Raw genomic sequence first — 144,179 nt, 5'->3', positions numbered from 1 at the left:
AGGGCGTGGATTAAAGCTTTAAAGTTTTAAAGGAACACCTCCATTCCCAAAATAATGTCCGTCCGTCCGTGCGAAGTTCTCTAAATTTAGCATAAAAAATTGACGTCACGTCACCTAAATACCAATGGTCCCAGGGGTTTCTTGGATGGAAGATGTGTTGACGTGGCACGGGAGCGCGTTAATGTTCCTTTGAATAAGTACTTTAGAACCTTTTAGGTCCGCTCAATGGTGACCTAGATTCAGCTGCGGAAAGATCCGTTCTTTGCCGATGGTGACTTATCTTTGACTCCAAAGCTACCACAAGTTACCTCCCGCTCCTGCCGTTCCTTTTTCATTCCACCCAAGATAATCCTCCGACACGGGACCCACCCCTGTGTCGGGTCCCGTGTCCTATTAGAATTCGTCTACGGAAAAAGGTGTCTTATTGACAATCCGTCTGTGGGGCCCACCACGATTTCTTAAATATTTTGACTTACCTCTTAAAAATGTTTGACGGGCTGGAGATGTTCCCCAATAATTTCTAAGGGGACCTGACGTACCCTTTAAGAATTCCACAAGCGTGTAAGAGACCAGTCATACCTTTTTGAGATGTCTGTGGGGTCCGCCCCAATCTCTTTCGTGAAACCACAGCACCCATCAAAGCCGGTTTAACCTGTCTGTGGGAGAGATCACGTGACCTTTAGAATATAGGCGTCGGGGAATCCGCTTGAACATTTGTATCGGGCGGTCGGAACGAGCGCTGGAATTTGAGGGGACGTTCCACGCTCCACCATTGCTGCCTCTGTGTTTTGCGCATGTGGTTAACGCCCTGGACTAAAAAAGAGAGAAAGAGAGAGAGAAAGAGAGATAGATGGCGACTTCCCGACGCCCAAGAGCACCCTGTCCTCGCTCTCTGGGGGAGACAGGGTGCGTGAGGCAAATGGGAGCGAGACTTTGAACTTTGAAAATATTTTGTTGTCAGTGAGTCGAAGTACAGCCTTCATAAAACGCTGGTCGCCCTGTTTTTTCCCCGTCAATGAGCGCAAACTAAATGCGCTACAACCAGCAGACGCTCAGTGTCGACTTCCCGTCCCATGCGGGAAACCTATCTTCTAGAGCAGCTGAACGTGCGGATCAAGAATGTCTGTAAGTGCCCTGCTTCTCGGGCCTTTTCGGCCGTCCGGCTTCAGAAGCGTCCAGCGATTGAAAAAGACGCCGGAGACGCACCCGCGACGAAACCATGCCAATGTTCAGGATTTTTTAATTGCGGCGGAGGTTGTTTGCGCGTCCGTGGTTTTCGCTAGGCGTGCTACTGACAGTGTGTATGTGTGCGCGCGGTGCACCTGCTCGATTTTTTTCGTTGAACTGCTCTATATCTCAGGAATTCACACAGCGGCATTGTGAGTTCCTCGCAAGATATTTTTTGCAAAAAACTCCATTTTCCCTGTTGGGTCTGATCGTTTTTGACTAGATCTGCTTGTTCCAAGGCTTGAGTAAACGTTAGTTCTTATCATCTTTTTGAGTTGCCACATACATCTCAAACTCAATGTGTGAAATTATTTTCCAATAGCGTTATAAACTGCATTTTCGGCCTAGGGTTCACAGTCATTTTGTCATGTAAAGGGTTGAAGGGTTGAGGGGGTCTGAAAGGCTGAGGGGCTGAAGGGCTGAAGTGGTTCGAAGGGCTGAACTGATTTGAAGGGCTGAAGTGCTTCGGAGGGGTTTGATGGGCTAAATGGATTTGAAGTGGTGAGAGCGTCCCAAAGCACACCAGGGTTGAAGCGTTATTCTAAATAAGATGGATTCAATTTTTCCGCTAAAGTTAGCCGGAACACTTATAAATCGTGGCCTTACTTGGCGAAACGTGCACACCAATTATTTCTTCACTAAATTTAGTGGGAAAGTTAACGGCACCTAAGTGATACACCCCTTCAGTTTTTCCGCTAAATTTAGCGAAGACATGGATGTCACGTGTCCTAGCGTCACGCGTCCTGCACACCAGTTCAGTGTTCCACTAAATTTGGCGGGGAAATTGATGTCATGTGAACTATACACCAATTCATTTCCACGATAAATTTAGAGGGCAAATTCACGTCACGTAACCCAAATTTAATTTTATCGCTAGATCTGGTAACAAAACTTATAACTGTGTAAGTTTTCACTTCCTTAAACAATAGACAAAACCCAATAAGCTGTTGGCGCATGTGTGACGCCGCCATAACGTTAGTTAATAGAAGGCCGACGGCCGTGCGTGGGAGGGCTTTTGCCATCTTGTGCTCCACATGCGCAGAGCTCCAGCGTGGTGGTCGCACGTGCATAACGACTAAAGTTCCCTCGATGCATTGCGGTAGTCAAACTGGCTGGTGACATCGGTCTATTAGTGTCTTTGAAAAAAATTATAGCAACCACTTCTTAAATAAGGAATTCCGTGCATTATAGAATTTTTGACATAAAGCCTGCTGCCAATTTGTTTTTCTCACCCCAAGCAAAGCGGGCTTCGCCAAAGCGAATCCCGCCGAACCGACTGAAGCGACCTCCTAGATATGGTTGTTTTTATTTTTGGAGTAAGAAATCGTCACCACGTAAGAAATCATCGGAAATATGTGATCATTAATTTTTAGTCGTCTGCATGGGAGTGATTGAGCGTAAACTTGTCATGATATTAATGCTCGACTGTGACGTGACTTGAGTGAGAGTGAGTGTGAAAACATAATTTTGAGTGGCGGTTATGTGAGTTGAGTTAGTGACTTCGTTGCATGTTTTTTTTTTTTTTACCAGTTGTATGGTCTACTAGTTTTAGGTGCAACTGGACATTGTATAGCACTTTGTGGTGTGAAAAGCGAATGCATTTAACTTGCTTCGGAGCTTATGATTCGATTGGGAAGGAGTGAGCGGGTCCCTAAACGCTGACTGACAAAGACTCATAATTAAAGCGCACTTGCCATTTCCAATTGTCACCTTACTCGAAGCAACTACTGAGTAGGTAGTGCAGAAGAAATAAGTAAAGATTTCAAAAATAGAATATGCACCGATCTATTGAACAAAATGTGGTAGGAAAACATAGATCTCCCAGTGACAAATCTGTTCCAAGTTGCATTTAATCAAGTTGTTATGTGACACCAGTTTATCTAAGTAGTGGGTTACGACTGAGCCGGTTGAGGGCCTTAATGTAAAAAGTCAAGGAAGTGGCTTACAGGGAAGGGAAATCTGAAATATGCGTTCGTTTGTGTGTATGGGGGGAGTAGGATTCTATACGAGGTCGGCTAGACCGGCTACTCTCACGCACGCCAGGAGCAAGTTGAAGTTAATAAATCAGCTGTACTCTTCCTCACAGCAATTTAGAAAACTGCCAAGGCTAAGGTCCCAGTGAGCCAATCAGCGCGTTGGAGGGAGATACGTGACTATGTTCTATATTGTCACGAATGACAATTGATGAGGCGACTAGAACCGAAGAAAACTAAACGTTTAATGGGGCGAACTTTTGCCCAAAACAAAATAAATAAAGGCTAGCGTCGCAGTCGTCGATGGCGGCGAAAGAGCAGGATCGAACTCTGGGGCGAGATTGACTGCGGCTTGCCACGCGGAGCCCCTTTTGAACACGCGAGGGCTTTTGGAACAGTCGGCGTAGAAGTTTCGGCGCGTAGAACAATGTAACCTCGAATCAGCAACACGATTCTCGAATTTAGCAGAACATCACATTAGAGTCAACAAAAGTGTACCCGCGGCCAGGCTCCGAACCTTGGCTTTCTGCATGGAAGGCAAGCACGATAACCGTTAGGCCACGAGCGCGCTGCCTATTTGGTCAGGTGCGCGCGCGGCAATATCACTAGATGCGCGCAGTTCTGTCAAAGCCACGGGCGGGATGGATCGGAAAGCCTATTGTGTACGAGTTTGGAGTGATGGGCTAATATTCTAAGGGGGGAAAAGGGACATCTGGGACACACAAAAGAGTGTTTGGGTAAAAAAACAAGTGCTTCCTTACCCTCTCCTCTGGCTGCTTGGGTTAAAGGTGTACTCCGGCGATTTCTTCATGGTCAACGATTTGCTTGAAATTTCGCTAAACTCGCCAAACAACGTCGCCAAAATAGTATACGAAATATTAGGTCAAAATAATTCTTATTCACGAATTTATTGAATTTACAATTTTGGTCCTCACCGTGTTTTTCAAACTGAAAGTCTCCACTGGCAACAACGAAAAAGTGATGTCAGCGGAAGTGTGGGGTTCTCTCTTTGTACTGTAGAATTTGCTCCCAACTGATTCGAAGCAGTTTCATGGTGTCAAATAAATGCTTTGGAAGCTCGCTCCAGTCCCCGCGCTCCAGCACGGAACGAATGACTGGCGTATTCTATTTTTTAGAGTGCTCACTCGACTGGCAAGCCTGCTCTCCACTGACGTCACGGCACTGAAAACTGCGGGTATATTTGAATGTTGGTTTTTGCATCATTTTCATTTGACGATTTCGCAATAACTATTATTAATTTCGCGAAACTAAATAGCATACCGGAAAGGGTAAAGGCCGGGGAGTCAGAAAATATAGTTAGTTGAGGTAGCTCAAAAATCGCCGGAGTACCCCTTTAAGGGGGTACAATTCAAAGCAAATTCCGGCGTATGGGCCAATCACGAATCAGGAACTTTTTTCATTTTTTTTTTGTAACTTTCGGGGCCTGTTGTGGCTCGAAAGTGTGCGGTCGTGTTTGGACGTCGTAGCTGGAGTACCGGCGACGGGCTGACGTGGGGAGGGTGGTTAAGGGTCGAGGTTGTTTTTGCTGGCCGCAGCGGGAAAGGGAAAAACGTGCAGTAGTGGACGTAATAGACTTCAATAATAAAGTCACAAAAAATTCCGCAAAATGGATGTTTCCATTGTGTGCGATGTTTTATTGACTTCGAAGGGGAGCATTCAACAAAAGCAACTGCTTCTCAAGCCTCACTCTGCCCTCTTGTATGGTTTCCAACGAGCGCTAAATGTTTAAAATCAGAGTCCTACTTGAATGAACGATGAATATTTGCCTAAGACCCAATGGTTATATATTCAAAAGCATTTAGAAACCTAATTGCATAAACGAGGATTATTGTTCGAAGAAGGCCCTTTGGCACAGACCAATATGACATGAACCTTGTATCTACGTGACGCATATACCTTTGGCAGAAGGTGTTAAGCCAGCGGTTCGTGAAACGCCCGGATAAGTTTTTTTATTTCTCCGAAGTTCCTTATTTTGCTTTCTTTTCATTAAATATTGTCGTTGGTAACCACCCTTTCGGAATTCCTCTTCCCTGTTCATTTTTACCATCACTTAAGGGCGGGATCAGTGGAAGTACAAAAAAAAAAGTTTATCGTACTTCGTTTTTAATATCATGTTTTATCTTTTCGCCTTTTTTTTTCTTTGGTCAAAGCAACGGTGTTTTTTAAGATCTGTTTACCTGCAAGGGTCTAATTTACAATAAGAAAGGCTCTTCAAAGCTCCCTGAACCACAGCGCGTGTTATTTGGAGTCGATGCGTGCATTATTTATTACTAATATTATTATTATTTATTCATTTGCTTACCATTTCTTTTAGATAGATCCGTAGCTTGTAATTACAGCATACACCTTCTCAGCCGTTCCGCATGAAGCGAAGTCGGACGGACGCAAAGCATGTATCATTTTTTTTTTCAATTTGTGTTTTATAACAATAATGACACGTTTTGGTGCATGGGGCAACAGACTGCTGGCAGACCGCATACCGGGGGTCGAGCATAATTATTTCGTCTATAATTGCAGTGTAGGCACGTCGTGTACGACGAAGAGAAGGCAACACCATGGCGTGATGTCAGCTCATGGATGGCAGAATCCAAGCAACATCGTGAAGATAGTCTTAACGATTTATTCGTTTCTGTTGCTGTTGTCTCTGTTCATTGCGCATTTCTACCTTTGTCACTCCTCTACTTATGTCGTGGGCTTCAAAAGAGTCTTAATGTTTTATCTTTATATGTTGCTGTCGCCTGTTTTCATTGAGCATTTCTACCTCTGTCAGTCCCCTTCTTTTGTAGTGTCCTTGAAAAGGCCCGTAGATAATTATTACTGGAATTACGTATGCTAAGGTGCACGAGATAAGCCAGTAAGTGCAAAATATAAGTGTGGGAAGAAATGGTGGAAAAATGCTGTAAACTCGTCGGTCCCCTGACAATGCGATTTGCGATAATAAAAGACGACAAAGAGCGAGTGAAAATTGAATGACCCACCCCAGTACGATATCCGCCGATATTATTAGGATTCTCACAAAAGGCACCGATAGCTTCAGAAAACCTGGGCGTGGCCAGCTGTGCGCATCTCATTGTGGCTCCACAGCCAATCAGATTGCAGTATTTGCCGATATGAAAGCCAAAGAACCAGTCACGAAGCAACAAGCCTGGACGTCACAAACCATGACCGAGCTGCGTACCTTAAAGTGGTTATGACACTAAAATTAAACGGATAGAGTATTTTTTAAATGGAATGCTGATAGGCTACTTAATATACACACCAAGTTACGCGAGTTTTAGAGCTGTGGTAATTGCAATATTCAATTTACGAATTTTTATCATTTTCATCTGGCGACCAGGCAACACTGCCCAAGTTAGTGACACCATGGTGTCCTTAAACCGCGTTACCATGAACACTCCCTCATTCTAGGCGCCCCCATGATCGCCCAAGCTATCCTCGTCGCGGTACGATCAAAACCGCTCACACAACTCGGTAACCCGAAAGCTAATCTCGCTCTCGCCCCAAACCCGTTGGCCTTCCACCCTGCATGCGCCTGCGAGATATTCCCGGGCGATGGTGGCCACAGCTAGTTCGTCCGTAACTCGTCGTCGCTGGTGCTGGTCGCCAGCGGGTCGCAGTCAAAATGAACAGCTTCCAACATCTCTTGATAGCAATCCCTCTCATCGCTGCTGCGATCAATGTCGAGCACTTCGACAAGGCGAGCGATGCCGTAGACGTAATCGTCACGGACCACATGCTTGAGACGTGGAAGTTAAACGAGAAAGCTGAGGCTCGATACGCCAAGAGAGCCAAGTCTGTGAGTGCGTGCAAGGAGATACCGCGCCGGAGGCTGACTCGTAGCAAGCCTCTAGCTCCGCCCGGATCTGCTCCTCTGAGGGGCCCGTATATAAATCGATTTATCCACGGAACTATCGCGCCATTTTCAATACAAATTTAAAAGGATTATAGGAACATACAACAGACCCTAGCAGTATCGTTATCTCATATTTTATTTTTGGCGTGCCATAACCCCCTTAAGCTCTGTGTGACTATAAATGTGGTCGGCTAATTTAATCATCTATGCGCAATAATGATAAAACTAGAACCGATCACAACTCATACACACTTTACCAAGCTCTCTTTTGGCCATCGTTGTTATATTCTAAGTATAGTAAAACTGCGATCTTTTGCTCATGGGTACGACGTCGTTCATCCTTACTTTCCATCAAGCGCTAGACACTGGGGCCAATGTCTCCTTCGCAACGGGCGTCGTAATACCAAAACAACAAATAGAACAAGAACGAAAACATGTCGGAGGCTACAATAGCGCTTTGGGCACCGAAATTGCACGCGATCCCAAGACATCCTCCAGAAGTTGCCACTGCTTTGTTTAATCGCTCACTATCTATTACGCAAGCTGCGACCAACTAAAAAACAACCACAATGAAAAAGAAAAAAAAAAGTGACTCCAAAGATCTTACAGACTGATATCTCAACTCTTTCGAAAGATATCAGACAAGACAGCCTGTTTTCTTTTTTTTTTTTTACTCTCCCCGAAAAGATTTTTTTTTTTGTTTGGCTTAAGCATTTTTAGTGTTTCGAAACAATGGCTCGTTCTGCCTGACGAAACAGACTTCCGTCCCAGACAACAACTTAGTGTGCCAGAAATCCGTCAAGTCCCAAGATAACTATTCCTTATCGGTAGCGTCTAACCATTAAGGCCTAAGCTAGACTTCTTCCTTTCTTCTGTGATCCCCAATTCAAAGACGGCCGGGCGGCGTCGGTCCTCGAAACCGATAGCCCATCTGCACAGCGGCTATGTACCGACGCATTTCGCCAAGTTGACCGTGGATTAATGAACTGAGTCCCCGCAACAGCGTTCCGGGACTCCGCTCCTCTTTAGCAGATTCCAGAATAAACAAGCGCTCCCTGATTTTGCTACTACTGGAACCCGGTTTTTTGCGGGAATGGCGAGGGTTGTGTTACAAGCTGGAGTTCGTCAGCGTGCGTGCAGCAGGAAGGAGGCACGAAAGGTCTTTGGAATCAGGCAGTGTGAGCATTCGTACATACGGGTGTGTGTCTGTGTGCATGCTTCCGTTTGTCTGCGTTCCGTAAATGCTGTAATTGAATCAAAGGGTGCCTCTCCGCAATTCCAATGACGAAGACGGTTCTCGCTAACACGGCCGCTGGTGCGTTCGTTCATTCGTGTTTCCGAAGAGGAGGGCGCCACAGTCGCCCGTCTTTGCGGAGCAGACGACAATGACGACGCCTTGTTTGCAGACAACAGTTTCTGACAGAGCAAATTGTCGCGACGCGCTCTGAAATTGGAAGTAAACAAACTTTTTGTCAGTCTGTACGAGTCAGTACAGTCACTCGAATAAAAAGAAAGTAAGCGAAGAACAATCAAAGAGGCGCAAAAAACTCTAGCCATGGATTTCAATTTTTTTTTTTTTTTCACCGACATCAGATGCAGGTATGAGTGCTTCGTAAAGAAAAGGGCCGACTTCAAAGTTGAAACAGCTCTGCAAGGAGAAACATGCTGAGACTTATGCCAACTGGACTTCTCGCAATCTGGCGGAAGGCTTTCGTGATAGCATGGTTCCTGTCTCGGGGAGCTTTTGCCTGCAAAGCTGAGCTGGCGAGGTCAACGGGGTTGTCTACGTGCTGCATGTGTTTCGCGCGTTCTTAAGGCACAATATTAAGGTTTAAAAAGATTGCAGTGTTTTTGGGAACCGTTTTTGCACGTCAGGTGCGGTACGATGAGCCCTCTGGTACAAACTGCGTATGCGCTACCCCAGACGACACCTACATGCGCATGCCCCCCCCCCCCCGATTTTGAAGAAAAATGATGCCCGAAAATACGGAACGCCACAGTTATAACCAGATCAAGCTTGACTACAAGATTACCATATTTTGATTACAAATATTGCTTTAGAGTCAATGTTTATGACAGCGGTGGGGTTTAGGAAGCGTGCTTTTTAGCACCGATTCCAAACACATCTTGGCCTGCGGGCCTCGGGGCTCAAGCTTTACGGTCGTTTTTTCATGATATCCACCGCCTTTCACAACAAGGTGTGCCCATTCGTGAAGGTATAGTATGTTGGCAACAATGTTCAGCTACATTAGGAAGTTCTACTCTGGATTTCATTAATTTTTTCCGTGCTTTAGGGATATTCCCAGGCAGGAATGTAATTAAGAGGGGAGGATAGAGTTTTTATATAAAAAAACGAACCTTACGATACAACTGAAACCAAATATTTAGGTCTTGATAAGTGAGTTAAGCTTGATTCCATTACCAGCGGATGTTGTGGCAAGCGTAAGGTAAACGCGTTAGTATTTAGTGGGTTGCAACTTGCAGACTTGTACACGTTACTGAAAAATAGTAAGGAATTACATTTACAATTACTCGAGGCTAAATTGTAATTTATTACAATTACAATTACCCTCCCATACAAGTAACTGACCGTTACCCCAAGAAGTAATCCGTTACTTTCGTGCTGTTACTTTCAACATTATGGTCCTCAAGTAAGAAACAAAGAGAAGGGGGTTATTCAAGTTCTTATTGTATCAAGCTGTTCCATTTAATGACCCTGAGTATTCTGAGCAACAGCTGGCTCTCGAAAGTCTCGCCAGACAGTTTGGGTTATTTCTTACTCAATATGCCGACTGCTACCCTGAGCACCCACTGAACTGAGCACTGGATGGGACTGCTATATTGTTCCTCACGAATGCTTCATGCTCTGCATTGAGCTTCTTCAGCGAAGCAATAGAAGTACTATTTACCTCGAAGATAGAAAAAGCTTTATTGTTGCAGCCGTGACTTGATATAAGAAAGTTTTAGTAGATCGCTCCGATACCTCCGATGCCCCCGATAACGATACGATTCATGCACAAAGGCGGCGGCGGGGTATGGGGTATCGTTATTTGAGTCATCGGACCCGATCTACTAAAATTCTCCATTATCTAAATCGCGAAGCTGTGGAAGTCACCACACATCTAGCCAAAACTTGAATAAGAACTGATTTATGTTCATCTTACTATACCTCCATATATTGCCAGACAATAACAAAACATAGTCGTAACAATAAGGTGATAATTAAATATTAAATAAGGTTTGGCTCGATATTCTTCTTCCTTTGGTTCTGAACAGGTCTAGCCTCGGTTGAGACTTTGGTGATTAAGATCAAAGTCTCCAGTAAATAAATATAAGTACTAAAAAAAGGACACTCATAAAAACAATTAATTAGAACGCCGGTTAAAACAAGGAAATTTAAACGCACGTTTGCCGTGTGTACTTTTCTTGGTGACGCTCAAACACTCAAGGAGCACGAACCAACCGCAGTTTACTCCGGTGTTCTCGAGATAGACGTCCGCTGATGCCACGGGCAGGCAAGGGCAGAGTACTAAGCAAGCCACTCTATGGCCCCACTCACGAGTTTCACTCACTCTTCAAGCACAGAATATCAAGTCTACGTCAGCCACCATTATGTTTTATTTGTAAAACATATCTGCTTAAGATGCAATGTGTCATCCCGGGGCAAAACAGGAAAAAGAAGAAAGGAAGACCATCACCATTTTCCAAGTGCCCACAAAAAGCTGACTCATAAAAAGGGTGACTGAGACGCAGATAACCTGGCTGGAATTGACAGATAAAGAGGGCAAGCCCTAGAAGTAGGACTACGAAATGTAAGTTGCTTTTAAAACAGGGTCAAATAATGTCAACCATTTCGTCGTTTACCCTGAGACTGTTTTTTTTTGTAGAGCAGAAGTAACAGAAAAAACTCAAATAATGTGAAAGATGCAAAAAAATACACCCTGTTCTCTAAGAGATGATGATAAGTCTGCAGCAACGAACGAGGATGCTTGTGGCAATAACACATTTACATATTATCACATTTTTTTAGTGGATTTCAGGGCAGACGGAGCGTTGTCTCGTGTTGTGACATAATGAAAATGGTCATAGTCACTACTACCGGGAAGTACAATGTTACTTATTTTCTGTGCACTAACCACCTCGAGCTTCTCGAAGAGGCACACAAAGACTTGGTGTCCTCTTCTCCCCGTCTTCGATTGCAAAGAAAAAAACAAGGGACTAAAAAAAAAAGCGGATATAACTTACCCCCCTCCCCCCGCCCTTTTTTTTTTTGTAGAAATGTTTATCTGGATTTTTTGACATTGTTGTTACGGTGTAAAAAGAATAGATTCAGGGGCTTCGTGCTGCAAAAAAAAAAAAAAAAAAGCCTTTGCAGAACTGAAGAGTGCCAAGCCTCCCTTTGCGATAGTCAATTCGCGTGACAGTGTCACTGCGCTCGACTTTACCAAAATAAAAACAACCCTTTCTCTAGAAAGGGAGGAGGGGGGGGGGGGTTGGTCCTGAACAGAAATGTAACGGATTACAAGGAACCCTTACGTAAAAAATGTAACGGAATTACTTTAAAATTACTCTAAAAATATGTAATTATTCGGTTACTAAATTACTCATAAATGTAAGGGATTACAAGTAATTTCGTTACTTGTAACGGATTACGTACAAGTCTGGTTGCAAGTAGAGAGTGAGGTATGATATAAGAGTAAACAGGTTTCCGAATGTTCATTTTAACTTTCCTCGGCAGCGCCGGTTTGCGATTATGCAATTTTGTTTTTACAATACTTATTTTGATTAACTCGCAGAAGGAACTACGTCTTGGATGTGCCCTGCAGTACTAGTAGGTATAGAGACTTGCGAAATATTGCGAATCCATGGTTCCCCAAACGCTAATTGCATCAAAGTAAAGCTGCGAGTAGGAAAGCGCAAAATCGCCGCGTCCAAAGGTATTATTAATTGCTCCCCCCTCCCCTACAACTACAAGTGGTTTGTCTATAAATACTAAGCTGTGATAAATGAAGCTCTCGTAATTACTTGCACGAGATTTAGCAAACAAATAACCTTGCTGTCGGCATTCTTCCCGCCAAGCGGTTGAAAGCAATCTCTTGGCAACAACAACCCAAACCAACGTTCATTCATACCATAGGCGGAAACGGTTTGGGCGTTGAACTAAGTGCATACCCCTCCGCGAGAACATAACACACCCTTGTTCGAAAACTTTTTGCCGTGAAATCGCACGTACGTGTATATATCGCGTACTCGTTTTCTTGGGAGTTTAACGACGCAACGTAATCCTCTGTCTTAAGAAGCATTGCGGTGAGAAACTGAAGGAGATCATGAAATGAAAGTGGGCGTGGATGTCAGAATGCAGAGGTCAGATTCGAATGAATAGGAGGTGGACTCAAACGCTGGCGGCCTTTTGCCTCTAGTCACTGTCCAAGGAGGGCTCGAACGCTGAACGCTGTCGTTCGAACGCGAGACGTTGCGGAAGCCAACAAAAGTGTCGTCTGCACCCGACGACACATTTGTTATGTTTTAATTGTAGGGAGACACCGGGTAGAGACAAAGACGACGAGCCTTCGCTTATTAATCATTTCAAATGAGAGTTCAACGCTCCGAGGTCCCCCAGCGCACTTTCCACCTCTTCCTGAATTTCTATCCGAATTGCTTCCAATTTCAACAAAGTGGCGGAATATTTCGGAACGTCGTGTACCGGGTAAGTCGTTTTAGCACGTGCAAATTTAAGCAATGGTTAACGCGCGGAAACCAAAAAGGTGGCAAAAGGCAAAAAAGATCTGCAGCCTCTGCACTGCTCCCGCTGCACCCTTATTCAAAATAAAGGTCTCGCGCACTCCCACATATACTATCGTAGACATTTACTAACAGCGGGTGTCCTCAATGGGTACCTCCCGAGCTAAGCAGTGTCGAAAGGTTTTGTTCTGAAATTTTGTTTTCTCGGCCGGGCTAAATTCCTAAACTGATCTGAATTGCGTAAGCGAGTCAACCCAACACCACCTAAACAGAAGGCCTCCGCACGCGTCATCACAGTCAGTTCGATCGAGGCGTGAGATTGGGCACGAGTGCTGTGTCAGTGTTCGGCTGGGGCTCGGGTCCAGTCAGCGCGTCGAAGGTCGGACTCGAGCCCAATAGCCAAATTAGCAAGATCCGACTCTGATGACGTTTCATAGAGGGAGAAGAGGTTATGAGGAGGCCTTCTGTCTAGGTGGTGTTGGTCAACCTCAACCCCGCGCAAAAGTGTGGTCTAATGGACCCCACCTTGGGTTTCTTAAGCTGCCAGTGACTTGTTTTACCGTACGCGACGATAAGTGTAAATGGGCTCAATGCCACTCGCCGGGACAGCTCTCAGAACTTTCGTTTCTATGGGAAAAAAGGGCCACTTGGCAGGTCGTTCCCGGAGGAGCGGGAGTTAGGATCGAGTGACCCTGGTAAGGCTACAAGTTGATGCACGTTGATTTACATTCTTACGGAAGCTAATTCATATATAACCTCGGAACAAAAAAGTGAGAAAAGATTTCGGCCGAAGATAGTTGACCGGCAGCCATACACCTACGCCACGAGATCAAGCGCTGCGGCACATGTAATGGTAAAAAGAAGAAAAAAAAAAAAAAAGACAGGAGACAGGAGTGAAAACTCGGAGACGCTTCGGGAAGATTTCTTCATGTGCAAAAACTTCAAAAACCACAAGTAAAAAAAATATAATAATTAGAGGCATGTCGCGATGCCGAGAAAACGTCATGTGTGTGTATTGCTGAAAAAAGATTTTGCACCCCCAGTGTGTTCCCAATAAAACAAAACTCTGCTTATGACGGTTTGATTAATACATTAATCGACATCTTGTAAACCCTGAGATGGGGAACGATAAAAAAACGGACGAACACAACAAAATCTCAAACGCAGCTGAAGTTTTATTGATAGGAGCATACCAATAAATAGACTTTTACACAAAAGGAAAAGAGAAAGGGCAACAAAAACTCAAAAGCAAAAACAAGACGGCCAACGCGTTCACCCCAGACGGCCTAAGCCACTCCCCGGCTCCAACAAACCCCGGAAAGGGCGCCGACCACTCGAACAACAACAACCCCACGGTCACCACACATGGTGACCTCCAAACCGCTAAAGCCTAATCCCGAAATTTCTTACTCGAAGCAAACGCTTCCCGGTCCCCCCCCCCCCCCCCCCCCCCCCCGCCCCGCCTTTTTCAAGGTTTACAAAGTTCCCCTCATACAAGCAAAAACTCTTTCATTCGATCAGTGATCACCAAGGACGGCTGGCTGACACAATTCCCCCGCTCGCGAATGCATAAAGTCTCCTTAATTAGCCTTCTAAACAATTCTTTTTCGTTACACAACACAGAAGTCTTTTCCCAAAGAGGGGAACAAAAATTACAAGAACTAACATGATTAACCAATTCAGAATTCTGCGCCAAATTCTTTACACACCTTTTATGCTCCACAAGTCGGTCATTCAAACAACGCCCCGTCTGACCAACATAACACAATCCACAGTCAAAGGGGATCTTGTAGACTACCTCTGTGACACAGGAGACTGAGGGATCTCTGTGTTTTTTCCCGCAACATCCCTCACGTCTGAAGGAAAACGGAGTAAGCCTGTCTAAACGGAAGTCCGTCCTAAAAACTACATTAACGTTAAACTTCGCACCCAAGGCCTTTAGGCTATGAGAAAAACCATGAAAATAAGGAATTACAGCAAGGGTTCTACCTTGAACCCTCTCAGCGGTCACCGACGCGCGTACAATCAGTCTGCGTGCACTAGAAACGATAAAATCCAAACTATAACCCGCTGACAGTAGACGTTTGGTTTGAACGTCGAAAGCGTTACCAACACAATGAGAACAAGATTTTTTCAGTGCACTGCCAATTAATGATCTCACCCCCCCCCCCCCCCTTTTACCAGTTTAGAATGAGCACTCCATCTAGAAAGAACCTTCTTTACGGTTTCCCTACCATAAGACCAACAAAGCCCCCCTTTATTCAATAGTTGCAAGTCCAAAAACTGTAACTTCCCATCTTTCGCTGATTCAGAGGTGAATTTTAATTCCGGTGCAGCGGTCAAAATAAAATCATGAATCTGAGTAGCACAAAGCTGATTCGGAGCACAAACCAAGATATCATCAACAAACCTCCGAACCAAAAACCTTTCTCCATCCAAACAGCCAACAAAATCTGTTATTTTCTTGTCAAGAGTGTTAAGATAAAACTCAGTCAATACGGGAGCCACCGCCGAACCGATGCATACACCTTTCCGCTGTATATAACTCTCACCATTAAAGTTAAGCACAGTTGCCCTCAGATAGCACGTCAGAAGCTCCAGTACCGCATCTACAGAAATACCCGCTTTGGCCTGAAAAGAGACCAAATTATTTTCTAAAAGCTCCCTAACCCTTTCCAGCAACAACACGCTATCTAAAGAATAATACAAATCTTTGATGTCCAGGGACATCAACGTGCACGAGCTGCGATGCAGGGTAGAAATGCCCTCGATTAATTCTTCCGAGTTCCTAAGGGCAATACTGCCCTCCAGAGTGACATGGCCCAAACATCCCTGAAGGAAAACCGCAAGCGACTTCTGCCAAGAACCATTTTCGTTAATTACCACACGGAAGGGGAAATCTACTTTATGATCGGGAAGCGTTTGCTTCGAGTAAGAAATTTCGGGATTAGGCTTTAGCGGTTTGGAGGTCACCATGTGTGGCGACCGTGGGGTTGTTGTAGTTCGAGTGGTCGGCGCCCTTTTCGGGGTTTGTTGGAGCCGGGGAGTGGCTTAGGCCGTCTGGGGTGAACGCGTTGGCCGTTTTGTTTTTGCTTTTGAGTTTTTGTTGCCCTTTCTCTTTTCCTTTGGTGTAAAAGTCTATTTATTGGTATGCTCCTATCAATAAAACTTCAGCTGCGTTTGAGATTTTGTTGTGTTCGTCCGTTTTTTTATCGTTCCCCATCTCAGGGTTTACAAGATGTCGATTGATTACCAGCTCGCCTGCACTCTCTCACTGCTTACAATACATTAAAATTGTTTTTTTGGTACCCTATTTTTCTTTGTGTCTGTGTGTGTGCATGTGTGTGTGTAGTCCAAAGCGCGTTGTAAATTGTCTTCGCCTAGGAGTTCTATGTTTCATCAGGTATCTGAGTGCCACATGACAAGTTCTAACAAATCATTGTGCGTCGACTTTCCCACTGAGTTCACTGAACTCCCGTCACTACAGACGCGAATAACGCGACATAAACACGCTTTCACCAAAAAACAAAAGCAAATGCTACGGATGGATCTGACTCGTTTATCACACAGTGAAACCTGGATCAAAACGCTTAATAAATATAGGGGTCGAATATTTTTCGTGACTTATATGGGCATTTTAACTTTATTTGTTCTACAGCTTGTTTACGAGCGCAAAAATACTTGTATATTAGAGATTTTTTTTTCTACAAAATTCACCTCATATACAAATTCTTGGGGTTGTGTTGACGATCACGATTCTGTGTGCCCTCGCAGAGCTCGTAGCCGGGTATTTTCAACCCCTAAATTCACAACGTAAATGTCGTTTTTTGTTTGTTTTTTGCGATTATTTTGTTATTGCGAAACACTTCACAAACAAGTTACAACCGCCGAATGCGCGGCAGGCCGTTTCACGTGCTTCTGGTATCTCACAATACATAGATATTAAAAAAAAAAGTTCAAAATTATCGTGTTTTTTTTTTTTTATGAACAGACAGACCGCCGTTTTTCGCTGCTTGTCAGCATGAGTGTATAGATATACCAATTTTTGAGGTTGCTAATAGTGAAATCGGAAGTTCTTCTCTTGAATACAACATATCCATGATTCACTCAGTGAGTCAGTATAGGAGGCATGCTTCGGAAAAGTTCGGAAAAGAGCGCAAAACACGTGCGCAGTTTCCCTCCTATTCATAATAAAGAGGCTGAATGTTGCGTTCACACTTGAACTTCGATAGCGATTCGCTAAGACACGATAGTATATTAGAAGTAGGCTACATTACTTTATGGAGTTACGTGCATGGTTAAAGAAAGCCGATGATATACCTTCCTCTGTTGAGTAGCAACAGATAGATTGCATAGTAAGAGGTGCGACGGGCTCCTTGCTTCATTCATTACGCTGTCCTGGCAGCAGAAGAGGTGGACGCGTTCTCGCCGTTCCGTTGCGTGACCTTTAGGTCGCGTTATTCCTAGGCTTTTTCCCGTGCTATGCAGGATTATGAGAAGCGAATGACTGGTTCTTCGAGAACACGGAGGAGCTGTAGACTACTGCTATTACGTCTAGAAAAAAAAAAAAAAAAAAGCTTTCCCAGTACAAAAGAAAAATAAACATTGCTGTGTAACGGACTTCTTTTTTGTTTGTTTTTTATGTGAAGTAAGTGTTTTTGAAAACAATGAAAATGCTATTTAAATAAGTTACCCGCGTCTGTCACTGTTACGATTCTGGCTAAGCTTGCATTTCTTGATTATGGTGGGCTGAAGTTTCAAGGAGTTGAAAAGTCGCCCATAAGAACAAATGAAAAAAAAAGAAAGAAACACGAAGTGGCTAGGAATCAGTCTCGGATGCGTTACCGAGAAAAAATACCGAAATAGTTACTCGTTAATCGCAAAATAAAGGAACGCGTTAGCGATCTGCTTTAGCTCAAAATAAAATAAACGCGTTACCGTTACCTGTAAAACGTAACTCACGTCCTTTTTCACTTTTGCGTCACTTTTTATTTATGAATTGACGTTGACTGTGTTTTGTTTTTACGACTGCGGTTTTCGACATTGTGGCAAAGGGCGTGGTGTTGGGATTTTTTTAAAAGTGGAACTTTTTTTGCGTGGGGAAAAGACAGGCAAACTTTGAATGTAGTATCTGGGATGAATGCCGTAATTAATTACTTGACGCCTGTACTTCATTTCAGCTTTACTCCAGACGACGTCGATGGAACAAACTAACGGAACCAGTCAAGCAGCGTAAAAAGTGCTAGTCATTGGGCTTTTTTATTGCATATGATTGATTCACATGCCGAACAATTCGTACCAGCGGCTCGTAGCGTGAGCTGCGTCTGAACTTAAAGGGGCCATGAAACGAATTTTTGGATGGGATAAATTATTTTAGTTTGTGACTTTACTAATCGCCTATCATTTAGTCGGCCAAAAAAAAGAGGGTAGAAAGACAAAAGCCAGCTTTTCGGTACGAGCATTTGAAAACATAGCGGACTATTTTGTACCTTCTTTCTTTCGAAAGCTCTCTGCCTTTTCACTATGATACATCCGCGGTTCCCAAAGCGCGTCAGCGGTGCCAACCTGACGTCAGCAGAGCCCAGCTCACGCATTGGACACGAGAACTGCGTCATTCGGACGTATGCGCTCGTCAACAATCAATCCGTCGACGAATATTTGGATTTGCGTTCGTGGCCAATGAGTGCCCTGACGGAACTTATCGTCACTGGGGAATGACAAGTTCAATGGTGTGCATAAAAAGCACGGTGGAAGCTAGGAGTCATCGCACTGGGTGCCGGAGAATGTCACGGCGACATGATTTCACAATTCGCATTTGAGTCGAGGATTAAAGCTAAGAAGGAAGAAGTAGTAAAATCGTTTTATGACCCCTTTAAAGAAAAGCTAAGTACAAAAACCGCAAAAACAATAAACGCACTTTTTTTCATGTTTTGGGAAGATTTGCAACGACTAACGTAACTACGTTACCCGTTACATGAAATAAGTATCGTAAGTACGTTACCCGTTACTGATAAAAAAGTAACGCGTTACCGGTAATGACGTTACTTGTAACGAATCACCACCAATACTGCTACGAATAAAAACTATGCGTTTCTGAGGTTCTGAAGTAATTTAGGGTCGTCAAATCCTGGGGATGATACTATTTAAGTTGATAAAAGACGGAAGGCCATAAAGTGATGACTCGAAAGGGTTAATAGCAGACGGGAGATGCGGAAGAGTAAGACGACATGTCAGAATGGCTGTTTGTTTGTTTGTTTGTTTGTTTATTGATACGGTTAGCCCAGAAGGGCCGATACAGGGTGTAGTTTTAGCTCTCAATTCGGTAGAAAACATGATATACATATTGGGCCAATGTTTTCGCCACATGCTCGAGAGTTGAAACAGAGCCCACGAGTATGTTAAAAAAAAAGTGTTTAGCACACGAATAAGTAAGCACGACCACACTGCTCACTATTTAAAATTGAATGAAAAAGCACTGCAACCTCAAACATGTAAAACAGCAAAAATTAAGTACACTATAAAGTCCACCCTGCAATATAGGACGCCATACGGGCGACCACATCATTTTAAAATTGGCCTAGAGGGTCCATTTTAAATATATCACAGAAAAGAGAGTTTAAGTCCTCCATGGTTCGCGAAAAGATTGAATATTAAAAAAGGGTCTGTTCGTCTCATTAAGGGTTTGGCTAGACCTGGATGGCCGCTTCTGACTGAACGAGATGTTCGTGTCTTTATACAACGTTGACCGTTAAAGTAGAAAATATTTCGATGCATTGAATAAAAAAATATTAACCTAGCTATTTTTCGTCTATCTTCAGATTGTAGCAACTTAAACAATTTTAGAATTTCACCGACAGAGTGTTTTGTTCCGTACTTTGACAATATAAACCTTGCTGCTCTTCTTTCAACCTGTTCAATCCTGTCAATTTGGTACCGTTTAAATGAGCCTCATACTACACTGGCGTACTTCAATATGGGACGTACTAGGGTTAAATAGACATAAATATAACTTCTGAGAGAGCAAGTTTTAGTTTCCGTCTAAGACAGCATAGTATTCTCTCAGCCAAATTGCAGAGATTATTTACATGCATTTTCCAGCTTAGAGCTTCAGTTGTAGTAAGTCCCAAATATATGAAGTGACTGACGTGCGTCAACAGTGCACCACCAAATGCTTAATAAAAATAGTAATACGTTTTTTATCCTAGATTTTTATCCTTCCGAACACGTTTTTTTTTTTTTTAAGTTGATTTTTATTTTAGATTGCATGGACCAGTTGCTAATAGCTTTTAATGCTCCTTCAATATGGCCTGGTCCCATGAATTGAGATTTTTATATAAATTAAGCAATTATCGGCAATCAGGCGAACTGTCAGTTAGTTCAGTGTTGAGCTTATCTGAAATATTATGTAGCTTAGAAATAAAAGAGGACCCAGCACTGATTCCTGAGGGATGTCCGATGTTACGTCCAATATTCCAGATTTCGCGCCGTGTTTTGTTGCTGAAGTAAGACTGGGTCAATTTTACAATATTCAGGTTCACGTTAAGCTAAGGTAGTTTCGTAAGACATTTTGCGAGCGAGACACGGTCGAACGCTTTCGATAAATTGAGGCATATTGCCTCTACCTGTTCTTCTTCATTTAGGTTTTTGGCAAAGCCATCGACGTGTTGAACAAGCTGAGTTAACTTCAATATCTGCCACCTGAAACCATGCTGATCAGAATTTAAATTATTTGAATTCTGAAAATAAATGCAAGTAATCAAAATCGGTCTCTGATATTCCGCAGTGTGCTTATTCCCGGCCTTGTGGAGAGGTAAGATTCTTGCCATGAGCCAATCGCAGGGCAAACTGAGTTGCTCCAGTGACGCTTTAAAATTATTAGCAAATATTTCGATATTCATTCAGCGTATCGCTTAATAAAGTCATTAGGAATACCGTCGTGGCCTGTTGACTTTTTTTCATCGATTTTAAGTAGGAGTGTTATATGCCAATCCCACAGTAATCCTGATCTGTCCACAGAATGGCTTCCTAGGGGGATGGTATCGCCGATGATGTGCCTCGCTTTGCCGTTGTAGGCGCTCAGCAAAAGCTTTTCTGCGACCCAAACTTGGTTCACATCCTGCCTGTCTAACACATGGACCGCACGGTGCGCGACTGCTTATATCGAATTACTATTTTTTTCGAGAACACCTGCCGTAGAGTGGCGCCAGCTGGCTGCAGTAGCACACTGCAGCCAAAGAGAGCGTTTGTGAGGCACGGAAGCGGAAGGGCGTTTTTAAGTGCCTACTGCCTTTGGGCCATCGTGGAAAGAATGCGCGTTCTCGGACCACTCATAAATATCCACTTTGCTGGCAACCGGCACCTCCATATTTGGTTTCGGCTGAAGTCGAGACACACTCGATGCTACAAGCGTGAGATCCAGGCTTTCAGCGTCCGTGCCAAGCAAGTGAGCTCGGGCAGTTCAAACACTGTTCAGGGCCACATGCTCGCGCTTACAGCATTGGCCGCATCTGGACACAAACTGAACCGAAGAATAGCGACGACTCCGTCACGCGGCCCACTGAGTGACGAGATCCCTCGATGCCCGTGAGAAGAGCAGGACCACGACCGGCTTAATTGGGGCGGCCAGGGGCCGTATGTGGCGCTTTTTGGACTCTCACGGCCACTAGGGAGAATGAAGTGACGTTAACAACGCAGCAAACGCAGATGGGACATTGATTGGTGAGAGTCGCTGATGGCGAATTTCCGCAGAAGAAAACAAAGCTCACTTTTTCTTTGTTCTCTTCTCCGGATATTCGTCATCAGTGACTCTCACTAATTAACATCCAACCTGGGTTTTCGGTGTTGTTGACGTCACTTCCTTCTTCCTAGTCCCCGCGGGGGTCCAAGAGGCGCAACATAGGGCCCCAGGTCACCCGAGGCAGCGCGAGCGCGCCGCATTTGCCTTTGCATATTTAGTGCTTCCTCTAGTTCGCTGAACCGCTACCGCGTTTTCTGGCGCTGTAGCCTAACACACTACCGCTCCACGACCGGCTATGTTTTGAGGATAATCGGCTCTATATTAAGGACTCTTCTCATCCTTATTGCGATTGTACGTTTGGTAAAGAGCTACAAGCTGAACTAGATCGCATTCTTCTTTGGTCAAAAGATAACAAAATTCCGCTAAACTTAAATCAAATGCGCTACCATGCGCATCACTGCCTCGCGCCAACCTTTGACGCCTCCAACACTTTTCCTGAACCAATTGAAGATCCCAAGAACAACCCATATCCACCTCCTAGGTGTCATCATCGGGCAGCATTTTGATTTACATCGTTATGTCCAAAACGTCATGTCCGGGGAAAGGTGACTCCTTGGGTTCGTCATTCGGTCCACAAGAAGAGCCAGTCCTGACGTGCCCAGATTGCTGTTCACGGCACTGGTGTTGGCAATCCTGGAGTTTTGCTGCTCGGTGTGGGATTTGGCAACCAGGCAACTTGTTGCTTTTCTCGAGTCAGTGCAACTTCGCGTTTCCTACCTTATTATGAGGAGAAAACTTGGACCCTGAAAACTATCCTATCGAGCACTGCACCTCCTCCGTTAAGTTGGCAGGGACCCGCTTCAACATCGACGTCAAGTAGCGACCACGCGGCTCCTAGCCTCTTTTCTGCTACCGCACTCCTCGCATCCTTTTGCCTCCTCCCTGAGGCGTACACGCACTGGTCGACTCCAGCCCCTTTTAACCCGTACTCTTCGTCACTAGAACTCCTTCCCACCCCGTGCAATGCAACTTTGAAAGTCCAAACCCCCCCACGCCAGTAACCAGTTCACTACCAATCGACAGTGCCTCATTTCGAACTTTCACCAAGAGCGTCACGGCCCACCAGCGGAGCATCTCGAATTGTGCTCTCTCCCCACCGCCGTGCTCCCAACTCAAGGACAGTCTTCCCTTATATACCACCTTTAGTTATTTATTATTTATTTCTTTTCTTTTTCCTACATAGAGGCACTGTGGATTCCTTGGGGAGAGCTAATGCCCGCTCACTGTTGCATGACCCTCCTGGGTTGAACCCAAAAACAAACAAACTGTGATGTAGATAATCACTTTGCCGGACCTTCGCTTCACGTTTGAAAGTGTACATTCATGCAGGTAATTAAATAACTCCACGCAAGTGGGTGTTTTTTTTTATTTCAGAGGAACGTTTGATTGGTGGCTAAGGTTCCAAGCTATACTGACGTCAGGACTCGTCCATCAAGCAGACAGGAGGGCGCCCATCAACGGAAAGAAACCGCCGCAATCTCATTTGTGTGTTTGCCACTGTGGTCTCATCGAAAGGAGAGAATTTTGAAAAATATTTAAGATCGGTGATAGCTCGTAATAGGGCGAAATGGCAGAAGCAAATACAAATACCTCAGCATTTTTTAATACAAAGCTTCGGTCTTTTTCTTGTGCTGCTATTGGTTTTGCCTTTCCTGGTCCGGCTTGCTCGAAACAGCGCCTCAGCTGAGACCGATTTCAGAAAGCACTGTCCAAATGGGAACGCGCGATTACGTGAGACGCCATTGAAGATTGAGCGCGTAATTAAGTGTGTGATTGAGCGCTACCTTTGGCAGCGCTTTCTTGAAAAAGTCTCAGTTGATACTACGACGCCGCTCCGAGTAAGCCGGCCCAGTTGTTCGCTACAAGGTCGCAGATAATAACGGCTGTTTGTTTGCTTTTACGGACTCTCCCCCACGTGCTATGTGCTAGCATTAGCGCCTGCCTATTAAATGCGACAGAAATCATCTGAAACCACCGTTAATTCCGCGCGCTCCCATTGCCTTCCATAGCGGCCGCCGCGTTTTTCGTGTTTTTTTTTATATTCAAATTGCTAACCTTTCTCAATGTCGTAGCACGAGTGGAAAAAATATACATACAAAAATTTCATGGTGCACTCATTTACACAAAACGTCGCAAAAGTCAGAATAGGTGGCTGCATTAACGACAGTGGGTAGCAGGTTGATCCAGTCAATTACTGTTCTAGGAAAGATGGCATATTTAAATAAATCATTTTTATAATTATATGGTTTAAGTGTGTTCTGATATTAATATCTGGATACTCTGGGGCAAAAAAAATGCAATGTATTGATTTTTTCCTATTCCGAGCTCATTGCTAACAATTAAATACAGCAATTGCAGAAGGTTTCGTTTCCTTTTTTTCCTGTAACGTTTGGAATCCTGCTCTAGAACACAAGTCTGGGGGGGGGGGGGGGGCACGTAAGAAAAATTTATATTAAAAACAAATCGCATTGCAAGTCTCTGAACCTTTTCTAAATCAGCTATGTTACAAGTCGTGTGCGGGTCCCAGACAATGCTAGCGTACCCTAGAGTGGGCCTAATAAACGTTTTATATAACAACAACTTAGTATCACTTGATCCATGCTTCAAATTCCTGCGGAAAAATTCAAGTTTACTTATCGCCCTTGCAATAATTTGGCTAGTATGCATATTCCAACTCAAGTCAGACGTTATGGTGGCACCGAGGTACTTATAAGAGGACACTCTAGGTAGATTATGACTGCCGACAGCAGAGTTACAGTAAATAGGATTTTTTTCGACTTACAGAAATGCTCACAGTTTTAGTAACATTAAGTGTCATTTTCCAATCTTTGCACCACGTGTGAATTGTTTCTAAAGAAGAACGCAGTATTTCATAGTCAGTGGAATTCTTAATTTCTTGAAAAAGAATACAATCGTCTGCAAACAGTCGCAACTCGGCAGAAACTCCGGTCTGAATATCATTAATGAATATTAAAATCAATAATGGCCCAAGCACTGATCCCTGTGCGACACCCGAAGAGACATGAACAGATGAAGAGCGTGCGGTGTTCAGCTGCACATATTGTCGCCGTTGAGGCAGACAATCTTGAATTCAGTTTAATATTTGTTCGTTGTTTAAAATTGTGCTCAGCTTGTTTAACAGCCTTACTTGGGATACGCGATCGCAAGCTCTCGAAAAGTCTAATTAGATTACGTCTATTTGTCCCCATCTGTTATTTACTGAGGCGGACTTGTGAACAACTTCAACTAGTTGCGTAATTGCGGACGCTTTCTCGCGAAATCCATGCTGAATGCTGGTAAAAGACGATTAGACTCGAGGTAGGACGATACGTGCTTGAACACCACGTGTTCTAGAATTTTACTAAATTGGAAATAATTTTACAGTGACCCAATGTAGGTACCGGTATTACTTTGGCAACATTCTATCCCGCAGGGACAGTGGCGGTACTTAATGAACATCGGAATATGACAACCGAGTATTTAGCACACCACTCTGCGTACCTTTTCAAAAATTCATTAGGAATACAGTCCGGGCCTAGTGCCTTTTTATCATTGATATTCAAGAGGATATGTAAGATGCCCTCCTCCGATATAACTATATCAGGTAAGGAATTTGTGTTTGGAGTGTAGTCGGCAGCCGGCTCGGAAGCATGACCTAGCCCGTCATCCACGGTAAAAACAGACTTGAAATAATCATTGAAGGTACTAGCCATTGAACAAGGGTCATTAACGCTCTGGCCGTTAACAGTAACATTAATTAACATTATGCCTCGTCGGCGACAAGAAGCGCCAAACTTCTCAGGGTGAAGCTTGGAGAAAATCAGTCAAAGTTACATTAAAATACCTATACTTCGCGTCTATGATTTCTTTTCTTTCAGTTCACTATTAATGTTGTGAATGAGGATCGCATCTCGCTTTAGTTTCCTTAGCCTAGAAAGCCTACGGCGCAACTGAATAATTTCTCTGGTTATCCATGGGTTCTGTTTATTCAAGACCTTCTCCCTTTTCGCCACGAATTTATTATTGCACTCAATAGCAAGCCTTTGAAAAACGTTCCACAGGAAATTGACATCTAGTTCTGGCATGAGAGATGCGCTTGATAACTCAGAAAATAAAAAAAGACAAGGAATCAATAATACCACGATCATCAGCCCTAGAAAAGTCATTGTATTTTTTTTGTCGTTCTTTTTTAATAATTTTTGTAGCTGATAAAGTAAGATATCTCATTTTATAGTCTGAAACGCCTCCTTAAACATCAAAAATCAAATCCTGAGAAAGAAAAACTAAGTCAAGAATTGAATCCCTTCTATCTGACACTCTCGTTGGTGCGTTTACTATCTGTACGAGATTATGGAATAATGTTAACTTAATCAACGCCTGTGAGGTACTGCAGGATGACTGCGTGTTCTCCCACTCGACATTAGGGAGATTAAAATCTCCAGCTAAAATAGGCTTTGAACTTGAGTGTACGCTTGTTAAGAGATATTGATTAACGTCCTCAAAGGAATTGCTGAGCTAGGGCGGTGCCTAGCGGAACACTCGGTCGCTCCAAGCCGTTCACGTGCTATTTCTCGGCCCGCGCGCTCCCATAGGGAAACGCGGAGTGATCTGGTCGCAGTCCTGGGCAGAGATACTCAGAAAAGTATTCCGGAATAGAATACTGAAATATATTAACAAAGTATTCTGGAATAGAAATACTGAGATACATTTCTTTTTGCAGTATTGGGATATTTTGGAGATACTCTGCAAAAAGGGAAAAATGTATCCGAGAATACAGATAATGAAATACATATACTGAAATACAGATACTGAAATACAGATACTGAAATACTTTTATTCCTCGAATGACGTAATGTTCCGTAAAAGTATTTAAGAATGCACCATAAGCTACGCAGTGACCCATAAAACGCGAGTCCGAAATGTGGCGCAAGAAACGAACAAACCTGAATTTTCAAGCGACTAAAACACATCTCTTTATTCATGAGAGGTTCTCGCAAACGGGGAAAACTGAAATTAATTGCACTTGAGTAGGAGAAGCGTTTCACACAGTTCATCGTCAAGACAGCGACGGTTGGTTTTAGTACAAGACTGGCAAACGAAAAAAAGTCTCTCCACCGCTGTCGGGGAGCATAAGTTCGTATGAAAACGAATAAATGCCGCCTTCATGACTGGGAATTCCTGGAGCACGGAGACATCTTTTCTCGGATCATTAAGACACCGGAAGACCTCGCCTGTCACGTGAGTCTGTTCAGACTGTGTTGAAACCGAAGAGTTGCCATCTTCAAAGTCCTAGAACCCGTGATTCATCCATGATGAAGACGCCTCGTCGCTTGGGTCCTTTGGGTCTGGTCCGTGAGTCTCGGCGGCGCGTACGAGCAAGTTCTCAAAGCCGAAAGTGTTTGCCACTTCGCTGGATGTCCATCGCAGTTTGAAGAAGGGGTGCGAACACGCGGCGAGTATCGCCTTATCATTTTCCATTTTGAAAATGATGAGGCAAAACTTTCTCTTTCTCTTCGTCTCGAACTCTCCTTCTTCCATAGTTGCTTTTCCTGATACGGATAAGAAACCATGATGTTCCCCAGTGAATCCCATGGAAGACAAAGATTAAGGACAATCGTTTTACAAAAGGAATGAACCCTAGACGTCTCACAGCATCCTCTCTATGAAGGAAACCGGACGATTGCATCGCTGCCCGCTGTAAAATAAAGCGGACAGCCAAGGCCTGAAAAAAAGTGTTTTTTGTATGGGCCCTTTTCATCTTATCGATCTTTTGGTGACGTTTCCAAAACGTTGCCTCCCCCCCCCCTACACTTCCTAACCCCCCCCCCCCCCCCCCCCCCCCCGCCCCCCGAATGCAGCGAGATACCTTTGCCTGGCCGAGTATCGCGTTACAACGGATACATAGCAAGTGTATTTCACTACTGAGATACACATACATTTTTGAAATGTATTTCGATACAGAGACACATATACTCAAAAGTATCTCGGAGATAGTATCGCAATACATTTGTATCGCCATACTACCTAGCCCTGTTTTGTCGCCCCTAATAAAGCCGGTCGTGAGCAGGACAGGACCAGTAGACGCCGCCGCGCCCTGCGCGCCTTCATTGATGTGCAGATACCCCCAGAAACAGAATGCCTTCGGAATGGGCCGCGAATTCATAGAGGGACGAAACGCTGTGGCCGCAGCCTGTACTAGAAGTTGCGGGCTGGCACACTCTTCTCTGGGCAGGTCAGGGTGGCAGTAGGCCGTGGTAATATGACGGGCGTACCGTCCTTTTGAACAAAAAAAAATGTATGTAATAATCAATTTAATATATGTGTGTGTGTGTGTGCGTGCGTGTGCTTGCGTGCGTGTGTGTGTGTTTGTGTGTGTGTGTGTGTGTACGCTGCGCTACGGTGCTATAAGTCATTTGGGCGCTTTGGTTTTTAAGATTGTATTAATACACTTTATCACTCTAAAAAAATCCCTTGCGTCTACGTTCCCCCACAACACTCGGAGAGCTAACCACCGCAACCTACAAAGGCAACTCAGCGAATGGCGATGCCAAAACATATGTTTAGACCAAAAAAATCAGACTGAGTTGTGACTTTAAGCAACGCAGAACGTCACGCTTGCATTGCTTAATGTCACAACTCAGACTGCGTTTTTTGGTCTAAACATATGTCTCTGAATCGCCATTGGCGGAGCTGCCTCCACAAGTTGCGGTGATTGGCTCTCCGAGTGTTGTGCGGGAAAGCAAACGCACGCGCTTTTTTTAGAGTGTAGCGTCCAGAGTCCAATTTAGCTGCCACTATTGGTGCTCCAGATCAATGTATTTTACAGTTTAAATTCGCCGTTGCTTGGACACGAAGCGCGTGATTGGATCCGAGTACTCTCCGAACGCTGACGTCACTCTCGTTCTTCGATACCAGCTGAGTCGAGCTCACGCCGACCACTGACGCAGGCCTCGTGTCCAGCGCATGCTCAGAGTATGTGAGCAAGCAACGGCGAACATGCGTTGCCGCGGACTTTCTAGAAAGGATCTAATGGAGAGTGAATTCCGATGCTCACGAAAGTGCTGCCTTGTACACCAACTCACCTCCGTCACGTCACGGCACTGCGGTGGCAATGCTGTTGGTACTGCGCATGCGCACCCGCTTCACGGTAGTCTGGTATCTGCGCACGCGCCGTGCCCACACCTGGATGCCGCCACCAGCCGGACACCATGACGTCACTTCCGTACCATTTTAAAACCTACGAGTTTAAAACCTACCTAGCCACCCTAATTTGGCGAAACGCTAACATTTTTTATTCTTTTTTTTTGTAAACATGGTTTTGTTTATTTGGGGTCAAATCGTTATCTTCTTGCGCAGGGGTTTCGCTGAAGTCAGAGCTACCACGAGTCCTGACTGGCTTTGTTTGAAAGAATACTGGGGTGACCTCAATGTTAGAATCTTGAGGTGTGCCCACTATTTTTGTCAATCGGCCAAAAGCAGCCCAGCGTTCTCACTTTATCACAATCCCTCTGGAAGACTCAGACGAACCTGCGCTCCGCATAAAAGCTGTAGGAAGAACCGTGGGGCGCGGGCTAATCGGCTCAGAGTATTAATGATATTTCGGCGATATTGACTGAAGGTTAATTTGTTGATGTTGCTGATTTTTACAATTCCAAGTCTGCCTCAGAAGTGAACTAATAGGGAGGCATATAAAACAAAACAAAAAAAAAAACCTTTTTTTCAAAGCCGCCGGGCGAAGATTTCGGATGAAGTTAACATTATAAATAGGCGGATGATGTTTAATCTCTACAGTAGACTTTATCCGCGTGAAATTCCTGAGAAGAAGCATATAACTTGAAAATGAAGACTATAAGAGCAAGGTCTAACCAATGCGCGTATACAACATTTTAAGCGGCAATTTCCCTGGCGCTTGTTCGATTAAACTTGCGCTAAGTGTTTGGAGTACTGTTCTTTCCATCTAAACTGCCGAAAAGATTTCTCTCGATGCTGCTCCTGTTATTGCTTCCTTCTATTTTTCTCGACTTCCTTTTAAGTAATCTAATTTTATAAGTGGGAAGAAGTGTTCGACATTCTCGGAAAAAGTTTGAATATGAGTTCCGTCTGCATCCTGCTGGCATTGCACTTAGCTCTCATGGTAATGGACACCAAGAGAAAGGAAAACAAAAAGACCTTAGACGCGGCGTCCTTTTTTTATTTGTGTGTTTTTGAAGTAATTCAGTGAGAGCTCTCAATAAATATCAGAAACGTAATGAAAAGTAAAAGTACTTAGATCACGTACTGATATAACCAAATCACTGGTACGCTTGTCCACTTTATTTTTTGTCTTAATTGTTAGGTCCAAAATTCGTGTATTTGTAACCTTTGACGAAGGTCTTGCAAATGTAACTGCACCTTAAAATAAAAACACTTAAGAACAAAAACTACAAACCTTCTTGTCTTCCGTACCTTCCTTATTACAAGCAGTATTACGGATATCAAAATGTTCACTACTCATCACGTGAAGTTTGTTTTTGTACTACTGTTAACATATCCGTAAAGCTCTAATGCCGTCTCTGTAGTTTCGTAAAGTTTCATAATTTGGTTTATAATTGTTTGAAAATTTGTTCATCGATTTCTTATTTTTACGCCGGAAATAAACCCCATAGAAAGCTTTCCTTGTGATGTACTGGCAAAAAAAAAAAAAGGAAACATAGTGGATGACAACACAGTTCAGAATACTTACACCTGTAATATTCTAAATATTTGAATGAGTCTTAAGAATGGGTTCAAATATCAATCGGTGTTATGAAGGAAGAGTACAAACATATTTAATTGTCACATGAATATTAGAGAGTTTTAGTAGACCGTTTTCGCTTTCCCGCTCCGCTCTATGGAAAGCGGAGTCGCCATCGCGCATGCGCGACCCGCTCTGAGATTTGAGCGTGAAGCGTCAGCTCCGCTTTCGTCGCCATTTTAAGAAGCACGTTTCACTCTCAATAAACGTTCACTAGATGGTGTTTTTCTGGAAAGGAATTCGAAATGGGTGCTCGCCATTTTAAATCATGCTTGGGAGCGCGCTTCACCGTTATGAACCTCCCTGCACTAAGATGGCTGCGCAGACTTTGTTTGAAACGGCGTCCTCCAGAAAACGTTTCACGGTGGTCAAGAACCTCTGGCTGCTTCGAGAAATCGCTTGCCGCAATTCTTTCATGGCCCCTGAACGATGGGTACAGGTGCTGCCTTGTCCAAACCAGCGGGCTCGAGTTTTCTATGCGAGATGACGACGACGACGTTGAGAGGATGACACACCGGGCGACGGCGGTGCCTCAATCTGAGCTGGGCCTCGGTTCCCCGGAGGCGGCAGCTTCTACTTTGGCTGGGCTACCTCCTTGGAGCATGATTCTTTCACCCCAGTGGACCCCAATGAGCAACAGCGCCATCATGTTCCTGGTGCTCCTTCGTGCACTGATCGAACGGCGTGCAAGATCCTCACGGCTTGCTTCTCACCCGCCCAACCCGCCTCCATGAAGTCTGGAATTGTGCGAATCGGACTGCCATCCCACCCAATACCAACGAGCCATGTTGTCGTCATCTTGCACGTATATACTCATCACATTACCATGTTCCCTAGACGCGGCACCGCGGGCCTCGGTGGTACGGGCTGCTGCCTTTCCGCGGGGCCGGGGCTCTCCAGAGACAAAAATAAAAGGTTAAAGACCAAAGACTAAAGCAGTCGGAAAACGGACAGATATTTTGTTTGGTTACTTTAGGCAGCAAGACAGTGAAAATTAGCGAAATTGAGTTCTCCGTTTGTATCTCTACTTTTTGTTTTCCCAATGAAATCAGTCCTGTCTTCTTCGTATGCTTCGTTTTTTGATAGGGTATCCTGGTGTTTTGTACACTGCGCGACACTGTTAGCGGAAACAATCAGTATCCTGTTTTTATTTTTCACCTTAAATTTGAGGGGCTGACATCAGCCTATTGGTGTCGAATAAAGCGCTCGTTTGGGGCATTAATCTGAGTGAAAAGGTTTCAGCTCTTTCAATAGCTGTCAAAGAAATAAACTGCAAATAAAAGTGATTTTTTCGTGTTCGTATTAACAGCGGAGCGCAGTGTATGTATCTGCCTTGGGGGGTGACATGAAACCATTTTGCTTGACTACACTTCTTTTTTCTTTTGTGTGTTTTTGAAAGTGCGTTTTTCAGCTTAAGCTCATGCATAGTTTCAAACTCACTTGTGCTACGGTCTTTTCTTGCAATTGAAGGCCACGCTACACAGGCTACTTTTACAATGCTGAATTCAACAGTAACACTGTAATTTGGTTGGATGCAACATTCACACGCACATCTGAGAAGTAAAATAGGAGTCGTCAGTAAATGTTTTTTTATTAAAATATTTCTAGAAGCCTTTCAGCGTAGTTGGACAGGTATTTCGCTCAGTACAAAAGCTTGAATATGATTTACTGTCATCATTTCATGCCTTTTAATATTAAAAAAAAAAAGAAAAAACATGTCCATGGTCTTTGTAGGGTTCGTCCAGCTGACAAATTATGCCGTCTGCGCACATCACTGCCTGGTGCTTCACGACGAGCACCCTCTTGTGGCCCTCTTCTGATTTTTGATGGACGCCATATGGGTATGCTGTGCTGTCAACAAAACCCCAACATGATTACACACACAACAGCGCACTATAGCAAACAACACTCACACCTTACACACGAAAAAAAAAAAAGCGAAATTCAAACAAACCGCAAACAAACAGCGCGGTTTGTTTGAATTTTGCTTTATTTTTCTTGTGTAAGGTGTGAGTGTTGTTTGCTATAGTGCGCTGTGGTGTGTGTAATCATGTGCAACCAACTCGCCCAACCTTCTACGTTAACAAAACCCCAACAGTTGCCCAGGGGTGCTCCCTTGTCCTTGACGGTCTAATAAACAAAACAAAAAGGCAGTCTTACAACACGGCAGTATTTAAACACTACCAAAACATGTGATATGGGACTTGTTACTCCTCTAAGATAAAGCGTATTTCAATTGTAGGGTTGTTAAAAACTGTGTATCGTAAATGAAAAAAAAAAATACATATACATATATCTATATATATATATATATATATATATATATATATATATATATATATATATATATATATATATATATATATATATATATATATATATATATAGTTGTTCCTTCATTTCGCTACGCTTTGAGGGCGTCAAACTGCGCATGCGAGGCCCGCTACGCCGGAATCCGAAGCGAAACTTCGGAAAAGCGCTCTAATCTACTACTATTGCTTAGAAGTCCAGGGTTGTGTTTGCTAAATTTTGCATTGTTTATGATTGTCTGGTTTTCACCAGACAGAACCTAGATGTGGAATATTCTTTCGACCGTTATTGGTAACTCTTTTCAAAACACCACCCGGTAACATATTCGGCCGCCATATTTTGGTCATCGCTTTTAATGCGAGACTTGGACTAGAACCGATTTCATATTCAGCATTGACGCAGCATTCGTGTCTAATACATTTAGACTCGCATCTGCGAAAAACAATGACGCAGCCTTCTTGCTCCTTAGGCACTTGGCCAAAATAAGGCGGTCTCGAAGAATAGCGGCACCATGGGTTGCACTTTTAAAAAGGCTGCATTCAAGTTTCTCTTATCTTCTAGATCTACCAAGGAAATCCAAGGCGAAAATTCCCCAAGGAAAGTTAAACAATTCAAAAGTTGCGAGCGAATGTGAATAAATAAAGTTGAGAGGAATGGTTTCTTTGGTGCAGCCTGCGAGCGCCATGCTCGTGTTACAGCTTTCAGTGGCATTTTCGACAGGAGGGCGCGTGCACAGGTATTGGCGACGTGCGCGACCGAAAGCGTCGCTGTGGTCGGCCTTCCACGATTGGCCCAAAAGCTGACTATGACGTCGGAAAGGGTATACCATCGGCGGAAATAAGAGGAACGAAAGAACTTTAATTTCGAGGGTGTTGGCAGTGTTGCTTTGAGAGCGCAATGATTTCAAGCTTCCACCATGCTATTTACAAACACCATCGAACTTGTTGTTTGCAAGGTAATGACGTCACAAAGGGGAACCTTAGGAGGGCGCCACCAAAACATCCGCATCCGATGGATGTTTTGGTGGTAATAATCCGCGTCCGAGCACACGCTCCCGTACATTTGACTGCATAGCCATACGACAAACGCGATGCCTTTACCGATGCCGTGCTGGTTGCAAAGTGATACTCGCCCTTCGTTTGATTAAGGTGTTTTGTGTTGTATAGAACTCAAACCGAATGACGAAAATAATCCCTGGAGAAGGGGAACAAGAGGGACAAAGGACAAACATAAATATCCAGACACAGCTAGTTTACTGGTGAGCGACCGAAAAAATCCGCCTGGTCCGGGTATCGAACCCGGGACCTCTCCATTACTGGTGGAGCGCTCTACCAACTGAGCTAACCAGGAGTTATACTTCGTTTCAGCTTCGGTCCGAGCGCGGCCGATGTTATGAGCCGAAGGGCGAATCAAACAGCGCAAAAAGCGCAGCGTCATGGTGTGCTCTCTGCACTTGATACGACTAGCCAGCGGAGGAGCGCGCACAGAGAGACGGCGAATACCGGCTGGTCCTATCAACTGCAGAGAGCACGCTATGACGTTGTGCCTCTTTCGCTTTTTGATTGGCCCTTCGGCTCATAACATAGGCCGCGCTCGGACCGAAGCTGAAATGAAGTATAGACGTCAGTAGAGCAAACGGGTTTTATCAGCTGCCACCAGTCTAACACCAACAAAGGTGAAGCTTGCAAATTTAAGGTTATAATTATAATGCAATTAAATGCAAAGGTGCAAGCGAGCTGGACAAGAATGACGAAAATAATCCTTGGAGAAGGGGAACAAGAGGGACAAAGGACAAACATAAATCTCCAAACACAGCTAGTTTACTGGTGAGCGTCCGAAAAAATCCGCCTGGTCCGGGTATCGAACCCGGGACCTCCCCATTACTGGTGGAGCGCTCTACCAACTGTGCTAACCGGGGGTTAGACGTCAGTAGAGCAAACGAGTTTTATCAGCTGCCACCAGTCTAACACCAACAAGGGTGAAGCTTGCAAATTTAAGGTTATAATTATAATGCAATTAAATGCAAAGGTGCGAGCGAGCTGGACAGGAATGATGAAAATAATACCTGGAGAAGGGGAACAAGAGGGACAAAGGACAAACACAAATCTCCAAACACAGCTAACCAGGGGTTAGACGTCTAACCGCGGGTTAGCTCAGTTGGTAGAGCGCTCCACCTGTAACGGAGAGGTCCCTGGTTCGATACCCGGACCAGGCGGATTTTTTCGGTCGCTCACCAGTCACCTAGCTGTGTTTGGAGATTTATGTCTTTCCTTTGACCCTCTTGTTCCCCTTCTCCAAGGATTATTTTCGTCATTCTTGTCCAGCTCGCTTGCACCTTTGCATTTAATTGCATTCTAATTCAAATCGAATGGTTTACTTTTCACGCGCGGGGCGTACTCTTTACTTCTTGATTCGGCCTCTTTCAAGCTGAGGTCACGGTGAAGAACATCGACGCGTATTGAGTAAGTGCAGCCATCTTGAGATCCAAGCGATCACGCTAAGGACGCTGAGGGCAGTCCGCTATACAACTTGTGAAGCGGAGTGCACGCTCACTCCGCTAACTATACGCTCTAACTAAGAGCGGGCCACGCATGCGCGGTGGGGACGATGCTTCTTGCAGATCGTAAAGTAGAGCATAGAGGGCTCATAAAAGTGGCCTACTAAAACTCACAGATTACAAACGCGCTCGTCGTGACTTGTCCTGACATTGCCCATGTACACCTTGTTGTTGTTGTTTTTGATTTTTTTTTGTGCCCAAACAAAACTAAAGACTCAAATTATTGATGTATAGAAAAACGTAACCTTTTACCAGACAGATCAGCTGTGCTAGAAACAAAGGAAACGCGAAATTTACACAAACCATGCAGGGTCTCACCTGTGAGCACAGCTCCAGTTTCGCCAGGGTCAACAACCTATGTTTGCTCATGTCAGCGAGCAGGAGGCTGAACCTCTCGTTGATGTGAGCCATCGATGAGGTTTACAAAACTGAAGAACACCGACAAGTCCCATCCAAACACTCATTCAAGTAAGAACAGACGGTTGAGATAGGCCAGTCGACAAAGAACAATGCAAAGCGTCTCGTCAGATTGGTAACACCCTGCGCCGATCTGTGGGGTGCTGGGATTTGAATGCCGGCTGGCAGAGCAGCCAGGTCCTTTAAGCGGGATAGCCTCCTAAAGGTTTTCTATTCTACATTGGAAATATCCAGCAAACCGCGTTCGGAAAGGAAGCTTCGGCGCTTGATGGCACGATGAATACAAATCGTAGATTCGATGTCTCGCCATCCGGATCTCGTTAGTAGAAGTCTCCTTCCATGAGAACATCGGGGATTCATCGTGCAGATGCCTTGCCAGCCTTGAGCAGCAGTGTACTCGTACTTCGCAAAAGAATGTACTCACAATGCGCAAACTTTGACTTTTTCTTTCATTTTTCTGCTTCGAACAAGTAAATCTGTTTCATTTTTAATTCGAGTGGAGCAGAAGCTACAAGAGCGAGTGCCGGCCCTTCAGCGTCCTTGACCAGCACGCGCGCTCGTGCAGTGGAAGTACCGTTTAGATCAACATGCTCATGCTTATCCCTTCGGCTTCACTTGCACGCAAAGGTGGGACGATTATATTTATATTTTGTAGCTTAATATTTTTTTCGGGTGTGTTCTTTTGTGTTTATTATTGTCGCCTTCGTTTTTACTGCCTCTACAAACACGCTCCCTTTCTCTTTCTTTGTGTTAACGTTAAGGTTTTTTTTGTCTTACTAGTACTATAAACGTCCACTTTTGGGGCTACGCAAGCAAATTTTTCGAACCCTCTCAAAACGCTTTTACGCTGAAGAAAAACGCTCTACTAAAACGCTTTTTTGGACCTCCGCTTTGAATGCTGGCGAAGCCGGCCGCGCATGCGCAGTTTGGCACCCTCAGAGCGGAGCGGAAAATGAAAACGTCTACTAAAACTCTCTATTATGTCTAATTTATTTACGAGGTAAAACACTATCCTCACGAAAATTATCATATTCCGTGAATATCTATTCTTGCTTTCGGCGGTTTAAAGGTTCAATTGAAATGCACTGAACAACAAGCACTGAACAATATCTTGTATACATTGTTAATTTGAAAACATTATTTAGATTATTCGCTTATCCTGCACTGACAATTCTGACGGTAGCTGCGGTGTTTTCCAATACATCATACGTTCTCACCATGCAGGCGTAACTCCTATCGTTGATTCGAAAACTCGAAAAACTTTGACTGGACCGGCGAGCCCTCGGCTGGCCTTTAGGTTTCATCTTAACGGTGTAATGAACAGCGCTGTTGTAACCTGCTATTTATTTATGTTCGATTAACTTTCTAGAACCTTGTAGAATCCATCTTCTTAAGCCGCCAACTGCGCAGTCAGTTTCCTCCCCGGTCAATTGAAGTGCGCCCCGATAGCAGCGGGCTGAATCGCGTTCCAGCACAATGATGTCACACCAGCCGCGCTACGTTGCCTCCGCGACGAAGCGCACACACACCCCTATCGGCTGGCATTACGAGCTATTTACGGTGGTGGTGGTACGAACTTTGTTGAGTTTTTTTAAGAAAGAGCAAAGGTCGAAGAGGAGCCCTCAGTTCTGGGTTCCAGTGCTTTCTGCTGCAGCTCTTGGCCGCCGGATCAGGGCGAGATGGTCGTTAGGGGATTAGCTGCATAGCGAAACCTCCCAAACCTCGCATTCGGAGGGAGGGGTGGAGGGGGAAAGGAAGGGGTTAAGGGGAGAAGACCCACGTAGCATGGTAGAGGGATGGGTGATCTCCACAACAAGGGAATTCGGCTGGGTATTGTTGAGGAAAGAGATTGTGCAATAAAGCTAAGTGTGTGTATGCGTTTGTCTGGAGCTGTCGCCAAGCTGTGGCCTCCCCTCGGGTGAGCGTCTTGTGCGGCGGTGGATACGTTTTTCTGAATTTCATGTAGAATGCTATAAGGTCAGTGGGGTGCACGGGAGTGGCAATGAGCTGTGCCTCCCCTACTTGTGGGTCGATGACTCGACTCGGCTGCCGCCGTGGAAGTTCAGAGTCAACAGACATCTGGGCTGAAACCTTGAAGCTTGTTTTTCCTCAATTCAACCTTGTTCGCAGTGAAGCCAGCTTCGGGGAGCTCTCAGTAAGACTCTTGTTGACCGTTGGCCTCTGCCATTGACACATTGGCATCTCGGTCGGCGAAGGGGAGTAGGTGTTCCAGTGTGTTAACCCACCCCTACTTGGAGCGTGTGGATCGAAAGCTCACACTGCAAAATCCCGTATCCTGGGTTCAATCCCTACCCCTGCCCGTTTTGATTTCAATGAGCATCGTACCGGCGCGCGGTCGTGTACCACTACTGTGTGGTGCAAGCTTAAGACCCAGGCTAGCGGTTGTACTGTACTGGCTAAATTTATCATCTACAGCTGAGATACGTGTTCTCCATTGAGGCTGACCAGCTTCCGGCGTTCTAAACACACATACAACGAAATTCGCGGTTTGCGGTTGACGGTCGGCGAATTCTGTCATCTTAAGCCCGACGTATTAAAAGGTTTCCCGCAAGGTAGAAAAATCCTCCTCTTCACCCTTTCCGGTTTTCTCTCTCCCACTGCTGTCTTACCGACGGGGAAACTCGTTTTGTTGCTGCATCTTGGGGCTGGATAAGCTGGGAGCTTATCCCAGCTCATCCAGGACTAAGATGCAGCAACAAATGCAGCAACAAACGCCGCAAAGATAGCAGTGGGAGAGAGGGAAATGGGAAGGGTGGCGAAGGGGTTTTCCTATCTTGCGGAAAATGATTTTGTAGGTCGGCCTTTAAGTAATTATCAAATGTGACTTTGCGCAACAGAGTTTACGGTCTATAAAATCCCCCTGTGTCTTCTTTGCTGCAGACCACTCGGAAAGCCAACCACCGTCATCCACAGAGGAGTATCGGCCAATAAGGATACAGTCCCCATGAAGCGCCCAGAATTAACTATGTAAATGCAAAAGTAAGCACAAAACCACTATTTTGGTCTAAAGTTCTGGGAGGTAATTTAACGTGAGGTGGTTTGAAGGGCCATAGAAGCATTTTAAACTGGATTGAGCGCGTTGGTAATAAATTCAAAAATATACAAAAGAGTCAAACAAAGAGGACAGACTTTGTCCTGTTCGTCAACTTCGTTGGACTCTTTCGTATATTTTGGAAGTATTTTGGATCTGAATTTTACGAACTCTACAAATCGCCCAGGCACTAGAGTGACACACGTTGGCTCACATGGAACGCTATTGGACCAAACTATTTTTGTAGACGTGCAATAAAAATAAAAGTAGGCTATTTCTTTTATTCTCGTTTTTCAAAGCTTCTTACGTAACCCGGCTGTTCACGAATGTGACACAATTGTAGGGATTAGCCAGGGAGTGTGTCAGCCGAATGTAGCTCTTAAAATGGACCCTAGCTCATTGTCAATGTTCGGCTTGAACTCGAGTAAAATTAATCCTACGATGGAGATTTGGTTCATTGTTCCCAATCCCTGCAATAACAAAAATGGCCGAGCTCTAGCAACTTTCGGGGAACCGCACTTGATCTCTGCCTAGACAGCCACAAAGAAAAGAAAAATGATGAACAGTAGTGGCATGAAACCTGCAAGAAGTGACATACCAGCTTGTTTTATGAATAGGTTAAAGAACTAAAGACGTCTCGTCTCTCTGATTTTTTTCGGAACTGCGAGATCATAACATAACGACATATTCAGCCATTTATAGGTGATGAACGCCAAAAATTTATTTTATAAGTATAAAGCAAAATTAAAAAAAAAATGTTTTAAAACCTTCGTAAGCTCTCGTGACTTAGTAACTGTTTGATCCTTTATGATCTATATTTCTTTTGGCGCAGATTTTTTTTCTCGTGCTGTCTTGGTCACCACGCATCCTATTTTATTTCCGCAGAATCTTCATCGGACACAATAGACGGTTTCAACTAAACTTTCTAACCCCATAAATGGTGTGGCGACTCAGAATGATTTCGGACATTTTCTCTTCCTCTTCCTCTTGCCCTATTGTTCTCTTTCAAGTCCAGTGTTGCAAACATAATGTCCGACGAGACCGTAACTCCAAAAAGTCATTGTTGTTTCCGACTAACGCTTCATTGTTCTAACATAGTTAAACCCTCTCATAAACTGCGTGTGTATGTAGACAATGACGTCACACGCATCTACTTCTGTATAACTCTAGTCTTTCGAGTACACCGTTTTCGGAAACTATAAATATAGTTGAGAGTTTGCAAGAAAGCGCCAGACAGAGCACAACCTCTTTCTCGGTGTTTTGGGCGGAGAAGTTCCGAACGCTTACCACGTCCTTCCCGGGTGAATGCAGACACTCGCAACATTGACAGCGCGGCATGGTCTCAGTACTCATCTTCTGTTGTGAGTTTGCCGATTTACTTTTGTTGCTGTTTATTCTTAGAATGATTCTTTAAGTAATAACAGTAAGACTTCCAAGAATATTAAAATACAAAAACTAAACCAAAGATAACCTCTTTCCAGTTCCCATTAGCGCCGAAATGTATCGGTGGCGCCGTCGCACAATTTCTATCGGTGACGTCAGATACAACGCTTGATTCGCCTTGGCGCCTCGGTTTGGGATCCAGGATACTTGTTATCAACTGTGAACGACAAGTTTCATGGTGTGTGCAAAAAACACAATGAAGGATTGGAGTGATGTCGTTCTTAAACTTACGCCACCAAAATTGGCAGTTCGCGTCACTCCTGTTTCGGTCAATGAAGTGTAATTAATTACACGAATGGCGTCCTAGTAAGCGCTTGATCAATTGTGGAAAGTTGATCACAGTGACAATGTTTGGACGCACACGAGGCGAATGGCACATCTACAAAATATAGAGCTTGTTGTATAAATGGTACTTTTAGTCCATACATCCGGCTAGCTTTAACTCTCTTTTCTGGTAGTTTAAAAGAGCAGTATCAGAACAGTTTTCTTTTTTGTTGTGTTTTGAATGCTGTTTTAATGACTGAAACCAAGCACAAGGAGTGGGTTTTTAAAAATACAAGACTAAAAAAAAGGTATAAGGACGCTTAGGGATGAGGACAGAGAGCACAGTTCTTTCATGAAGAACTGTGCCGCCTGTATTGGTACCTAAGTGTTTTTATTCTTTCTTTGACTCTTGTGTAAACAAGGGGACTGAAAAAATTACATGTATTTGTACTAATAGCAAACAAAATAAAAAAAAAAAAAACATTATATATTCGTAACATTAAGTTTGAGAAATTTGTAGGCGGTTTTCCTTAAGACAGCACGAAGACTGTAGTATTAGCTAAACTAACTGGATCCGGAGAAAGTAGTGCCAAGCTCCTTGTATGATCGACATCTCGGTTCATTGAATGAGAAGTTCCTCCTTGGGACCTCTCCATTATTGATGGACTGATCCAAAATTCCAGGTGAAAAGTCTTTCTATTAAAGTGTTTCTCGAATACCGAGATTTTGTTATTCACACACCGTCGAAACAAGCGCACATCTTCACACCACCACCACATGCGGCGTAAAATTTTCGAAGCATTAAAATTTTTTTTTGTATTGAAATACGCAAGATCAACAATGCCTTTGTTAGATATCTGTGGAAATAAGCATAATTAATAAGTTGATTGCATGCGCACGTCAAAGACGCGTATATTGACGAGGAACGCTTTAAGTGCGATGAGGCTCCGCGGTGGTCTTGGCGCTACTGGTCCAGAACGAACCTTTCGAAGCTTCCAAGACTGAAAATGATCAAAAGGGCGATTGACGTGGGGCAGCGTTACTAGAGCAGCGAAGTTAGGCAACTGCCATAGAGCCTCCCCTGAGGAAGTGGCGCCGATCCGTACTCGAATACCGAGCTAATGACGATATCGGCGCCGCCATTTATTTCGCAGCGACCACGTGGGGGAACCGCACGTATGATTCTATTGTTTCGAGACCTTCGCATTCAATAGCGTCTGCTGTGACTGTTCTCTCTTGGCTTTGATCGGCCATTTTGGTGCCGAAATATATACGGTGGAAGGGGTTTCAGGGATGCAACGCCCGTTTTCCAAGGGGACGCGCCGCAAATTACTGCCGAGGTTAGGACGCGCCCACTTCGGGACGCTCCACCTGCAATCACCGGTGGGACATGGTTGTATAACAACAATATTCATTGCGATTAATGCAAAGGTGCAAGCGAGCTGTGTTTGTCCTTTGTCCCCCTTGCTCTCAATCTCCACGGTATCTAATCATCAACTTTAATTGTGGCGGAAAACATTATAAGCTAACGATTTCAGAAAACATCACACTGCTGTTCGTTTTGACTAATCTCTAATAAACGTTGCCACAATAATATTTTTGTTTGTTTTTACGCAAAAATATACTTTCTTAAAGCACATGGTGACCACAGTAAAAAATAAAGATTACGCCGCACTCTCTGCAACTTGAGCCTGGGAGTTACTCGAGCAGTAGCCACATAAAGCAACTTTCATGCTTCAACTCGTCGCTAAAGCGTGGCGATGTTATCGTATTTAGCTCCGTTTCGGTGGACGCCAGCGGCCCAGGTTTCAAGGGTGAGTTTAACAACGGATCGCTTTAGTGACGTTGACGTGGCGGTTGAAGTGTTTCAGGACAATGGGGGGAAACATAACTTCAGTTTATCTGTGGACCGCATGCGGACGAGAAAGTTAGCCAATAATGTCCTTCTGTTTATGTTGCGTCATGTCCTGACCCCCTGTCATCGGGACATCCGGGCTTCGTAAGAAGCGTGGTACCCAATTCAAGGAGTAGCTTTGCACATGACAGAAGAAGGTGAATTAAGTTCGAATTATAAAGTAAAAAAAAGTCGAGCAAAAAAGTTCATGTGTGAGGCGGCCTTTCCAAACAGCCAAGCCAGCTGAAATCAATGAGTTTTAAAAGAAACTACGCAATATTGGTTTACTTTTAGTCGGGTGCGTAATTTAATTACTCTTCGGGAAACTAAATGTATAGCTAGCCACCACTTCCAAGGGAAATCTATTCTCGCTACTATAATGGTTAGAACAAATATGTCTGCTTTGCCAATTTTTTCCATTGATCATTATAAGAATTAAAAAAAAAAACAGAGAGAGGTTAGTCTCCCGTTAGCAACCAAATCTCACCAAATAAAACTCCCATCAAAGCGTCAAGCGCTTCATAAAATGTAAGCACAACCAAAAAAGTAGCAATGTCCGCGTGATATAGAAGAAAAATAAAAAAAAGCACCGATTACATTCCGAAATAAAGTTCAGCTACTTAAACGCACATTAGCGAAGTTGTTTAATCTGAAATTGCTTGCGACGGATTTGTGCTGCATCGACAGCAGTAATTTTTATTGTGATGCCCTAATTCTCTCTTAGTTGTGGGCTTTCCTCACTGACTATGACTCATCCAATTTTGTCAAGAACGATCTCTCGACCCATGCTCTAAAAACATTAGAACGTTTGCTGTCCTGCAAAACACTTGTATGAGCCAATTATTGCATATTGAGATTCGCTCTCCGCCCGGGGAGCGGGAAGTCGCCGCGCTAATCCCGTGCCACAGCGGCAACGGGATAGGCAAAAGGCACAGGACCCCGACGTTCACGTAAGGACGCAATGCGTAAGCGCCTTTCACAAGTCTTTCGAAGCACGTCTACTAAAACAATTCTGCTAAAAGCAAAGTTCGGAAAGTAATTATCCTAAAGCACGTCTACTTCGTACCACGGTGTAATATATATTGTCACGGGTGGTGAGTCGTGACCAATAAACAAGAAATAAACAGAAATAAATAAACGTTTAATGTGGCGAACTTGTGCCAAAAATAAAGAAGGAAACAGAAGAAAGCAGAGCGTCGCGGGCGTCGAAGTCGGCGTGTCAGCAGAATCGAGCGCTGGGGCGAGACTGACTCGACAAGGTCGCGGGCGGCCTCTTATCTAGAGTGCGTCGCTATCTCGAAGATTCGGCGAAAGCAGCTCGAGCGTCGCGTGATCGGGCGAGAATGAACACGCACTTTCTAGAAAACAAAAGCAGGAATAAATGATAGAAGTTACATGCGGTATATGAATAAACGAGAACTTTCTGGAGGTCCGTGACCGAGCGTTGCTTTCTCAGCCCTGGGAGCGGCAATATATATACTCTTTACTTGAGGACACTGTCGCGAAGAACAATGAGACGCGATCGACTAGTGAAAGACCTCTCACAAGCGCATGTGCACACCCAACAGACCTCGGTGAGCTAGCGTCGCTCGGTGGCGAAATGACGTTACTGTGAAAAACCATAAATAAAAAATTCGTCTCCATGGCATCAGACGAGCACGAGCTCCTTGCTCAAGGATGTGCGCGGTTGCACAAGAAATGCCATGGCAACCATATATTTTATATACGTTTTTTTTAATTTTTTATTCTTTCACAGTTGAGTCGTTTTGTTAGTAAACGACGCTAGTTGGCCGCGGGCTGCTGGGCGCGCGCATGCGCTTGTGAGAGGACTTTATCTGGTCGCTACCCGTCGGGCAGAGTATTCACCTAAACAATGTATCTTACACAGTGCTTAAAGGGGTGCGGAAACGAAATTCCAGCGCTCAATTTTTAGCTTTAATGCGTTGCATGCTGCAGCATAACCTCAAAAAATACTAGACTTTCATTGAAAGGCACAGGAAAAGTAATTTTAAAGCTAATTAACCGATTTTTCAATGTGCACCTGGTGGATACATGTGGAGCCTATTTGGGAGGTAATCTAGCAACGTTGGGGAATCTGCTACTTAGTCATGGCGTAGAAAGTTCCATCGGAGCAGCACCATTCTTTAAACTTCAACATTTTCCCCCTAAGCTAACACTCCTGTGGAAGCTACCTGCTCCTTGGGCCAGCCACACGTTCGTCCCCCCACGTGTACTTCGAACGGCTCGGTTGTAACGCGTTGACGCTTTTGACACCACCACAACGCCCTGACAGCGCCACCAACGGCAAAACTCATAACCACGCCAGCCTTGCTACGTCACGAATTAGGGGAATCTTTTTGTTTTCTGTTTTTGCTTGCGCCGGATATCCCATGACGCATCGCGCTCTTCGTTCGCTTCTCTTCGAGCGCTCGCTTGAGTGCACCGTTTGGAACAAAAGATATAGCCAGTCGTTCAAAATAAAAACATGCGATTATCATTTACGGTTATTATCCGTCATACTTGACTCATTTCCGAACGAAATCTGAATATTTCAATTTTCGTTTCCGTGCTCCTTTAATGCACATTTACTAAAGGTGTAACGATATTTAGTTCGAAAGGTTTTCGCTTCACACGAGCCTACTGGCACTAGTGGGACCCATATATACTCGCACAAAAATCCATTGACCAAGAAACCTCTATCTTACTGTTTAATATCAACAAAAAAAGCGAGAGTTAATTTTTTCGTTCTCTCCCACGCAAAAAAACTTGGCGTTGTTTGGAGGTAGCGGTGCTGGCATAGTCCTTCAGTGACGATGTTCGAATTCGACTCATAGATTGAACCCGAGAATTTGCGTGAGCACTCGAATTTGGGCTCGCGATAATCAATACGGCCCGCAAGTGCTCCCAAAATGCGTCTCCGGCGCATCGGAACCCAAGGAGGTGCACGCCAATCAAAGGACAACATAGATAACGCGTGGGGAACGAGCGATGACGAGACAACGACGTGCGCGCCGACATCGGTTGTGGTTGGGGGGAAACAAAAGCACGAGGTGCGCAAGGAGCATACGTACTAGCACGCCGTATAGACCTTCGCCAAAAAACCGCCTTCTGCGCGCTGCCATCTTCGTGTGCTGGGCCCTGGAACGCCGTCTGAGCGTGCTTTGTTGCTCTGCTGTGCGGTATACCAGACGCTGCGCGTGCGTCGACAGCTCAATGACACAGCATTTTTTGTCTGGGTATTAGGCGATGCAAAGGTCTATAGATGAACGAGCATCCGGGTAGTGGCTCGTGTCCAATAGGCCATTTGCTATATTACCTAAGCATCAAGGAGAATGCAGGGATTGGCGTTCCACGCGCCACACGCGCAGGCCTTCCCCGTATAAAAGATTCCAAGTAAATAAGCTAAATAAAGCGTTGACGAACGCGCGTGCAAGATACAATTTGTTTTACGTATTTGCTTTAGAAGATGTACTACTGCTGAGGCCAGCATGTGTGGGGCATCGAACACCAATCCCTGCATTCTCCTTGCTGCTTGAGTAATATAGGAAGCATTCACTGGACGCCATATTTGAGGGCGATGTTTAGGACGCAGGCTCAAAACGAGCTTACAATAATGGCCTGTTAATACCGGCATTCTTGATGGTGTAGAATGCACGTTGCAAAAGAACTGTGGAAGCTCGCCGTCAGCACGCGCTCAGCAACCACCCACACATATTTGGCCGCCAGTGAATACTCCCTATAGCATTAGGACTATTGCAGGAATGACGACGATAGCCGGACCCCAACAATGCATGTGTGGAACTCAACGCGTGCCCCGTGCTTTCCCAGCCCCAGCGCGTGGCTATTGGCGCCGGGCAGTGTTGCAGAACGCGCCATCGTCGGTCGATCGTCAGCGCCACCGTGGACAAATGGGGAAACACTAGGAGGGCAAAAATCGGCAGCGCCGCCGGCGTACCATCGTTTTGTTACGTAATTACCAACTCCAAACGCTTTGTTGTTGCGCACTAGACTACCAAGTGCTTTCGAAATGTGTCGAACGGTAAATATATTAATATGTATGCGTGGGCGGTTGATAGGTTCTAGCATCAGGTTGCTTTAGTAGGTGCCTTCGTCGATAAGTTTAGAAAAACCAAAATGGGACTTAGCAGAACAAATTTGAACGTCGTGATATTACGGCCTAATCTAAGTGAAAGCAAGTTGATCAAAGCAGTTTTTCTTTTCCTTTTTTACGTTGTTCGCGCGCCTCTAAATTAAAAAAGCGAAGACATCGCTTAGCTTCTCTTGTCCACAAAAGCGGAACAAAAAGCGCCCTCACCCTCACCTACCTTTTTTTTTTTTTTTCCAAGAGAACTCTTGCCCGCATAAATAGCTGACCTAATTCTAGGGATCAGCTTGTTTCCCGTCCCCTCGTCGTCACGTTGAAGGCAATCGCTAAGTCCGAGGATTCTGTTTTTCGTGCAAGACAGTTTGGACGGTGTCGTACGCCGTTACTTGTCGAAAGCTAATGCTCGTTCTCGTCAATTAAATAATCTGTTTTCGTTCACAAAAAAAAACACAAATAAACACCTTGCGGATTACCTTTCCTCGTGGGATACATAAATATTTTACTACGTTTTGAGTAGTGTTTACTCGCAGCAGGGATGAAGCTAGAACGGCAGAGACACGGGTCGAAATAGAGCAACCATTTTGGGCAGCTACGCGATCACGTTGAAGGCACAAAGGACAGTCCGCTCTGCAAACGGCGAAGCGGAAAAAACATTCACTCCGGTAACGCTCAAACGTTCACAAAACGTCGTTTGATCAAGATGTGCCTGCGGAGCAGAAAATAGTGAGAACGCCAAACGACTGATCTGAGTCATCGCATCGAATGCAAAGACGACGCCGGGCATCGAGCACATTAATTCCAAATATCGAGTTAAAAAGCCTATTTAGAAATCAATCTCAAGTCAGGCAATGTAAACAGATTGCTTAATTTACACGCTTTGCGGCATTTATTCATCTCCGACGACGTTGCATTTCCCGCTTCCTCGACGAAGACCTGCGGAGCTTCACGCCTGCTAAGCTTTCGGGATTGCGACAGTCAGGTACAAACAGTGCCTACAGCTTCGACGTCTGCTCTTCTGCGACATTCGATAGCACTGTTAAGAATAAAAGACTAAAATCGGCAAATCCACACCTTCAAAGTTGAGACGTGGAGAGCCCCACGAGCAAGCAAGCTGGCGAACGGGCCTTCCCAGTGTTGCAAATATCTTAAGTTAGATGGCGCGATGTGTCACAGCAAACTTGATGGCCCGGAGGCTATGATAAGCATTGGTGGCATATCATTAACTCCACATCACGTGGTCACTTGTTCTCTCTGCAAGCTAAAAGAAAACAAAAAAACGTCGCTCGTTTTTTTTTTTTTTTTTTAAATATTATTGAACGAGAAGACGACTAACGCTTGTCTCATTGGTTGTAAACGTCAGTGCTTCATTCGAAGTGGTTTTTACCCAAAGTGTACAAGATCGTTGCACCGTCCCTTCTAAACCACAATTTCTGAAGCACATTTTTGAAGAAAGCAGCTACTGCAACTGTCAATCGCAGAATACTTTGCACCCTGGTTTTTCTGCGCTAAGTTGTATTGCTTAATCGATTATAGCAGATTTTATGTATGACATTTGGAGCGTTGGCCGAAGTCGTTTGCGGCCGTTCATTACTATAGACTCATAATTCTCAATGCGTCGCGTGAGCAGTCGCCACTAGCTTCGTATAAGCCTCCGCTTGAAAATGCTCGATATAAATTATCAGTAATGCACGGAATGTTCGCCCCGGTGCTTCGAACCAAAATATTTCAATATTCTAAGCTAGTGCCTTGTTATATGAAACACCGGACATTTTTATAAGCATGGCAATTCAAACTGTACGCAATGGCCAAAATAAATCTGCACCTATTTCTCCCTCTTGTTGTTCCTTTTCTTTTTTAAACTCATAGTAGCCTCATAGAACTGTGTATTATAAATGCTTTTTATATTTATACTTTCGTTCACAGAAGAAAGAATGCAACTAGATTGTATGGGTGTGTTTTCTGATGACTACTATTTCAACCGTACACGTATGGGCTTGGGTTGGTTGGTGCTGCTTTCTGCACATTTGACTATAAGGTTTACAACATGCTCAACATTTGCACTTTTATAACCAAGGAAAGTACCGTATTGTGACCTAACATCTGCTTCTAATTTAGAGTTATTTTTTTGCATACCTCGGGCTAAATTCTTTTTATAGTTTACATCGCGTTTAGAATTTAACCTCTGCTCTTGATATAAATAAGACAAGTATAGTGTTATGATTTGCAATTTTCATATAATGGCCTCTCTGCATCATAATCCTGGCAGTTTCGCTGAACGCACTTATTTCATATTGGGAATAAAAACCAAATATTGACGAGAGGGCATTAAATGTTTTTGTATTCTTTTGTTTTGCTTTTTGTCCTCTTGTTTAAGTTTACTTGTGCTCTCGTGACCAAAATACATCCTTGTGGGCCTACGACGCAATTCTTGTATTATACGTGTACGTCTTTCAGCCTCGCCCTCGCCTTTTTTGCGCATTGTTTTTTTTTTTAATTAATTTATTTGTTTATGTATACTGCGAACTCAGTTGAGGTCATTGCAGGAGTGGATTACACAACTAAAAACATGAGTAGAGAGAACAATAAACGAGAACATATTCAACAACATAATGCATGATTCGCCAGAAACACCAAACATCAAAGCAAGTCAACTTTCGCGAGTTTTATAACAAAGTCGTCGTACTGAAGCATACGCGTAGAACCGTCAATACTATTCCACAGCTCGACAGTGCGCGGAAAAAAGGAATTTTTGAAACAGTTTACGTGAGAACGAAAGGGTACAATATTTAAGGGATGGTAACGCCTAGTGCGCGAAATATCTGAGAAGGAAATATACTTCATACATTCAATGCCACTTTCATTATTAACAATTCTATATAACAACCTAATCGCTCGATAGATAAAATATATATTTTATATATATTTTATCAGCCATAAACCAACTCGCGAACAATAACATTTTCTTATCTGCAGAAAAGTTTGATATACATATATAGATACATACACACACACATATATATAAATATATATAAATATATATATATATATATATATATATATATATATATATATATATATATATATATATATATATCGATCTAGCATACTCGAAGCATGTGGTTTTGCCTGACATTCAAAGAACGTTGTTTGTCTTACGGACACTGGTGTCCTCTTCCGTTGGAACTTTCAAAATGGCAATTTTATTTTGAAGGACGACCGTGTAACGGTATCAACAAAGAAACGCTGCCAACATAGGGGTATTTTGTCAATAAATAAAAGTAGTTCCTACCCGTAGATGCACTGAAAGTTCGAAGGGAACTCTTGCACCAAATATCTTTCAAATTTTTGATGAGTCGTAGGCTTATTGTTGCACTTTTTTCCATTCTTATTGTTCAACACCTTACTTTTGAATAAACAACATGAACAAGTACAATATTTAAGCTCGAAATATGTGTGAAAAGTGTATACACAATACATACACTAGATTGGTCAGTATCACGAGAGTTACGAGTGGAAACAAGCAACATTCTCTCTAACTGTCCTTATGCTCAAGTTAAATTTTTGCTGGTGCTTTTGTCACCAATAAAGTGCATTCCCGCTGGCCTACGCAGCAATTCTAGTAGTATACGTTTAAGTCTTTCCATCTTGTCCTCGACTTTATTGCGCACTGTTTTATATTTTATCAGCGATAAAGCAACTTGCCCACAGCGACACTTTCTTGCCATCTGCAGAAAAGTTTGATATATATTTTTCGACCCAGCAAAATCGAAACGTCTGTAGTTTCCATCACATCCGAAGAACATTGTTTGTCTTGTGACCACCCGTATCTACCGTTGGAAATTTCAAAATTACAATTTTATTTGAAGGACGACTGCGTAAAGGTATCAACAAAGAAGCGCTGCAAACATAAGGGTATTTTGTCAACAAACAGAAGTAATTCCTGTCCGTAGATGCAACAAATGTGCGAAGTCAACTGTGGTACCAAACATCTTCAAGATTTTCCATGATTCACAAAATTATAGTTGGATATTTGTTTTTTGTTAGGCTTATTTGTTATTATTGTTTAAAGGCCGACGACCACTTCGCGCTTTCCACTTTTCCCCTCGCTTCCTCCTTTCCCCCTTCCACCCTGTCCACCGTTGCTGTTTCCTCCACCTGCATGGTGAGGACGATCTTCTGCCTTGCAGAATCTCGAGTCTCGTCGTCGGCCTTTAACACTTCCATTTTTTACGTAAACAACACGAACAGCTATAATATTGAAGCTTGCAATATCTGAGGAAAAACCCCTATACAATGCAGACAGCAGAGTGGCGAGTATCACAATAGTTACGAGTGCAAACAACCATGAAGCTGTCTGCTTGCCTGTGTCCAATACCTCCGCTCGCCTTTCGCGTCACGTCACGGGGTAAGTTGACATGACGTTACGTGACATCGTGACATCAGGTTACACTGTGATGTGACATTCCGAAGTCACCTGACGCTGTGGTGTCACACCGCAGAGTGACATCCTAATGTCACGTGGTCACTTCATTCAATACGTTTACGTCAAGTATCGCGGCGTGGCGTTATACATCACGTCCCATGCCTTCATGTCGTCGCGTGAGACCATTAGTCATGTGCCACGGGTACGTCATAATCCTACGTGTCATTTGATGCAACATTCTGATATCGGGTGATACCATTACGAGGAAGATGACCTACAAATGCTATGCATTTAGAGCACCTTTGGGATGAATCGAAGCGGCGTGCTGTTGTCTTGTTCTTTACCGCGAGCATAGTCAATAGGCCTCCAGCATAATCAACAGTCATTTAATAACTAGGCTGCAAAAATCGCGTAGTGTTCTTCTCAAATCGTGTCTGTCTTAAAAAAAAAAAAAACATTTCAAGCGCGAAATGAAAAAAATAGATCACGGTTCTTGCGACATCGATATTTGGAAAGCTTTCCTAGGCGAGCCCGCACTACAAAGTCGAATAGGAAACATGACCAGAGACTTGTCTATTTAGCTATAATAACCGGGGACAACTTTTATCGGCAACGTACTTAAAGGTAGGGGCATCCGTGTCCTTTACCCCTTTGTGGGTTGATTAAAGCTGTGCACGCGCTCTCCTCTTCTCTTAACAAATGTGAAGAAAAGGTTTCTTAGAGTACAAAAATAAATGCAAATATTATCGGAGCCAAGGCGCAAGAAGAGAGCTGGGTCGAAATTTTACTCGGGCATCGCTCATTTCCCGGCAGGGGTACCGTCGGCTTAGGGGCCTTCATGCGCCAAGCGGCCTTGAAAGCGTGTGCGCCAATAAAGAAGACTCCACGAGCTCCTAGTCATGTTGCATATCTCAAAAGGCGCTTGCCAGACCTTCGTTTGCGAGACCCTATATACACGTGTTCCCTGTCAAGGCGGCGCCGTTTAGACCTCATTCTCTGGTCTTCCACTGTGGTAAGAGTTATCATTTTAGCGACTTCTTTATGTACAATGAAAGGTACAGAGACATGTCATGTCGTAGCTCAACAGCTGCAACACAAAGGCAGTGCGCGCTCTATTCATCAAAGTGCACATGTCAGGCCTTCCCGTGTATGGGAGTTATCGGCTTGATTTCACATGCAAGAACGTTCTCTGTCACATCGTAGAAGTGCTGGCGTTCGCCGAGAGACTGGTATACACTCTAAGAAAAGTCTGTGTGTCTACTTACACGCACAACACTGGGAGAACCAATCAGCGCAACTTACGGAGGCAGCTCAGCGAATGACGATGCCGAAACATCTGTTTAGAGCAAAAAACGCAGTCTGAGTTGTGACATTAAGCAATGCAAAACGTCACGCTTGCATTGTTTAATGTCACAGCTCAGTCTGCTTTTTTTTATCTAAACAGATGTTTCGGCATCGTCATTCGCTGCGCTCATTCCCTAAGTTACGGTGATTGGCTCTCCCAGTGTTGTGCGGGAAAGTAGACTTACAGACATTTTTTAGAGTGTACGTGGCGCTGGAGGTACGGTCTGAAACAAGAGTGCCTAGATTTAAGAGAGGTTTAACTCAAACCACGAAGAGCTCTCCCAATTAATTGGCGGACACCTCCTGCGCAGATTACGTTCATCTGGGCATGCGGGCGTGAAACGTTGTGAGGAGAATAAAGAATATTTTTCCAGTAAGAATCTACTTACACGTACACCCTACCGCCTTCACTGACCCCAATAGCCAACCGGCAACGGCCAGGCGGCGCCAACAGGGTGAGAACGCACGGTTATACTTTGTCTCGTTGTAACTTGGCAAAGGGTAAACGATAAGCCCCACATTGCGTGCCGGCGGCTTCGAAATGCGTGACGTATACGAGCGCAACGCACACATATTGGAGCATGACGCAGCGAAAAGCCTGATACTTCTCTGGAGTTGAGGCGCGCTCCGGTGATAGGCAGTCACGTTCCGATTGGCCCGCCTGGGCCGTAGCTTCCGCTCTACAGGCACGTTACGCGATCACGGCTTCCTGGGATACCCAGTATTTCTTGCTTCAGACACTAGGCTAAGCGGCGCCACCAGAGTAAAAGCTCACGTTTGAACAATGCAGCCGCCACTCCTTGGGTACCCAATATTTTTCGTCTCAGTCGCTAGATGGCGCTAAACCAACGAGCATTGCAGGTTGCCTATAGAACCCTTTCGAATGTCACGTGCCGAATATTAGAAGGTCAGAACCACTGCGCAATGGGCCAACAACTGCATCGAGAAATGTGCAAGTCATTCCATTAAATGGCGAACGTCGGAGTGCGGCCAACACTACCAGTTGACGAGCCGATTAAACAGTGTCGAAAGTGGAATGTCACTGCGCTCGTCACCTTTTTTTTTTGTGTGTGTGCATTTCTAGCGTGCCATGACGTTGAGGTTTTAGTCCGTCATTTTGCGGAGATTCCACAGCTTCCAAAAAAGGGCAGGATTCCGAATGGCGTCTATTTCTTCCCGCACGACCACATCAGTGAGCCCTTTGCTAGCATTCCGTATTTTTCGACTATTATTTTCAGAGCGTCCCTGGTACGGAGCATCAAAAGCCATGAAAACCGAAACAACGTCATGATGATCGTGTGTTCTGACTTTTGAACGGACGTTGGGCTGCCCTTCATCTGTAGTTTGCCGATCACATTCCAGGCGGCGCTCAATACTCGAAAATGGTTACGGCAGAAATCGACAGAAAAGGAAAACGAAACCGCTGCCTAGGTGGCGCAATTTGCCGCCCGATTCGAACGGTTCATTCGCATCTATTGGTCCGTGCGAACAGCCTTATAATTATCATCATCATCAGGTTCATTGTGGACCGAGAGGAGGGGTTAGGCGAACACGCTCGCAGATCTTTCGACGCTTTCGCCTCCTCGCACCTTGCGTTGCATAACGCGGCCCTCAAAACCACGTGACCCCCCATAGTGCCGTTGAAAACAAATTTTCGAGTCCGATCTCCCCAAAGGCCGGTTCACAGCTCCCCGTGAAGTGGCGCCCCCACCCGAATACTCCACACAACCGACAGTCTGCCCACACCGTCCGAGACGTGTTTATTCCTTGTATGAGTGCATTGGTCAGATTGTTGATAAAAGTTACTTTCTACAGAAACTTTTAAACCATGCGCATCGAGAAGAATGCTTCGAACATGTTTGACGCATGTCCGCAGATAATCATGTCATCATGTCTGCAGCGGACACGGCGTGACATTTGTACCATGTCTTTGAGCAGCGCGACTACGGCTTTATATTGTATGACAGCGTGCTGTGTGACCGCTTATGATCGCCTACAACTAGAGACCGCGCGGATAACGAAAAAAAATAAATAAAAAGAAAGATGCGAAGTCGGACGAAGAAGAAGAATTTCTCTAATATAGCGTTGTTTTTAAGCTTCTGAATGGGTGAGCAACTCAGCCGAATTTTAACATTGTCATTTATCGGATAGACCTGGGAAAACTTACGATCTGAGTATATTTTCCTAATTTTACCCATCCTTCCTTCAGTACAACGAAGTGAAAATATTTTTCAACATTTTGTAAGTCGCGATTCGTCATAGATAGCGCGGTAAATCAACCTCGCAAACGCGGCAAAAGAAATTAAAAAAAAAAAAACACGTTAACTTTAGTTATACGCAGATCGCAGGAGTTCCGGAGCTACTTGTTAGGTGTCGTCAGTGAGCTTTGTCGCCGTAGGCTGTTATATCACTCGCAGCGCACTCAGCCACGCCCGGCACAAGCTTCAGAAGATTACATGCAGTACGCTGCTGCAAGCATATGTGTAAAAACGTAAAATTCGTATACAAAAAAAAACAAAACAAAAAATAATCACGGCTTTTGAGTTGCGTAGTCAATTTTGATATTTGCATATCAATTTGTGCGGTTTAAAAATGCAAGGGAAAACGTTTCTTTGATACATCTTCTACCCTCCTGGACTTTGTTATTGCGAACGAGCCATCGTGGTTTTGCTTTGTTTTCCTCTCAGTATTGAATGACTGTCATCGAAATATACTATAATGGTAGGAAAGTCTCAGTTGAGGTGCTAAGCCAAGTGGTAAGTTATGATATCCGGCAGTATACCTTTCGAACTAAAATGTTAAAAACAGGTTTGAAGTAACAGTGGCGCGCCGTGCACGAAATTGAGCCTCTACCAGCTGCTTTAAGTATTTCTTATTATTTTTTTGCAGGTTACTTACGCAAAGTGTGTACTATAATTTTATGATACTGATTGCAACCTTATGCTCTCGCTTTCAAGTACGGGAGGCTAAGCACATCGTGAATAGTTTCGAGATATGGCCGCCTCCACACAGACACACAAGCATTCAACTAATTAAAAGATGTCGAACACCAAAAAAATCTTCCCGAATGCGTTTATGAACTACGGCCTCGACCGCAACCTTTCAGAACTTTAACGGGCCATTTTTATCTCAGTCCAATCTCCAGACTTATATGTTCATTCTTTTTTGTTTCATTGCTACGAATTAAAATGACTTCCTGTTTTTCTAGAAAGAATCGCATTTCAGCAGCCAAGCCGGACACGCACATTCGAGAACCCGCAATTTAAATATAGCGGCGAAAGTGCCGGTTCTCTACAAATACCAACGTCAAAAGCCAAGCTCTTCTCCAAATCAATGCTTTCAAAGGATACTTGGAATGAAGTTCAAAGAATATTTGCTCTTCTTGTTTTCAAGCCCCGGCGTTCACGATGTGTTCGTTTCACCCCTAAGCTGAGAGTGCGGTGGAAGTTATCATCTCAGTGAAGCAGTCACACGTTGCTCTTTCGGCAAGTGTTCACGCTCTAGCTCATACCCACGCGCGGAGAGTGGGGTCCCGTGATCAAAGGCAACCCATTGATTGGCCCGATTTGCGCGTCGCTCACACCGCAGTGTTAGCTTAGGGGTGAAAGGAGCACGAAGCTTCTGGTCGTATCAATGCATCTTCCGATAATCGAAGGAGCGTCCATTGGCGTTCCGCTAAAAGCATTTTCCAAACCACGCACCTACCCGGCGAGAAATTTAAGATAGGTGTTTACCCAGAGCCGTTCAATGCTTGCAAAAAAAAAAGAAATAACGCAAAGTTCCCCGCAAGAAAATTAAAAGGGGTTCCCAGAGTGCCACCGCGGAATCTAACACCGTACCCAGTCTTTAATTCGCGATCTCTTTTTTTTTTCTGTCTCTCCTTTTGGGTGAGAACCGTTTCGCAATAAGAAGCGGTCGACATGACCTCGGTGTCTTAATTACGTCTTGCCGTCCTCCTTTTGCCCTGTCCTATTGTGTGACCTGTTCATTGTCCGAGTTTTGTGTTTTTGCACGGTGCAACGCCTATGTCATGACGGGGCTTTATGTTATAGCGTGCATAAGCTGGTCGATTATAAACCCACGCGCCGTTCTGTCACTTCGCTCACGCGGCCCGGGGTAGATGCGCTCTTGTATAATGCGCGAATATCACTGTTCGGAGTATTCGCGCTCTTAAGAAAACCATTCAGATGTTCTCATATATGAAAGTTTTTTTTTATAGAAAATCGCATTAGTAAATGCGATAACTGTTCTGAGACCACTAAACCTATGAAATCATCTGCATCCGTCCGTCGCAAATCAACGGCTAAATTTACCGGGAATGTTTCCCCGCTAAATTCAAGGGAGGGCCTGCATCGGTGTATAATTAACGCGGTGTAGTGTGATGTGATAAGACATACGTCACGTCACAGCGTCATGTGAGGTGACATGAGTGACCCCATGGCGTCCAACTCTGACGCCATGCGACACAACCTCACATGACATGACGTCAGTGACTCCACTACGTGACTTCGTGACGTCACTGCGTCAGGTGACCAGCGTCCTTTCACAGTGTAACGTCACATAAGGGGTGCCGTGATTAGTTTGATTCAAGGTGCAAATGCATTACACCTCTGTTGGCAAAAGCCAAAAAGATCACCTAATCGTTTTTTTTCTTTTTTTTATGAATGCTGATGTTGTTGGCCTGCATTAGCATTTGCAAGCACGTTTGCAGCGGGTGCGGTGTCAAACTTGCCAAATAGATTTGCGAAACTTAATAAAAAGAAGGCTCAAAAAGAGAGGACAAAAGGCAGAAACACAGAACAAACACAAGCTAGTTTTCCTTTTTCTTTCCTTTTTTTTTTGACGTGTCTTTTTTTAGCGTGTTTTTTTTTTTTTTTTCATGATACTCGACGATCACCAACTAGCCCAACTTACCACCTTGCTGCGATTCGCTAGAATTGTATCTCGCTTAAATAACATTAGCCCTCCAACGTAGGTTGGGCTTCTCGTTTTCCAGTAAAAAACATTGTGCTAGCTCGCTTTAAGAAAAAAAAAAATTTGGTGATCATAAACTATTTGATTAATTTTGAAGTACCTCATATTCATTTGAAAGACCCAACATTTACGACAACCCCATTTGTATTAGCAGAATCTTGAGTGACTGTCCGAACTTACACTCACATTAAATTGTTTGGTTTTCTATTACCCACGAGTCTCAACGAAGTTGGAAGTCAGTTTCATTGAAATATCTGCCCCATAAAAATGGGCAAAGTGTGCGTCTTGGTTCATTAAAAAAAAGAAAAAGGAAGTGTGGGACACAGACAGCAAAACTTCAAAAACGAATCAGGAATAAACTATATTTTTCCCATCGTGTCAGAAGGAATTGGAGGAGACAGGAGCAGTGCAGAGAAGAGAGAGGAATTGCCGACCAAGTTCATCATATTGTGTGCGCGATCATTTGTTATGCGTGTGGCGAAAGGAATAACATGATAGGGAAGGATTTGTATACTTCGTGCTCTGGTTTCGTTGACTCTATACATCCCTCTTGTGGCGAGCTTGTGAAACAGGACGGGATGAAATTCGTGAATTGCAACAGACTCGCAGGTTTTTCACGTTAATTCTAAACTGATGGTTAAAAAATGTGTTGACCAGAAATAGCTAGTTTGACGGCACCCTATATAGAATTTATATATAGAATTGACCATTTTAGTGTTTTAGAAACCCTTAATGAGTGCAAACAGCAAACATGTCGAACATGTACAAAAAGATAAAAACTATACTGCTGTTTTTAACCAGCAAGCAAGAAAAGACAATCTCAGCAGAGTCCCTCTTGGCCGGCCAAAGCCTGAGGCATAAGAGCGGCAATTGAAAAGCGCGCTATGGAAACGGCTGCTCTCTGTCGACCTCCCCCGTGCTAGTGAGATGGCATGCGCCAGGCAATCTCGTTCCCGCTGTGCTTGCGTGACCGCAGCGCCACGTGTCTCGCTCTTTCGTCGGACCGGCAACCGCTCGCTCGTGCTAATATATATACATGTTTATATATATATATGGCTGTATAGGTGAACGTGGCACTTCTGATCCTTTCAAGAGCATGATTTTCAATCAAATTATAGCTTAGAACTCCCTAAATCGGTGGGGTTAAGGATACTGCTTCACATCGTGATAACTGGAGGTTAATTACAACTGTTAGAAAAATCACTCATGGTTTTTGCACGCTTTTGTAGTTTCGGTTCTATATTGGTTTGGACCAGTCTTGTACACGTTTCTAAAAAAAGTAATTGATTACAATTACTATTACTCTTGGCTAAAAAGTGTTTGATTAGATTACTTGATTACTCGACAGCAAAAGTAATTGGACATTGCTTTAAGGAGTAACCGTGACTTTTCCGATTACTTTATTGTGTGAAAACTTACATCTTTAGCGCTCATAACAATGAACTATTTCCAATCTATATTTCACATTTTAACAAGTATTGAAGAAGAAACGGTTCCCATTTCGTGGTCGTTGCACCTTGTTCGAATCTCTGGTTCCAAATAAATTGTATTTTGGTTTCTTGCTCTATATATTTTCTTGCACTGGCAACCAAGAGGCCCTTACTCTCTTTCGCACACACACGCGCTTCTCGAGATATTATTCACATATAGATGACCTCGCATGTTACACAAAAGAGCAGCAGCTCCAGGATCTGAAACGGATCACGTGTAGTATCCATTAGCGGAAGAGATCGCCCCGACCACTTCTCAACTCAAAACATTGCTTGTCACAAAGACCACGTAGGGGAAATACGGTATCCTGACGTGTATTTTAACTGGCTTTCTTATATTTTGCATCCACTTTAGATATTATTGGGTTCTGGTTCTCCTATGGGCTGCGAGTAGGTACCGTAACTAGGATTGTTTTATTTTTAAATTTTATTTCTTTGTGTGTGTGCGTGAGGGGTCTAGTTTGAACGAAGGGCTCACAAAGCTACATTCTGCTCTCTCAAACTTCGCCCTGAATGGCCTTTTTCACGCACCGGTGCTTTCCTGGTGCTTCCCACTCCCACTCCCAGCTCGAAAAGAACGAACATTCCAGAGAAACAGTACATACCAAGGGGTTGACCTTGTTTCCTACAGCTCCGCAAAAATCTTTCTTTTTTTCGTTCGAAAAAAGATACAAATATTATTTTTGTCATTTCAGAAAAAAAGTGTGTGTGTGTGTGTGGGGGGGGGGGGGGGGGGGGTCCGTGGAAAATTAGTAACGGTTACAATTAATTTTTATTACTTCAAAAGTAATCAGATTACTCTTGGGATTACTGCATAATAAAAGTAATCAACTGATTACAAATTTACCCCAAAAACTAATCGATTACAATTAGTGTGATTACTTGTAATGGGTAAGGTACAAGTCTGGCTTGGACGAATGACGTCATCAACAATAGAAAATGTGCTCAAAACTTTGAACTCTTTCTACTATTATGTTCAAAATGTATCAGACTCTTTCTTTGTTATCCTCTAGTGTATTGTCAGAGTCGCACACCCGAAGTCGAGCAAGAGCAATGCAAACTAAAAAAAAAAAAAAAAAGAAATGTTAGATACGTTTTGACAGTTAGACACACAGAAACCGCAAATATAAACCTTGCGGGTGCCATTCAGTTCACTCGAACATAATTTCATGCGCCATGCTGGTGGCGTCTCTTGCGTGAGCATTCCCTTCACCCTCCTGCTCTTACACCGAAGCAATGAGTACTTCCAGGTATGCACACTGTAAGAAATCTGGAGCGTACACCTTCCCGCAAGAGCGTTTGGGAAAACCAGTCTCTGCAAGCAATTGAGGCTGCAGCTCGGTGAATGACAAAGCTAATGATATGTCTACACCCTAAAAAGCAATCTGCGCTCTGGCACTCAGCCAGGTGAAACGTAATGCTGAATGCCACAGCGCTTTGTTTTTCGCGGAGCTTCCACTCTGGATTGCAGCGATGGGCACCCCCGAATGCTTAGCGGAAAAGTATACACGCCCCAGATTTTTTTTTTTAGAAAGTGCAGCACGGTAAAATTACCAAGAAACAGCCCGGAATGACTTCACGTACAATTTACGGATATGATTTTCACACTAGACCAGGCGGTCCTCACAGCGAAGATCTCGAGCAAATAGTCCGACTTTCTTTCATGCTACGATGTCTCTGTTGCTTTCTGGGCCCGTTTGCTCGAAGCGCTAACCGCTGCTAAAGTTAGCCGCAGTACCTAGGAGAAGGGTTTTGAAATCACGTGACTGGCTCGGTAAGGATGCGGGGAAACGTGGCGGTGCCGTGGTGAGTGAGCGCCGCTTGCTCTGGAACTAATATGTCGTTGCAGCTGCAACATCGGGCGCGTTAGTCAGCAACGAATGGTGCAGGAGGCTTTCGCTTTGCCTTACGCCACTTAAATCGCAAACATGAGTAATGACCTCGCCGCATTTTTTAAATAGTCTTTCGGTTCTGGTCATTCCTAAGCCTGAATGAACGCCATGATTGTCGGTATGGCAACGTCTTTGGAAAGCGGATTGCCTTGACTCAATCGGCCGGGTATTGATAGCACACAAAAGCAGACAGCGTCCGTATAGACATTTTTCTAACTTTCCACGCACCGAGGTGCATGCTACGAGCGTAGTTACACGGGTTGCACGTGCTGGCGTTTGTAGTAGTAATTGGTGTAAAGCAAAAAGTCTAAGACAAATTTTGCATTGCACGCGCGCTCGTCAAAGCCTTTTTATGGTTATTTACTTCGAATCTTTTATTGGAAGAAGGCCAGCGCGCGCGGACCGTAGAATTACACTTTCAGCGTTCTGCTCGATGCTTGGGTAATTTAAAAAAAGGCCTATCGGGACGCTGTCTACTTCTGTGTGCTATCAATAGCCGGCCAATTGAGTCAAGGCAATCCGCTTTCCAAAGATGTTGCCATGCCGACAATTATCGCGTTTATTTAGGCTTACGAACGAGGTAATTGCTCATGCTTTCAAATTTAAGTGAGGTAAAGCAAAGCGAAAGCCTCCTGCACCATTCGTTGCTGACTAACGCGCCCGATATTGCAGCTACAACGACATATTAGTTCCAAAGCAAGCGGCACTCTCTCACCGGGGCACCGCCATGTTTCCCCGCAACCCTACCGAGCCCCAGTCACGTGATTTCAAAATCCCTCTCCTGGGTACTGCGGCTAACTTTAGCCGCGGTTAGCGCTTCGAGCAAACGGGCCCTGGTGTATTTTTTTTTTTTTTTTTTTTGTGTGTGAATAGTAAAGTGGTTTATACAATATCCCGTTTCCGAAATCATCGCAGCCCAGCATGAGTGTGATCGTCGCCTCGATAACAACTATGGAATATTACGCGCCATTCGCAACAGCGTTGAAAATGACACCGGCTAAAGGGCCTGTTTAGAGGGGTCGGTACACATTTGCATATTGTTTACAAACAATATCGAGTTCACCGTGCATTTAGAAGCAGGTCCAGTGGTACGAGCTTCAAACTATACTTAGAGCGAAAAAAAGAAAAGAAACACGCCACAGGCGTACCTTCCTACCACAAACCCTATAGTGAATGCTATCCTAAAAAGAAAATCGAAGGGCATCTGTCAAGTCCCGAGTACCCCACTATCGACCTGCAGCTACAGAATATCTATAGAATAACTATAGAAGAAAATGGGACAGTGCGGCTACAGTGTACTAGAGTAAGGTGTAGTTCTGGGATTGGAGCGGCTCGCGTGAAGCGTGTGGTGTAAATCGCGACAGGATTCGACACCGGCGCATAGGCAGCAGGGTCAGTGTGGTGGTGGTTGTGGGCGTGCACCGCGTGCACCTGCACTTGCAGACTGCAGCGACTTTCTGCTGTCCTGATGTCGACTGCAGCGTCGCTATTGTTGTCTACACGCGCTGCCTCACACGCTCCCATTGCCAAGCGGCACCGGTCCAAACACTACCCCGTATTCTAGTAATCTGTAGCGCGGCATCGGACCGTAAGGAGGCCTGACAACGAATCAGGGATCGAAGAGCGCGAGCATAATATTTCACGGCCTGCATTTCCCAAGCCGTCAGCGACTACAGAACGCATGGCTACTGACGGAAGGCCCTTTGTTAGGACAGTAACTCACTGTTTGTAGAAAAAAAGAAAAAAAGAAACTGCTATGGTATAAAATGTAACGTTCAAAGTCACCGACACCTTAAGAAGCGCAAGGCGTTTCGGCTGTCGGTCATTTTTGTGTCCCTCCGGAGGCAAACAGATTGGAATGTTATTCGACGAGGAAAAGCAAAGAACGAGTCGCAACGCAGGCTCTATAAATTATATGGCACCAAAATCTCCAACTAATTATGGTTTACAAAGATTAGCAGATCAAATTCCTGAATTTTTCAATAAGTACTTGGAAATTGAATTGTTAAAAATGCCGTATCGTCTTATATCTTTAAAAAGAGTTTGAAAGCTTACTTCTTGTTGAATTCTGGCTACTGTTTTTTCTACTATTGCTGATTGTACGGTTGTGACGTAGACGTTATGACGTGTGTTCATGTGAATGTATTATTACTTTTGACTTGGATCGTACCCGAGTGTTATGTCTATTTATAATACTACTAGCGATAACATTTTAGGCTTTCTCCTATCATTGTCTAAAAGCCGTTGAAAATTTTTATTTCTTTTTATTTTTTAGATATATTATTATTATTGTTTTTTTTCCTCTCTTTGCTGCTGAACGATGTACACGGCTGGTGGAGCCTCGACAGGTGGCGTTAGATCGCCTTTTGCCCCAGCAGCCAAGACTACTGAGTCTGAATAAAGTTTATTCTTATTCTTATTATTAATAGTATTTTAAGCCCCAGCCAGCGTTTCTTAAACAGTCGTGTAATGTAGCTACCAGCACGCGTCCAACCATGTCTAGACGTGCGACCAATGAATGCACTCGATACAGTTTCCTGGACGTGTCCTTCTACCCCGTGTTGTACAAAGCGCAGACGCGGCACATCCAGCGCTTGTTTTGTGGTCTTTGGTACAGTTGCGTCCCGCGAACAGCGATATCGACGAGGCGGAGCAAGCAGGCGAACGCAAGTCGACGCGGGGCGAGGAGAAAGAGGTTTGGCAGTGACGAGAGAGCTCGCGAGAGGCCAAGAAGTGGCAAGAGGGAATTCGATGGAGAGAAAAAGGAGCGCGGCAAAGGGCGGGAGAAGGCATCGCTCATGTGACGTCACTTAAACTGGAGAAAATAGAGAAAGAGAGAGAGAGAGAGACGGCGCGACGGGTGACGTCACGGTGGTCACGTGGTACACTGCGCGTGGGGGCATTCGGGAGTTTGGGGAAGAAAAGGATGGAAAGGAGAAGGAGGGCGAAGAGCGGAGTCCGGCTGGGAAGGAATCTGATTGGATGAGGGTATAAAAGGGGTACCCCTTGAGCCGAAAAGTTTCACAGCGATCGCTTTCTCGGACGGGACGGTTGTTTAGTCTGCGGGCGCAAGTAAGCAAGTCGACTTTGACGGCCCTTTGTCGGACCCCAGCCAAACCTCAAACCAATTCAAGATGGGTGAGTTTTGTGCCCGCTTCTTTTTCTTTCCTGTGTCTATATTCCCTGACGATAAATAGCTACGAGGAACATGAAGTGTCAGAAAAATATATTAAAAATAGGAATCCGTTGTATCGTATTGAGGTGTAAAATTATTCGGAAGAAGCTAAGACGTTACACGGCTGGGACCAACCTAGACATTCGTTTTTACCTCCTACAGGTGTATGTCGTAGCAGCCAGCTTATAAATTTGAATCGCTGAAGCTCAGGTTTTTAGTTTTCACTTAGACGATATTCCCACAAACTCATCTTTTCAACTAGTGTTTCTTGACATATTGTTTTAGATCAAACGAGTATGAGACAATTTTGTAAAAGAAATATCAATTATTTACTTTCTCATATCGAGTAAATTTTCAGTACTCGGCTAAAACCAAAGGTCAGGAAAATTCAACATTCTGTTTTCCCCATATCAAGCTTAATTGTTTCGTTTTCTTTTCAGTTGTGACGTATTCATGAAATTGCCTCAGTAGGTTCCAAATAACCCGAATTTAAAATTTACTGCAAAACTTTCCTGGACTGAATCACCCCTTAAGAAGCTTTCCATTTCATTTTTATCGAGCATATTAACGCATCAATTGATTGACTTTTAAAAACCCACGGATGAACATAACGATAAACAAAGATGAAAGAGCGTGTTGGTGAAAATACAGGAGTCAAAGAAAGAATAAAAACACTTAGGGACAAGGACAGTACAGTATATATATTAATTTCCGCATCTTCCTCTTTAGTCTTAAACGTTTGGAAGATATAGCACTATTGAAGGAGACACCAGTAAATGTGTGTTGCTAGTTGAAAGAACTGTACTGTCCTTGTCCCTAAGTGTTTTTATTCTTTCTTTGACTCCTTAACGTAACGCTAACTGGAGATCCTTGAACTGACCGGTTCATAGGGATGGGTTGCGTCCTATCGTAAACCGAACTCGTTCCAGGCTAAACTCAACGTTGTTCTGCTATCTGTAAGCTTTCACTTTTACGTGAGCTCACGCACTCTTTATCTGCGCGAAAGTTTAAAGCACAATCGATGCAAATAATCACTTGCTGACAGTATAAAAAAGTCACTCCTTTATTTAAGCAAGTAAAATGTCATGGGGCAAATGAATTTGAGTGTATTTCGCGGTAAATCCGTTTTGGTGTTTTTAAGCATTCTTTCCGATTAATAGTTTAGCGCTTCTAGGACAAAAAGAAAATTAAATCTCTCGCCTTTCTGCGAGTGTCCCACCCAACCCAACCTTGAAAAGCTGCAAATTTCGAATCGTATTACTAACTGGTATTTTGATGGCTCTCCTAGAATATAATTTCCTTCGAGATATCGATAAATTATTAGAGATAACTTCTTCTCAACGACCCATCATGGAGGTCACATGTTCGGACACCGGAAGGGACACCGGACAAAACTATTCGGCATTATTTATATACATTTTTTATGCGGCTGTGAAAAAATTGGGAGGCTAGAGTATTGCTTCGGGAATACTCATATTAGTGCCTTTATTTATTAGTGATACTATTTTTATTTTGCTTGGAAAGTGAACTTGGAATTAAAAAATAACACTACAAATGATATGTTTGCATCGATTTATAATTTATTGCTCTTCAATGGAGATCACGCGAACAGTCACGCGAGTGTGACATCAGGGCCAAGCGATGACCCTAGACGCTCCACAGCAACAGACCGTGCGATATAATAGGGCTGTCATTATAATTATGCTTGTTTGCCTCAAAAATCGCGGTTCAAAAGTCCAGCTCATCGTGGTGCATTTCTAATTTCCCCCTCTATGTCTGAATTGAGATATATATGTAGGTGCGTTTTAGACGATGTATGCTATCTTATCCAGATGTATAAGCCTCAAGCGCCAAGAGCAAGGTTTATTCCTCCGATTACCAAATCTTGTAAGAACTACTTCGCACGTCCTGCGTTGAGAGCGTAAGAATTCCCTTTTTTTTGTGGTGAGAAGGGGTATAGATTTGGGGCCGAGGCACCTTTCAATGCCGCACAATCCCCCGTGCGTTCGAGAGAATCGCGACACCTTTTTTTATTTTCACGTAGTAACTATGATGCAATATCTGTTCCTATCCCCTCTTAACGTCGTCACCACCAGTAGTCTGCATATTTGCCCCATTTTATCGGAATGCTGCGATGCCCTTTTTTCAGACGCGTGAGAATTTTTAGGGTTCATGGTGAAATATCAACAAAAATCGATCGACGAGTGGAACTTCAATTTGATGTCGGTGTCCCTTGAGGCATCGAACCGGTCTAGATCAGTCACTCCTATCATTTTTTTGCAAACCTTTCTAAGATATAATTTTTTTTTAAAGGACGGCTTTATTCGTTACATCGTGAGTACAGTGCGATAAAATAATCTACGTACAGTCCATCGAAAAGCCAACAGGTGGGGGAACGCTTAACCTTGTCGGTTTGGTTGCCAACTTAGAGGGCTCGGAGAAGTGTGTGTGTGTTTTATTTGAGCAAAATTTTGATTTATTTAAAAATAAAACTTTTTTTCCTTCAAAGGGCCTGAAAATACAGTTTCTTACCTCGTCAATAATGGCTAACAGCTAATTTCTTTTTTGCTTTTAAAATTTATATTCTAGATGACATGTGCTTTGTGGTTAGCCAAGCAATTCTTTGAACATTTCGAGGAGAATTTATTTTAAATCCGTAACTTGCGTGAAGCGTTTCTTTGACAACGAGTACATTATTGCCTAACTGTCACTCATTATTTTTTTACGTGGGTATTTTGAATTTTCGAGAACACTGAAATGAACCAAAGAGTCTTTGTATAAAAACTTGGTTATTAAACGTCACGTTCAGAGTAAACACAAGAACCTTGAGAGAACTAATATGATGCCCATAGAGTAGCTTCTCTGATGTGATATCACAAATTTATAAGAAATTCATAAAAACGTGCGGTTTTGTATAGGTGGAGCTGTTATACAGTATATTTAATGCTCCACTTAGGTGTTTTTTATTAAGAGAAATTTGGCCTCCCCTTGGGGCAACTATAGCGTTGCTTTTGTTGACGTTGATCTTAGGATGATCTTAGGATTTGCACCGCAAATGTAAATCCTAAGAACAAAGGTCGGCCGGACTGCTTAAAGATAACTGTCGCTTCACTTTATATCATTTTGATTTAATCACGTGATTGACAAAACTGATAGATTCTCTGACAGTCATGTTTCCAACCCGTGACATTAAATTTCATCGTTTACATTTCTGGTTCTTCCCAAGTCGACATTTTCCAAGGGTTTATTTATTTATTTATATTTTGCTTCATAAAAAAAACACACAACTTTTTATCACCCTCACGGGTTCAATTACCCTTGGATTTCAAAGTTATAGTGACGTGAAGTTTGGTGATGTGGGCTCCTTGCTTCGAACATGCAGCCAACATCTTGGCTGACAAAACAATTACAGGTTTTGGAGATCCGAGGAATACTCAGGATAACCGCATGACCACAAACTCAGTATTGCGCTAACAGTTTATTTCCTCAAGAAGGAAAACATATAATAGTGTAGAGTATGTGGCATGTCTTCAATCAGTGTTTCCTGCTGAATTTGTGTTTATGTTTGCAAGAACAATAAGTATAGGTCGATGATCTCCGGGTTTGGACCGATTTCGCTTGAACTTTGAAATTCTTTGCGACAAATTCAGTAACGGAGAGCTTCATAAAAGGAGAGTTAACGGAAAAGAAAAAGTCAATCGTGAGCTGTTAAGAAATCTCGGAGAATTCCTACATCCGGGGAGATCACGTCACCTAATTTTCAAGCTAGTGTAAAATGACCTTTTTTTTTATTTGCAGTTATTTGAGTTTGCAAAGAATGAATCTCTGCGCGGTGCAACATGCTCGTTTTAGAGCGTATCTCTTAGGTGCCCATGTCCGTTTTTCGCGGCGTCGGCGTAATCGCGCTAAATTTAGCAGGAACATTTACGTCATGTGACCTGAAGACAAATTCAATTCCCCGCTAAATTTAGTGGGGGAAAATCGGTTTCTCCGCTAGGTTTAGCGGACAAATTCAGTTTTCCTCTAGATTTAGCGGAAAGATTGACGTCACGTAATCTCCACATCAATTCAATTTCCCGCTAATATTCAGCGATTAAATTAAATTGGTGTTGAGGTCACGTGACGTCAATTTTCCCAATAAATCTAGCGGAAAAACTGAATTCGTTCATAGGTGAAGTGATCCCGACTCCTGTGGCGTCACTTTCCCCGCTAGATTTAGTGGGGAAACTGAATTGTAGGATGAGGAGGTGAAGGTATGGAGGAGGGGCACATCCTGCCCTCCGTGCCCTACTCCCTCCCCTTCAAGAGCTGCGCTCTAACTTAGCATTACAGAGATTTGTAAAATCCTTTCATTTTGCTGTTGGCTATCAAGCAGTACAACTATTCTCCGTCAGTTGAAGTTGGACGCGTCACTCTTTAGCACGTGCAACATGAATATAAATAGGCCCCAAGTCCTAATGAGCTTTAATGTTAGGAACCAAGAGTGTCATGTACAGAGCAGTTGTTGCAGCATGAAGTTGCACGACCGTTTTGTATGCCAAGCGCCAAGTACAGTACACCGGGAATGACTTAAAATGCAACCGTTTGTAAGGTAAAGTTTCACGGCACTTTCCAATTTCGCACAAGTGCACTCAGTACCCGGCTGAAATGCCTGAAATACAAATTTGGCACTTGGTGGCTGACGTAAAGGTAGTAAGCACCACTCTCTTTAATGACGCGCATTCCGCAGAACCAAAAACGAATCGAGCGTTTTACTCAAGCAGCAACAAACAGGAAAAAACTTCCAAAAAACTAGCAATCAGACTAATTGTACCGAAATCCGTACGCGCCACCGTTTTACAACGGGACGAGTTGCATCGCCACAGACAAAACTCTGTTTTCTGATTTTCTTTTTCAGACTTTTTTTTATTTTATTTTAAACCCATGCGCGCGAGCAGATTGAAAGTCGATCCGAGATTCCGGAATTTTGTTCTCGATCAATTCTTCGAGTGTCGTGAAAACGTGCCGTAAGTTCTCGACTCGCGGTCGGAGATAAAGGTGGCGTCTGAAACAACGACCTGCGAGATTTGTGTCTGTGACACGGGGAATTTACTATCGTCCTTGGCCGCCCGTTCGCACAATAATGCTTTCTACCAAACGACGCACGCTTCCTTTCCCTTCTCTTAGCAGCTACACACAACGATTACGCATTAGTTTATTTCTAATACCAGCGCGTTAGATAGGCCGAACAAACGGATTTCTGCATTAAGGCCACTGACGGCTTGAGAAAGGATGGGTGTGGATAGTCAAGGCATAGCCTCCTCTATACTCACAAAGCCTGGCAGTTCGCCGACGGAGCCATAGAGTGCCCGGTCGCATCAAAGAGCCATTTCTCGGGGAACCCGGACGTCAGCACGCAACTTTTACATCGGCAGGGACACGAAACACACTTTCGGGACCTGGCGTCTCGCCGCAGCGTCTTGCGGCGTTGGACAGCCGCTGCGTTTCGGCGTCTCGCCGCAGCGGGACGCCGGTCACGTGACTCTCCTCTCATCCGTTGTCTGCCGCTCCACTTTTTTCCATTTCGGCGGTCCCGTCTCGTGGCGTTCTGCCAGGCTTTGTCAGTATATTGGAGGCTATGGGCAAGGGTATCTTCTTGGTGCTCCGCAGCCAATGAGATTGCCACAATCGTCTAAAGGAACGCCGACGAACGCATTTCGAAGCATGAAATTTTAACATAAAAGGCAACACCCCGCCTTTGTTAAATTTTTCAGTAACTATGAAACACTTTAAACGAAAAAAAAATTAATTTATATTAGGTTAGCGTGGCCCTCGGTTCACAAATAATTTCTATTATTTCTGTCGTCTTGGAAAGTAAGCGAGGCAAGCGGTATATTGCGCCACAGTTGGATCCCTCTTTGTATGCAAAAATGGGCGTGCACCTGTAGCAGCACTCACCCTGCAAATAGGGAGTCAAAGGGAACCGTTTTTGCACATCCGATACGGTACGATGGGCCCTCCGGTACGAAGTGCGCGTGTGCGAGTCTTCTGCCGTAGCGCATGCACAGTTCGTACCGGTGGGCCCATTGTACCGTATCGGACGTGCCAAAACGGTTCTGTAAAAAACCCCAAAACGTCACGCGGAATGCGGTCTGGAGACAGCGTCTGATGCGTGTTTCTACCTTGTATGACGGTCCCGTCTCATTCGTCATACAAAAACTGTCTCTAGACATGTTTCGAAGCATGCTCGAAGACGGGTCCGCAGATAATTCTGCCATCATGTCCGTTCCAAACACCTTTTCTCTTATGCGATGAATGAGCAGTGTGACAGCGAATGACCGTTAGCGTTCGCTATCGCTCATTTTCCCTATTATGCACGCGATGCATCATTCACAACCCTAGAGCTTGACTCTAGCTGTGCAGACCGCAAACGTGGATTTCATACGAAGAAAGCAAAACCAGAGAGGCCAGAGACAGTCATGAGTGTGGTTTTGCTACCTTCGTATGAAGTATTAGCCCAACACGCACGCGGCGAAGTCATCAAACGTAGATTGTTCACTCGCTTCCGACGCAGCGTGCGACTCACATAGCCGAACGCTGAGTCAGCCTTTTGACTGGGGCTCCCGTTGAATCGCCGCAGCACCGAACACCGCGTCCCAGTCTCACGTTGATGCGGCACTCCGGTCCTATCGGTGCCCCAACCTTGATTCGTGTAGAGATAACGTAAAATGTTCCGTCGGCAGCGCTTCTTTGTGTTGGGTAAACACAGAGCGGCGTGAAAAAGCAGGCTGGACAAATTGTTCTTTACATATCATTCCAGTAATTGACTTCCGACCGCTGTCATCCATTTCTGCTGTATCCTATGCGGAGTGCAAGTTCGTCTGCTTCTTTTTGCGGAGGTTGTGGTGACGTCAGAGCGCCGAGCTCTTGTTGGATCTTATTGAAGGATACTGGGTGCCTTGAGGTCTAACCACTATTCTTTAGTCAGAGCTCGGCGTTGTGATGTCACCACAACCCCTGCAAAAGAAGCAGACGAACTTCCGCTCCGCATAAGGGGCGCACCGCTCCTGCTTGGCAGCTGTTTGGCAGCGCCGCCAGTGACAGCGTCCACTTTACGTGGCATAGACCTCTCCTTACGAGGCCGAAGCGACTCGGCAATGACTGCGCCTTCCTGCCGGTTGCGTTTCTCGATCTCATACCAGAGTAAAAGTTTGGTTGCTTGGGATTCCAAACCTACCCACGTCCAGCATTGCCCTAGGTATGTTTTCTGTTATTTGATCCGTAAGAGTTGATAGGAGCTCGGGCTCAATCGTGAGCCCCGCGGTTGTGCCCGGCAACGACGGCAACGCGCCGCCATGTTTTTCGTTTATCTACCCAGGAAGATGCAAGTATACGAAGTGTTCGTGTGTTGGGTGGTTCCGAGACCACTTCGGGATGACATTCAGCGGTGCAGTAATTGATAAATTCTACGTGATAAGTACTTTTCCTTCGTTTTATTATCGGATTGCTCTTCGCTCGCCCACGGATAGAGTAGACGTATAGGGATTTCGATGATCCGACGACCTCAAGGCAGCTTGCTTTGAGGTCTAATCACTGTCCCGCAATCAGAGACAATCATAGCTCGGCGTTCTGACGTCACCACGACCCCCCAAAAAGGAGCAAACGAACTTCTGCTCCGAATAGTAGCTGGAAGGGTGTGAACGGCAAGGAGGAGCTTCAGTTCCTACAGTGCGAGCTTCCCACCTTTGTCAACACTTCAAAGTATCATGCACCTCGAGCGCGGGCGCGCAGTAGAAAAATGGTGGGGGAAGGCACGGTGGTTGTTACTAAGTGTTCGAAACGCGAGTTTCGATCGCCAGACGACGACGTATTTTATGGCGGCTATGCGGAGCGCCAGTTCGTCTACTTCTTGCACAGGGGTTGCGATGACGCCAGAAAGTCGAGCTCCTATTGGCTGATTAAAGAAATGGGGTGTAGACAACAAGGCATCTGGCATTGAGGTCTACTCACTATCTTTCTATTCAAAGCCAATCGAAGCTCGGCGTCGTCCTGACTACACCGCAACTCCTGCACTAGAAGCATGCGACTTGCTGTCAGCACTGCGTTATCGCATTCTGCGTCTGGTGTTTGTGAGTTCTAATTCTGTATGGGAAGAAACAATAGGTCGAGCACTTTGCCACCACCACGTGCAAAAGAACAAGGTTTGAAATAAAATAACATGCTATATAACTAATGGGAGATTAAAACTTCAATGCCCACCACAAACCCCAAAGAATGCCGGGAAACCCGTTTTGTGTAAACATATAGATTAATTGCACGTTTCTTTTGCAACACGGGAAACACTAACAAATACATTCTTTTAAAATGTAGAAGTTAGTATATTTGCATTTTGCTGGCTGTCTGTTCTTTTCCTTTTTTCCGCAATCTTATTTTTGTGCACTAGTCCACCGTTTCTTGGTAAAAAGCAATACGAATATATTATACTAATTTTGTACTTTTATGAAACCAATATGTGCGCTGGAAGTACATTTTAGCATACTTCCAATACCAAACCAGTGAGAAAAACCTCACATCAGGCAAACACCACTATCACCAACATCTGAATTATGCTTTTAGTTTAATTTTAGTGTACTTCGTTTTCTTAGCGGTGCGGTTCGCTCATTAGACCCAGTTTGGTAACTAGGTGTGCATACTAAAAGTGTACGCTCATGATACAGGGCGTTCCTGAAAAAATAAAAAAATAAAACGTGTTTTTTTCTTTCTGTGTCAATAAACAATGCGTCGCTGAAAGGTCCAACGCAGTGAGAATTTGACTCTTGTGGATAAGATAGAACGCGAAATTTTTGAGAACGTGACATAACCTAGCTGGATCAAAATATAAATTTAGAAAGACATTTATCCATGAACGGAAGTCCTCCTAAGCCTAAGACTGTCAAAACGGGACATAACGTTGTAGGCCCCTGTAGAATCTATCCAGAACAGTGACAAGCATTTGTCAGCAAGAAAAAGAGTATTGTTTCCTTCTTTGCTGAGAAGTTTCTTCCAATGAAATAGATGACTGTACCACACGCATATGTGCATGCGTGTAACCAGACACTGCTTCGTCTCATTGAACCTACTCGATGCGGAAAGCCTTCCTACGTTGCTACTATTCTAAGGACTGTGCCTTCAGCCTCTGGCGATGTGCGCTGTCCCCTAGATTAGTATACACCAGTCAGCACAGTCACTACCAAACTAAGATGGAACAAGGATGAATGAAGATTCGGTTCAGTGCTTGTCACATCTCAGTCATTTCCAGAGAGGAGACTTGTCAAAATTGTGTGCCACGGCTTTCGGGATAATACTATTGATTTACACTGCGTCGTTTTTTTTCTCGTTTTATTGTTTTAGTCATGTTTCTCGAGGACCGATAGAAAGCTAATGTGCTCGTTGAAGACGACACTCTTTGCCTCAGTACACCACGTTAGCTTTAATCGCTTGAAAAAAAAAAAGCTTTTAAAATTGCATAGTGTTTCTAAGCATTTGAACCCCTTGCGTTTCGGTTCTAGTATGTGCATTTTATATTCACTTTTTTATGTACTGCGATATATGCAAGGAGCGTGTAAACGATGATTACGCGATGAATCCATTTGGAAGAGATGGAAACGTTTGGAAGGCGGGTAAACAAAGGCCAATGGAGGTATTGACTCCTGGCGTTGATCTGAGAATTTCTCAGTGTCGCAGGACCCTACTAGTGGTTTCCATTTTTCGCAACAACTTTTGTTTATTTTCTTACAGCCTGATATTTGGTGGATGGTCTTCTGTTATTTCATAGTACGGCAGAGCCGCGTCCGCATTTTGCGCATCCGAATTCAAGACTAAGTTCGTGGGCGTACTGTCGTTATCGTATGTGTCTGGGTCACAGTTGTGTGAGTGAAATGAGGAAAGAATTCACAACGTTAAAAACGGGAGGCACTTATACTAACCAAAAAATGAAAAGTAGAAGAATACAAAAAAGAAAAGAAACGCTGCCCTCGATTTCTGTGAATGGGTCATTTCTCTGTAACTGCATGGCGCAATTCATCTTCGTGTATTCTAGAGGCCGCCATTTTCCCATATAATGTCTTTTTTTTTTTAACAATCACTTATACCTTTTTATTAAGATAACAGTTATACAACTTTTGTTATCTGGTTCGAACCGCCAGCGCTACATTTGGTTGGAGAGCGAACATTCGGCTATGCAAAGTTTTTTTGTTTTTTTTTTTCAACAAAAAAGAAAACGGTGTTCTTTTTTTTTTCTTTTTTTTTTTTTGAGGGATATATTTTACTTTTTGGAATGATTGGCTGTTTCTATGTTCTGCAGCAAATGAACGTGCATTTTTTTTTTAGAGTGCATAAATTCGGATAATACAAACACATGTGAATGTGTTCGGATAATGTGCGTGCATTACCTGAACTTACATTTTTCTTCGTGTCTCATATATATATATATATATATATATATATATATATATATATATATATATATATATATATATATATATATATATATATATATATAACGGGTATGGTGGCGGGACGCCGAAGGCGTGGGTATATAACTGAAAAGAAAAAAAAAAAAACTCGGTGAAAGCAGAAACAACAACGATTTATTCTTCGACGTTTCTTCCTTTGATATATAGGAAAAGTAAGGTGCGCAGACGAGGCATCCGTGGGAGGATAAAAATGAGGCAATTTAATTTAATGCCGAAACAAATCACGCAAGAGAAAAGAGTAAAGTGCTGAAAAAAAGTTGCATTACTATACAAGATCAATCAAGGCTAGACATAAGAACGCTAGATACTCGGAGAGTACACTTAAAAATGACAGAGCGTACTCTCCGCGAATCTAGCGTTCTTATGTCTAGCCTTGATTGTTCTCGTAAACTAAAACAACTTTTTTCCAGCACTTTACTCTTTTCTTATTCTGTGACCTTTTTCGCCATTAAATAAGATCTTTATTTCTATCATCCCGCGGCTGCTGTGTCTCCGCATCCTACTTTTGCCATTAAATATATTGGTTTATGCTTTTTCTGGTATTTAGTCTGCAGACAGGAAGTGAATGTTTCAGCCAGAAGCTATAACTCACAGAAAATTGGATCCTTTTACATTCTGTACTAATCTGTTTTCCTTATCGCCGTTGGTCTTGTTCATCTCCGACTGGAACGCTTTCCCAGCCCCCATGACGACTGAACGCCACAATCTGCTATTCGAAGGGTAACTCCGGTCAATAGTCGAACCAAAGTAAAAGGCTTTTATTGGTTTACGGGGACTAAATACGAGCACTACAAAAACATTACACTAATGGGAAACCTCGATCCACTCTAAAAACGATACTAAAATCCGACCGCGAGCATTCAGCGAGTGGGTTGTTCGTCAAGCAACCATGTGCCCTGATGTCACCTTCGCATTCAAAGTTTCCTGGTCGTACTGCCACTCCCTCAGCCGTGTTCTTCTGCTGCGTTTTCAGCCGTTCTAGTGAACTATTTCTGCTTGTTAGATTACGCCTTTGGCGGCCGTAGTTTGTGAGCGCTTTTTGGTCACGTCGCGAAACCCGAGGTGTCATGCTGTCGGGTGTCGCGATCCTGAAGGAAAATCGTAGAAACGACGGCGAAAAGCGCGTGCCAATGTGAGTGTCGCTGTCTTCACGGCGTCCCGATGGACCTTTTCCGAGAAGCGTTCTGCGCACGCGCGAGTGCCCAATGCCAAGCGGTGGAAGTCGGCACGACAAATCGAGGAAATTCGGAAGGAGGCTGTGGATCAGCGAGTAGAACACGTAACTAAAGCATATACATAATTGTGTTACAAAAAAAAAGAAAGTGGACGGAAGGAAAAACACGACATTTGGGTGGACGCCACGGATGCCCCCCTCTAAAGTCGCGTCGGGCACGCGCCGCAGCTCAGAGAGTGAAGAAACTGGCAGCGTAGCTCCCATTATCGATTGGTAGCGCGGGTAGGTCACTTCCACGATTTTTAGTTCGTGCAGCCACCGCCTGGTGCCGTCGGTATGTGGAAAAGGTCCTTCCCTAGCTGCAAAAGGTTCCGTGGACCGTCAACTACAGGAGGACAGACGTCTGCCACATACAGCACCACCGCTGGGAAGACCACCAGGATCGCTGCTGGCGTCAACGATATTTTTTCTATGACGCCATCAGGCGGAAATGCAGGGACCACTTTTTTGAACGCAGTAAACCCACCAGTCTAAAACGCGTACCAGGCACCATAGTAACACTAAACTTCTCGACTTACAGTATGTGCGATTGAGTGGGACTCCTAGAAATCCTAAAATCGAGTTGCGTTACAGCATTGCATGACTGGATTACGTCCATCTTGACGGCGTGCATTGAATGAAGAAATCGAGATTTTTTGCGACTGTCACCCTCCTTTGATTTCTTTTCTTTTTCTAGTCTTGGCTTATTGTTAGAACACCGTACTTGGCTCAAAAAAGCAAAGTTCCAACTTAAAAAAAAATAGAACGAACATTTATTACGGCAAAATGGTTTTATAAATAATACAAAAAGCGGAAAACTTGTCTGAGGTCGATGAATAATTCTCTCCATTTCAAAGAGGATTTCTTCTTTCGCAAGAGCGTTTTCTTCTATTTTTTTTTTTCGCGATTTACTTTGAAAGTTTGAGAACCATTTTTTGCAACTGTGGCCGAAAGTCCCTTTTCAACTTTTTATTTCTTTTTACTGACGCTTTTTTGGAGCATCTCGGGCAGCATGCCGAGAATTTGAGACATTCGTTACCGGGTACAATCCGCTTGGCACCTCTACGGATATTTCGTTTTATATCGGAAGACGCTACGAGATTTCCACAGTTATCCGTGGGCAAAGACACACACACACACACACACACACACACACACACACACACACACACACACACACACACACACACACATATATATATATATATATATATATATATATATATATATATATATATATATATATATATATATATATATATATATATATATATATACCCTAACACACGAATCTCTTTCTTCACCAAGTCAGTCCACTGTATTCGTCGAACCTCGAACTCACGAACGCATATACGATTCTAAAAGTCCGGGAGACCGCTGCCACGCATCTGCAGCCATTTGAGTGGATCGCCGTCAGGACTTAGAAGGACGAGGTGCTGGGACATTAAGCCATATAAAAGGACCATCTGTATTTATAAGCAAGAAAACTCAGTAAATTGAGGTTCTGTTTGTTTTTCATACATTAGGACGCCCTTTGTGGTTATGCCAGGGAAAATATTACAGTTATAAGATGACTCTTCAAACAGACAGAAATACATTTATATATTGCCGCTCAACCGTTTTTTATAATTATTATTAAAGACGTTTTTCTAAATTATTGTTCAGATTTTATTAAATATAGACTGATGTCACTAGCTACTTTGGGTACGCCACCGCTGCCACAATTCACCAGGGAAACTTTAATTGTTCTGCACGTGCCACAGCTTGGGCTGGGCGTCGATTAAACAATTTAACCCGAGTAATCGACACTGTTTAATCAATTAAGTAACCAATTATACGGTCCCTTTGGTTTCCACGAAAAAATTATTTTTAAAAGTCAAACTATCATACACGCACACACACACACAGACACACACATATATATATATATATATATATATATATATATATATATATATATATATATATATATATTGACTATGTGATAACCTGCTCAATATTCACCGATCTTTGGTAAACAAACAAGCGCGGTGCCACCCGCTATCGGTAGACCCCTGCGCGCTCCGTTTTTCCTCTTCTTTTCCTTGTGTCTCACATCATTTTGTTACTTGTATTACGTTCTAAAAGTGGGGGAGGGTTCTTACAAACGTATTGCCGGCACTTCTCCGAAAGAAAATTCTCTTACCCGACCACTGAGTGTTGCTACAGAGCAAATGAAAACACTACCGGAAGTCTACTGGGTCACCAAAAACTGCGGCCCCCTAGTGGTACCAACTCCCGCCAAATGCGATGAATACAATCCCGATTATGAATCAACTTTGATACATAGTTGAGAGCACTTGTAGATTAATTATTACTTAAGCTGAATGAGGCAGAGGTTCGCTGACATTCTGCGTCAAGAGCGGCCTCTTTTGATTGTTCACAATAGTCTCTGCTGCGCTGAACGAACGCTCGCACGACCTTGAAGTGCCCGGGGCACGTGTAACCATCTACACTTTTCTAGAGTTACAAAACTCACCCTTACAGTTTGCTTTATGTTGAAACTTCCCTTAAAGGTGGCCCTTCATATAGGCGTACTCGTATATTTCTGTGTGGTGAACGGATTTAATGTTTCCTTTATTTCGGTTTGGCAAACTTTCACCGATTATCCGGTTAAAAATGTAATCGCGATTAAAGCATTACTCGATGAATCGGTACGTTCACCGATCGATTGCCCAGCCCCAGCCACAACCTCGCTGGAGCTCTGCGCGAGAAGAGTACGAGTCGTCTCGAGAACCGCTGCCTTCCCCTCCTGTGAATTGAAGATATGGCGGTTTTAGGCATGCCCCGAACGCTTGGTGATATCGGCCTATAAAAAAGTACTATTAGACACAAAATGCGCAAAGAGCGCAATATGTACAAGGATTTTTCTATTATTATTGCATAGAATTCAACGATATTCCTGGTTTCATTAAATACCCCTTAGAATTATTTTTCGTGTTTATAACGTGAAAACAAGATTTAATTTTTTTTTCTTACACCCCGCAATGAATGTCGTAACAAACAAATATGACTAGAATAAAAATGAGCAGTGCTTACTTATTCAAAACACTCGGCCTGAACAAGCGCCAACTAGGGTGCCTCAATGTCCTTCTCTTTAGGGTGATGCCATCGTTTGTAGTACCCGATGCCGACAGCACGCGCTCACGGGTAAAATACAAAGAAATCGCAGGAAACAAAATGTCGCCGTAGCACAGTCAGCGCCACGAGCGCGTGCAGGGACACGCTCTTTCACGCGCTTCAGAACAAAAAATAAAAATAAGCGTTCGAAACAAAATGGCCAGATGTCATCACCCCAAGCAAAGCGCACATGAAGGCACCCTAGCGCCAACATGACCGGGTGCCGATATTTGTACTCCGACCTTCATCAATATCACGCGTTCGGCATAGCGAGAAACACTCGCAGTTTTTTGCCACCGCAGTTGATCGACACGATTCCAAACTCCAATGTACACCAAGGTGTCGCGTTTTAACCCCAAGCCAAGTTCTGTCACGGAACCAGTGTTCAAACCACTATACTCGTCGTCCCATAAAAAAAAAAAAAAAGTGGTGCGCATAACGTTTGCGCTGCGTGAAATAGTCCTAACATGATTTGGTTGTCGCGGAAAGAAAAAAAAATATGGTTTTCGGCGTTTCAAAAGTAGGCGTCTTGCAAAAATAATCTAAAGCCAACCTAAAATGCACCTGCGTATATCTGAACTCAACGCATGAAGGAAGAAAGTAGTGACGTTCCGCAAAGAGTCAAACTTCTTTCCTTACTATACGGTTCTTGACTTGAATACGAGTATGGTAATCATTCGGCCGACGTACTAGTAATGATGTTCTTTCTTCGTGATTGCGCCGGGACCCGACGACGGAGGCAGCTGATGTCCGCTGACGAAAAAGTAAAGCATCCAGGACTCCGCGGGTAGGGAAAAAGAAAAGACGTCTATTTACAAGCGAAGCTATTTTCCGAGTTCATAGAAAACGTGCCCTCGAGCTGTCCTTTCTTCATCTTTCCTTCTTAAATGTCCCATGCGCCAGCCCGCACGAGCGCCGCCAGTCCGCCCACACACAGGGGCACACGTGCAAACGCAAACACGCACAGAAAAGAAAACGAAACTTGGTCCCGTTCCGCGTCCATTCACGGCGGTGGCGGGGCCGATTCTTACACCTCCCGGCTAAGTTTATTTTCTTAGAACCGAAATGTCAAAAAATAATACATAACATCTAAACTCAAACGCGTGCGCATATCAGTCACACCTTGAACATAGTTTGTGACACAATCCGCCAGAGTCTCAACTATAAATAAAATTTACACCAATATGCAAATCACATGCTGGTAAAGTGATTCTTACTACGCCCGCCAAGGCTCCAGAAGAGTGAGAAATCTCGTGCCGAGACTAGCGCAGAATCTAGCCTCCTAGCCTCGGTCTCTTTGCCGAGAGGTTATTGAAACCACCCAGATTTCGACGGGGCTTGAATCGGACAATGTGTAGCTGGTTCCGGAACATCCCCATGCTCGAGTGACGACAATTCATACTCTGTCCTGACCTACGAATCAGGAATGGGCCTCGCAGGCGGTCGCCGTTGTCGACGTCTTCCGCTATCCCAGCTCTCTCACACGTGGCCCGCTGACAGGTGGCCGAGTCTTCATCGGCGTCCCTAGCTATATTCTGGGACAACTTCATCTCGAAGACGGCATCCTCGTCGCTGTCCCCGCTTTCCCTGACATCTTCACCAGCCCGCTGCGACGTCAGCCGCCCTAACACCACATCCGACCTCTTGTGGACACCCATGCCCTTGCCCTGGTCGTCATCGACTTGCCGGAACGTCCGCCTCGCAGGAGATACCCTCGATTCTTCCTTGTAACCGACGCCCATGCTCTCAACGTGGTCGGCATTGGCTTGCCGGAACTTGTGCAACCCAGGTAAGATGTCGGGATCGGCCTCCACCTTGTCGAAGTTCACGCATGGGTCGTCTTCAGACCGCTGGGACGCCTGCCGCCCATGCAAAGTGTACGGCCTTTTGTCTTCGACGTTCAACTGCTCGTCGTGGTCATCCTCGGCTCGCTAAGACATCCTCGAGGCACTCGAGACGTTCAGCTCATTTCTGTCGTCAACGTCCGTCTGCACAGGCACGCAGCTGCGAGTGTTCTTCGACGACCAGTTCGTGTCGTCGGGCTGTAACGAAATCTGAGGCGCATTGCGAACCGATGGATCCGTCCTCTTGTGACCTTGGTGGTCCAAGTTCTTACCGCGTCGGTCTTGCTCACAACGGTCGTCACCTAGTCGGGCTCAATGCTGCAGTGTTCCTTCTTAGTGACATTCTTGGCGTCTACTCTTTCCTTGTGAAACAGAAGTTCTTCGTCTAATGTCTTCATCCTGGGACATCCGCGAGAAAGGTGCCCCCAATACTTTGCATTTAAAACACTTCACCCGATAATTTCAGGTATGACGCCCTGCCTTGGGTTCTCGTCTTTTTTCTTGAGAAAAGTCGTGCTTTCAATAAAGGCCCAAGCGGGCAATTCGGAGCAATTCGAAGACGTTGGAAGCGGCTGCATCCAATCAGGGACGCGATATTTTCACGTGATACCTCGTGCCGGTGATGGTGGCAACGCAAGGCTTGGTTCTGGTTCGAAATTGGTAGTTTTTTGGAAATAAACTGTTTCAGAAAAATGCATTAGTATTCTCAACGAGATTTAAATGCATAAAAACACGTTTATAGCGCGTACTTGTGTCTATAAACATTGCAAAAAAAATGCAATTTGATGATGATGATGGCAAATTGCAGCAATTGGTTGCTGCATGTAAACGCGGGCGGCCCGTGTTGATGGTGTTGCGACTTCAAGTTTCTGGGCGAAATTGCCCCATCTGAAGCGGGCCTGAGTGGCGAGAGGGCATGAGTGCATGAGAGGTGTGAGGGGTATGAGTGCGTGGGGGCCGTGAGGGCGGTGAGTGCGTGAGGGCCATGAGTGAGTGAGCGTGAGGGCGGTGAGTGGCGTTAGGGCCATGAGTGCGTGAGGGCCGCGAGGGCGGTGAGTGCGTGAGGGGCATGAGGGCCGTGAGGTTCAGTGAGGATGAGTGAAGGGCTGAAGGTGAGTGTGACTGTGAGGATGAGGGTGAGTGAGGGGCTGAAGGTGAGTGTAGCTGTGAGGGCGGGGGTGAGTGAGTGGCTTAGGTGAGTGTGTCTGTGAGGGTGAGGGTGAGTGAAGGCGACCTAAAATGCCGAGCTTTGGTCTGTATACATGGTGGGCACACGTCTAAGAATCACCTTACCATAAGGTCAGCGACTGCCGCTGAATCGCAGATGCAGCCCGCTGCTCAGAATAGTCAGGCACGAAGTTGATGTCCCAGCTTTAGATTCAGGTGTTTCTCGCTGGAGTGGGACGACATCGGGTCTGAGGTAGCTCTGCCACCTTCAAGCAGCTTGGTGGTCCAGTCTTCTCTTTAGAAGGCTCAACCAATGCCGCGTCAAGTCGCTGACAGCTGATTCCGTTGTGAAGATCACGCCCTCGGGGTCGGCTGACGCAATCCTGTCGACTGCACCAGTAATGATGTTCTTTCTTCGTGATTGCGCCGGGACCCGACGACGGAGGCAGCTGATGTTCGCTGACGGAAAACAAAAAAATCCAGGACTCCGCGGATAGGGAAAAAAGACGTATATTTTCAAGCGAAGGTATTTTCCGAATTCATACGAAAGTTCCCCTCGAGCTGTCGTCTCTTCTACTTTCCTACTTCTTTCCCTGCGCCAGCCCGCACAAGCGCCGCCAGTCCACCCACACACAGGCGCACACGTGCAAACGCAAACACGCGCAGAAAAGAAAACGAAATTCGGTCCCGTTCCCGCGTCCATTCACGGCGCTGGAGGGGTCGATTCTCAAAGTACTCTATTGACCTATTTCTATATTACCAATCATCAAGGAGAATGCTGGGATTGGTGTTCCACGTGCCGCACGTGCTGGCCTCAGCAGTAGTCACTTTTCTAAAGCAGATACCTTAAACAAATGGCATCTTGCACGCTCGTTCATCAACACATTATTTTAGTTATTTACTTCGAATCTTTCATATGGGGAAGGCATGCGGGTGTGGCGCGTGGAACACCAATCCCTGCATTCTACTTGATGCTTGGGTAATATACAAAATGGTCTAAGACACGGTGCAGAGAGAAAAGGCGCACATCCCTTAAAATCTAATCCCTGTAAAAAAAAAAACAAAAAAACTTATTAGTACTAACTGGATGAGAACGGCCTGACCTCTCATTCTGGTGCCCGGCCTTCAGCACTTGCTCGTTGCCTTGCTTCGTATCGAGAGCTGGACCTGTAGTTATAAATTAAGCGTTACGGCAAAGTTATTACACGCTTATAGGTTATTGCAATTTAGTGCTTTTGTTGCACCTCATACAAATTATGCAGGATTCAGTGGTGTCGCCAGACTTAACAACCAAGTGGTTAAACTCTATCAAGAGCCCGTGGACACTATTCACGTTGCCTGCGCTTTCAGAGGCGTTCCGAGCAATTTCCCCGCTCGAAACAGCTCGTTTGGTCGTCCTAATTGGTCCCGCTAAAAATGAGCTCAACGACCCTTATGACTGGTCGTTTTTCTTGTTTCTTTTTTCTTTCTTATTTTGTGCTTATTAACAATGGTAGAAACAAGTACCCCTCAAGCCTCACACGCTCTTTTATTAGGGGTGTCTCACGGCATTAAAATGGACGACGTCGGAGGTCGCGTTTGAAACCGTTCACCAGAATATTGACATCTCTTGGGAGGCTGCTAGCATAGTTAATGAAAAACACTGTCGACGGCTGGTGGCACGGCTCTCCATTAAACCGGTAAAAACGTTAACATATGTGTGCTTGTTCCGAGGATATCGGCGGCACCAGCGTTAGCACGATAGTCTGCATTTTGTTTTTAAGTACAGTTTTTTATTTATATTATAAACCCTGTTTAGACGTATACCCCGCCAATAGGAAGCCTGCAAATACTAATAAACCCTTTCAGAGATGAGCTGGAATTGCAGGCTTTTTGTCTTGTTCTTACCAGCAATTTACATTATGGAAGCTTTTTCTTTTTTGTGAGGAGCGGAGGTGTCCATATTAACCAGACATGACTGTAACACTTTTCCACTCTTTTTTTTTTACGTAATACGTGACCCAATTGTCAAAGACTGATGCGCCTCCCGTTACTGTTCATAAGGTGCGTCGGGGGTTGGGAGGGGGGGGGGGGGGGTGTTAGACACGAGTGCTAATTGAATTATCCCCTAGTCGGACGAGTCAGAAATTGTGGGCTCCCTGTCACCAAAAGAAGCCTCGGGTTGGGAACAGCAGATGGCGCTGACTAATGCCCAGAATAAGCAAGCGTCGCTTTATTTTAACGACGCTACTCGACTTAGTGATTTTAAATATTTTGAGAAACGCGTGACCTCATTTTAGTTAACTTTTTAATTTTGTTTTTGCCGTTCTTTCGCAGCATCCTCGAAGTTTCTTTCGTTCAAACGGGATCAGTCGCAAATAGAGTGAACTGTGTAAGCAAGAACTTTTCGCCGTCGTGCGTTCTCCTTAAACAGTGACAGCTCTTGCCGTCTTTCGGCTCACTTTTATTTGGATAAGTTTTTTCTTGTGGGCCTTATTTTTCAAATATAACTTAGTTCCCCGTTGTCTTGCGGGAGTTAGCGAAACAGACGTTATTGATTACACTGACGCTTACCGTCCACCAAGATGTTTTATAGAAACTGAGCTACTCGACCCCAAAAAGTAATTGAATGACTTCATTCTAGCGTATGAATAGCGAAAGCTCGATCATAATTTTATGGTTCTAAACCCGTGAATGCGTATTTTATTCGTGCCTTAGTATACGGTCCGCGTAAAGATATTGAATAATAGGCAATTTTAGAGCAGTCAGACAGGAAAAGTGACACAGTTAGATTAACTGTAGTTTATGTTCATTTTGCACAGTTTTTCGTGTACTACACATATTACGCTGTACGTTTTAAAAGATCTGATGAGTGCAGAAATCCATGTTTATTATATTTACGATTTCAATCTAATATCCCGGGAACATAAAAAAACTGCGATTAAACGGGCTACTGATGACCAGTGCCACAAAGTGCTGCACATAAATTAGGATATACCGATAGATTTGTTCGACGACTTAAATGCTCTTTTACTGTATTTTATCAACCTACAATAAGAGTATAAGGGTCTGGTTGAGAACTTACAGTAGGAAACAAAGGGCCGAACAGGTACGGCGAACAAGTTTGTATACCTTCTTGTCTCGGGCTAGAGCGCGATGTTACGGTGCCGAGCTCTGATTGGAGGGCATTAGTGAGAAGACAGAAAACAAAAATCCGAGGACATCTAAGCACTTCTTATGGGTTGTGATTGCGAAAGCATGAATGTTATTCTTCCGCTCCCTTAGTTCGTCTGCGGTATACTGGCGTAGACGGCCATGTTTCGCTATAGCCGAGGTTACGGACGACGGCCGCGCCGCGCTGAGCTCGGCCGTGGAACCTCTCCGGAGCCTGCCCGGGCAGGCTCTACTGTCTCCGCGGCCAGCCGCTCCCTCTTGCCGGTTGCCGAACCGCCATGGAGACGGCTTCTCTGCTGGTGTTTCTCGGAGCTACGCCACGTGGCAGCCAATGGACGCCTCGTTCCTTGAAACTATAACGCGCGCCAGCCAATGGGAGCCTATCCATCAAATCGCTCCAACAGACGGCAGGCTTCGCTCTATTGGGACAGGGCAGTTAAGGGGCCGTTTGGCGCCGCTTCAAAAACTGATAACGCTGGTTCGCTCCATGGGACAGTTTATGTTTTCGCATGAAAAGCTTCCGTCTTTGCGTCTACCCACTGCATCCTCCAATCAGAGCGAGCACGTTTGGCCGCGGTCTCACTGCTTAATACAATATAAAAAAAAAAAAAACAGTCTGTGTGCAGACAGAGACATGCTTCTTCCTCTCACATTGCATACATGAACCGCCTGCAGACATGTTCTAAGCACAGATATATGTAGGAAGGTTTTGTCATCGTGTGTGCAGCCAACACCGCGCCCTTTGTTTGGTGTGCGAGCAGTTGTGAATGGGGCTCTAGGAGTTGGGGCGCCCACCTCCGGCGTCATCCGGTTAACCGGTTCCTTACGAACGAGGACTCGGCATTTGAGGAAGTGGTGAGGAAAATAACCTTGCGGTTGTATTTTGATCTGCCAATCAAATCGTCAAATCCAGGGTTTGCGTTTTATGAGGAAGGCCACGGAAGCTAACGCACTAGCCTCGGTTTTTCGAGAACGCGACGGCGTTTCGGTGTCGCCACGTCCTCCCTTTTGTGCATATAATTTTTGATTATTTTCTTTCTTTTTTGGCTGGCGAACTTTTTGGGAAACGTCTGGGAATCCTCTCTTCTGCCTCTCCTTTCTTTTTCTTTTTACCTTTTTGACTCTTGCGTGGAGTGGCCGGCGGAGCTTGCGGCGCAGTTGTTTGGCAGCCGGCCAATTCGCTTTTACAATGGCAGTCTTAACTTTTCAAGGATTAATCAGAGTTAGCTTCAATGAGAATGGCACGCTACATTAATAGTTCGAACCGTACGCTGTCACTCTCAACTGCCAGCTACCATATGCGTTACAGCAGGTGAAAGGATACTCGTCAATGACAATCTTCGTCTCCCGGACCGAAGAGAGCAGCGACTGCTGATTCCTGAAGCGGGAGCTTCGACGAACGCCTGATTACTTCCTCACCTTTAAGCGGCTCCCTCTCTTGTGCGCCAAATCTCCGTACTTCACTTTTTTTTTTTTGGTACCAGTCTTTTCATGCGCAAAAGGGCGCGTTTCAGTCGACTTGCCCACCCCATGCGTTGTACAAGTTGGTCTCTTCCTAATCCACCTCGTGCTTTTGTTTGCCTGCCAACTTCGCCAACGTGCTTTTGTTTACCCCCGGATTCAACCAATCACGGCACGTGCTTGGCTGCATCATCATCGCGCGTTCTCTGTGCGTGTTTTGAAGCGCTAGTGTTTAGGAGCTCGAGTCGCAGAAAATCCGGCGTCGGCATCGACGTCGGCGGGACTATAAAATCCCACAATTCAACTCGCGCAACCACGCTTGTCACACGTGACGTCACACGCGGCTGCGCACTTTGCATTATATGATTTACCCGCTGAGCTTGGCGAGAAAATTTTCCCTCTAAATTTAGTCTAAACGTTTCCCGCCAACCTTGCGGCTCGATAGGGTCATGACGTCACAGCCACATGGGACGTCACGTGACATGTGACGCTACCGACTATACCACGCGCACACGCTTGAATGGCTAGGCCACAAGCACGCATTTATACCGGGTGTTCCATTTTAATTCGATCAGATTTATTACAAAACATTCGTAAAAGATGCACTAATAGACCATTCCATTTAGCGCTCTCTGGGCGGCACCATTTTGTTCAACCGCAGCGCCCTCTCCACACATCCGGGAAGTTCAGCGGGTTCGGCGGGATAAAACGAGAGAGAGGGCACGCGCCCGACTCCGCTAGCAGACGACAAACCGGGAGGTTGCCGTTCTCCATCTTTGGGCTGTATCGGCGGGCTGTACGGAATATTGAACTCTCGCTCGTGGCTGCCGTTGTGAAGTTGTTCCTGTTCTTAGAATAGTTGCGGCTACTCTAAGATCAGCCTATATCTCTCTGTTGCTCTATTTTGCTAAATTATCAACTAGCATATCTTTTTTCCGTTACTTAAAGAGCAGTTGAGTCAGCCGGTAGCACTACCCTCAACTACTGCTTGTATTGCGGCAGGAGAGCACGTTTTATTTTTTATTTCAGACTTGCACACATGGTCGCTAAAGGCCTACATCAGTACGAACTTTTGTATAGTAATATAGGTACAGCAACCTGATTTACTTTTCGCCAAAGAGACCGACCAGCCTGACACAGTTTTCCCTATTTTTTTTTTTGTTTTTATTTTCACGCAGGTAACAGCGCAATTGGACCCTGTGAGTCTTTTTATCTAACATAATATTACACGACAACTGACATACCAAAATCTGCGCATCTGCGCTTGAGAGTTCCAAAATGACGCGATTTTAAACAGAGCTTGCACGCCAGCCGGACGCTAGCTACAGCCCACTCGGCGGAGCGGAAGAAATCCGGGGTGAGAGGGGGAGTGCATTTTTTTCTCTTTTACCCTCTCTGCTATGACCCTAATGGAAAGGTCTATACGGCCTGTGCAGATGAGTTTTACGGCCAGGGGAGCACTATGTGTGTGGTTAATCTTTGCGATAAGTCATATAATAAACTAAACCTCCTTAATTAACTTTTTAATTAGTTAAAATAATCATATGGTTTGAATAAGAAACATGCTGAGCATAATCGAACACCCTCATATCAGTCAATTTTGGAACGACCTGAAGCTCGTGGGGAAACTCGGGGGCGCGCGAAAGTTAACACCCGTGCAGCAGGCGCAAAAGTAGCGGTAGCGGAACGCGATGCTAGCCTAATCATCGGCGTTTTTCCGCTGCTAGCTTTGCGCCCGCTGCGCCAGTTGTAATTTTGAAGCGCCCCCGAGTTTCCCACGGGCTTCAAGTTGTTCTCCAATTGGCTGAATATAGCGGTCTCCGATTATGCTCAGCATGTTTCTAATTGAAACCATAAGATTATTTTTACTAAGTAAAAGTTAATTAAAGAAGTTTATTTATTATCCGATTTATCGCAAAGATCAGCCACCTATGTGACGTCCCCCTGGGCGTATAAATCACCTACCCAAAATCTAGTAGTGCATCTTTACTGATTTATTTGTAACAAATCAGTTCCAATTAAAATGGAGCACCCGCTAAAAGGAGGCTTTGCGAACGGGACCCCGTAACGCAGTCGCGTTCCACTCTTAAAGAAGAAGCTTAAGTGCCCCTCAAGTTTTCTTAAGCTGCCGTTTGATTGGCGTTGTACTTGCGTTTCGATGCGCCAAAGACGTATTTTGGAACACTTCCACGGCGTATATCATTTAAAACACAAGCCTACGCCATTTCTAATATCAAGCAGCGGATCCTTAAAGCGGTAGTCCGGCGATTTTTCTTTACCTACCCAAACTAGCTATATGATCGGAATCCCCGGCCGTGTTACCCTTTACGGTATGCTATTATCGCGAAATTAAAAAAAAAAAAGTTATTTTGTAAATTCGTGAGCGAAAACAATGCCGAAAAAAACATTCAAGTATAACCGCGCTTTTGAATGCCACGACACCAGGGAAGGCAGGCCTGCAGGTCGAGCGGCCAGTGTTAAAAGCGAATATGCCGAGCATTTGTTTCGTGCGGCATGCGCGGGTGGTGGAGCGCATTTCCAGAGTATTCATTTGACACCATGGAAGTGCCCGTAAAGGGGTTTTCACACGAGGGAGAAATCCCGGGGATTTCTCCCCGGCACGCGCATCCCACGACGAAAACGACAGACTTTGCGATGTGCAAAGCCTCGCGTTTTCATCTCGTGATGCGCGCGTGCCCGGGAGAAATCCCCGGGATTTCTCCCTCGTGTGAATACCCCTTAATCAGTTGGGAACAAAACCTACAGTCCAAAGAGCGAACCCCTACAATCCGCTGACGTCGCTGTTTTATCGTTGCCACTAGAGACGTTTACTTTGAAGAGCACAATGAGGACTAAAATCTTGAATTCAAAAACTTCGCAGGGAAAAAAAATTATTTTAGCCCAATATTGGATTACTATTTCAGCGAGGTGTGTTGGTGTGGTCAGAATGTTTTCAGGCAAATAAGGGACTATAAAGAAAACGCCTTAGTACCTCTTGGAGCGCTCACATGGGAAAGTCGCACTGCGTATACATCATAGAAAAGACAGTATGCATACAGATTCGAACGCGAGAAACCGCGGTATCTGTGCTTCAAATGCCGCATGGCAATCACTGCAAGACGAACACTGAGGAACGTGGCATTTGAGCCACGGATATTGCGGTTAATCGTGTTTGCAAACTCTATTTTAGTTGATGCACGAGCGTTGCCACGTGTGAAGTCAAATGTGACGTAACACGTGGCTTAAGAAAGAAGCACCTCTGAGTCAGTGTCTACCGGATCTCTTTTGTGTGATGCCTTTGCAGTGTGACCACGGTTTCATGCTTACATCGCAGCGACGCGTGATTATGTTTCGAAATAGTATTTGGCGATGATAGTTTTATTGGGATAGAACGCTGAGTTCCAAAGCTAGGGCCTCGCGACTGTTGAAACGTTCTCGTTTCCGCGAGCGCTTTTCCGACAACGGTCGAAGTGATATCACGCAAGAACGCCGAGGTGTTGCTGCTGTCGTTGCTGGTATTGAGTACGGCTACGCTACTGGCACAGTGAGAACGTCATGGAGGAGCTTAAGTTGTTCCGCCTCCAGAGGGAGGTTCCTACATCCGTCCACTATTAAAAGTCTCTCGCACATCGAGCCCCCGCGCGCGCGCACTCAGAGCACGGCGAAAGGTACGGAGCGCGTGCTGGAACCAGGGCGTTCGCAAGGCACACCCTACCCCTCTCACTCTTTCAATCACTAAACCAGCACCAGAGCCTCCTATAAAGGGTGGTTCAAGTCACCAGGCTGGATGTAAAATGGACCGTAAAAATGGATGCCTGCACGTAGCAATCTAACTTTTCGTCAAAGGTGTATTTAACACGTCGGTTTTTCTTGTGAAATTACAAAGCTTAGCTCTCTTTCTGTAAAAAATAGGGCCAAGAAACTTGCCAGGGTCTTCGGCGGGCAGCGACGCAGACGACAGGGGTCCAGTAGCGGGGTGGGGTGTGTTTGGTGTTCGTATTGATAGATTGCGCTCACTCCTCTTCGCGACGGCTCGCGACCACCGTGGTATATTAAAATGAATATAATCTTTTTGAATAGAACCTTCGGTTAAAAATTAAGTGCGAACAATAAAAGCGAAAATTAAAGTAAAAAACGCGTCTGCGTAACGGGGGCGCTTTTGGTGCCAACGGATTTCGTCTGCGTGTCGTCTCCTTTCTTTCGCTGGTCGGCTGCACCTTCAAACGCTGCTTCCAACGCCATATATCAATACTAACGCCAAACATACCTGCTACTGGACTTGGTCGTCTGGGTCGCTGCCCGCCGTAGACCTGGCAAGTTTTTTGGCCCTATTTTCTACTAAAAAAAAACAAAAAAACTACGCTTTGTAATTTTACGAAAAAAAAAACTACATGTGAAATACACTTATGACGCAAAAGTTTAGACGGCTACGTGCAGGTGTTAATTTTTACGGTCCATTTTAGATCGAGACTGGTGACTTGGACCACCCTATATACTGACAAAGCCTGGCAGATCGCCACAAGAAGCGGCCGCCGAAATAGAAAAGGTGGAGCGGCAGACAACGGATTAGAGGAGACCACGTAACTGGCGCCCCGCTGCGGCGAGACGCCCAAACACAGTTCTGCTGAGCGCACAAGTGTGTTTCGGGTCCTCGCCGCTGCAAAAGCTGCGCTCTGACGTCCAGGTTCCCCGAGAAATGGCTCTTTGATGATCTGTGCTACCAGATCCACGCGCTCCAAATCTGCGATCGGACACTCTATGGCTCCGTCGTTGAACTACCAGGATTTGTGAATATAGAGGAGGCTATATCAGCACATGCGTACTTGGTAGCTCCTCCGAAGGGGAACTCCGCAGCAATAAATAAGAGATACGCCGACGTAGCGCACCCCGCCATGTTTGCACGGAGCTAAATTGAATATTAGAAACGCAATCACTTTACTTTGTTCCGAGTACAGCAATGAAGGCCACTTAGAAATTGGCTGCGACGAGACTAGACTTTTCTTGAGCAAGCGGTATGTATATGTAATGAAAAAAGAAAGCAAAAACCCTGACTCTTCATTCCATTAAATGAATGCGTCGCGGCCGACGTACATCGTCCTACTTTTCTTTACGCGCAACAAATAAAAAAAGAAAAAGGGAAAATCCGGACGTGCAAACAGACTTCGCGAGGCGACGCACTCCTTTAACGCGTTTACCGCATTTTTAGTCCTAGCGCTTTCCTCCCCGGAGAAGACAAAGCAACAAAGGAACAGGGGGAGGGACGGGATCTTACGCGAGTGTGGGGCCTCGTATTGTAATCGAGCTGGGAGCCTGTCATTTTCCCCGCAGAGACCAAGTTACAGACAGCGAGTCACACGGCGCAGGATGCGGCAACGCGAACAACCGTTGCGTCTCCCTGCGGAAAGACGCCAAGAACACCGTGGTTTCTCGCGTTCGAAAGCGGCGAACGACGCGGGTACATGCAAATTAAATTTCTGCCCGGTCGTTCTTCGTCGTTCTTCCGGCTGTTATACTTTTAAGTGCGTTGTCTGCGTGAGGGTGGGTGGTTATGCTTTCGATTTATTTATTTATTTTTCACGCGGGAAAAAGGAGTCGAGACTGCAGCAAACGTCTTATCTCGCGAAGTGTCTTATTCCCTGGTGGCGTTTTGTGCTCGCAGTATGGAAAGTGGAAATTTCAATTGTGATCGATAGTTTTCGAAAGCGTAGGTGTGTCTCTACCACGGTGGTCTCTACCAAGGCGATTTCTTTTATTTGCTTCTAATGATTAAATGATGCTTGGAACATATCCGCTTACTTTTACGATAATTATACAAGGCGTCCCAAAAAAGGAAAAAGAAATATCGCGGAACTGTTTTGATCGCAAAAATAAATACGCATCGCCGAATCTGACCAAATGTAGGGCTAGCGGTTCGGACCAGAAGCAAAAGTTTCAGAACTAACCCTTATCTGTATTAAAGGTTATAAATTATTTAATCAAACTTTAAATGGAAAAATGGAGGCCAACGGAGGCTCTAGATTACATGGAGCTTAGTATTACCAGTTTCCGAAACCGGGCACAAACGGGCCCAATTCTTTCGTTGAAATGTTCAAAATATCGCCAATAACTTTTAAATGACATAACGGTTGTTTCCAAAACCTTGGCTTCTGCAGCTCGGGCCGCTAACGCAACATTTGGGACTAAAATGCTTAATTTAGTAAAGCTATAAGAAAAAGGCAAAAAAAAAAGAAAGAAAGAAATTTAAACACTATTTTCTACTTTCTTGAGGGAAAAAGGGAGGAGAGGACACGTTTTACGTTTAAGTGGTATTCGCAGCTTATACACGGCACAGTTGCTATGTTGAGAATCTCCAGAACCTGTTTTTTTATATATAGTCACCGATAACTTAAGATACGGAGTGTACGGCTGGCTACGATCATGCTATTCGTTTCCTGATTGATCCCCTGGAATATTTTATCGAATGATGCCGGATTCTCATTGGTTGCGGGGCAATATTTATATGCTCAGGGACCAGCCACGCCCTGTGTTTCTTAGCCTGCCAGTGGCTATCCGGAGCACAAGTTCGTCTGTTTTCTTTTTTCTTTTTTTGCATAGGTTAGTGGTGTCGTCAGAACGCAGAGATCTGATTGGCTATGATTGAAGGATAGCTGGTAGACCTGAATGCATCTTGCTTTAAAGACCCACACACTATTTTTCAATCAGAACCAATAAGACCTCGGCGTCTTTCTGACGTCACAACAACCCCTGGCAAAGAAGCAGACGAATTTGCGCTCCGCATAGCATGCTTTTCGTGTTTTTTTTGTTTTTTTTACCCCACGTGTTTGCGTTTGTTGGTTCTGCAGTGTGGTACGCTACAGACCATCTCTAAAATAAAGCTTATTTGGGAAATTGGAGGGGGGGGGATGTTGCTGATGTTATAGTGCTAGATTTCCTAGTTATGCAAATGGTAAAACATACAAAAACAATTCTTTCTTTTACAAGAATTCTGAATTCGTGGAAACTTTTGCGTGTATTAGGCATTCTGCTAAATTTTATATCAAGAGAGTTACGTGAAAATATCCTTTGGGGCACTTTTAACCGTAAGGCATAAGACGGGGCCCGAAACGGTATAAAGTTTAATTGTCACGTACCTATTGAGAGAAGTTTGTCAGAAGAATACTCGTACCCTAGCTTGAGGTGTAGAACTGGCCTCGTTCCTTCTCTCTCTCCTTACCAAAGCTTGTTGACGTGCGAATGGAAGAGGGGGGGATTACGGTGTCGACGCACTAGCAGGGATCACCCCATAGGATGATCGTCGGATAATCGATTGGATAATAAAATAATCGGATAACCGAATCGATCAGGTAATCGACCAGATAATCGATTGTGACGTACCTAGCGCATTGCCGACTCCAAGAGCGCCTGGTTACGAAAAACATTGCCGCCACTTGTGGCGCCCTCGTCATGTGAAAAGCATGGCGGACGCCTCTATTCCCTTTTTTTTCTGCGACCGCTGTGTTGTGTAGAGAAACATTAATGCGCGTTATGTGTACGTTATGAATGGGAAGCATTAAAAGCCGAGCAGAATTCAGAGAATGTAAGAAGGTTCTTTTATGGCTCGTTTGAGGTAAAGCCCCAGAGTTTCAGCTTTTTGGAAATGCGTCTCAACTGTCCCAGCGGATGTCCATGCTTGAGGTAAAAGCATGCTTTTGTAACCATGTTATTTTTTCGTAATTTAAGTTTATGCACAGTATAGTCTTTGGCTGTACATGATCTCATTTTTGTTCAATGCAATGGCCTCCCTTAGCAAAAAGAGACCGTACTTCAAACGAAATTGAAATATATTGAATACGAATATTCATTCTGTATTTATTCTGTATTATTTTGGCCGCACTCGAAATACGCGCGAAAGGTACTCAAAATACATTATAAATATGAATCAAAAGATATTTTAAATATACCAAAAATATTATCCCTTCACACTCAAGATGCCATTTGTGCATTAAAACCGGTTACACAATTTTTTTTTCGATTTTGTCAGCAAATGGTGTCCCTGTGGTATTTGAAGGCACTACTAAATACATCTCACAAAGCTACATTAGAAACGAACACAAACACAAACACCATGACGCACTGAACAGCTCATTCACAGTCCCGTTGACTGCTCTAGAGCCTTATATAGCCTACATAATGTAGGTAACCATTTTTTCGGTGACCACCTCTGCGCTTAATAAGGTTCCAAGTATTCGATTTTCTCCTCGGGAGTCTGTCAAAGGGGAAACAGTGTTTTGAAGGTCGTGGACGATATCTCTTACTAAAAAGCATTGGTACAACAAATAACAATTCGGCGCAGTCCCTAAAACAATATCCACACAAACGGCTCATAAAATAAATGTTATTGCTTCTCTGCGTAGCACCACTCAGGACAAAGCGAATCAATTCAGTTTCTTCATTTTAAAATACTGTAAACGACTTTATTTTCGTCAGGACCTAATTCTCGCAAAGTTCGCGAATCGCCTACAATTCCGAAAAATAGGTCCCGTGAACAATTCCGGCAAAATGTAAAGACATTAAAATCTATATTGCGATCCCAACGCGTCGCAAAAATTAGAATTTGCGAATTATTAAAAAACTCCAACTTTGACCTAAATCGCGAAATATTGAGCCCGCGAAAAATAAGTATTTTACAGTAGTTATTTTGCCTTCCCTTTTTAGTAGTAGACTGTTTAATATGGTGGTTAATGTCACTATATTAAAGTCATTATTCACATCACGTACAATGGTGAGTATACACGTTCAGCGAACTAACATTGTGCTAACAAAACCACGCCGAACATACCTGTTCACAGCACCTGCTGAAGCTTTCCAGCATCAGCAAATGTTGTGGTTGTAGTTCCCGAACCCCGTTTGTGATTGGTGTGCAAGGAAATGATCAGGTGTGTTCTTGATAGAAAAAAGGAAACAATAACATAAACTGGGCTGATTTATCAGTGCGATGCTGCGCAATTCAGTTGACAAAACTAATCAAATGTGGTATTTAGGCGCTTCAGTGTACTCCATATCTGCTTAAACTGAACTTCTAGAAGGGGAGCTTTTCAATATTTTGGTAGGTTAAGTCAAATTACCAAAGTATTGCAGTCAAAAGGTACTTAGAGCATAACACAACAGTATTTACGATTTTCAGGTATTTTATGAGTATTCTGAACGTATTTTTGATTGCTCAATTTTTTTAGGGTTGGAGTATATTTTGCATGAATTAAATAAATATTTCAAGAAATATATGTGAAAGGCATTTTGTTTCTATTAATTTAGTATTTACGTACTTCAAAACGCATGAAGGGAACTTCAAATATAGTTTAAGTAAAGGTATTTTAAAATGATTTTTAGAAGTATATTTTAGTACTAGGTAAAAAAAAAGAAGTTTATATTTCCGGTCTATTTTTCGTGTACTTACAATTATGAACTGTATTTCAAATACACTCAAATTCGAATGTGGTATATTTCAAACGTATTACTTTTCGCTAAGGGCTACGTAGAGTAACAATTTTTTTAGTGTAATGCAACTTATAATCTGCATCGTCAGTTTGAACCTGTCATGGGCCTTGTGCGGCTAGGACTTTTAGATGAAATGATGATAAAAAACATACACTTTTTGCTGTGATTTGATATCAGCCTTTGCGATATTCGTGGTGAGTGGAAAGTGATATGCTTAAAAAAAAGACTCGAAGCAGCAATTACTTAAAGAGTTGCGCAGTTCTGATGACCATTTTAAACGAGAGCTGGTTCTCTTCAACTGCAGGAACGCTATTACATTTTATAGAACCCAACAAAAAAGATAAGTGACTTTAACCTGTGATATACATGCTCCAACATCTTAGTGACGTGCCAATATAAAGTGTCCTATATGCCTAAAATATTAAGAACTATTTCTTTGTCTTCGAGTCTGGTGGCCGATAAATTATCTTCATCCCCGCAACTATTATTTTTACGTTAGCTATTATATCTCGCATCCTTACCTCATATTAAGCGCTCCGTTAAACGGCAGAGAAGAATGCAACTGGTTCCATTCTTCTCTTTTCGCTAAACTTCCCCGCTCCGATCAGTTATTGTTCTCCGTTCTTTGTTAGACGTACACGCGGCCCCGTCTAAGTCTGACTGCTCACCAAACCAAAACGCAGCGCCATCGCAAAAAAAAAAAAGAAAGAAAAAGAAACAAGATGACATCTGGAAACTTTAGGGAGCCCTCTATCCCTTCACGCAAAATGGCCGCCTACGGGAGCCTTGACCTAGTGAAAGAAGTGTTGTGGATCTAGCACTACTACATAGTCCTGGACGTCTGCCAAGACGAGGGGACCGGCAGCGGACGGATACGGCCGGCTTCGGCTCGTGCATTATGATGGCGGCTCTGTCTGCGGCCTTAAGACGTTTTGGGCTGCCCACGCTCCCAGATATGAGACAGAGAGAGAGAAGAGTGGGGAAAGGAAGAGATGCTCCCAGATATGTCTTTCTTCCTTCCTTTCTATCCATCTTTCTCTACCATTTCTTTCCCTTCTCTCTCCCTCTCTCTTTCTTTATGTTGGCTATTCTCGCCTTCTCTCTCCCTCTCTCTCTGCGCGTTTTCTACGGTCGCCTGCTTCCTGGTGGCAATACGCTGTACTGAACTGGGTTGGAAAAAATGCAGGAAGGGTTAGTCGTCTTTGCGTGTATTACGGTCCGAGTTTGGAGTTTTTGTGTCATCGGAAGCTGATCCGGATGCGAGTCCGCGTTTGTGTTCCGAGAGAGCGACCGCTCGTACGTGTTCAGGCGGTTTTCATAGGGTTGAGAAATTTTCAAACGACTGCGATGTTTTTGCATGTCTAGAGTAGCGAGTGTACCCGCAAAAGTCGCCTCAATGGGAACCCCGTACTGTAAATCGTTCAAAGCATTTTGACGTAATCATTAGTGAGAACTTTAAAGAGACACTGCAATGATATTTCTTTCTTTTTCTAGAAGAACACGTATATTTAAAGATAAACATTTACACAGACAATTAATTGTTCGCAATATTTTCGCTGCTAGGCGCAATTATGTTGCGGAATGTGGAGGCCGTAGCCCGCGAAGCCCCGCCCCGTGCTTACAAGGTGCTTACATCTCTCATTGGCTGGATAGATGATTGACGTGTGAAAGGTTTGTAGTAAATGCGTATCTCAGTGCCGTAGTAGCATTTCATTACACTTCTTGCATGTTTGATAAAGAAATATTCCAGATAGAGTCAATATTGTTTTCAGATGTATTCTGAGACTGCCTTTCCGCATCGGTTTCAAACGATAACAAACATTGCTTTTAGTGTCTGCGGAGTGCTGAACGAGCGTAGCCCGTTGAACTTGTCAACGTTTATGAGTTCTGATCGTTTTGAGTTCACAGAGGTGTTTAGAGAAAGACCTCATCAACCGACATGGTTTCCAGCAAAGAACTCTCGCAAGTGCGCGCCTTTGGAAGCGGTGTGTGGATCCTTATTTTTGTATCGTGACTGGCCTAAACCTAGCGTCCCACATTCACAATATTCATCGATCTAGCTTGATTTTGTTTCCCGTGTTGATGCTGAATAAAGATGTTGGTTCCCGAGAACGCGGCCTCGGTTCTCTGTGAATTTTGCCACCGTTGTGATTGCGTACATGGTTTCAATACCGAGAAGATACCTCGAAAGGTAACAACTACCAAGAAAATTGACTGGAGGCGATTGGGCGTTCGGCTCGCATCAAGTTCGTCCATATATGTTCCCGCTATTTGTCTTTGAAAGCCAAGTAGCTCACAAGTTTCGCAGTGTGCCTGCTTGCCAAAGCGAATAATTTTGTCACGTTTTAATTGTGCGTCACGGCGCTCTTTCCCCTTGCTCGCGAATGTAATGCAAAAAAAAATAATAATAACAAGAACATAAACGCTGAAATGACAGAATATTTATTTCGTTGCTCTTTTAATCTTCTCTGTCATTTTTTACCGCACATCGCCAGACTCTCAAACACGCTTGTATCAAATCGTTGCTCGCGCAAGATGGAACCCTTGAACCGCGCCTTTTACGGTCGAGCCTTGCAAACTCTGTCAAAAGTTGTTTTTCTTTTTTTAGACCGGGGCGGAATAGCAAACGGACGTACGTGAAAACGGACGCCGACGGACAACATTCATGTCCGCGTCCTTTGGGCATGGCAGACGACGATAGATTGTGGTGAAATAGCAGACGATGCCGAGGCTGCCGCGCGTCTGCTCGCTTAACTAGCAGGCGTTGTCAGACGCCAGACTAGACGTAGGATTTTGCGAACGGGAGACACTAGGCTCGTTGGCGTTTTTTCGACCGAGCAGCGAAGCCAATCCAGGTTCTCCTTAGATTCTGCTTAATACTCAAAGTAATTTGGTAGCAATTCACATTTTACCTGCATCACTACCACGGACGTTTTATACCTAGTAACATAACAAATGAAATTCGTTTGTGGTATTCCGGTCAACTCTTATGCTAAAAAAATCAATCAATCGAACTGTCACACATAGCCCAGCTGTGCCCGAAATGCGAATAACACTTCGTCGGCTAAGCGATGTACATTTGTCACCATTACCGCAATCAATGTACAAAGGCCAGTGAACAGCTATGCACTTCCCTTTGCAAATCCTGCGCAGAACTAATTGTTGGGTGAGAAAAGAGCGCACTCAGTATTAGTATTTTTAAAATAGGAAATTCTAAAACATACCGGTGCAAATAACGTTCATTTTTTCTCGCTACTTCGAAACAAAGTTGTCAATAGTTCTACTAAAGACTCATAAAAATCAAGTATGTTTCTGAGTGCCTCAGATAAAGTCGGAAGACAAGATGTGCAGTGTATTTTAAGTCACGCTGGATGCTTACTTGTGATTTCATGAGCTCTGGAGTTACGCTAAATGTTCCGGGCGATGTAACGCCAGTCAAATGTAGTTCAGAAACTCCTAACTGCTTTCGAATTGGCGTGGTTGAGACCATGGTCATCTATTAGATTCACACCGACCTGACTTTTCTGAAGGTTAAAGTGCAGGCGTATCTGCCATTCGGTTAATTACACCATGCAGGAGTATATGAAAGAAAAAAAAAGCAGAAAAAATGGTTTTGCTTAGTGCAGCTGCGGGGTAGAGCTCGGTGCAACTTCCATTCAAGCGATGTTCCGAGCACAGTGTCAAAAATTGATCCAGAATTGTACAGTGATCATTGCAAATAAAAGGATTATTTGTTATCAACTACATTGTGGAGTAACCTTGTCATCATTTGGTTACATGATTCGGGAAGTCATCGCAAATGTCACCTGATTACACACTCTAAAAAAAGCCTGTGCGTCTGCTTTCCCCCACAACACTCGGGAGCCGATCAGCGCAACTTACGGAGGCAGCTCAGCAAATGACAATGCCGAGACATGTGTTTACACCAAAAAAAGCAGTCTGAGTGGTGACATTAAGCAATGCAAGCGTGACGTTTTGCATTGCTTAATGTCACAACTCAGGCTGCGTTTTTTTGGTCTAAGCAGATGTTTCGGCATCGTCATTCGCTGAGCTGCCTTCGTAAGTTGCACTGATTGGTTCTCCGAGTGTCGTGCGTGAAAGTAGCTCACAGACTTTTTTTAGAGTGTACTTTTGTAAGTAATAAACTTACTTCTAACCATTACCATTTTTTCTTCCCATTCTAATGCGTCCCTTGCTTCCAGAATTTTTCTATTAAAGGGTCCTCAAACCTAGTTTTCCACAAGAGGACAGTCTACTAAAATGAATAGATTGAGAACGTAAGTGGTTTCTAGTTCGTGGATTCTAATTTAATAATGGAGAATACAAACGAAAATAAAATCCGTGTTCAAAGCGGGAGCAAATTGTGTCGTTTTTCATATCTGAAGTAATCGGAAAAGAAACGGTTCCTTTTTCAAGTAATTGTCATTTACATTTCAACTTAAGTAATCAAGTTATCTAATTGAATACTTTTCATCGAAGAGTAATTGTAATCGCAATTGATGACTTTTTTTTTTTTTTTTTTTTTTTTTTTTTTTTTTTTTGAGTAGCGTTGGTGTAACATTTAGCAACGAAAGGGAAGAAAAGAACGGGACAAGAGCTCGCTTAGTTCGCTTCGCATCACCACCACGTTCATTATATGGCCCGTATTTTCCTAATGGAATCAGTGCCTCCGCAATGACCCAAAATTCATCGATGAAAAAACAAAATGTACCTAACAACTATACTATTCGCGTATGCAAACTCGCTTTTTAATTGCTTAACGTAAGTGTGGCGTCGTTCCGTACAAACCCGCATCAAATCGGGACGATCCGCCATTGGGTAAGTTCGTGCATCTCAAGTTCGCATGGTAGCGCTACAGCCTATAGCACCAGCGTGAAACATATCAAACTTGCAGTGACGCGAGTCGTATTACGGATTAACGGCTTCCGGTGAGACTATCGCTTAATAAATAAATAATAACCTTTCCGTTACGTTACTGTGTTTCACGTATTGCCGCGACGTACTTTAGGAGATCTCAACACGCCCAGGCCGGATCACTGAAATATTTCTCTCATCGACGGATTCAAAGCACCAGGTGCAGGAAATAAGTTTGAATTTTATCGACGCTGTTTACGAGTTATGAGAAAGCTGTGACCACCAGCAGTGAGCGAGGATGCGTTTTGATGCCACTCTCTTGTGGCCCCCGTTCGTGACGTAGGAACAAGAATTTGCCTTGCCGTGACGTCACGAAATGGGATCCGGACTACTTATCATCAGTTTCGATGGTGTAAGTGAAAAAAATGGTGGAAGCATAGAGTTATCGCGCACTTATACCTACATCGTCGAAGTTGCCAGTGTTCTATTGAACCTATTTACGTCGAGAAAAGCAGAATTTTAGCTGCTTTTCTCGACGTGAGCGTTTTTAGTGCGCGTTGCACCAAAGCCGACCCCGTTGATGTTTTTGGTTGCGCAAGTCGCTTATGATGCAAATTTATTTCTTAACTTCCTGTCGTACGCGCTATTTCTGCTTCTATGTATTACTGTCCTGGGTATTGAAACAAGCGCATTTTATGCAATGACCTCAATTCTTTCGAATAATCTGAAATTAGCCCCGTTGCTTTCATAAAGACACGTACACTGAAGGCTTTGTTTTTCTGTTAGCTCGGCTTATTTTTCTGCCTTTTGATTTGATCTCTCGGAATGCTGACCTACGACTGGCTATAAATCAGGTTTGGTTGAAGATATTCAACAAAGAAAATAATTAATGAGTTAACGTGGTTCATTTTAATGGGAAATATGACGCCCTGTTTGGCAAAGTACCCCGACAAATAGATGCTACTATTTCGGCGTCTTTTGGTACAGCGCCAGAAGACGGCTCATTTCTGCATTACAAAAAGCGGCTTCGAACTTGGCTTTCAGACGTATTATCTGGTTTCATTTACGTAATGTCCTGATAAAAAATATATACATATAAATATATTGAGATACAAAAACAGAAGCAATATCCAGTTTTCGATTTATACAAATATCGCCACTGAATACTAGTGTTTCTTTATTTTCATCGACAAGGAAAAAAATATTTTGGATTCAACTTAAAAACTGCGATGGCGTAAAAGAAACGGATTTGGTGGAAACTAAAATAAGTGGAAAAACCACTTGGCGTCCCCCAAATGTTTAAAAAAAGCTTTCAACCTCGCCGGGGGAAAAATATAATAAAGGTTACAAAGAAACGTATGGTCTGCAAAACTTCACGTTCGCAAACTGTCATATCTAAAGAAAGACGCCATTGAAGGCAGTGAGAATAGGCTCCTAGCTTACTAGCATTGCACAAAAAAAAAATGACTATATTGTTGGCGGCCACTTTTGTCGGGAAAAATGTCTAAAAGATGGCATAAACAACGACGCCAGAGTCTAGTGCTGTCCAATCAAGCGTGCATTTTGTTGTCGGCCATAAAAAACAAGCAAGCAAGTTCGGAACATGAGCGTTAAATGTCCTTCTTGCAATGAGAAGATGGACGAGGGAACTGTTGAGTGCATTTTGTTGTTGCTGCTGTTGTTTTGTTCAAGGTTTTGTTGCGGAAAACGGAAACTGCGTCTCTATTGTTGAAGAGTTGAGCTGTAAAGCGCGGCCGTTGGAAGAAAATCCGTGTACACCAGTAGTAGCTGGTTTAAAATTATAATCGGATTAGGATGTTTGCGCGTCCCTGTCTACTGGCTATCTCAATTCCGCTCTATTTGTTAACGAAGAAGAAAAGAAAAGGGGGGGGGGGGGGGGGCGGGGGAGTCAGGATGTTCTTAGGTTTGTTGATAAACAAAACAGCGTGGGAGAATATGGAAAATATGGTATCATCGATTGATGGTTTGCATGTAGAGGTTGCCTTGGGTGTTGTTTTCATGCATTATGCATTTTCCATTTTCTCGATTGACTTTTTCTTATCACTGTGGTCGCGCATTTTAGCGCAATAAATATCAAGAACGACGCACTATATTGATTCAGACCTTAGTCACGTATGTTTTTTCAAAGACATCTTTCCTCGTTCGTTATGGGCTTGTGCGTGGTTGCCGTGCTTTATGAGATGGTAACTAGCCGCCAATAACCTATGCACTACGCATTCATGCTAAATGCTATTCGGTCTTTTTTTTTATAAAACGCGAAACCAATTTAGAACCTACTCTTTAAGAGAATCAAAGTAATGTTAATTTGGAAATGAATGCAATAAAGAACACGGACCAGTGGGCCATTTCATTCCAAAGAAGATCCGGCACTTTTTTTCATGTCTGCAATATGTACAAAAAAAAATATTTTAGGTAAAGCCGCCTCTGAACCCCAAGAAAATATTTTTTATGTTAAAAAATAAATTTAATTTTTACTAAAATCTTGCTATAAATTTCTCAAAAATGCGTATTGAAAAAAAAAAAAAAATCATTGTGAAAAAACGGTCACGTACAACGAAACTTTAGGTGGGCGCCTAATGACTTAAGAATTTTCCCTATCCAACTCTAAAATGCAAACATTGAAAGACGTCATCTTGAGTGTAAATAGGAGCTCCAAAATGTAGAAGCTCTTTGAGCATTTTTTTTTTATTTTTTTAATCACTTGAGTTTTGTGGTTAGCTACATTAATTGTTTTTATTTTTTTTTCTTGGAGCACTAATATTTTAATCGCATGTGTTAAATCTTTAAAGCCTCGATCTTTTGCGTTTTCATATCCAGTTTATGCAGGAACGACCATATTGAGAGGCAGAAAGAGCAATGTGCGCAGCCGTGTCCGGAGCTTTCGAAATAGCCGAGAGGTTCAATCTACCTCATTCGTTTAACATATCAAAAAATTAGAAAACTACTTTTCTGTGGTTGCCGAGAAATTACTTTTTTTAAAGATTAACAGCTCCGACCGTTCCTCCGGGCGACCGCCTCTTTGGCGATGCACGCCGGCTTTCGCCAGCGAGGTGTCAACGGTGTGAGACGCCGCCGCAAGGTCTTCAACGCTCTCCTGAAAACACGTTTTATTCACTTGAAGTGGACGTTATCCTGAATCCTATGCATCCGTATCTTGTTTATGCCACGCAATAAAGCAGGCGTCTTAGTCTTACTAAAGTTCTGTCGGGGTAATTGACGAGGAACGCCGGCCTACATCGTCTGCTTCCCGAGTTTGGAAATGCATGTTGCGCGTAGGCCTCGCCTGTGGTATATCCAGATATAAAAGCTATTCAACCGGATAGCCCTTCACCGATGAGAAATGATAACGGCGATGTCGCTTCTAGATTGCACTTAAATGTATTTTGACAGAATATGTAGTGCTACCAAAAGCAGTGTAATGATGTAAATAACATTTCATTCTTTGCGGCGCACGCGTAATACGATTGAGGTTATGAAATTGTGCCAAATTTTAGACTCCGGTATACACTGGAGGCCAGAAGAACATGCAGCAAATTCTAACCTTGCTAGTATTTTTAGAGGAAGTGTGTGTGATAAGACTTGGGAGTTACATGCTTGAAGTCTTCGCGATCTCTTTGTCAGGCTCGGCGGACTTTAGATGAGGTACGTGTTGGTACGTCATGTTGGTACGTCGCTTTATTAAATATATTGTTGACTAACATTTAGATTAATATTTTTAGGGCTCATGTGGCGACTGGATTATAGACGTTAACAACTCTCACAAGTTTGACCAGTTAACAGATTTTGCGAAAAGATTATAGTTTCTTCGATATTCATCGGTCAGTTTTCGCGCTCCTATTCCCGATTTTAATATTTCGCACATCGGTTAAGAGTTATCCGTTCTGATTTTTTTTTTTTTTTAATATCTGGAAATACAACAGACAAGGCCGACGCGCAGTATGCATTCCCAAACTCGGGAAGCAGACGATGCGAGCCTGCGCTCGTCGACAGTTGCATGGGCAGTAGAGGGAAATTAAGACGCCAGGATCATTACGTAACTTAAAGATGATGCGGATGCGTGGATGTCCGGATATCGTCCCCTTTAACTGAAAAGGACGTGTTTTTTGGAGGGCGTTGCAGACCTCACGGCGGCGTCTCACACAGTTGACGCCTCAGTGGCGAACACCAGCGTGTGTTGCCTACAAGGCGGGCGCCTGGAGACGTGGTCGGAAAGCCTCATCTTTAAAAAAAAAAAAAAGAAAAAAATTTTTAGCAACAACACTAAGTAATTTTCTTATATTTTGATATGTTAAACAGAGGAAGTGAACTGAACTTTTGGCTATTTTGCAAGTTCCGCGCATCGCTATCCACATTGCTTTCTCTGGCTCTCGATAAGGCCGTTTCAGCGGGAACTAGAGATTTTGTCATATAATAAAAGCGCAACCAGACGAGACTTGGAAAACTTAGCGCATGCAAATCAATTATTAGTTCTATGAGAACAAGCAAAAATCATTTTGTAGATACCACTCAAATTCAAGTTGAATAAAAAGATAGGAACAAAATATCATACAGTCTATTCTTTTTTTTTTGTGAGCTCCAATTTTGACTTAAAATGGCGACTTTGGATTTTTGCATTTTAGCGTAAAGTAGGGCTTATTATTAGGCAATTAGGCACCCACAAAAATGTTTTTGGTAAGTAACTATTTTTTTATAATATTTTAACTACATGCGCTTTATGCAAATTACAAAAATATAGAGCATATCACTAAAAAAATTATTTTCTACAAAAATATATTTTACTTGGAGTTTATGGGCATCGTTTTCCAAATGAATTGTTAAAAACACATCCCAGTTAAAAAAAAAAAACAAAAAAAAAAACCTCGTCTTTTTTGGCATGGAATGATCCGGGTGGTAATGATCCTCATAGGTGATTACTAAACACAATAAAATAAAATATAAACATGTTCCTGATAATACACTTTAGTGACTTTAATAGTGGTTTCAGAAAAATGGTGACGCTATCAGCATTAGGATTCATCCAAATAATAGACATACCAATGCTTATTTTATGGTTGCCAAAATCTTGCCAAATGTCACTGACTTCACGGAAATATGTTGTATTGGGCAGCTAGAGTTTTTAGTGTTTTTAATGTGTTCTAAGGAACTTTTCTTTTAGTTAAATTATGGTGTATTTAACGTTATAATGCTGACAGAACAATAGGACCGTTATTGTTTTATATTGCTTCTAAAATAAAATTTATAAAAAAAACGAATTTGTAAAATAGTGGGAGGAAAATCTGTTGAAATAAAGGCTTAAGCAAGCATCTTAATTTGAATTATGTGACAGATTAAGGTGCAGTTAGAGCATCTTGAGCTAAACTTTAATTATTTATGCACGCCATTGAACCTTTTACAGCTGATGTAGTTACAGTTCTAGCTACCCGAAAAGGAGGAAAGTGAGTTACTTTATACCCTAATTAATTTAAATGTTACACGACATGGAGATATGCTATGACTAACTACGAAGGCTTTGGTCTCTCGCCGAAAAACAATTAGCCAAGTTCCAATTTGATTCCATAGGACTCTGGTCAGTACTGGATATAATCAGAGTTTCTAATCGGACATTAGTTTAATAAGAAACAAGCACTCGACTATGAAGTTACTTAAAAAATGTAAGTCGCAATGAGTGAATCCGAGAGTATCCAGTTACTGAAATTGTAACAAATACAATACCTAAATTAAATCACAGTTCTTATATGGGCTCTTTAATTACACAGTCGCCATTTTGTTTGATAGCCATAAGCAGGCCCCCATAATCGCGCCAAATAAAATAAAAAAAAAACAAGATACACTGGATTTTTCTTGTTTTGTAAGGTTCAGTTGTGAGGAACCTACAGTATCGCTAGGTAAGCAGTTTCAAAACCGTGACCATAACAGGACGCGAGCACGATCACGTGATTCCCCGTGCTTCAATATTTTGCTACCATGGCAGATTTATTGTTCTTCTCTTTTATTTTTTTGTCGGTAGAGTAACGGGTAATTCAGTCCCGCCAGGCAGAGCTCGTTTCCCTTTCGAGCTCTCACCGAAAAAAACACCTTTTTTAAGTAACCGTGAAGTGCACTTTCCCGCAGTATCACTACTACTGAGGAGAAGCATTCAGAAGGAGAGCAGAGCTCGGCCAGCCACTGGGACGTCCGACGCAAGAAATAAAGGTGGAACGCACCCGTTTAAAGTCGGCACAAACGCGTCAGCTAGTCGAGTGCAAGCCCCGGATGATTCCTTGACGTTGATGATAGCATGGGCGCAAATTTACGCTGGCTCGATTATACCTTCGAAAACCACTGGGGACACAGAGTATTTGGAGGCAATATACACATACGGAGTGTCAAATGCGGATGTTGTCCGATTTTGATGTGGGGAGGGGAGGACTAATATGAGAGGGGGCTAACGTAACTCCCCAAAGTCAACTTCTTTTTTTTTTTTGTGAGAACAGCCACATGCATTAGTATTCAATTATGCAGTAATATTTAGATTATGGTCAATTGTTCAATACTGGGTCAAGAAATTAGCTCTGCGCAGCGGTTCGTTCGGGACATCACGTCAAACCTTCCAATAAGCCCCTTCCCCCCCCCCCCCCCCCCAAAAAAAAAAAAATATCCGAATGCTTACTGCTTTAGTTTTTAAAGGTCTTAACATTTATAGTGTCCAATTTCAGCAAACACAAGTGCCCCGCATGTTCTATGGTGTAAAAACAAAAACCGGGAGTGTCTGAGGATGATACGCGGGTGGATATTCTCTGCGCCGCTGCTTTCCGACAGCGACGAAAAGGTTCGATGCGGAGAAAAGTTCATCGAAGGCACACGAGCTAAGTGAGAAGCGAATTTACAACGAATGGGATTTCCATCATTGGCATAGCCTCTCTTCGGACTAGAACCTCGCTTCACGTCTGGGAGTCTAATTAGCGCAGTGTATTTTCTACTTTGTGGTAGCGCAGACTATAGTCACTGGCAGAATGAGAATTGCAGGGGGTGTCTCTCCAATGCTCGGCCCTCGAAAACCGTTTAAATCCTTCCGCCATTTTTTGACCGCACGCGCGTGCTTGAGGTGCACGAGACGGCGAAGCATCACTGAAGGTGTGATGCTTGCTATGAAGGCGAGACGACTGAAACTCCTCCCTTCCGTTTTCAACCAGTCAGTAACTAGAGCAGGAACCACGGAAGGCCAGCCGGACACCATGAGCTAGAGCATTAAACAAAAGTACCTTCGCGGCTTTTTTTTTACTTCGTTTTATGGTGAAGGTAGTTTGAAATAAACGTATTTCAGAATTATCGAGCAAAATAAGAGACAGTTGAAGCGCGGAATTGATTTCGATGCAGTAGCCCCGCCCACACGTTCGAGCAGAAAGACGCGAGCGCCTGTGTTTTCGGTTTGGAGACTACAGGAGAATGGCAAAGATTTAGTCCTGAAACGGGTCCTCAAAATCACCAACACTCGCATCTTGCACAAATCAGCCGAGTGGTTTTCTATGTTCTCGGAGTCGAAGTCTTATCATCTTAAGGTTGCACCTAATACATTTTAGAAGAAAAACGTATCCCAATAATTTTTCAAAAACGTACGTTTAAAATTTCTCGAAATTCTTTTGAAATCAGTCTTCCGTCAACCCATCCAACAACCACAGAAACCTCGTCACCCTAAACCTTATCCCACTATATTTGTTTTGCGCTGTTCATGCTTTTAGCATCCGGTGTTCTCTGGACTCGGGACTTCACTCGACGGTTATTCCTCCCCGCACCCTCCTCTCCGCTACCTTTCCTCCCTCACCGTCTTATCCGAGGTCCAGACGCCATCAATGCCACTCCTGAACCTCGGATGGTGATGTCTAGGGAGTCCGTAGTCTATCCAGAAACCAATGGACTCCTGCGGCCCGTTCCTTGCAAACACGAGCAAAGCCTACCTTGGAGCGCGTTGGAGGCCACGAGCGGTCCTAGCGAATGCAGCGCGATGAACGCGTCACGTGACTAAGCGCCTCGTGCGTCGCTTCGCCCCTTCCGGAAGGTCACCACATGGCACTGGATGGGCTCCGATAGTTCGTGCCGTCTACTGCGGTCCATCTCAACGTGAAACGAAGTGTGGTGGTTCCTTATTGAAAGGATCGACTGGCGGCCGAGCCTTCTATAAATCACGCTTTCCGAGATGACTTCTTTATCCGCTTGTTGTCTCTTGCTGATCTCTTGGTGATCCGCGGAGTGGAGGAGCCTCTTACGCCGCAGCCCCGACGAATCTGGCCGGGCAGCTCGTAAACCTGCTCTATATCTTCGAATCCCGTCGTGAAGACACTGCGAGCCTTTAGGCCCAGCCGTTCTGGCCGTGGCCAAAGTGCCTAGTAGACCCTAAAGAGTATGACAGTCTTCACATACCGTAAGCTTAGTTCATCTCCGGGGCTTGCCGCCAGGTGTCTCTACTTCACGCCTACGCGGCTCTCGTCAGCGGCTACTCTCCTTTTAATGGCCTCTATTGCTTTTTTTTTTTTTTTTTTTTTTCTGTTTTTTGCTGACGTGGATTTTGGGGGATATGCGTGGGGTTTCAGGTGCGATAAGCGGGGTCATGGACTAAGCGTACTGAAGATTTTGATTTAGTTTTTTTTTTTTTTTTCAGACAAAGTTATTTCCTCAGCTGTTGCGTTAAAGTAGCAGCTTAGTGACTGTTTTGTTTTTTACTTATCCTGAAGACTCCAGGTGGCGACGCGCCAGCTACAACGGGCCAGCTGGGACAAAGTGCTGTGTCGTAAACGTTCATGTTTTGATTTGTTTGTATTTAGGGACGGTCCATTACCTTTTCTTTCTTGTTGTTTTGCTTTGCTGAGGACAAACTTTGTGCGTCGAGCTTTTCGCGTCGGTCAAAATTTCAGGGTTTATGAAAGCGGCCTATGAAGTGTTTCCTTCCACATTGTTTTAGTTATCAAAATGACGAAAATGACTGTGCATTGCACAGCTGTTTGGAAGCACTCATTCAGCTGTTTACGCTCGCAGGATCGTTGAAAACGGGCTTGAAAGACTGTTGCTCCGCTACCTTTTAAAATTAGATGAACGCTGAACTATTACAGTTAACTTAATGAAAGTATACGGTTGTAATCCCAGAGCTGGCCTTCTTAAATATACGTTACTACGCAGGATTTTTTATTGTTTTTCATAACTTCAATTTCGCTTAAGTAACCTCTGACATGAAAAAAAAAAATTTTTTTAATGCTAGGCGTTGAAATGGCGTGACAGGACAATACAAAAACAATTTTTTTATACAAAATAGAAATAGGAGGCCCAATTCAAAGTTCCCGCCAGTGCACTGTGACGTAACAGTGTACCGCAAGGTGTCGGGGCGGTAAGAAGGGAGGCATCGACCTAAGTCACTAACCGCTCATTCACACTGGAAGCGGATCCGCGTTCGCAAAGCGGTTGCGAACGCGGTTGTATAAAGATCCAGTGCAATTGCACGCGCACTCGATGACATCAGGTGCGCGTGCAATTGTACTGGATCTTTATACAACCGGTTCGCAACCGCTTTGCGAACGCGGATCCGCTTCCAGTGTGAATGAGCGGTAAAAGTGGGTTCGCAGGAAGTCACGTGAATTTCACTCCTCGTGCTCTCCGCGACCGTGCCGAAGACTTTTTTTTCTGCTCTTTGTACGAGCGATTGTAGAAAACGAAGTTTCAGTTCCACTAGCTCTTTATTGCTGCACCGTTGGTTAGTTTGCGTGCTGTAAAAGTTGAGGACGAAGAGTCAATAGATCGACGTCATGGAGGTCAATGACGAAAGCGTTGCGAGTACAAGCCAGTGTACGAGTGCATGCCGTCAGTCCGATGATACAGAGCTATGCTGAGCACAAAATAAGCTATCAAGTTTTGAAAAACAAAATTTAGAACGCTCGCAGAAATTACGATTGCTTGCGTACGACACTCCCAATAGCATTGCTAAAGGTTCGGACACCGAGGTCGTCGAATCATCGTATACTCCCCAGGCTGAAGATGCCTGCCGTCTGTCGGAAATGCATGCTGTGTGATTTCTTCTTCAGTTGCTGAAATACCGGACAGTCCCCCACACAGCACCTCCTAGGCATTGTAATTCATCACGTTTTTTTTTTTTTTTGATGGGTTAAAAGGAAACCAGAGAAATTAGCCGGGAGGTATCTCCTGACTGGCTACGTCAATTCACTGACTCCTCTTCTTCTACCTTCACAGCAACATTAAGCGATGAAAAGCAAATAAAAGAAACTTTGACTGCTTGGATCGCTCGTGCAGGTGCGGAGAATAACAAAAATATTAAAAAAAAATATTACACGCGCTCGCGGTAAGCACGAGGAGGGATACAACTCACGTGACTTCCGGCGATGCCTCCCTTCTGACCGCCCCGACACCTCGCGGTACATTGTTACGTCACAGTGCACTGGCGGGAACTTTGAATTGGGCCTCGTATTTCTATTTTTTTTATAAAAAAACACTACCCACCCTTATAGTGAAACAATTTTTTGTAATCTCCTGACATGCCATTTCAACACCTAGCATGAGAAAAAATTTTTTTGGTGTGTCAGAGGCTATTTAAGGACACTCACCAATCTATCGCATTTTTCTTATGCTAAAATTATTTGTTCACATATTGTAGATATATTTCGCTTTCACATTGATATAGTAATCCGCGATAATAAAAATATATTTAATTAAAAATTTATAAATTCATTTTTATTTACTTAATTTGCCGTTGTATGCCACCATGATATGATTGCATCGGGATAACGGCGATAGTGCTATCCCGAAGGAATATGACTTTATGTGCCCCTTCTTAAACATCATTCACACTCGTCGCTGAAACACAGTGCCTAAAAAACACAGTCAAATCCCCTCAGATTTCCCCCCCCCCCAGCCTTTTTATTTCAGAGTGTGGAAAATTTATTATTACAATCTACTCTAGAGTCCTTCAATATAGTAACTTCAATACAATAAATCATAAGAAATAACGCTGTTCTCGAGCACATACTTCTCCCCGGACATTCAAGACAACATCGATTGTCTCTATCTTTTTTCCTACTTTTTTTTTTCCTTTTGTGTTTTATACAAATGTATGGTGTGCGCAAAATATTTAGTGCTTAAATAAACTCTCAGACATGTTTGTCAAATATTTTCTTTTACTCAGTTGATGGGGATGAATAACTTAAACTGAAATATGCAATCTTTTTTTTTTTCAATCCTGCCTCCTCTTTTCTATTCAAAACATCGCAGAAACATGGAACGTCAAAGTCGCTGAACCTTTCAGACAACGGATCGCAGTTTTCTCGAGGAAATACCCCCTATATCTGCAGCTGCTGTCGTGTTTGTCGTTGATGGAACTCGGAACGATTTACAAGACTAGCTTTTTGTGCACAGTCTATCCTCAGTAAAGTGAAAACAACAACAACACAGAAACGCCAACGGGCCGTCAATACGATACGAATCCACGAAACGTCCCGGACTTGTTCGTGTAAGTTTACGACCACATAATCAGACGAGGAGGCATTCGTAAGAAGCGATATCCAATTCCGACTGCCTCCCAGTGCGCACCGATGATCGGGAAACAAAAGAGAAAAAAAAAAAAGTAAAAACAACAAACCCTCTCGCAGCTCAAATTCAATTTCGAACGAGTCTGAGATCCGAGCGAGCAGATCGATTCAGAAAGAAACTCCGCGAGAAAACTGTACACAATCTCGAGAGAATGCACGAGACCCGAGGCGTGACGACACAAAACCAGCGAGTTTACCCGTTGCTTACTGCTTGAAAGACTCGTACGCGCAAAAGAGGAGCAAAAGTTCCAGAGTAGATATAGACGTGACGCAACATTGGATGCACAATGATGCCGCCTTCTTTCGCTAATAACTAACTTCTGACTGAAATCGTGTCGTGGTTTTGATACATATCACGACACGTGTAGATGAGTCAATAGAAACTTTGAACAAACCATTACCGCGTTCCACGTACAGCTTTACTGGAGCCTTCGAAGCCTGCTTTTAAGCGCGCACCCCGCGGGAGCGTGATGAAAAGCATGCTTCAAAGATTCTGGTAGTGCGGTACGCGAACACGGTAACGGTTTGCTAGAAGTTCCTAATGGCCGTGTTGGTGATAACACGTCACAAGTAATGCGTGACTGGTAACGCATTACATTTCTAGGCAAGGTGATGACGTGATTGTGACATTTTCGAAACATCAAAGGGCGATTACTAATATTATTACTTATAAATAAGGCATATAATTGTGTACCTCGTAACTCATAGGTTAATTAAAATATCTATATTACCTTTTTCGGTGTTTGCAGACAACAAGTGTTTATACACATATCTACTGATTCTTACGCTCATCGCAGGTATCCGCTTCAGGTTCTGTAAATATGAAATGAAAGATAGCGATGGCACTTCTGCCCGTTTTAGTATCAATATACGCAGTAATTTTTCTGTACAAGTAAACAGGGCAAAACACAATAAAAACAAACAAAGTTAGGTTTTTCACTCGTGAATCCTAACGTAAGAGTAATTCGTCACTTTTATTTGGAGGTAAAGTAAAGCAGGACGTACTATCGGGGAAAAATGAAATGCGAACAGAGGAGCGCGTGGCTCGCGGTACAGGCTGCGCCGCCTGGAAGTGAGCCTAGGAGCGAGGGTGCGTGGCCTACTTCGATGTGTTCACGCCCCTCGACTGCCGCTCCCCCAGCTTCGGCAGTGCTCCTCTCAGTTGTCTCTGTGCGCTGAAAGCTGTCACCGCTATCTTTGCCTGCTCGGCGAGTGCGGCGAGCTTCTTTGCGCCGCACGCGCTGAGCCAGCAAAGATAGCGGTGATAGCTTTCAGCGCACTAAGAGGCGCACTGCTGAAGCTTGGGGAGCGCAGAGCGAGGGGCGTGAACACGTCGGAGTAGGCCCCGCACCCTCGCTCCTAGGGTCACTTCCAGGCGGCGCAGCCTGTACCGCGAGCCAGGCGCTCCTCTGTTCGCATTTCATTTTTCCCCGATAGTACTTTCCTTTCTTTTGAAGTAAATTATAGCGGTAAGTAGTCTCATTTATTTAAAAGTAAAGAGTAGCACGATTCGCGACTTCATATTGATAACTCTTGCAACACTGCAATGCACAAAGACGTACCTATGTCTACGTCTTTAACACGCATAACGTGTTACAAGGCTTTGATATGATTGAGTTTCGTACCACCGTGCGGTCGCGTAATCAATATTGCGTTAAGGGGCTGCTCCTGCTCTTTTTTTTTTTTTTTAGCTACCCAAACTAGCTACATTTTTTAGTACCAGTGCTTTACTCTTCCCTGCAGGATAGTCAAAATGGTTATTAATGCTAAATAGCTTTTTAGAAGATGTCAATTGAAGGGGATGCCACAATCAAGATTCCCATTTCCCCTGGCTTTCGAGAGGCGTGACGCAGTGTTGTAGGCGTTACCGAGGAAAACAAACTAATAAAATGCGTTACTCCTCACCTACAAACAAAAAGAATACGGTACCGACCTAGGATATCTCAGAATTAAAAAAATGAACTCGTCACCAATGCCGTTTCCAATAAATATTAACGCGCGTTACTTTTGTGCTACAGTTCATTTATGAATTAGATCTTTCATTTTTGGCGTGTACAGGTATGTATAAGCGCTACATTTCAAGAACTTTTACGCCCCTTCAGAAAATTAGCATAATTACCTTATTTTTTTACGTTTCTGATCCCGAAGGTACGTTGGATGAGCGCATGAATTCATACAACTTGAAGCCTAAGAACACGGGGGAAAAAAGTAAGCGTAGCTCGGAAGTTTGGAGAAGATGTAACCGATAACTAAGCAACGTTACCTCGGAAATAAATAACGTAAGGAGTTCATTCGTTGTAGTTTTGAACAAGTCACGAGTACTTTACTATACGCTACAGAAAAAAGTAACGCGTTATTGTAACGTCGTTACTTGTAACGTGTTAAAGCCAACACTGGCTGACACAATGTCACAGGCTGAAAAGTTTTTTAGGTCGAGCAGGTAGACACGGGAACAAGCTCAGTCACTCGTCACAAGAACACTTGCCAGAGGAGGACAGATTAAAGCGGCCATCTTTGTCCTACAGTCGCTGGACGTGGGCCGTCATGTTCGCGCCTCTTGCTTTGCTATTGGTTCTTGGACGTTCATGTCGACCAATGGGGACATTTCTTTTTGGCTGTGGTGTGGGAAGGAGAGGACCGAGAGTTGGCCACGACCTCCGTTTCTTCTCCTGTGGGTGACTGTAGGTCACCGACAGATCGATTTGGTGCGTTTGTCATCCCCAGCTAAGCCAATCGCGTAGAGAAAAAGAACATAATAATAATAATAATGCATTTTATTTCCATCAATGGTACATCAATGGAAGAGACCATGGAAAAAAGCTGTGTCGAGACAGCTTGACGAGCCCATGGCCCCCTTATTGTCAATGAAATACAACTTGGTGGTGCAAAAAATGGTACAAGATCAAACTTGGAGAAATTATGCAATCATAATACAAGCACTGTCTGAAAGCAAAAATAGTGGTTTTTTTATGGTCCATGAGGCCATCCTACTCTTTTTTTTAAGGTGGATGACCAGCGACGCTGTTTTGCTCACGACACAGACGTGACACAGAATTTCGAACAAAGGTACGAATTATCGCCGCCCCGAGAAGCCGGAGGAAACTAGACACGCCCGACGGGACCGCCACCCGGCGGAAGGTAGACACGTGCCACGAAACCGCCACCCCAGGAAAGCTGAAGGAAACTAGGCAGGCAAGCGCTTGAAACGACGACAAAGAGAGGGCGCGCGAGCTTTTGTTGACGCACGAGAGAAATCGGCGGAATTCTAGCCATAAAAGGATCTGAGTCACCTTTTTTCTCCGAAGTCGTATAATATGCATAGAATTTAAGTACTTAAGGAGTGACCGTTTAATTTTTTTTGAAAAACGAACTAGTCAAGCGTTGTTTCAGGGAAGTAGAAAACGCTTTCAACTTTTGTAAATTTCAAAGATAAATGGTAACACGGGAAAACTAAATTGCTCGTATGTCACGTGACGCCCATTTCCCCGTTAAAATTCGGTCGAAAACCGAATCGATGTTTCGGATCGCGCGACGCCAGCTCCCCCACCGAATGTAAGACGGGAAAACCGATTTAGTAGATGGGTCACGTGGTGGCTATGTAACCCGCTAATTTTAGTGGAGAAAACCAAATCTGCGGTAAGGTCACGCGACTGCAATATTTTCTTCGCTAAATTTAGCGAAAGGCTAAAACGACGTATACCTGACGTAAACTTCCCTCATAAATCCAGCGCGAAAAATGTACGGGTTGGCGACCGGATGGACGGACGAACGAACGAACGCGCAATTTTCAGCCGATTACGGGGTTTATATAAAAATCATTCCCTGCTTCAAACCGCGCTGGATCGCAGCGCGTTCACTGGGCTTAATTGGTTCGTTAGTCACGTTTAACTTGCACCAGGTCGCCTGTACTCTATCTTTTTTGCTTAAGGTAGTCATAAAAAGGCACAAAGGAAGAGCGCAGTGACGATGCAGTTTTGGGACTAATTAATTGGCTCCATTGGGTAGTAGCGTCGGCTGCGTTTTGACGTGGTGTGAAAGGGAGCAAAACCCTTCAGAAACTCCTCACGATTCCTTTTTTTTCTTTTCTCCTTCTGTAGAGTTCGCTCGTATGATCGGATTTAACCGATCCCAACTATGGAGTTAAACTCTTCTCAAATCTTGCAGGGTCAGTATTAATTGGCAGAAAAGAGATTACGACTGTAGACTCCGTTGCCCCAACGAAGGTCCTAAGACTATTGCGAAGGTATCTAATTATATCCGTGACCGAATTTGTGGACAGTTACAGGACACGATATTGTGCAATTAATAATCTTCGAGTTGCCGACTAACCGACGCTTTGCTCAAATTCGATGGTCCGAAATACATATATATATATATATATATATATATATATATATATATATATATATATATATATATATACCCAGAATACCCCTGCTGGGTTTGCAATGAGGGAACATTTGCTGTACAGCAAAAATGGAGACATAGATGAAGGTCCTCAAATGTGAGACGTTACTGAAATTAGTTTTGATGGGAAAAATGATCACTGGGCTGCTTAAGACCCGCTTTTGGACTTTCCCGGGTTTATTTTAAGCCTGGAGGCACGGGTCAAATCTAGTAATGTTTTATTTTTACTTTAAAAAAAAAAAGTATGGTAACGGGCTTTCTCGATCATGGGCGCATGGGTCTTAACCTACAGAATTTACGTGTTGAAATTTCAGACACATTACGAAAACGATGATGATGTACCAGTCTTGCTACAAACTGCCGCGGACGATATGAAAATGCCCAGGCGGGCGCATGGCTCCGAAGACCTCCAGTGCTATCTAACGGACGTTAGATGCAGCTATCAGCGAGACAATTCTGTGAAAGAGCAGCATTACAGCGCAATTCGATATTTGTCGTTACTTCCGCCTTCATCGAGAAACAGTGGCTAAGTCAGCACTTATAGTAGTAGTGCTCGATGAAAGAAAATAAAGAGTGTCTTTCGTCGTAATTAATCCCGCGAACTTCTCATCAAACTCCCGAAAACTGACCCGCTCAACCTGCCAACCCGGTGCATTCAGCCACGCTTAATTTTGCACTTCGTCACGGAACGCCCGTATATGTTCGGCGAAATCAACATAACTCAGTCCAAATCCTCCTCTACACTCAGAAAGCCTTGCAGTTCAACGGCGGAGCTAAAAAGTTCCCGGTCGCAGATTTGGATCCCGAGGATCTGATAGCACAGCGCATCGAAGAGCCATTTTTCGGGAAACTATGACATCAGCACACAGCTTTTGCAGCGGCAAGGACCCGAAAGGCACTTGTTCGCTCGGGAGAAGTGCATTTCGGCGTCTCGCCGCAGCGGGGCGCCAGTCAGGTGGCTCTCCTCTCATTCGTTGTCTGCCGGTCCACCTTTTTCATTTCGGCGGCCGGTTCTCGTGGCGATCTTCCAGGCTTTGTCAGAATATAGGAGGCTATGCTCAGTCTCAGCTGGTCGAGCAAGCACTGCCGGCAACATTTAAACTGCCGCTGAAGCCTCAATAACGGTTGAGCATTCTTGCGATGTATAGCGCCGCTGGCCTTGAAAGCCACGTACTCGCCTGGATTTTTTTTTTTTTGTATTCTACCCGACTTTTAAATCAAGTGTTCGACCACGTTCCTTCAATTCTGCTTTTCCTATATGTGACGTCGTCCTGAAATCCCGTCCGCAGCAAGCAAAGCAGAAGTTACTAAGCAGACATAACGCAATAATGCAAAACTTACAAGGTCTCTGAGTATTCTACTTTCCGTACCCTCATAAGAGATACAAAACCAACGTGTAAAAGAGGCAAGAAATAAAAGACGTTTAAAAATCTCTTTAACGTGAATTTAGAGGACAGTTCTTGAGGAGGAGGAGGGGAGGGAACGAAGGGTAGGGTATGCCCCACATCTTCCCGCGTACCCTCTCCTCCTCCTTCCCTCCTCCTCCGTACCCTCCTCCTTCTGCGTACCCTCCCCTTCCCCTCCTCCATACTGTCCCCTACTTCTCCATACATTTCCCTCCCACCGTCTTTCTGCTAAATTTAGCTAAAAAAATTGGACCTTAACACCAATTCAGTGTCCCCGCTAAATTTAGCGGGGAAAAAACGTCACATCACTCGGTGTCACGTCACCTATAAACAAATTCAGTTTCCCTGTTAGATTTAGTGGGAAAATTGACGTCACGTTACCCCAACACCAATTCAATCCCCCGCTAAATTTAGCAGGGAATGGAATTGGTGTTGGGGTCCCGCTAAATTGAATTAGCGGTAAGGGCACGTGATGTCAGTTCTGCCGCTAAATCTAGCAGAAAAACTGAATTTCGCCGATTAATTTATCAGGAAATTGAATAGGTCTTGAGGTCACTTGACGACAATTTTATCGCTAGATTTAGCGCGGTTGCGCCAATGCCGACGCCGCGAAACACGAAAACAAGCGCTTAAAAACTACGCTCTTAAAAAAAAAAAAAAAAAAAAAGAGCGCTATTTTTTAGTGATTGTTTTACTCGTATGCGACAAGCTCAAGGTCTGTCACCGACGCTACGGGCATGAACGGTCGCTTCCGAACAGGTACTCCCATCCACGCATAAACACACACATACAAATGTGCACCTAAACACATGCTGGTGGCTCGAAAGTAATAACACGCATCAACTTTTGTTAGGCACCTGTTTGCGACGCGAACTCGGTCAGGGCTTGAACTACCATCGATATGAGCCGCTACATTTCTGAATGCACGCAGAGATCCATAGACGGAATGCGTTACTCAGAGCGAAAGAAATTCCTTTTATCTACTTTCTCACCAAGAGAACAACAAAAATGAAAGCCTTACTCAAAAAGGAAAGACGTCTGACTCTGGAGCGTGACCGCAGCGCCACCTAATCTAATAAGCCGCCTGCGTGTTAGCCAATATCGGTTGCGTATCGGGGGTGGCGCCAGCGCAGCCGTTATCCCCGAGTTTTCTTCGAGAAACAAGTTGTCGTTTGCTGTTCGTTGGTTGGTTCTGTGCTCTGATCGCAGAATAACCCAATTAGAACTTTGATCCGACCAATTAGGCTTTGACTTTAATGAGAGGACGGCGTACAGCACTCTTGCTCGATTAACGAGATTGCTGTCGGCGTTGCTGTAATGGCCCGTGACCGATCGCAGCACTCGCTGTAGCCGCCGCCGTTACTTCTCGTTTTCTCCGCAAGTTATTCTTTTGAAAAGGGCAAAACATACCATTATGAAATTCGCATCAGCAAGCCCTCGAAACCGCCGAACTCTCCGTAACATCGCGAAGCTGTCACCCAAAGGGCATCTCGCTGTGCGATACGAAACTTTAATTTCATCATCATAAAAATCTGCGTTTTTGTTGTTTTTTGCTCTAGGTTTCTTATGGGGATTTCGATCGTTCGCTCATATCTGACACTAGACAAATGTTATGGAAATTGCTGAGAAACCGGATCTCCACAACTGTTGAGGTATTTTAAAAGCATGTTTTTGCGCATTGGACGCTGTTGAGTGTAGATTCTGTGGACTAACGAGATTGTAATATAATTGCGTATACCAGGTAATCATTTTTTTTTTGAATATCTAAATCAAACAGCAAATGGCCGGCAAATATAGCTATAGGGGGTGCTTTGTTTGGTTTGTTTTTCACAGAGCTCGGTGGTTACCCAACAGACAATGCAATACGTATCAACCAGATTATTTACCTTATCATCCTCGATTGGGGGTGGGGCACGGATTGGAAACAAGTATTGCGTCAACGTTAAACTGGGGCTCGTTTTGAAAAGACCGATCTCATCAAGCGTTCGGCACACGCGTGAAACCTTGATAACTTTAGTTCACCGGACCCCGAGAGAGCACTAGCCGTCTCGTGCTCTGCACGCGCAAAACTTCAGCGAGGATTTTGCATGCGCACAAAACCTAAGGTTCCCTCGATGCATTGCAGCAGCGGTGGCGTAACCAAACTCGCTGGTGAAATAGGTCATTACTCGTTTTCACATGGAGAAAAAGGGGGCAGATCGCTAGTTTGGCCCTACGTAGTAGTACAAGAAACGTCGTCCAAATTGCGAGCTCAAGACGTAATTTTCGTGTAAGGCTCGTCAAAATATTAGGTACTGAAGAAAACCAGTCATCGGCGTTAAGTCTTCACTTTGAATTCTTTTTGTTCACGTTCCGCCCACTGGTAAACGCGTCGAAAGAGCCCAAGTACGCACCTGATCTCATCATTCCGCCATCTCTTTCCGCACGATAAGGTCTGTTTGCTATGGTCAGCGTAACCACAGCAACGAAGCGCCTTCTTGATGTAAGAACGCTCCAACGATCAACGTTACTAGAACAACCTAGTTGGGAAACTGCTATTGACCCGGCTCTGAAAAAGTAACCCCGTTCTGTACTGGAGAACCGAGCTAACGGCGATCGCAACGCCGCCATTTCTCCCGCAGCGGCCACTCGGGGAACTGCACGGCTACTTCTTTTGTTCACAGTCCACCGTTTTCCCGGTGAGAAGGGGTTTAAGGGTGCCGAACCCCGTCTCTCAAGCGAACACACCGCGAATTACTACCGAAATTCGGACGCGCCCAGGTCCGGACACGCTATCTAAAATCAAACGTGAGATATGGTTGTATAAAAACCTCTATTAGGTAGTTGTGCGGCAAAACCTTCTAAATTGAATATTTTAGAAAACATCACGCGCCTATTATTTTGTACTAATATCAAATAAACATTCCTTCATAAAAAATATTTTTTTTTCGTTTGTTCTTATGCAAAATCATACTTTCTAGAATCTCAAGGTAACTACAGTAAAGAAAAAAAAAAGATTGAGCCGCCATGTTGGCACTTCGAGCCTGGGAGTTTCGGTACTCTAGGAACATCCAGTGGCTCTAGCAGTAGCCATATAAGGCAACTTTCGTATTCCAACTCGTCGCTTAAGGGTGACGCTGTTATCGTAATTAGCTTGGTCTCGGCCGACGTCAGCGTCCCAGGTTTCAACGGTGAGTTATCCAACTGAGCGGTCTAGTAACGTTGGCGCCAATGCAGGCCAGCAGCGGTACACGCCATCGTCTGAATGCCTTCTGCTAACGTGAATGCCGCAATCCTAGCCAAAGTCAGACGCGCCGTTGTGGAGGTCGAAGCTGAGAGCGGAAGGCGGTCTCCTGGGGAACCCCTGACGGTTCCGACGACGCTGTGTGTACTCTAGGGTCTGAGATTATAATAAAGTTTCCTCAAGCGAAGGGGAGGGAATCAAAAAGCGACCGCGCATAGCGCAGCCTGTTTGGCAACCTTGCTTCGGGCCCAAGCTAGCGCTGCCGCGTTGGTAGGAGACGTCATTCCGAAGAGGGCGCAGGTGTAGCTGGCTTTAGACGCTGCATTCGCGTGCGTGTGTATTGACATTCGGTGACAATAGCAGACGGATTACTTTATTGTGCGGAAGAATACGGCGGTGTACCGAGATTGGATGCATAACTAGGCTCTTTCACCGTGCTTTTCAATGGGCGGGAGGGGGAAGAAAAAGAGTTATAAGAGAATTCAACGCAGATGGGTGGTTTTCTTCAGTGCATATTTTGACGAGCCTCGAACAAAGGGCATGTTTTGGGCCATTAAACGCATGTTGTTTTTTTCCTGGAACATGGAGCTAATGTATCGAACTGCCGAAAAATGGAGGTTTGCTCATCTTTTATGTGCTGTGCGAATCACTTCCTTCAGGATCTCTTTTGTCGAAAAGAAAAACCAAACAATGCCTTTGGTGCTTGAAGCGTATAGTGGTCGATAACATAAACAGCTAATATAGTGAAGGTATATGTAAGATGCACCTACATATATATACCTTCACTCATAATATATATATTATGAGTGAAGTTATTACTGTTATGAAGTTATTACTGTGAAGTTATTACTGTCCCCCCTATAGGGGGGACAGTAATAATTCTTCCGCGAAGAGCCGGACATTTTTTACTACTAGTCTTGAGATGAACACGATTATAGTAGTGGTGCTTCACTGATTGAAAACAAGCCCTGCGTTCGAAAAACAAATACTTTATGTCGGGTTGTACTCATGAGTGTTGTTCATAGCTAGCAACTAGGTGCGCGACGGTTGGATGCCCTCAGCAGTATTTAATATGTCTACCGATACCAATTTTGTTTTGATCGAATTAGGTCTCCCTTGATAAAAGAAGGCCTTTTTTTGTTTCCCGAGAATATCGGATATCCTCTAATAATATTTTGAAACCTCAGGAAGTCTTAGCGAATGAAGCAATCGCAAAAGACGCAGAAAAGGCAGAGAGGCAGCGTTGCTAGAAATATTGATATTGATCGTTGTGATCGCCGAACCATCAGTTGCGTGTTCAGATGATTGTCTGCTGCGCTGAGCGTTACGCTGCATAAAAAGCTTTGCGGTATATTTGGTGCTAATTCTTTTTACACTAAAAATGAGAATTACTTGAAAAGAAGAATCACTCCATACGCTGGCGGGAATCATAGACATTGTAGCGACTTTATTTTTCACGCTAAGGCCTAGGTGCTTTGTTAGCGAGCGAAGAGCTTCCAACAGTCTAAGGAGCAAAAATCACTTCTTACGTCGAATTTTCGCGATCACTATCACTGGTGGAAGTCGTCTCGTAGTGATTTTTGAAGGTCCTTAAAATGCATTCATATTTTTTTTGTAACAGGATTAATGCATTTTATTATGAAGGGTGAATCAATAAAGGATGGCGGAGTGTGCAGACTTGTAGGGTTATCCTTTACAAGTAATTAAATTACTTTGAAGCGATTACTTTGATATTAATTTTGCAATCGTTTGAATACATTAAATAAAATGGAATTAAAATAATACTTCGATTAATTTTCGGAGTGCTAAAATTACCTACTTGTAATCCTTGCTATCCCCCCCCCCCCCTCCCCTTCCTGATATGGCTCCCTTTGTACACATTTTCTAACAAGGAATCCTCGAACCAAGTCTTAGAGGTGATGATTGTTTACCAAAATTTGAGGATTAAAGAGATAAGGTGATCCTAATTCAATAATAGAGTGTACAAAACACCCTTTTTCAAACCGGAAAAAAATATCCAAAAAACTATTGTTTTCTATATTTTAAGTAATTGTAAAAGTAACAAATACTTTTTTTTAGATTAACGGGCAATTACCTTTTTTAATCGAGCAATATACTTGACTATTTTTTTAACTGCAAGAAATTGTAATTCCAATCGAGTCTTTTTTTTTTAGTAATTTGCGCAAGATTGTTGTTGGTTTGCCGTATATGCCGCAACCTAAGCGCGGTGTGACAGGGTGTTTTCTGACTGTCGAAAACCAAATCGGTGAAAGTGGTTGCAGGGTTACAAAAACCTCTACCCGGACAATTGCTGTTGTCTCACTGTGTCGCCAAGATCATTTTATGCCTTGTGTTGACGTAAAAAAAGTTGTCCACCTGTTTTCTCAGCATGACAACGTCTTGAGGCGTTTCTATACTTCGTTTCAGCCTAGGTCCGAGCGCGGCCTATGTTATGAGCCAAAGGGCCATTCATACAGTGCAAAAAACGCAGCGTCATGGCGTGCTCTCTGCGCTTTATAGAACTAGCCGTTACAGGGGCACGCACAGAGAAACGGCGAATACCGGCTGGTCCTATCAACTGCAGAGAGCACGCCATGACGTTGTGCCTCTTTCGCTGTTTGGTGGCCCTTCGGCTCATAACGTCGGCCGCGCTCGGACCTAGGCTGAAACGAAGTATAGGTGTAAGACATTAGAAACATTTTACGAGTGTAACTGACTCGACGTGGCTATCTCTACTAATATAACGAGGGTTGCACAACTTTTTCTGTAAAATGGTTGGCATGGCAGCGCAATATTTTATAGATTTGCTTTTTGGCGTTACATTTCATGTACTTTGCAGCGGTAATCCTTGATTTAAAACAAAAAAAAAATCAATTTACGTTTTTACACACAAATCGCAGAAATAGTTTTCTATTCAGCAATGAACCGCTCTCAAAATGTTTGGACGGTGGCCAAACGTTTTGAAATTCATAACTTCAATATTACACGAGAAAACCTATTGTACTTGTTTTAGCCTCAAGAACCTCAGTAAAAAAAGATTGGCTCCTCGCTAGAGCATTATCAATTCCCCTCTTTCCTTCTGGGGTTAAGTAGGACACCCTGACATGTACATGTCAGATCAATTAGAGGCTGTATAATCAAAACCTACAGCTTTCAACTGCAAACTGACAGCTGTTCAATTTTATTATTTTTTTCTTTCCTTCTTTCTTTCTTTCTTTCTTTCTTTATTCGTCCGGCAAGCCGTGGCCAGTAGGGCTGTAGAGGAAAAAGGCATTCCTCCCTGACGATTCCTCTCCACCTATTACAGTTCAACAGCGCAAAATTAAGTACAACCAGATGAATACAATGAGAAAAAGAAAGAAATACATAGAATACTTTAACAATCAAAACGAGATGTTGTATATAGACATATCCACTAATAATATAAAATATAGGACAATAATTTCCAAGAGTGGATAAAACTAACATCCGGGTGAGTACGAAAAATACATAACGAAAGGCATTAACGATTTCGAAACAAATCGAAGACACTAGTACGCATCTACAGGCTCAAAACAAAAGGTTAACGAGCGATAACACCTCCCGGAAGGTTCATTTTTAGAATAGCAGTATAAAAGTTTTGTCACTGTTGCAGGTACGAATAAGCGGATAAGAGTAAAAATCACGACACGCTAAATATGAAACAAATGTTATTATTTATAAGTGCAAATTTATATATCTTTATATATGACAAAAAATTCAGATGGCTACATTCATCATCCAAAATGTTAAAAATATCGGTTAGTTGATAGTCTAGTTCTTTTTGTTTACCATACAGAGGTCTAATGCGAGGCGTCTGCCATTTATTTTTTAGACAGTAAGCACTTCCTTCTTGCATTTTTGTAAGTGTTTTATAGAGCTGAAAGTACTACAGGTCTCTATGGTAGTCTGCGTATACATACGAAACACTCTATATTGCAGGCCTATAGTTGATATTAACCTACGATTCTCGTAGTACCCAGAACAAAATGTCATATTAAACCTTGGAAAAAGATATCGAATGATAAATTCACCTTTTCAACCGAAGCGGTATTATATTTGTAATTTTGTAGATGCATCTAATTGCTCTTGATAGTTCTGTTTTGAGATGTGTCATGTGCGTGTTACACGTAAATTCGTCGTGGAAACAAACACCGAATTTTTTTGTTGTGTTACTTGTTCTAAGCTGGTACCGCTGAATTTAATTGCAGTCATGTTATTGTCACGATTGTTTTCTGGTCTGGATATAACATATTTGGATTTAGAAGGACTGATATGCAGTTCATTTTTTTCCCAGCAACTCAGGCAAATTTTCAATATAACTTTGGTCCATATCTTTGAGAACTTTTTAATCAGTTCCACTAAGAATTCATTCGTGTCATGCGCAAACATCGCTGTGTCTGGCGAATTTAGAATATTGACTATTTTATTTATGTAAACTAGCGTCAATGACGGGCCCATACTGGAGCCTTGGGGGACGCCATGTTTGATTAGTAGTTTATTTCAAAACGCAGTATAGTAGTTAGTTGCAAGACGGTCCCACGTATACCTTAGCGCTCGCGTTTTCCCAATAAAACAGTATATTGTACTGTATCAAATGCCTTTTCAAGGTCTATAAATGTTTCCAGTGGATATAACTTGTTTCCTATAATATCTTTTATTTTATCCTTCATATGAAAAACAAAACTTGCGCAGTGGACCTATTTTATTTTTTTTAAACAAACCACTGTTTTGGTTAATGTAGCATGTTTTGAGAAATAGTTTTCTGTACTCCGTTTCGCCTTATGTTGTACCGCAGCGAAGGCTGAAGCGCGAGCTCATAGCGTTGGTAGCTGCTCCTGCTGCACGAGAGCTTGTGCTGCCGAGATGTGCCCTACAGCAAGGGGCTCGCGCTTGTAGCCTTTTCTGCGGTACATGGTAAGGTGAAACAGAGTATAGCCGGTTGCCAAGTGCAAGATCCGCTAGTTTGGACAAAAATTGATAAAACTGTTATTGGCCTGTAGTTTTCAGAATTGCCGTGTCCCCGCTTTTGTGAATCGGACTTACACTGGCAATTTTGAGATGGTCAGGAATAAACATCTGGTTCGTTAAATGCGAAATAATGAAGCTTAGCGTGGACGATGCATACTTGACTGGAAGAGATTCCATCCCGTCAAAACCAGATGCAGCGTTATTATTTTACGTTTCTGATTATTTTATCAACTTCGTACAGTCGTTGGAAATAACATAATGGCGATGTTTGAAGGTGCTTAGCTCTGGATTCCGTCACCTTTTTTTGGTTCTGTGTATGCCCCTACCTTTATAAAGCAGGTGTTAATTGCCTCTACAAGCTTCTGGCCAGTCCGGCTTTCGTTTTCCTAGACTGATGGCCTCAAGGTATTTTCTCTACTGGTTACACTGTTAATGGTTTCCCACACCTTCCTTCGGTAATTGTAAACATTTGCAAACTTTTGCAGATGATATTCTCGTTTTCCCCTTTCAAGATGGGTATTCAAGTCATTTCTTATTGTCTTGAATTTAAGTAGAGAATTTGGGTCACGACATTTAATAAAAGTATGATAATCCGATATTCTTGCTTAATTAATTTTATTAAGGTAAGATTTATTCACAGTTTTCTTATCTTTTTATTTCTGACATTGGATACAACTAGCGGAAATTCAGCCTCGTATATTAGTTGAGGAATCGAGGAAAATACACTAGGAGGTAAGATTTAAGTTGTTTTTATCTTCAAAAACGTCGTTCTAGTTCGTTTGTGTAAAAATTTACTAAACTTTTTCACTGATTCATTATTTGTTTTCCTGTACACCTTGCTTTCTTTATTGCGACTTTTATCAGCATTTTTGATATATGTCAAACATAAAATTGGCATTTGATTACTGATAACTTGCGTTATTACGCCTGGCATACTATCAGAGTTTATATTGTAACACAAGCATCAAGCGACGTTGCACTTGTCGTGGTTAGTCTAGTTTGCAGTGTTATGTTGTTCATACGGTTGTAAGAACGTAGCATGTTGTGAAACCGCCTCGCCGCTGACTCCTCAGATGTAGTATTAATGTTTACATCGCCAAGGGTAAGGAAGGGCAGATGGAAATCCCCTAGGAAAGCTAGCGTCATCAAAAAAGCCAAGAAATGAAAACACGTTCCCCGCTGATGGTCGGCATACGCACAGCAATAATTACATTTCTTGTGTTTGCTAGCATACATTCGGTACCTGTATTCAGAACTGAATATCCGTCTGGCTCAATGTTCAAATGACATTCTTTTACAAAACTCGCTATACCACCCGCTCTCTTTATGCTCCGAATCGTGCCCGCTTCTTTGTAACCCAAAATATTCGGTAACTGGCCGTTGGCAGCTAGTCACATTTCCGTTAAAAAAAGAGCATCAAAGCTATATCTTAAAGAAGTTAAAAACAGTTCGAACATATCTCCCTTGCTGTCCATCCCGCGCATGTTCATGTGAGGTGCTGAGAAACTGGTTTTGTATTTTTATAAAAGGTGTTGAAACGTAGGTACAAGTCTTTTTAATGATTAAGGGTGTTTTGAATCATTGTAAAAGAAACTTTTCCACGCGATTATCTGTTGGCTATCATTTTACGCAGTCATTTTTACGCATCCTCTTGGCCGTCAGTTTTAATAGTATCACTGTTGCCATCCCGGTTCGTAAACCCTCTCACCAGTTAACCTCACGTATTTTCATCCAGAAGCTTGTTGGCCAATACTAGCGGAGATCAATATTTTTTTTTTCTGCAGAGTTCGGTGCTCGTTTACGTACACTGGGCGTTTTCCGCCTGGAAACCCGAGCACTGTAGTATGAATCATAGCATTTTGGGCCGTTGCCAGAACCGCATTTTGTGTTGTTCGATGAACGAAGCGTACATTGGCAATGGTTTCGGCGTCTCTAAGAGTAGAGACTCGATGGCAGACAGCGATGTCTTTGTCTAGGGTGGGTTTTCCCAAAACTTCACATAGCGTCTTAACTGTCTCGCAGGGATCGCCTTCTGGGGGCACCCCTTTTACCCCCAGGTTGTCAGTCCTTTGAAACAGCTCTAGTTGCCCAATTTGATCATCAGTGACTTGTGCTTTGTTCGGAGCTGGCCAGCGTCTGTGAATTGCTTCACCCTCTTTTTAGGTTTTTTTAGTTCGGCTGGGATTGTTTTAACCTCATTATACGTGTCACTATTTTGCGGCGTAAGTCTTCCATAGCCATCATATAGTCTTTTTGCTCTTATCATCTTTGGTCAAGACAGGCAAGCAAACACACACACACAAGAGTGACAAGATTAAACAAAATGGCAGGTGAATTCCCTGTTTGGCAACGAGGCACAATTATAACACCAAAAAAAATGTTTGCGCAAACAGAAGTTCTCACCTGCAAACAGGTAAAAGATTGAAATTAGGCACAGTTGGTCGTGCCTCGGCTACCAAAATGAGCCAGGGACCTGCTGTATGTTGCCCTTTGTGGTGGTGCTTTCTGATTGTGTTCCCAGCTAATGAATCGATGTTACGCTCTTGTATGTGGTCCAGCGTGTTTGCATTGCTTTGTCAGCGCTGGTATTTTCGGCAAGGATAAAATAGGCAATCGCAGTCGTAAACAGGAAAAAGATTAAAGTTAGACACTGTTGAACATGTTTCAGCTGCCAAACTAATTTTCCTTAAATGATATATTTATAATCACAAGACTTTGCCCCGACCGGACTACAAAATCTATTTATCGTGTCAGATAGGCATATCGGGGTTCACGTTTTATTCGTATACAAAAAAATGGTAACTCGCATGCTGGCAACCTTTCCAACCAGGGTCAGCTACCCTCAACGAAGTGCGACTCGACGTTTTGAAAAGCCAGTGTTTGCCGCAGACCTAGCGGTCGAGCGGTGAACTGGCACCCTTACGGATCCCCGTAAAAATAAAATAAAATAAGTTACATTGGCAGGCACTGGAGTAATCGTAGTTGCGTCAATAGCAAAAAAATCTCAGGTCGCGCGCCATATTGAGAGGTGAGTTTTTGTCTCCAAAGAAATCTTTTTTTTTAGTCTCAAAACGTAACTATCGTGCTATTCTTTTTTTACAAAAAAAGTTTTTCGTATGACATAAGTCTGCAATCCAGGCACCTAAAGAACATTTAGGAATAAAAGCGAGTTTTAGTGCTCCGTGTTTCCCCCTCCGTTAAGCCCCTCCGCTACCCGGAACTCTACAGCCAAGGCCATCGGCGAGCAGGCGCAGTGGCGGTTTCTTCGTAGTGGAGGGCCAGCGAAGGGGGAAACACGGTCTACTAAAACTCCCTAATATGTCCCTAAGAGAGACTGCAAAGCGTTCTTCTATTTTGGGGTCGACGTGCCGAAACATCAAAATCGCTCATAACTTAAAATGTATCTAATGACTAAAACGCAACGCTCTATTTTTTTTTTTTGTGAAAGTTTATTTTATGCTGCATGTTTAACATCCAAATACTACAGAAAAAAATAAAGTAATTTTGGGAGTACAGTGTTTCCGCAAGTGTTGCCCTACTCCTTCCGTGGTATTGACCAGCGCCATTTTCTCCCTCGTCCAGTGTCTCAGACAAGATTGCTGGCACTGGCGCTGATGTCCACGCTGATGCTTCTGGTGGTGGACGCCCGCTACCTGCCCACCAGGAGCGACGACCTCCAGAAGGACCACATCAGAGACATCCTCAGAGGCGTACGTCTGCTCCATCAGTCCGAACGCTGCAACTATACTTGTGGCCTTCCATGTGTTTTTGTTTTAGTTACATTTTGAGACCCGGCACAATAACGACGCTCCTGAATGTGTGCGGTTGTTGCGCTGTTTGTTGTGGTCATCAGACGCAGGAGCTAAACTGTTCACACTTTTCACTTCGGGATTGGCTCTTCGGGTTCTGTCGGCGAATGCCTCACTCTCATTGGCTGCGGAGCACTAATGAGACCCTCGGCAGTCACCACGCTCCGCGTTTATTAAACTGTTCACTGGCAATGCACTTCGTTCCAGCTCACGTCCAGACGCTGCCAACGCTACGAGCTAATAGTAGCCATCCAAGAGCGCCAAAAACGCAAGTCGATTGGCCTTGGCTGCACATGATTGTGTCAGCCACGATAAAAAAAAGTATAGAAACGTGGCGAACACTCTGACGTTGCGCTTTTGACGTAGTTTGATTGGTGTGACCGGTTCGTACAATCTCAACACTAAAGGTTGCGGTCTTACACTTTTTGTTGTGCCATATCATAAACTCCAAAAATTCAGTTCCCCGTACAGCGCACTGACGTCAAAATTACTGCCCAAACTTTTACGAGAAGCTTGATAACGGCGCGATACAAAATATAAAATAGCTAAATACATATCAAAGACTACATAAAAATCCCGCCGAGATTGTGCAGAAAGGCCAAGAAACCCCAATTATATATTTTGTCCTGTCTCAGGCCGAAACGCCGACTCACTAAATGCTTTAAAACTCCAACAATGTTTCGAAGTGCGACTTCATTACTTATTGTAGTCATTAGCATGTGCATTTTCTATGCTAATAAGTTGAACCACTTGGTTATCAAGCCGCTCGTGTACGGTGATACCAGAGGTTCGACGTCGGGGCGCTGAGCGTGCAACTGAAGTTTCGGGGTGTATTATGTGGGACCAAGGGTGCAATACTATACCTTTTTTTTTTCTGAGAGAACAGCGACTGTTGTGCCAGAAAGATTGCAGAAAAACAGATGTGTGCTTCTGTTGCGTTTGGGGTCTGAACGTCAGCAGCCCTGGGCATCGCCATCATCGTTGTCGCTGTCGTCGTCGTCTTCCGTTTATTTCGCATGCATACGAACAGCTAATTGCCTCCATTAGAATGTGCAAAAAAAGCATTACAGATTTTGAGGTGTTGATAACTATACTTAATGATGTAGTTATTCAATATTATTTATGGGTCATGAAGTTAGCCAAGGTTGTAAATCAAGAAAAGAAATAGACATAACTGATAACAACGCATCGTAGACAAATATGGTTAAACTAGAAAGTACTTTTTTTTTTGTTTTTTGGCTTCTGTAGTAGTATGGACAACTGGCGGTTGTTTTTTCCCCTTAAGATGCGCGATGGGATTACACGGCTCTGTAAAGACGTTCTCTTCGAATCTAGAATCGGGGACCGGCTAGAACCCAGATGTGTTGGATCATGCATCGCGTTTTTTTTTTATTATTAAAGACGCCACTAAATACCGCAACAATACTTTACGTTTCATCTGCCTGGAAAAAAGTATGTCGCAATCGTTCGTTCCGTTTTCATAAGGCAAAAGAAGCAGAGAATATCGTATTTTTTGTGTTTTTGGTGCTCAGGGTGAGTAGGATGAGTTCGCTTCGTAAAATAGACGATATAAAAATTTTATTTATCGTGCCTTAAAACAAATAAAAAGTGGCACGAATAAAGCTCTATTGCATGACGCAAACAGAATGAATGCATTATACATTAGGCGAATTTGTTTAGACCTAAATAAGTACGTTAATCGAAAGCGGGAGAGCAACCTCGCCGTTTATTACTCCAGAACAAGGTCTAAATATTTACTCATGCGAATGCCAACAACTTTAGGCCTGCCTTAACTGTGGCGCAAGTCTAAATTTGGAACAAGCATGGTGTAAACAGACTGCCAAACTTTGTTTGCAAAAATTAGTTTTTTGTGTGTTGTTTGAATGTGTTTGTGCAGTTAAGTTTAGGTTAGGCCTCGCACGCAAGGCCAAAAGAAAACGGTAGAATCTGAGAGTTTGCGTTTATATTAGATGTCGTTTTTGACACTGCCCGGAAATTGCCCGCATGTTCCGAAAACCTCCCGCGGCAACGAAGTCGATCGCTGCGCCCTATTTCTTAATTTGACACGTCTCTCACCCTCGCTTGTGCCTTGTTTCTTTTTTTGTTTTCCTGTCTCTTGCAGGTTTTTCCTTAGCCAATGAAGTGGCGTAAGTTGTTTTCTCCACAAAGTGTATCTTCGCGAAACCCGCCTTAGAACTTTCGACTGTGCGAAACGTTCGTTTTGTTTCTTGGAATTTTTAGCGGACAAGCCGGTTTTTGTGGAAGTTTGATTTTTGTGGCTTGTTTCGCTCGTGTGCTCGGATCTGAAAGAGCCTTGAACAAGATCGCGCTAGTTTGAGAATAATCACGGCCTCGTTTCATGAGCGCAGATACAAAAGGTAATCTTTGCTAAACTGTTTGAATATACCGGAAGCGCGTCTCCCAGATACAAGTTGTGTATCGTTCCACAACTCCATGGTTTTTTTTTTTTTTGTTGTTGTTTTTTTTTACCTGGGGACGTTAATCTGGATACAGACAAGACCGCTGGTTTGTTATGGATGCGTAATCACCTGATAACCCTTGAATGGACCGTAAAATTCCCATGCAATTTAATATTTATTTATTAAACCGCGATTTGTTTCGTCGACTTATACTGTACCGTGAAATTACGGCATAATATAGACTAGGCACCTCTACTTGGCATTTTTTTATGTAAAATTATATTTATATATACGAATGAGCAAAAAAACGAGGGCTTCAAAGGGCAAAAGGGTTTTCTTTTTTTTTAATTTTGCCATTATTTGAAGAGCTGTTGCTGGTTTTCAGGATTTAATATTCTGATAACCACTTTGACTAAATAAATACCATTATATTGTATTTTTTGAGGGAAAGGGGGAAAATATTTTCCAAAGAACCTCAATGTCAATACCGAGAGTACTCGTTTCCAAAGTGTCTTTGTTCGTGCAAGCTCTTTGTTTTTTTGTTTTTTTTGTTTTGTTTTTTTTGTTTTTTGGTAGAAGCGGTGGCTTAAGGCACACTGTTAAATACTAGTTATATTATCATTTTATGCATTGCAGTAGACAAGTGCGAACCGGAATTCCCGTTGAGAATGGCTTAGAGGTGACGCTGTCTTCACACACACGCAGTTACGTTCAGGGATGACATGTCAGACATTCTTCCAGCCGACTGTTTACATTTTATTTTAAGCTGCAGTCGCTTTCTTTTTTTTCTCAGTAGAAGCAAACAAAAAGAAAATGCTAACTTTTTTTTTGGCATTGACGTTGTCACCTTGAGGTTGAAGGACAATGAAACACTCTAAACCGTAGCAGACCGAAACATTGTTCGAGCCATCAAGAGCTTCCAGTCAACACCACCCAGAATAATCGAAGCCTGTAAAAAATCACTTCTACATAAATTTATATAAATAGAATGGCTCAAACTTTGTTGGCTGTCACATCAAGAAAAATAAAAAAGAAGTACGTTTTGCGCATTATTCGTGCGCTGTACGAAGTAGTTCTTGCCAGATTTGGTTGTCGGAGAAAGAAACGATGCCTTAGTCGCTTGAAGCGTGTACGTATTGATAAAATAACAAATAAGGTAATGTAAAATGCACCAACGTATATCTTAATTCGTCACAAAAAGAGGTAAAGTTGTAGTACTCTGCGAGAAGACGGACTTTTCTTTAGTGCTGTCCTTGAGGTGATTACGAGTACAAGCAATCAGAAAAGATCCCGACGCCAAAGCGCCCTCGGCACATTGATTGAATAGAAGACGCAGCTGAACAGAACACTATCGTAACGCTCCTGTAGAATCTCTGACAATGTTCTCTTTCTCACTGTGATGAGATCAAAATCATATTGTACGGACTTTCATTTTTTTTAGGTAGTGTTGATTCAGCGCGAGACGAAGCGAAGGCATAACTTAACTTTAAGCGGAGAACTGGCGTCTAGTGCCAACTAGTTCAATTACACAGATACACACACAAAAAAAAAAACTGTCTGGTGGTAATATGGTTAAGTTGTCAGACCCTCCAAACGAGACGCGTTTGAACTAACCCACGTGCTGCACCTTTTGTTTCTAGAAGGAACAGGCGACTTTGTGTAAAGCAGAAGTCTTCGGCGTCACAGTATGACAGGCAGAAACTACCGTATTTTCTCGACCAGTAGACATGTTGTCTATAACCAAGGCCAATAGGTCCGCTTTTTCGTCGAGAACGCGGTTAGCCAATCAAAGTGATGGACAGAAAATAGCCAGCGATGTGCGGGCAGGGATACGTGACGTGTTTTCGGGAAATTGCCATCTGCGCAGATGGCATTTTAACGGAGAATCCTGTTCTCGACACGTTTGTTATACAGAACTTGAAATTTTGCTGTAAGTCTGCTCTCCGTGAAAGAATAAGTAGAACAGCCATTACTCGAGTAAATACTGTAAAAGGCGTAAAGAAACAAACACTGTTTTTTAATACTTGAACGCGCCGCCACGACTCCGCAATTATGTCGCAAAGTAAACCTGCATGAGCAAGGTGCCATGAAAACCGTTCGCTTTTTTCTATCCGTGCTTTGTCCCTCTCCTAACTCTTTCGAATACTAAGTCCTTTACAACAACCTCTTCCCGCCAGCGTTATCATCGTCGCCAATGTCCGGTACGTTATGATTAGCTAGTCAAGCAGACCCGTTACTTATACCGGAACAGTGGGCTAGAAGAATTACTTGAGTACCAATTACCCTAAGTAGTCCGTCCACTCATGGTGGTGTTTAAGGAGCTTAGCGAGAGCGAATCGGCACGAGTATTGCCGCATTTCGTTTATTCATTAAGCTCTTTAGGGTCCGTCTGGACTTCAGCCTGGACTGAAGTTAAGGTTGGCTACATCCGCGTATGCTTGGTTTTCCCGCGACACGGGCATTTTTCCGGCTATGGGGATCGTTCCTGCTTCCTTTGAAGCTGGGGGATGGAGCTTATATTAGAAGTTTTCCTGCAGTTTTGGTTAGCATGAGACGAATTCAATACTCGTGTTTCAGCGAAAAGGATGTTAATAGAACCCACTTACGAGATGCAAAGACGGTTTCTTTGTTTTATCCGTCTCTTCCACCAAACGACGCTTGATCCTTTTTTTTTTTTTTTGTAATTATCATAATTAGATGTTTCGCTAAAGTGGCCCAAATAAATGGTCAAAAATATAATTACACTGATTTATTCGCCAGTTTTTATATGTTCGGAAACATTCAAGTAAGTCCCAAATAATTACATGTATTTTTGTTTTCTTTCTTGGTGCCTTAGGAAAGGGAGCAATTCGTCATGCTTTATTTATATCTGAAACGTAAACATAATCCCAAATTTGTTACTAAGATGATCAATATCGAGGGTTTCAAGACAATGACGGAGTTATCAGTACGAGAGCGATAGAAATGCAGCGCATGCAGCCTCGACAACCGGCCCAATCCGGCTAGTGTCTATGTCAGATCGAAGGGAACATCAAGAAAAACAAAATAATGATGCAAAACACTCAAAAACACAAAGAAACGCACACCCAGGACGTCATAGAGATGAATTACTACTGCTTCCATGCCTGTTCACGTGATGCCACTTAGCTATTGCTGATATCTGGGATAGTTGTTCCTACAGCTAGGTATCACAGTTCATCGCCTTCTCGTATTCTTAACCCGCCACTCTATGACGATATCTCCAGGAGCATGACTTAAGTCATGGGGACGCTTAAAGTCACTAAATCATGGGAAAGTAACGCCATTGCCTTCCCTGTCTGCTACCCGGGCACAAACAAATACTAACGTACAAACGACCAAAACCTCGCTAGGTGATTGGCTGATCGGTGTCCGTTGCCATGGCAATCAGCATTTGACCCCATCATGTTTTCTAAGCTCCGAGAGGGTCGTTCTAAACCAGTCGCACCAAGATTGCCAAGGAGCATCATTGCACTGGATGCGTTCCTCGCCACTATAAACGTCTTAAGCACTGTGTATGCAATCAACTCATCAATCATGCCCATTTTCCGGCATTTCTTACAATTTATATTGTTTTTGTTGCGTATTTCAAGACAAGAACATTATTTTTTAATGCTTCCATGAACGAATACGGCATGTGGTGGCGGTACGAAGATATACGTTTGTTTCGCCGGTGTTTAGATAGTAAAATATTTGGTACACAAGAACCGTCTCCACAAAGCTACCCGTCCCCAGCGAATATAAATTGGTTTGCCAAGAATGGAGGCGTCAATAAGAAACTGCCGAATTCCAGAGCCAAAATGGCGACCATACGGGAAACTTGGCTCTACTTTCTCAGAATCCAGTGACTTTTGTCGCACTCACTGAATAGAGAATCGGCGGCCGATTTCGGTAGACCATCGCAGCTCGGAGCACATGGAGCAGCACCTAGCTCTGCAGAACCCAGAAATCTTTGGCTCGATCGCTATCGCTGTCCGTTTCGATCTGAGTAAGCGTGACACCAGGGAGCAGACAGGCAGCTCTGCTGTGTGATGCGGGTTAAATTACCCCAGGCGGGTAGTGGTAATACAGTGAATAAATATCCCATTTACAGCGTACATCACTGTCACCATACCTAGGCGAACCAAGCTGACGCTGTGGAAACACGCACGTTTAATTGACCTTTGCTTGAGGGGGTCATACCACTCTTTTATAGATATCCTCTGAACGCCCTAGGAAACTGTACTGAATCTGAAATATTTTGTTCCTTCAATAGACATTTACAAAACAGCACGCCACTTAGTAGCTGCAGCACCAATTTCCCGGGTCTGCCATTGCTTCGACATGCACTGTCTGACTCATGTTTTGGACGTGAAGCTGGGTCAGTGTTCAGCGTGATCTAGATTCAGCTCGTATCAAGAACGAGTTCCGCTTCATCGTTGGGTGAGGACTCGGATTCGACCACACGTATTCGTGCCCAAGAAATGGCGACGGCCAATGTTCCGTAATGGGGTTTTGAAAAGGGTCTAATTGACAACGCCATCGGGCTCGGCAGGGTAAAGATAAAGTCGTTCAAAGTGAAAGAGTTCGGCCGATGGGCGACGTTTTTGTCCCGCTAGAAAACGCCTGCTTCACTACAACACAAAATGGAGTGCTGCCTTATCAAAATACGGCCGTGGTTTTCATAACGCGTCAATAACACAAAATGGTGGAGGTAACGTGCAATTTTACGGTTGCCAAACTCACCCAGAAGTGGATACACGCTATACTGTCGGCATCTTGAAGAGATTGTCGAACCCATCCTGTATAGAACTTTTTGGCTTAACCCTCTTTCTCAGACACGTAGTTGAAAAATCCAATATGGGGAATGCAAAAACAAAAATGCAAGTCATTACAATCTGGAGTAAGTGAAATAATATAAAAAAGGCAAGCCAAGAATAATATCTTTACCAGTGGGATGAGACAGCAAAAACGATATTTTCGCGCATACCGGAATTTTTGCGGTTCAACATGGCGGTGCCCGTGTAGAAAAGGTTTATAAATCTTCTCCCGGTAAACAGCGTGATCTGTCACATTGGCAAGTCCATGACATATCCTAATTCGCCGTCGGCTAAGGACTGGTTCGCACTGCTGCGTATGAGTGCCTTGCGTTCCGTCGGTATACCACGTACGACGTGAGAAAACAATGGAACAGCAGTACCACCTAACAGGGACCCCTGGAACACTTGCGACCCCTGTATGTATGTTTGTAATGTTGGACGCATCATTCTTTTTCGTGAGCTCGAAATAATTCTTTCTATGATGATAAGCGGCTATTTATCGCAGATTGTGCCTAGATGACGTAACGCAAAAGACGTCAAGGCCTTCAGCCAGTACTTAAAAAAAGAACAGAAATCTTCCAAGGCTACCTGTTAGATGGCGCTCTTGCGCCAGAGTGTGTAGATCTTTAGAGTCTTTCCAACTGCTCTACCGAAGTCACGTGTTTTATGGGCCGGGTGTGCAATACAAGCCTCGAGGGGGAGTCGAAGGCGTCGATCGTTCGCAAGCGTTTCTGCCTTGCTCTGTCTCTGCACACCCGCCACCCTCCTCGCCAATCGACAACGACAACGTGCGCATGCGCACGTGGATCAAATATGCGTGGAAGGCTATAGTCATTCAATTTCAAACGGCTTGAGATGGACCCTCCCTTAATTCTAGGCACTTCAATGTTCTCCGATGGTAATCAGTTACGAGGGAACCCAACGCACTGGAGCACACTCAAACGCGAATGTGCGGATCAGCCCTAATACTTCACATGAAGCCGAGTTTTGTCCCAGACGCTTGCGAGGAGGAAGGACCCCGTGGAGAATCTAACCGTATGGCCTTACGGCACTCTCCCTGCCTCAGCTGTTCGAGAAGGCAGAGTTCGAGAAGTCTGCCAGCAACCTTCTGGCGGACCTGGGCAGCGCGTACACGTTGCGAGGAGGCGCGCCCCTGGGCTCCGATATGGGCGCGTACGCAGGTTCCAGGGCCGGAGCAGTGCGCTCGGGTCTCCTGTCCAGGGACATGGGCGCCTGATGACCCCACTTTCGGTTGGGGGCGCCCATCGAGTCTCGGCTCTCTCTTTCTCTCCTCTCCACTCCCGTGAGTACCCGGGCTTTTCCATTTTTTTAAAGCGACAGCTGGTATACTGTTGCAAGTCAAGAAAAGCAGGACAAGCTTATCTCGCCAAACCCTTCACTCTTTCCATTTTCGAAGAGAGGACGCTGAAAAGAAGGCGATTTAATGCGAGGAGGGACTCGCTTCCTCTTCAGCCTTCGCTCTCTAAAAAGATAAATAGGGAAGGCCTCGACAGAAAGAGCTCGTCCTTTTTTTTCTTAACCTTATCATGCATGATGTTGGATCAAGACTGTGAAGAGAAACTCGAAGACAGAGAAAGGGGACAGAAGAAACTGGACAGGCAGTGTTTCAAATACTTAGATTTGAGACGCTCTGTCCACTTTCTTCTTTGTTCATCAAGTTTTCTTTCTAGTCTCAGAGTTTATGCCTGATGATTATTACGCACCAGCTCGCCTGCACTTTGAGCATTGTTCTTAAAGGGACACTGAAGCGGTTGTGTATTTGAGAGGAAACACTCATATCGCCTTCATTGGTTCTCCAGGATCACAAACACCGACATTATTTTTCTAATTTGGTGCACGGATGCTGCAGAAAATAATTTGCAAAGTACCACTGAAACCCCTCCTTCCCGCAGCGTGAAGTCATATCAGGAGTTTTGGGAATCTCCGTTCTCGCGCATTTTTAACGCCTATCAAATCTGCGCACGCGCACTGCGGCTATTTTCAAAAGGGTCAGAAAAAGACGTTATGGCTGGTGCCAGTGCGGTGGAATATACCTGGAAAGCTCGCAATTGCACGCGCTGTCCACAACGAGCGACACGCGCCTAGCGGCCGAAAGATCCTGGCATGACGTAACGACTGGTCGGAGGTTTGTCGCGTTCACTAGCGTTTAGTTACAAGCCTTCTTTAACCTCTGTGTCCCATCACCTCTTCCTCACTCTCCGTCGAAGTCGAAGACAATTAGCAGATCAAACTTTCTTAAACTCCATATAATTAAGCCTGCAATAATAGGATCTTTGTTTCGTTTCTATTTAAAATAAATTGTAACTTCTTAAGTTCTAAAAAACCTGGATGGCGTTCGCGGTGTAAGATGTTTGGAGAAGTCAAAACTTCAAACAGAAAGCAAAACTCAAATTTCGCTAGGTTTTTGCCTTTGAGTCAAAGCATCTCTCAGTCAGATATAGCACACTAAAATAAAGTCTGAATATATCACGTTCTCGCGGCTCCGATTAATAAAAAACATGGAAAAAGCTTGTGTGGTGGTTAACTTAATGGTCTGCAAGGTGGCCAGTGAAAACTAAACTTTCGAAATTAGATGTACAGATTAGAAAGTTATTTCGAGGCGTCATTTTATGGCCAGAGACATTCCCAGTGAAAGACCTTGCATAATAGGCTTATTTTCAAAGATAAATACGCGTCCAAAACAAACTAAATAAACATAAGGAGCGAAAGTATGCAGCCGAGCTAATTAGGTCGCATCATAACCTCAACCGTGTCTCAGGGTTTAGATTATGAAGAAACACCTTTCTGAGGTCGCAATATCTAGAATGGGCTAACGTTTTCGCGCTTCTTTCCGCTTTTTCTAAACATTGCAACAGGTGATTATTATAACCGCTGAGATAGGCTTTCAAACACCCGAGTTATATCATACAAGAAGTGGCTAATTTAATCGAGCACTCCAATAAAAAAATAATATTGCTTGAGCCTGTAAGTGTACTCTAGAGTCGAGAAAAACAAAGCTATCGGAACTATTCTACCTAGATACCAAGCCTAGGATGTAAAAAAAAAAACAATAAAAACATTTAACAAAATTTTAGGTAACTTAAAACACCCTCCTATGCAATCTGCGACCACCGCCTCTTTGCAACTCACATAAACACTGAATTCTTCCACCGGCAGCGCTGTCCGCTCAACCCAATATATGCACTAAAATTATCTTTAACTCTTCGACATTTACCAGTGTCGAGCCGCTCAAAAGGTGAAACGACAAAATTGAATGGCGGCTGAACATACGCGGATGCGCACTATTATAAACTGCCCAGTCATGGCAAAGCTTTCAATCAGCTAGAGCTGCCCTCCTCCTGCATCACGCACTCGCTATCCCTTTCTTCTATCGTGGCCGATTTACGTACACCGACCGTAAATATTGGCCGACATAACCGAGGTACGCTCGGACTACCTTCAACAACATTGCGACATTTTTTTTTAGCACTGCAAGTAAGCGCTGGGGCCACCTATTTATTGCTTGTTTCCCCTACTTAAAGAAGCAATAGAGAAGTTTCAACGGCTGTAATGCACATTGCCAGGATCAAATCTCGGGGCGTGGCCTGAAAGTTTTTTAGAAAATAACTTAGAGTGCTGGTTTGCTTTAGGATTTGCTTCGATCTACACGCCGTGTGCACTCATGCATTGTTTTTTTAGTTCAGCCTCTCTTTAATCATGACTAAAAAATACACGGCCCGCGACTTATCTTTACCAAACTCTGCTTTTCTAGGCGGGTATTGACTGGTGCAGGAAGGTCGACTAGCATAAAGCATTTCTTGTAGCACTATATCTCTAAAAAAAACCACCGAAAATATTCATTTGGTCTCCACAACATATCTCTATATATTGGTTTATTTTATTGTCTGCCTTATTTTATTAAGAGCGCAAACTGAAAACGTCAAAATGAAAAGCTAATATAACTTCCTGGAACCGCCGAACGTGTCCTGGAGCTTGTGTGCCGTCCTCCAATCGGAGTGCGTTCATGTTTTCTTTAAAAATGATGCAGGAAAGGAGTTTTCTGCAGGGTGTTTCTTCGGGGGAAAACATGATCAGTTCATTTGAGCCAAAGTGTATGAAAACAACGTGGCAGTACTTTGGTCATTTCTGGCAAAACTGCCTTTTTTAGCATACGTATGACGGTCTTATTTTGGTAGATATTAGAAATATTATTTCGATTAAAACGGACAGCAAAACTTCCGACGAGAATGCCATTGGTTTCTACTACCGCCATTTGTTCGCTCACGCCACTAAATGACAGTGAGATGCCACCCGCCGGGAGCCCTGCTACGCAGTGGTACTACTGCAATTGCCACCAAAGATCGATATGTACCAAGTAACCTAAATCCGCAACATTTGTCTAATTGCAACTTTGTGTGTGTGTGTGTGGGGGGGGGGAGGCGTTTTTTTGTAACGTTAGAAAGAGTCAAGTCCTTTTCCGCGCCATTCTATATTAAAATGTCTACTCAACGTCCTCGTCACTGTGCCCTTTTTCTAATTTTTGGTGAAGGCTGCAGGATTTATGACCCGTAATTAACACAAATTGAATAGATTTCTACGAAGGAGCAGAAATGTAACGGTTATCAAATGGTTCTGTTCAGCAAGACTTTTAGCTGTGCTAGTTACTGCATGACGTCCAGGAAAATTGTAAGTGAAACAGACACGGACAGAAGGAAGGCACATGTCAGTGTCCCGTTCTTCCTGTCCGTCTCTACTCTTACAAATTTTCTGAGAGTTCTGGTTGCCAATATTTGTAGCTCAGTCCTTTTTTAACCCAGGTTTAGGGAACCAGGAAGACATTAACGCACCCCTACCCCACGTGTTTGTTTCCTACTAATATTCATTAACTGGTGTCGTATCTCTTCTTTCTTCACCCAGGTTCTAACTCCTCCGAGACAGTTTCACCACTCGCCTAACAGCCCTCCGGTTCTCCCCTCTACTCTTCTCGCTTGTTTTCTCACCTCAAGACGCTTCAGCCTGTAAAAAGAATCATGCTGCGAACAGCTAACGAAACCAATGAAATGATCGAATAAAGAACTTGCCGAATCTTAAAAGCTCCCTGAATAAAGATCTCGCCGAATCTTAAAAGCTCGCCTGGGCAGACATGGAAACTAAAATCGATGTCTTGAAACTTGACGGACTGGAAGCGCCATCTATTGCGGAGTGCCTCAAGCTTGCCCTGGTGAAGAAACCCGACTATCGCGCCCCTGCCATACAACGCTGGAGCGGAAATTCAAACCGACCGGATTTGTCGAAGGTTATGTCACAATGGTTGTTTCATTCACCCTTCCTTCTGACTAGAGATAACATCTACGAGCTGTCCGCGCCAATCTCGTGGCTCTAACGTGTCACGTGCCTTCTCAGGCAAAGATCCCAGTTCGCGCGGACCGAAATCACGTGATAAAATAAAAATATGCGATTGGCGCGCAGAACTGGTAGCTTCGGCTGAAAGTTGGACGGGAGCGTGACTGGTGTTTGGTTGTTTAGTGGAAACGAAGTATCGCTATATCGCGATGGCGCGTTGGTCTTGTGGCAACACCTGTAGAGGAAGCAAATGATGTAGAATAAAATACGTTTGCAGCTTTTCGGTAATAAATGTTGAAATAAAGGATCTCTCCGCTTACTCTTGTTTGAAATCTACTCTCCTTTTTTCTTCTATTTTATTAGTGCAGGATTGCGTTCTTAGCGGAGCTAACTCGGATTTAGCCACGAAAAATAAAGCGTGTCACCGCCACGGCCTCGTCTAAATGTATGGCTGTCGAACTCACGTGCCCCGAGATCCGCCGCCCATACAACGGAACTGCGAAAACGAAGAACAACGGAGAAAAACCAGCAGCATAAAAAGGTAGGAAATAGGCTCCGAAATGGCTTTGAGAAAACTTTGGCAGCTGGGAAAATTTCAATAAAATACAAAATGGTTCAAATGGAGATCGCTGCGTCTATGAAGTCAAAGGTACGGGTACGCATCCACAAATGCCGATTAAAACTCTACACGAGGATTCCTCCTCACGTCGAAAATGTCGAAGAAAGTTGTCCACGGGTGTCGACACGGAAGTCGCCTGCATGGAAGTTTGAGACTGGAGTTACCGTCCACTCTGTTCCTTGTAAAACGCAATTCTGCATATGACCGTTTGATCGATGGATCAAAATGAAGCCATTTTATTTTCACTCGGTCAAGAATCATGCTTCACGCTCTTAGCACCCGGCCACTTGAGCGTTTCGTTTTACTTCACTCCTAATGAAAACCTTACACTATTTTGGTACATAAATTAACGTTACAGCCACGTTTCATTAATTTAAGTATCCGTAACAGTCTCCGACAATTGCCGAGTGCTTTAGGGCGCTCCCTATTTCAGCATGCTTTATGATCCGGCGTATCTTTTTTTTTTTCACATGACGGAACGTAGTCTCTTAATCTCGCTTTTAGCAACAAAGAACTGTGTCCAAAATATTTCGCACTTTATACGGACCCGTGTTTCACATAATTGTTGGGTGCTATGTTTTGATTTGCCAGTCTCAGACTTTTGTTTTAAAAAAATTTGGAGCATCACCAGCTAGCTTCACCCTGAAATTTTGTTTGTGAATACTGCGTGGTTTATACATATCATTGTTTCAGATAATTGATAATTGTAAACGCTGAATGTAAAACAAAAAACCTTTTTGGAGGTTGCACGTGGAGCAGTGCTACGCTTAAACTGAACGGGATGTAAGTAGAACGACTCTATACGTACCAGGCACGTGTTTTAAATAAATAAATACATATATGAAGCGAGAAGAACCGGTGCTCTATATGTAATCTTCGAATACATGTGGACCATTAATTTAACTGGAACCTATATGGAAAAAGATTAAAGACGTAAGCGCGTCCAGAAAGTAAATTCAGTTTCAAATATTCAAGTTACGCAACATTGTATCTAGAAAGCTTTGTAGATAAATTCTC

At 43.8% G+C, this 144,179-nt stretch overlaps 1 long non-coding RNA gene and 2 other non-coding genes across 3 annotated transcripts; 1 reads left to right on the top strand and 2 right to left on the bottom strand.

The window, feature by feature from the left end:
* Window positions 1-33,973: 33,973 nt before the first annotated feature.
* Trnat-agu lies at window positions 33,974-34,046 on the bottom strand. Its single transcript has one exon. It is a non-coding gene; the product is annotated as a tRNA-Thr (tRNA).
* Window positions 34,047-34,541: 495 nt separating this feature from the next.
* Trnat-agu lies at window positions 34,542-34,614 on the bottom strand. Its single transcript has one exon. It is a non-coding gene; the product is annotated as a tRNA-Thr (tRNA).
* Window positions 34,615-63,475: 28,861 nt separating this feature from the next.
* On the top strand, window positions 63,476-142,861 carry LOC8053660. The gene is made up of 4 exons (XR_005716458.2): window positions 63,476-63,689; window positions 129,737-129,864; window positions 138,267-138,503; window positions 142,118-142,861. It is a non-coding gene; the product is annotated as an uncharacterized LOC8053660 (long non-coding RNA).
* Window positions 142,862-144,179: the final 1,318 nt, after the last annotated feature.

Source organism: Ixodes scapularis, unplaced genomic scaffold (genome assembly GCF_016920785.2).
Source record: "Ixodes scapularis isolate PalLabHiFi unplaced genomic scaffold, ASM1692078v2 PGA_scaffold44__24_contigs__length_19508400, whole genome shotgun sequence".
Taxonomy (NCBI): Eukaryota; Metazoa; Arthropoda; class Arachnida; order Ixodida; family Ixodidae; genus Ixodes; species Ixodes scapularis.
The sequence above is the reverse complement of the archived record's forward strand: the minus strand, read 5'-3'. Positions and strand labels throughout refer to the sequence as shown.